Consider the following 142500-nt stretch of genomic DNA (forward strand, 5'->3'; position numbering starts at 1 on the left):
ATAGTCGTTTTCTTTGATTCTTCGTTTTCTTTAGACGTACTGATTCCAGAACTTGTGTGAAAATATACATATTCAATTATAACCCCAGACCATTATATATATATATATATATATATATATATATATATATATATATATATATATATATATATATATATATATATATATATATATATATATATATATATATATATATATATATATATATATATATATATATATTTTTGGGCTCAAGCCATGGCGTCCTGATGGAAGGTTCCTGTTTGGTAGCTTCCTTGGGTATAAGACTACTAAGATATTCCCAGAGAATTTAACCACAGGTTATCACAGAATTCTAACTTCTGGAGCGAGTATCTCAAAGGTTTCCCTTTAAGACATCGTAATACAACAGGGGACACGCATGTCTGGTCGTGCCACATAGCTATCTCCACCCCGAACAGAGTTAACGCTTCGGTGTGAAAGGGCTGAGAATAGCTGGGAGCCGTTCCACAGCTAATCTCACTCGTGGCTACTACTGATACTCGAGACGTAAACAAACGGACGCCATTGCTCTAATGACGTCACGCGCGTCTTTATCCTTTGTTTAGTAGCTGCCCTACTGAGACGGATTTTCCCTTGTGTGAACTTTATCGTTTTGCATCTTCGCTATGTCGTTACCTTCAGCCTCGCCTTCTTCTGGAAAGTTGAGTACAAGGTTCCAGTATTGTTTAATTAAGCTCTGGCCGTAAAGTAAATATTATTTTGCGAAATAATTGATGTTTTGTGGCAGAGCTGTGCCTCTACCGGACCCGCCATTTTATGGCGTCGTTGTTGTTTTGCATGTCTTATTTAGTTAGCCACAACAACGCTTCCGGCCTTATATACTAATCGAATACATTAGTTTATTTAGTCTTCATAGCTAGGAACTTTTATATCGTGTTTAGACGCTTTTTATCGGTCATCGATTGACCTCATACCAGTCGGCTACTATAGCCCCCAGGCCAGGAGCCTATATACAAGTGTTCATGCATGATTTATCAGTGATCCTAGACTAAGTTATGAAGATAGTGGCATTATTATTTTACAATACTTTTGACTAGTGATGCAAATGTTTTCGCCTTCAGGGACCATATAGGGGATAGGCTAGTCAGTGATTCTTACTAGCCTAACCTAACCTTAGGACCCCTATATGCTTCCTTCATCCCCTGCCTTGGCATTCCCTCTAATTAGCCTTGATCCCTTTTCTGAGTAAAGGGATTCATTGTCTAATAGAGTATTATATCGCCTCTCAGTCCTCCCTAAAGGAATGAACCCCCTTTAGGATTGCGTCTGAGAGTGAGGTTAGGCTAGCCTACCTCTATGGCTAGGATAGTCTGCGACTTTCCTGCGATAGCGATACGTCTTCTTCCTTGCCTAGTTCAGGACTTTTAGCCCTGATCTAGGTCGGGTTAGGAAGGTTTCTCTGTTCCATGCTGAAACTGTACTCTTGCACCGTTTTAGCCGATCAGCCTAATCTTAGGTTAGGGAGTGTCCTCCCTTCCCTTTGTGGCCGCTCTGGTACAGAAACCCTTCCTGGGAAGACCCCTCTCTTCTCCCTCCCCACCTATCTCTTGTATAGCCTAGCCTATGCTTAGGTTAGTTTATACTCATCTGTCCCCTGTCCTACAACTCCTCCTTAGGGTGGATGAGTAGGGCTACCCGAGCTTCCTTGTGCAGTCCGCTCTGGTACATATACCTTCATAGTGTCCTATAAGGTTAGTTCCTAGTGTAGCTCTGCATAAGGGAGTCTCCCCCCCCCCCCCATCTTGGGTGTTCCCTAGTCCTCCCTTGGGCTACCTGCTCCCGGTCCCTAGTGACCCCTGCATATGGATGATAGAGCCTGTCTCTATCATGGGTACACCCCCTCAGGGAGGGGGAGGGATGTCTGGAACCCTGAAGGTACTTCCTGCATCCTTCCCCCCCTCCCCCTGTCTCTCTATCTATCCGGGTGCCGGTCTCTTGCCGCCTCTTATGCCGGCAATACCTGCCTCTTGGTGACTTCCCTACCCTTGCCGCCAGCCCCCCGTGTTCCGAGGGACTGCCGGCTGCCGCCGGCTACTACCGGCGGCTCTCCTACTCCTATCTAATCGTCCGCTTGCCGGTCGATCTCCGGAGTGCCGGCATATACTGCCGGCAACCCGATACTACCTGTACCATCCTTACCCCAGTCACCAATCCGGCATCCTCCGGCTGCCGGAGCCGCCGCTCCCTGCCGGCGTGCCGCCGTTGTGCCGGCGGCCGCCATCCTGGTATCTAACTGACTTTTGAAAATTGTCTGTTCTAATGCCAGAATCTATGCTGGAGCGAGCTCCGGCGTGCCGGCGGCTTGCCGGATACCCCGGAGGCGTCAAGAATACTTGCACCCCCTCTCTGTAGCTATCATAAGACTAAGATAGCCCTACCTGGCAAATAGATAAGCTGCTTTGCTTCTAAGATCAGTACCTAGTACTGCTCTATTAGTGATCATGCTGTCTCTTTGCATTCTTCTATTTCCAGCATGCTATGTGCATCTTAGCACGGCTGGTTGCCAGAAGCAGTTACCCTTAATGAGACCTTCTGGCTCTTATCTGGGAACCGAATGAATTCGATCCCAACCTTGTCCTTGGCTTTCCATGGAGTTCCAATATAATGGGAATCCTAGGAAACTATATCCAATGATCTCGGTCATTTGGATTATCCCAGGACCAAGCCTATGGTAACCAGCCGGGCGAGATGCATGGAGCGTGTTCTCCTTTACTGTTTCACTCTCTATGCATCACACCTTCTATAAGTTAAAATTAATGATTAATATTAACTTAATTTAAGAGCCATTCCTATGACTCCCCCATACTCATTTTCTCTTTCTTCCACAGGAGGAGCAGATGAAGTGCGATTTCGCATACTGTGCCGTGAAACGCTCCCAGTTTTACGGACATACGGCGTGCAGGACTCACGCCCCTTGCTCAGACAAGAAAGGGGATTGGAAGTTCTGGAATCCACTGGATTGTACGGTCTGCCAGGCCTACCTAGTTGAGGCCTTCCATAACCCTCCCTCAGCGGAGGTTAGAGACATTGCTCGTGAGAAACTGCGCAAGTGGGTGCGTGGTTTTCAGAGGAATGCCACTGGACCGTACCTGGCCACCGAAGAACTGAGGTCCCTGCTGTTCCCTAAGGCCTCCCCTGATTCAGTGGTTCCAAAGGAAGCAATCCCCACTGTCCAAATTACGGTGGAACCTGATGTGGTCATGGCTCAGTCCATGCACGAGTGTCGCCTAGATTCCGAAGAGGATGAACAGATCTCTGACGTCTCGGAAGACACGGAGAAGACGCTTATGGCTCAAGGAGCCGAAGAGGACGAAGACAAGGTGGAATACACCGAGTCGGAGATTGGAGCTACTCCCTCGTCCATCCCTCCGCCTACTCCTACACCGACGGATGTGTCCATTCCGTCTACCTCCTCGACCCCGGATCCTTCTTCTTCTACACAAGAACTGATCCGACTGATTAGAGCTGTCATGGACGACAGACTGAAGGAGAACCAGGAGTCCATCAGGTCTATGATTGGATCCAGAGAACCGAAGAAGATCTCGGTTAAGGATCTCCCAGCTTGCTCTCATGCCAACCCGTGGAGGTATGCAGAGCATATGGTTATTGCGACCGGCAGGATCTTTGTTAGTGACAAAATCGGCACGGTCCCGTTGGAAGATGTGGAATTCTTCCCAAGCTTCGAGGCCTACCCGGACTGTTACGTCCGGCTTCGTTCTGAACCTGCCTCGAAGGAGGAGACCGAACCTAAGGAAGAGATAGTGTTCGATCTCGCAAAGGCCCAGGCTATGCTAGCCTCCGCATTTAAGAGCAGGGGCTTTACCTGCTCTAAGCTTCCTGCCTTGAGCAAGAAGCATCCTACTTATGTCGCTCCCGACACTGCGATTCTTCCATTTTTGGAAAAGGCCTTGGCTGCATGCCTTAAGGCGGCGGAAGAAGGGAAACCCTGTCCTGCACTGGAGGAGTGCAGACCCTTCTCCATCGTAACGCCCCCTGACACTAGACAATGGAAAGATGTCCAACATACTTTCGTTGTGGGTAGGCTCGATCCTGACGTTGCCGGACGTCAGTTTAATGAAGACCTCCCTAAGCTCAATGATCACCTCCTTCGCCGGGAACAAGACACGAAGGAGAGGCTTGCAGCGTCTCTTTCTCATCAAGTCCAACTTGAAGTTATGGCCTGTGACACAGCAGTACCCGATCACTACATGGTACTGGCCAAATCCCACTTACTCACGGTAATGAAGGACTTGTACCATTTCATAAAGGCTCGTAGAGCCTGTCGTGAATTCGTGTTTGTCGGTGCCACCGTGAAACACGAACCCCGGAGGCTGATTTCCTCCAACATCTGGGGAAAGCACCTGTTTCCTTCGGACCTTGTCAAGGAAATAACGGACAGAGCCGCCACGGAGAATAGGAACCTTCTCCACAAGTGGGGCATGTCCAGGAAAAGGAAAACCTCTCAGGACGATGGACCTCAGCCTAAGAGGAAACCTCAGAAACCGAAACCCCAGCAACGTCAACAAAGACGTCAGTTTCCGGGACCCGCTACCTCCCAAGTGGTTGCCCAACCACAACAGACCTTTCAATTGGTCCCCCAACCGGTGTTGTCACAGTCACCGGTCTTCACCCCTGCCTTTGAGCAGCCATCCACTACCTTTCATGCCAGAGGTAGAGGCTCGTCCAGGGGTGCAAGCAGAGACGCCTCTCGTCGTCCCTCCAGAGGTAGAGGAGGAAAGGGAGCTAGCGGCCGAGGCAACAAGTCCTCGGGACACCAGAAGCAATGAAGTGCTTCCGGTGGGAGGAAGACTCCGCCAATTCCAGGATCGTTGGACCTTCGATCCTTGGGCACACAGCATCATCAAGAACGGTCTAGGCTGGAGTTGGGTGCAACTACCCCCAATCTTCCAGCGGTTCTTCCAACAATCGACCCCCATTCTGGAAGAATATGTTCTAGACCTCTTGAACAAGAAGGTGATAAGGAAGGTAAAGTCCACCAGGTTCCAAGGGAGACTGTTTTGCGTTCCCAAGAAGGACTCAGACAAGCTCAGAGTCATTCTGGACTTATCCCCCCTCAACAAGTTCATAGAGAACAACAAATTCAAGATGCTGACGCTTCAACAAATAAGGACCCTTCTGCCTCAAGGTTCCTACACGGTCTCTATAGACCTGGCGGATGCCTATTGGCACATTCCAATGAACCATCACGCTTCCTCCTACCTAGGATTTCGACTCCAAAGGAAAAGCTACGCCTTCCGGGCCATGCCATTCGGCCTCAATGTGGCCCCTCGGATCTTCACGAAGCTGGCAGACGCCATAGTACAACAGCTCCGCCTAAGAAACGTCCAGGTGATGGCCTACCTCGACGACTGGCTAGTCTGGGCTCCATCGCCCGAAGAGTGTACAAAGTCTTGCGACGAAGTTACCCAGTACCTAGAACACCTGGGATTCAAGATCAACGAGAAGAAATCTCGCCTCTCTCCGGCTCAGAAGTTTCAGTGGCTGGGAATCCACTGGAATCTTCAGTCACACCGCCTTTCCATCCCCCAGAAGAAAAGGAAGGAAATAGCAGGGTCTGTCAAGCGACTACTGAAATCCAAACGCATTTCAAGACGACAGCAGGAACGAGTTCTAGGCTCTCTACAATTCGCCTCAGTGACAAACCCAGTGCTTCGTGCACAGCTAAAGGATGCCGCGGGAGTCTGGAGACGATCGGCATCCATCGCTCGAAGAGACCTCAAGAGACGGCTTCCAAACAGACTTCGACGCCTCCTAAAGCCGTGGTCGGAAGCAATGGCCCTGAAAAGGTCCATTCCTCTCCAACACCCTCCTCCTTCACTCAACATCCACACGGATGCCTCACTGGAGGGCTGGGGAGGTCACTCCCACCTGAAACAAGCTCAAGGGACCTGGTCTCCACTATTCAAGACGTTCCACATAAACATCTTGGAGGCCATGGCGGTCCTTCTTACTCTGAAGAAGCTATCCCCGCCGCCCTCGATCCACATCCGTCTAACCCTAGACAACTCGGTGGTAGTTCGTTGTCTCAATCGCCAAGGCTCAAGATCGCCCCAGATAAATCAGGTGCTTCTCCCAATCTTCCGTCTGGCGGAGAAGAAGAAGTGGCACCTGTCTGCAGTTCACCTACAAGGATTCCGCAACGTGACAGCGGATGCTCTATCTCGGACAAACCCGATAGAGTCGGAATGGTCTCTAGACGCAAGATCATTCTCCTTCATCTCTCATCAAGTCCCAGAACTTCAGATAGATCTCTTTGCAACGAGCGACAACAATCAACTTCCTCTGTACGTAGCCCCGTACGAGGACCCCAAGGCAGAAGCGGTGGACGCCATGTCACTGGACTGGAACAGATGGTCCAAGATATACCTGTTCCCTCCCACCAACCTTCTGTTGAAAGTCCTCTCCAAACTGAGAACCTTCAAAGGGACAGCGGCCCTAGTGGCTCCCAAGTGGCCCCGGAGCAACTGGTACCCCCCTGGTCCTGGAGCTGCAGCCCAAGCTGATCCCTCTCCCGGGCCCAGTTCTCTCTCAACAAGTACAGAAGTCGACTGTCTTCGCTTCATCATCGAAAATCAAGGACCTTCATCTCATGATTTTCTCTCCCTTGCCGCAAAGAAGAGGTTTGGGATCTCGAAGAAAAGTCTAGACTTCCTAGAGGAATACAAGACCGTATCCACGAGACGGCAATATGAATCATCCTGGAAGAAATGGGTCTCCTTTGTTAAAGCAAAAAATCCTAAAGAAATCACCATTGATTTCTGCATGTCCTTCTTCATTCACCTTCATGGACAAGGATTAGCAGCCAATACGATTTCGACCTGCAAATCGGCTTTGACTAGACCAATTCTATACGCTTTCCAAATTGATCTGTCCAGCGACATCTTTAACAAACTGCCGAAAGCATGTGCTCGCCTACGCCCAGCACCCCCTCCGAAACCGATCTCCTGGTCACTAGACAAGGTGCTCCATTTCGCCTCCAACTTGGACAACGATTCATGCCCCCTCAAGGATCTGACTCAGAAAGTTATATTTTTATTTGCTCTCGCCTCGGGAGCTCGAGTCAGCGAAATAGTGGCATTATCAAGAGAAGAGGGACACATCCTGTTTGCTGATTCAGGAGAAGTGACCCTCTCCCCTGATCCGACGTTTCTCGCCAAAAATGAATTACCCACCAAAAGATGGGGCCCTTGGAGAATATGCCCCCTGAAGGAGGATGTCTCTCTATGTCCAGTAGAGAGCCTCAAGGTCTATCTTTGCAGAACTTCAAACTTTGGTGGAGGCCAACTCTTCAAAGGAGAAACATCGGGCAGCGACCTGTCACTGAAACAATTAAGAGCGAAAATCACCTACTTCATTCGCAGAGCGGATCCGAACAGTACACCCGCTGGTCATGATCCTAGAAAAGTGGCATCTTCTCTGAACTTCTTTCAGAGCATGGACTTTGAGAGCCTTAAAAACTTTACGGGCTGGAAGTCCTCGCGAGTTTTCTTTAAACATTATGCGAAACAAGTGCACGAAATCAAACATTTTGTGGTAGCCGCAGGTAGTGTTATGAAACCTGCACCTAACTCTGCGTAGAACAGTGAGTTACTTGGGACTCTAACTCTTCGGGTGCCTATGTTGACCCTCGAGTGATTCATAGTGATGTCTAAAAACACTTAGTGCTTTTATAACTGTTCTTATCCCAGGTGAAATGTCATAGTGTTACACAAGTGCCGCATGCCTTGAGCATGATGTGTTATTTAAAGACTTGCGTTCCTCGAGAACGAGTACCTACTAATCCTGAAATTCCCTTTCAGATTCAAGAGCAAGCCTTTATTTCTATGTACATTATTATTACTGTAAATGAACTTTACTTTTGCTGTAAATTATTTAATTTCTGCATTGTGAAATAAAATTTCTATTTTATTACTTATGCGTCTCTTTCAGCTCCTACTTACTATGAAATACATACTGTCATAGTTTTATTTACTCCTCCTTTCTTATGGTCATGAAGAATTTAAGATGTCCATTCCTAAATTATATTCACCTTGCCTCAGTAAGGTTCCTACACGAATACTTACTTCTGATAATCAGGAGATGAACTCTACGCACAGTGCCCAACCACCACTGGCCTACTTCAGAATGTTCCTATACAAATATCAAACATTCTGCTTCATCTCTAAGCTTTTAAAAAGTTCTTCTGTCAAGATGAATAGCCCTTCAATACCACTTTGACGTCGGCATAGCCCATGGGAACTTCCTACCAATGGGGGACAGGATATTTCGTTCCTATGGTTCTTACCTAAGATTACTTTGCTGTTTTGTCAATGCCTAGGCACTTAACTCTGGGGGAAAATCTACCACGATACATTGATTCTCTGGTACTCTTCCATCAGGACGCCATGGCTTGAGCCCAAAAAACGGATTTTGAGCGAAGCGAAAAATCTATTTTTGGGTGAGATAGCCATGGTGTCCTGATGGACCCTCCCTACTACTTCGTTCAGTTTGCTCCCACCCTACACAATTGTATCATGGTGATGGGCAGCAACTGGCGCCAGGATAAAGACGCGCGTGACGTCATTAGAGCAATGGCGTCCGTTTGTTTACGTCTCGAGTATCAGTAGTAGCCACGAGTGAGATTAGCTGTGGAACGGCTCCCAGCTATTCTCAGCCCTTTCACACCGAAGCGTTAACTCTGTTCGGGGTGGAGATAGCTATGTGGCACGACCAGACATGCGTGTCCCCTGTTGTATTACGATGTCTTAAAGGGAAACCTTTGAGATACTCGCTCCAGAAGTTAGAATTCTGTGATAACCTGTGGTTAAATTCTCTGGGAATATCTTAGTAGTCTTATACCCAAGGAAGCTACCAAACAGGAACCTTCCATCAGGACGCCATGGCTATCTCACCCAAAAATAGATTTTTCGCTTCGCTCAAAATCCGTTATATATATATATATATATATATATATATATATATATATATATATATATATATATATATATATATATATATATATATATCCCTTTTTGAGTCTTTTGAGTAGGTAGTAGGTTGACCAAGGCACCAGCCACCCGTTGAGATACTACCGCTAGAGAGTTATGGAGTCCTTTGACTGGCCAGACAGCACTACATTGGATCGTTTTCTCTGGTTACGGTTCATTTTCTCTTTGCTTACACACATACACTGAATAGTCTGGCCTATCTTTTACATATTCTCCTTTGGCCTCATACACCTGACAACACTGAGACTACCAAACAATTCTTCACCGAAGGAATTAACTACTGCACTGTAATTGTTCAGTGGCCCCTTTCCTCTTGGTAAGGGTAGACGAGACACTTTAGCTATGATATGCAGCTCCTCTAGGAGGACACTCCAAAATCAAACCAATGTTCTCTATTCTTTGGTAGTGCCATAGCCTCTGTACCATGGTCTTGGGTTAGAGTTTTCTTGCTTGAGGGTACACTCGGACACATTATGCTATCTAATTTCTCTTCCTATTGTTTTGTTGAAGTTTTTATAATTTATATAGGAAATATTTTAATATTGTTACTGTTCTTGAAATATTTAATTTTTCTTTGTTTCCTTTCCTCACTGGCTATTTTCCATGTTGGGGCCCCTGGGCTTATGGTATCCTGCTTTTCCAACTAGGGTTGTAGCTTAGCAAGTAATAATGATAATAATAATAAATTAATCATGACCACCCATACCACGTTGGGTTGCTGTGAGCTATTAGGCAAAAATCTCTCACCATCACCAATCTGCAGTTGGCCAGTGTGGTAATGAAAGCTGGCCAAACCCCAGACATGAACAAGGACATTTCTGAGGCCATTGTCCTGGAGTGGACTAGAAATGGTTGCATTTGTTGTTGTGTTCATATATATATATATATATATATATATATATATATATATATATATATATATATATATATATATATATATATATATATAATTAAAAAACTCCATGAAAAAGTGATGACATAATTCCATGGAAGTTTTTAGGGTTAGCCTTGAGCCTTAAAAACTTCCATGGAAAATATATATATATATATATATATCCCCTCTGATGGTCCAGCACTTTGCTGCAGTAGAGGGGCTTGAGTGTCTCAATGATGGGCTGGGCAATGGCGGTGGGGTAGTTTTTCCACCCTGGCAGGCTCAACCATACTGCTAAGGCCAGTTCTGAGAGACCAGACCAAGACTGGACCCCTATAGGCCTTCTCCTTTATTTAAGATAGGCAAAGGCTAGGAGAAGGAAAACTCCAAAATCAAACCAAACCAGACCCCAACGGTGGAGCTTCCCAGCGCCAGCGAAAGAGGGCAATGCCTGTCGGGCAGGCAACACGGCGGGCCTTGACATAACAAGAACCCGGCAGCCCGATGCAACCAACATCGGAGAAGCTGCCTGTCTCATATGTCTTGAGCCGCGGTGAAAACGGTGTGGGCCAAGTGTGTGTGCGTGGCCGTTGCAAAGCCACGACCACCCAAAACAATATACCCAGCTACTGGCATTCTGTCGTTTCCTCCACCCTTCTTCATCTCTTTCTCACCATCATCATCATCATCACCACCACCAAGTCCTGAGGCGACAGCACCGTGGGTGAAGGGGGCAGGCCTGGATAGCTGGAAGCCCTTAGCCCACGACTGCACTCAGGCGGCGAGTCTAAGATTTAGTCGCTCTCTAGTGACAGTGCCGTGACACCAGAGTTCGGCAGCTGGACCCGTGACTGGGCTGGCCTATTGAGGACACCACAGCTCACCCCACATGGGGAGGCCCCTAGAAAAGGTGGGGTAAACATCGGACACGGCAAACCCGTCTGGTCAGCTCACCGCGGCTGGCGGACATCCCACTAATGCGGTCGAAACAACAAGAAAAAAATATTAACCTTAGGTGCGTGGAACATCCGCACCCTCCAAGACGTGACGAACACCAACCGCCCGGAACGACGTACAGCCCTCGTCTGCAAGGAGCTAGCCCGCTTCAATGTTGATGTGGCGACTCTTAGCGAGACCAGACTACCTGAAGAGGGCAACATCAGGGAAGCTGGAACAGGCTACACCATCTTCTGGAAAGGCAAGGCCCTAGAGGAGCCTCGCATCCACGGTGTCGGCTTTGCCATCCGTTCCCAGCTAGTGCAGCAGCACAACCTCGCTCCCAAGGCCATCAGTGAGCGCCTGATGACTGTCCGCATCCCCATCACGCGGGACAGACACCTCACCCTGATCTCTGTCTACGCCCCGACTATGACCTCAACCGATGATGATAAAGCTGCCTTCTACACCCAGCTCGACCGCATCATCCAGGCAGTGCCCGCCAATGACAAGCTCATTGTGCTTGGCGACTTTAATGCCCGAGTAGGCAAAGACCATCGCCTGTGGGAGGGAATCATCGGCCGCCATGGCGTTGGAAATTGCAACGCCAATGGCCAACTCCTACTGGGTCTGTGTGCAGAACACCAACTTGTGGTAACCAACACCATCTTCCAGCTACCAAAACGACAAGACCACATGGAGACACCCACGGTCTAAACACTGGCACACCCTGGACTATGTCCTGACCAGAGCCAGAGACCAAGGAGACGTCCGCATCACCCGATCCATGCCCGGAGCGGACGACTGCTGGACGGACCACAGACTCCTCATCTCCCGACTCTCCGTGACGACCCTACGACCACCCAGAAGGGCACCTGACAGCGTACCACACCAACGCTTTGATTGTAGTAAGCTCCGCAACCCACAGGTGGCACAGAACTACAAGGAGGCCTGCGAACAACACCTTGCAGACCCCGTGGGTCAGGCCACTGTTGAGCACCACTGGACCACCCTCAGAAACGCCATGGCCCGTGCCGCGGAGGAAACACTAGGCTACACCACCAAGAAACGGCAGGATTGGTTTGATGAGAATGATGCTACCATCTCTCTTCTCATTGAAACCAAACGACAAGCACGCCTGACTTTGGAAAACCAACCAACAGCAGCTAACAAATGTGCTCACAAGGTGGCTGAAGCTGGTTGCCAAAGAGGGATCCGTGAAGCCCAGAACACCTGGTGGCAAAGAAAAGCTGTAGAAATACAGTTTCGCTGACCAACATGACCTGCGCAGCTTCTATGCAGTAACAAAGGAAATATTGTGTCCCACACAGTCATCAGTGGGCAGCCTGAAGGACGCGGATGGGGCCACGACCATCACCGACAGCGAGGGCATCCTGGCCAGGTGGAGGTCTCACTTTGAGAACCTCCTCAGTGACCAAGCAGACACCCCAGACGATCTCCTGCGAATGACCCCGCAGCATCCCGTCCGTCACTGGATGGCACTACTCCCCTCCATCCATGACTTCAACAAGGCCCTGCAGCGCATGAAGCCCGGCAAAGCCCCAGGGCCAGACAACATCCCGTTGGAGCTCCTCACTCACGGTGGCCCCGGTTTGAGGAACCGTTTGATGCTCCTTATACTGAAAATATGGGACACCAAGACCCTCCCCAGTGACTTCCGCGATGCAAACATAGTTACCATCTTCAAGAAGGGAGACAGGGAGAACTGTAACAACTACCGGGGAATATCACTACTAAGCATCGCGAGTAAGATTTTCGCTCGGATTCTCCTTGACCGCCTCCTTATTCTTGCAGAAGACGTCCTGCCAGAGTCCCAGTGCGGCTTTCGACCTTCCCGCGGGACCATAGACATGATCTTCTGTGCGCGACAACTACAAGAGAAGAGCCTCGAACAACAACAGCCCATAATGTTCATCTTCTGGGATTTAAAAAAGGCCTTCGACAAAGTACCTCGACCTGCCATGTGGGCTGTCCTCAAAAGATATGGCTGCCCACCCGATTTTGTCAAGCTGGTGCGTGCCCTCCATGACGGAATGGTTGGGAGAGTCTGCCACCAGAACTCTCTTTCAGACCCGTTCCCCATCAACGGCGGCCTGAAGCAGGGCTGTGTTCTGGCCCCAACGTGTTTCTCGCTATACACCGCAGCAATGCTCAACGAGATTCCCCCAGACACACCCTCAGTCGACCTACGTTTCCGCATGGATGGAGGCGCTTTCAACCTCGCCAGACTCCGCGCCAGAACCAAGACCACCTTGTGTGCAGTGAGAGAACTGCAGTATGCTGACGACAATGCCACCCCAGGTCAGACGGCAGAGGACCTGCAGTCGTTAGCTGATGCATACAACTCTGCCTACGAACTATTTGGGATGCAAGTCAACACAGATAAAACCAAGACCCTCGTCCAACATCCACCAGGACTGATGCTCCCAAACTTCAATACCACAATGAATGACCAACCGTTAGAACAGGTGGACCAGTTCTCCTATCTAGGGAGCATCCTAACATCAGCTCCCACAAGCAAAAAGGACGTGGAGAACAGGATCAGGGCAGCCCACTCCGCCTTTGGCCGACTCAACTGTCGCGTATTTAACAATCACGCACTGACAATGACCACCAAAATAAGGGTGTTCAGGGCAGTACAGTAGTCCTCTCCACGCTCCTGTATGCATGAGAAACATGGACGCTATATAGAAACGATATTAAAAACCTAGAACGCTTCCAACAAATGAAACTGAGGCAGATCTTGAAAATCCCCTGGGAGAGCCACACCACCAACATTGAAGTCTTAGAACGTGCCTCGCTGACCAGCGTGGAGGCCACCATCATCCACCACCGCCTCCGCTGGATAGGACACGTGCATAGGATGGATCCATCTAGGCTCCCAAAGAAAATATTCTACGGAGAACTGACCCAGGGCACCAGACCACGAGGAGCCCCGAAAATGCGCTATAAAGATCAACTAAAGCGCATCCTGGCTCTAACTGACATCGATCCTTCCTCATGGGAAGAAACAGCCAGGGACAGGAAAACCTGGAGAAGTACAGTACACCATGGCACTGTGGACTTCGAGGAGAGGAGACAAAATGATGAGGCTAGGAGGAGAGGAAGGAGAGAGAAATTAGAACAGCCCCGCCCACCACCTACCCTCCCTTGTGAACACTGTCCGCGACTCTTCCACCACAGACTAGGACTTAACAGCCACATCAGGCATAAGCACCCACCCCATAGACAGGAGGCTGATGGCTAACGACAGAACCCAATACTCGGTCACGAGTGGGCGCCGACAACGACATTTTATATATATATATATATATATATATATATATATATATATATATATATATATATGTATATATGTATATATATATATATATATATATATATATATATATATATATATATATATATATATGTGTGTGTATATATATATATGTATATATGTATATATATATGTATATATGTATATATATATATATATGTATATATGTATATATATATGTATATATATATATATATATATATATATATATATATATATATATATATATATGTATATATATATGTATATATATATGTATATATATATATATATATATATATATATATATATATATATATATATATATATATATATATATATATATATATATATATATATATATATATATATATGAAAAAGTGATGACACAATTCCATGGAAGATTTTAGGGCTAGCCTTGACTTGTTTAATAAATATAAAAAGAAAAGTCATGTTAATAGTGTTGCAAGGCATGATGAGGCAGCCAGTCCAGGCAAAGCAGTTGCTGAGAAATATGTTGGAAAAATTAACGACTATGTTAACACAAATGACTATAGTCCCCAAGTTTTCAACTGGCTTGTTTTGGAAACAACTGCCTAGGAGTACTTGCATCACCAAGAAAGAGAATACCTTGTCTGGGCATAATACTATGAAAGATAAACGGATTTTGAGCGAAGCGAAAAATCTATTTTTGGGTGAGATAGCCATGGCGTCCTGATGGAAGGTTCCTGTTTGGTAGCTTCCTTGGGTATAAGACTACTAAGATATTCCCAGAGAATTTAACCACAGGTTATCACAGAATTCTAACTTCTGGAGCGAGTATCTCAAAGGTTTCCCTTTAAGACATCGTAATACAACAGGGGACACGCATGTCTGGTCGTGCCACATAGCTATCTCCACCCCGAACAGAGTTAACGCTTCGGTGTGTAAGGGCTGAGAATAGCTGGGAGCCGTTCCACAGCTAATCTCACTCGTGGCTACTACTGATACTCGAGACGTAAACAAACGGACGCCATTGCTCTAATGACGTCACGCGCGTCTTTATCCTGGCGCCAGTTGCTGCCCATCACCATGATACAGTTGTGTAGGGTGGGAGCAAACTGAACGAAGTAGTAGGGAGGGTCCATCAGGACGCCATGGCTATCTCACCCAAAAATAGATTTTTCGCTTCGCTCAAAATCCGTTTTTTGGGCTCAAGCCATGGCGTCCTGATGGAAGAGTACCAGAGAATCAATGTATCGTGGTAGATTTTCCCCCAGAGTTAAGTGCCTAGGCATTGACAAAACAGCAAAGTAATCTTAGGTAAGAACCATAGGAACGAAATATCCTGCCCCCCATTGGTAGGAAGTTCCCATGGGCTATGCCGACGTCAAAGTGGTATTGAAGGGCTATTCATCTTGACAGAAGAACTTTTTAAGAGCTTAGAGATGAAGCAGAATGTTTGATATTTGTATAGGAACATTCTGAAGTAGGCCAGTGGTGGTTGGGCACTGTGCGTAGAGTTCATCTCCTGATTATCAGAAGTAAGTATTCGTGTAGGAACCTTACTGAGGCAAGGTGAATATAATTTAGGAATGGACATCTTAAATTCTTCATGACCATAAGAAAGGAGGAGTAAATAAAACTATGACAGTATGTATTTCATAGTAAGTAGGAGCTGAAAGAGACGCATAAGTAATAAAATAGAAATTTTATTTCACAATGCAGAAATTAAATAATTTACAGCAAAAGTAAAGTTCATTTACAGTAATAATAATGTACATAGAAATAAAGGCTTGCTCTTGAATCTGAAAGGGAATTTCAGGATTAGTAGGTACTCGTTCTCGAGGAACGCAAGTCTTTAAATAACACATCATGCTCAAGGCATGCGGCACTTGTGTAACACTATGACATTTCACCTGGGATAAGAACAGTTATAAAAGCACTAAGTGTTTTTAGACATCACTATGAATCACTCGAGGGTCAACATAGGCACCCGAAGAGTTAGAGTCCCAAGTAACTCACTGTTCTACGCAGAGTTAGGTGCAGGTTTCATAACACTACCTGCGGCTACCACAAAATGTTTGATTTCGTGCACTTGTTTCGCATAATGTTTAAAGAAAACTCGCGAGGACTTCCAGCCCGTAAAGTTTTTAAGGCTCTCAAAGTCCATGCTCTGAAAGAAGTTCAGAGAAGATGCCACTTTTCTAGGATCATGACCAGCGGGTGTACTGTTCGGATCCGCTCTGCGAATGAAGTAGGTGATTTTCGCTCTTAATTGTTTCAGTGACAGGTCGCTGCCCGATGTTTCTCCTTTGAAGAGTTGGCCTCCACCAAAGTTTGAAGTTCTGCGAAGATAGACCTTGAGGCTCTCTACTGGACATAGAGAGACATCCTCCTTCAGGGGGCATATTCTCCAAGGGCCCCATCTTTTGGTGGGTAATTCATTTTTGGCGAGAAACGTCGGATCAGGGGAGAGGGTCACTTCTCCTGAATCAGCAAACAGGATGTGTCCCTCTTCTCTTGATAATGCCACTATTTCGCTGACTCGAGCTCCCGAGGCGAGAGCAAATAAAAATATAACTTTCTGAGTCAGATCCTTGAGGGGGCATGAATCGTTGTCCAAGTTGGAGGCGAAATGGAGCACCTTGTCTAGTGACCAGGAGATCGGTTTCGGAGGGGGTGCTGGGCGTAGGCGAGCACATGCTTTCGGCAGTTTGTTAAAGATGTCGCTGGACAGATCAATTTGGAAAGCGTATAGAATTGGTCTAGTCAAAGCCGATTTGCAGGTCGAAATCGTATTGGCTGCTAATCCTTGTCCATGAAGGTGAATGAAGAAGGACATACAGAAATCAATGGTGATTTCTTTAGGATTTTTTGCTTTAACAAAGGAGACCCATTTCCTCCAGGATGATTCATATTGCCGTCTCGTGGATTCGGTCTTGTATTCCTCTAGGAAGTCTAGACTTTTCTTCGAGATCCCAAACCTCTTCTTTGCGGCAAGGGAGAGAAAATCATGAGATGAAGGTCCTTGATTTTCGATGATGAAGCGAAGACAGTCGACTTCTGTACTTGTTGAGAGAGAACTGGGCCCGGGAGAGGGATCAGCTTGGGCTGCAGCTCCAGGACCAGGGGGTACCAGTTGCTCCGGGGCCACTTGGGAGCCACTAGGGCCGCTGTCCCTTTGAAGGTTCTCAGTTTGGAGAGGACTTTCAACAGAAGGTTGGTGGGAGGGAACAGGTATATCTTGGACCATCTGTTCCAGTCCAGTGACATGGCGTCCACCGCTTCTGCCTTGGGGTCCTCGTACGGGGCTACGTACAGAGGAAGTTGATTGTTGTCGCTCGTTGCAAAGAGATCTATCTGAAGTTCTGGGACTTGATGAGAGATGAAGGAGAATGATCTTGCGTCTAGAGACCATTCCGACTCTATCGGGTTTGTCCGAGATAGAGCATCCGCTGTCACGTTGCGGAATCCTTGTAGGTGAACTGCAGACAGGTGCCACTTCTTCTTCTCCGCCAGACGGAAGATTGGGAGAAGCACCTGATTTATCTGGGGCGATCTTGAGCCTTGGCGATTGAGACAACGAACTACCACCGAGTTGTCTAGGGTTAGACGGATGTGGATCGAGGGCGGCGGGGATAGCTTCTTCAGAGTAAGAAGGACCGCCATGGCCTCCAAGATGTTTATGTGGAACGTCTTGAATAGTGGAGACCAGGTCCCTTGAGCTTGTTTCAGGTGGGAGTGACCTCCCCAGCCCTCCAGTGAGGCATCCGTGTGGATGTTGAGTGAAGGAGGAGGGTGTTGGAGAGGAATGGACCTTTTCAGGGCCATTGCTTCCGACCACGGCTTTAGGAGGCGTCGAAGTCTGTTTGGAAGCCGTCTCTTGAGGTCTCTTCGAGCGATGGATGCCGATCGTCTCCAGACTCCCGCGGCATCCTTTAGCTGTGCACGAAGCACTGGGTTTGTCACTGAGGCGAATTGTAGAGAGCCTAGAACTCGTTCCTGCTGTCGTCTTGAAATGCGTTTGGATTTCAGTAGTCGCTTGACAGACCCTGCTATTTCCTTCCTTTTCTTCTGGGGGATGGAAAGGCGGTGTGACTGAAGATTCCAGTGGATTCCCAGCCACTGAAACTTCTGAGCCGGAGAGAGGCGAGATTTCTTCTCGTTGATCTTGAATCCCAGGTGTTCTAGGTACTGGGTAACTTCGTCGCAAGACTTTGTACACTCTTCGGGCGATGGAGCCCAGACTAGCCAGTCGTCGAGGTAGGCCATCACCTGGACGTTTCTTAGGCGGAGCTGTTGTACTATGGCGTCTGCCAGCTTCGTGAAGATCCGAGGGGCCACATTGAGGCCGAATGGCATGGCCCGGAAGGCGTAGCTTTTCCTTTGGAGTCGAAATCCTAGGTAGGAGGAAGCGTGATGGTTCATTGGAATGTGCCAATAGGCATCCGCCAGGTCTATAGAGACCGTGTAGGAACCTTGAGGCAGAAGGGTCCTTATTTGTTGAAGCGTCAGCATCTTGAATTTGTTGTTCTCTATGAACTTGTTGAGGGGGGATAAGTCCAGAATGACTCTGAGCTTGTCTGAGTCCTTCTTGGGAACGCAAAACAGTCTCCCTTGGAACCTGGTGGACTTTACCTTCCTTATCACCTTCTTGTTCAAGAGGTCTAGAACATATTCTTCCAGAATGGGGGTCGATTGTTGGAAGAACCGCTGGAAGATTGGGGGTGGTTGCACCCAACTCCAGCCTAGACCGTTCTTGATGATGCTGTGTGCCCAAGGATCGAAGGTCCAACGATCCTGGAATTGGCGGAGTCTTCCTCCCACCGGAAGCACTTCATTGCTTCTGGTGTCCCGAGGACTTGTTGCCTCGGCCGCTAGCTCCCTTTCCTCCTCTACCTCTGGAGGGACGACGAGAGGCGTCTCTGCTTGTACCCCTGGACGAGCCTCTACCTCTGGCATGAAAGGTAGTGGATGGCTGCTCAAAGGCAGGGGTGAAGACCGGTGACTGTGACAACACCGGTTGGGGGACCAATTGAAAGGTCTGTTGTGGTTGGGCAACCACTTGGGAGGTAGCGGGTCCCGGAAACTGACGTCTTTGTTGACGTTGCTGGGGTTTCGGTTTCTGAGGTTTCCTCTTAGGCTGAGGTCCATCGTCCTGAGAGGTTTTCCTTTTCCTGGACATGCCCCATTTGTGGAGAAGGTTCCTATTCTCCGTGGCGGCTCTGTCCGTTATTTCCTTGACAAGGTCCGAAGGAAACAGGTGCTTTCCCCAGATGTTGGAGGAAATCAGCCTCCGGGGTTCGTGTTTCACGGTGGCACCGACAAACACGAATTCACGACAGGCTCTACGAGCCTTTATGAAATGGTACAAGTCCTTCATTACCGTGAGTAAGTGGGATTTGGCCAGTACCATGTAGTGATCGGGTACTGCTGTGTCACAGGCCATAACTTCAAGTTGGACTTGATGAGAAAGAGACGCTGCAAGCCTCTCCTTCGTGTCTTGTTCCCGGCGAAGGAGGTGATCATTGAGCTTAGGGAGGTCTTCATTAAACTGACGTCCGGCAACGTCAGGATCGAGCCTACCCACAACGAAAGTATGTTGGACATCTTTCCATTGTCTAGTGTCAGGGGGCGTTACGATGGAGAAGGGTCTGCACTCCTCCAGTGCAGGGCAGAGTTTCCCTTCTTCCGCCGCCTTAAGGCATGCAGCCAAGGCCTTTTCCAAAAATGGAAGAATCGCAGTGTCGGGAGCGACATAAGTAGGATGCTTCTTGCTCAAGGCAGGAAGCTTAGAGCAGGTAAAGCCCCTGCTCTTAAATGCGGAGGCTAGCATAGCCTGGGCCTTTGCGAGATCGAACACTATCTCTTCCTTAGGTTCGGTCTCCTCCTTCGAGGCAGGTTCAGAACGAAGCCGGACGTAACAGTCCGGGTAGGCCTCGAAGCTTGGGAAGAATTCCACATCTTCCAACGGGACCGTGCCGATTTTGTCACTAACAAAGATCCTGCCGGTCGCAATAACCATATGCTCTGCATACCTCCACGGGTTGGCATGAGAGCAAGCTGGGAGATCCTTAACCGAGATCTTCTTCGGTTCTCTGGATCCAATCATAGACCTGATGGACTCCTGGTTCTCCTTCAGTCTGTCGTCCATGACAGCTCTAATCAGTCGGATCAGTTCTTGTGTAGAAGAAGAAGGATCCGGGGTCGAGGAGGTAGACGGAATGGACACATCCGTCGGTGTAGGAGTAGGCGGAGGGATGGACGAGGGAGTAGCTCCAATCTCCGACTCGGTGTATTCCACCTTGTCTTCGTCCTCTTCGGCTCCTTGAGCCATAAGCGTCTTCTCCGTGTCTTCCGAGACGTCAGAGATCTGTTCATCCTCTTCGGAATCTAGGCGACACTCGTGCATGGACTGGGCCATGACCACATCAGGTTCCACTGTAATTTGGACAGTGGGGATTGCTTCCTTTGGAACCACTGAATCAGGGGAGGCCTTAGGGAACAGCAGGGACCTCAGTTCTTCGGTGGCCAGGTACGGTCCAGTGGCATTCCTCTGAAAACCACGCACCCACTTGCGCAGTTTCTCACGAGCAATGTCTCTAACCTCCGCTGAGGGAGGGTTATGGAAGGCCTCAACTAGGTAGGCCTGGCAGACCGTACAATCCAGTGGATTCCAAAACTTCCAATCCCCTTTCTTGTCTGAGCAAGGGGCGTGAGTCCTGCACGCCGTATGTCCGTAAAACTGGGAGCGTTTCACGGCACAGTATGCGAAGTCGCATTTCATCTGCTCCTCCTGTGGAAGAAAGAGAAAATGAGTATGGGGGAGTCATAGGAATGGCTCTTAAATTAAGTTAATATTAATCAATAATTTTAACTTATAGAAGGTGTGATGCATAGAGAGTGAAACAGTAAAGGAGAACACGCTCCATGCATCTCGCCCGGCTGGTTACCATAGGCTTGGTCCTGGGATAATCCAAATGACCGAGATCATTGGATATAGTTTCCTAGGATTCCCATTATATTGGAACTCCATGGAAAGCCAAGGACAAGGTTGGGATCGAATTCATTCGGTTCCCAGATAAGAGCCAGAAGGTCTCATTAAGGGTAACTGCTTCTGGCAACCAGCCGTGCTAAGATGCACATAGCATGCTGGAAATAGAAGAATGCAAAGAGACAGCATGATCACTAATAGAGCAGTACTAGGTACTGATCTTAGAAGCAAAGCAGCTTATCTATTTGCCAGGTAGGGCTATCTTAGTCTTATGATAGCTACAGAGAGGGGGTGCAAGTATTCTTGACGCCTCTGGGGTATCCGGCAAGCCGCCGGCACGCCGGAGCTCGCTCCAGCATAGATTCTGGCATTAGAACAGACAATTTTCAAAAGTCAGTTAGATACCAGGATGGCGGCCGCCGGCACAACGGCGGCACGCCGGCAGGGAGCGTCGGCTCCGGCAGCCGGAGGATGCCGGATTGGTGACTGGGGTAAGGATGGTACAGGTAGTATCGGGTTGCCGGCAGTATATGCCGGCACTCCGGAGATCGACCGGCAAGCGGACGATTAGATAGGAGTAGGAGAGCCGCCGGTAGTAGCCGGCGGCAGCCGGCAGTCCCTCGGTACACGGGGGGCTGGCGGCAAGGGTAGGGAAGTCACCAAGAGGCAGGTATTGCCGGCATAAGAGGCGGCAAGAGACCGGCACCCGGATAGATAGAGAGACAGGGGGAGGGGGGGAAGGATGCAGGAAGTACCTTCAGGGTTCCAGACATCCCTCCCCCTCCCTGAGGGGGTGTACCCATGGTAGAGACAGGCTCTATCATCCATATGCAGGGGTCACTAGGGACCGGGAGCAGGTAGCCCAAGGGAGGACTAGGGAACACCCAAGATGGGGGGGGGGGAGACTCCCTTATGCAGAGCTACACTAGGAACTAACCTTATAGGACACTATGAAGGTATATGTACCAGAGCGGACTGCACAAGGAAGCTCGGGTAGCCCTACTCATCCACCCTAAGGAGGAGTTGTAGGACAGGGGACAGATGAGTATAGACTAACCTAATCATAGGCTAGGCTATACAAGAGATAGGTGGGGAGGGAGAAGAGAGGGGTCTTCCCAGGAAGGGTTTCTGTACCAGAGCGGCCACAAAGGGAAGGGAGGACACTCCCTAACCTAAGATTAGGCTGATCGGCTAAAACGGTGCAAGAGTACAGTTTCAGCATGGAACAGAGAAACCTTCCTAACCCGACCTAGATCAGGGCTAAAAGTCCTGAACTAGGCAAGGAAGAAGACGTATCGCTATCGCAGGAAAGTCGCAGACTATCCTAGCCATAGAGGTAGGCTAGCCTAACCTCACTCTCAGACGCAATCCTAAAGGGGGTTCATTCCTTTAGGGAGGACTGAGAGGCGATATAATACTCTATTAGACAATGAATCCCTTTACTCAGAAAAGGGATCAAGGCTAATTAGAGGGAATGCCAAGGCAGGGGATGAAGGAAGCATATAGGGGTCCTAAGGTTAGGTTAGGCTAGTAAGAATCACTGACTAGCCTATCCCCTATATGGTCCCTGAAGGCGAAAACATTTGCATCACTAGTCAAAAGTATTGTAAAATAATAATGCCACTATCTTCATAACTTAGTCTAGGATCACTGATAAATCATGCATGAACACTTGTAAATAGGCTCCTGGCCTGGGGGCTATAGTAGCCGACTGGTATGAGGTCAATCGATGACCGATAAAAAGCGTCTAAACACGATATAAAAGTTCCTAGCTATGAAGACTAAATAAACTAATGTATTCGATTAGTATATAAGGCCGGAAGCGTTGTTGTGGCTAACTAAATAAGACATGCAAAACAACAACGACGCCATAAAATGGCGGGTCCGGTAGAGGCACAGCTCTGCCACAAAACATCAATTATTTCGCAAAATAATATTTACTTTACGGCCAGAGCTTAATTAAACAATACTGGAACCTTGTACTCAACTTTCCAGAAGAAGGCGAGGCTGAAGGTAACGACATAGCGAAGATGCAAAACGATAAAGTTCACACAAGGGAAAATCCGTCTCAGTAGGGCAGCTACTAAACAAAGGATAAAGACGCGCGTGACGTCATTAGAGCAATGGCGTCCGTTTGTTTACGTCTCGAGTATCAGTAGTAGCCACGAGTGAGATTAGCTGTGGAACGGCTCCCAGCTATTCTCAGCCCTTACACACCGAAGCGTTAACTCTGTTCGGGGTGGAGATAGCTATGTGGCACGACCAGACATGCGTGTCCCCTGTTGTATTACGATGTCTTAAAGGGAAACCTTTGAGATACTCGCTCCAGAAGTTAGAATTCTGTGATAACCTGTGGTTAAATTCTCTGGGAATATCTTAGTAGTCTTATACCCAAGGAAGCTACCAAACAGGAACCTTCCATCAGGACGCCATGGCTTGAGCCCAAAAAGGTAACTATTTTGCTGTGTAGGAATGCAAGTGTGGACTTTTTGAAAACTCCCGTTTTCCAGAAGAATGAGATATTGAGACAGGTTTGGAGGTCCAACAGTAAAGCCTGTGTAACTAGGCAGGACATCATAAAGTGGATGCATAGAGTTTGGGTTCAGTGTGAAAAAAATACCTCCAGGAGAAATAGTTGCCATTCAAAGCCCTTCTCGTCAAGGACAATGCACTTGCTTACCCACCCGAAATGAAGAATTAGTTGTCAAGGGAGTTTTCGGTTTATCACTGAAAGTTCCTAGACCCCAATAGAATTCCTCTCATCTCAGGTAATTTCCAACTTTAAAAAACCTCTACACAAAAGCCTTTTGTCCAAGTGGTTTTAAGGTCAGCTCTGATACAATTGAAACTTGAATAGTTCTGGAAGAACCACTTCAACTCTTTCTATACTCTAAACCTCATTGACAAAACCTGGGTGGAAGTCCCTTCTAAAACAGTAAACTCTGCCTGAAGGAATTTGTGTCCAGACTATGGAGTAAATTAGAGCTCTAAAGGTATTGAACCTTAGCCTACTAACTCAGCCTAGGCATGAGACTGAGTCTGTGGTAAAGAACATTGTTTCTTTAGGCTAATCCATGGGCTTGGAAGTTGATAAAGATGTTGAAGAGTTGATGGACCATGAAACAGCACTGACATTGACAAATCAACAGCATGATCTTAACATTTTTGCTTATCTGGATTGACAAGAAGCAGTTAACAGTGAAATTATATGATTACAGAAAACATTATACTGTATATAAGAAAAAGTAATGGTATTGGAGTTGCAAAAGGTACATTATGAAGAGAGTGTAGAGTTGATTTGAACTGAGGAGGATAGGTAGGGTGGCAAACTTAAGTCACCTCAAGTGATATTAGAGAGATGTTAAGAATGTGGAAAACCCTGCAAAATTTTGTAGAAACACATCAAATTAGGCTTTGACAGGCCAAGCAGCTAATCTATATACTGTACCAACAATTTTAAATATTTAACTTAGCCGGTGAATATATATGGCTGCAACTCTGTTGCTCGACAGACAAAAAAACAGTAAAAACTCGCCAGCGATCGCTATACAGGTTGCGGGTGTGCCCATCAGCGCCAACTGTCGGCCAGATACCATACTCGATGTAAACAAAGACTCAATTTTTCTCTGTCGACGTGTCGACAAGACATACTTTACTCGCTGTTGAAACCTGGAGTTTTTCCCATCATATTTGGTGAAGTACTTTAATTTGGTTTTGAGCTTTTGCAGTGCAGGGTTTTTCTTCAAATAAATCCTTGAACTCTTTTTTGTATCGGATTCATTGTTGATGACTTAGATCGTTTTTTGGAATTTTCCCTTGACCAATTCAAAATGGCTGACCTTTCACAAGTTCCCAAGTTTAGAAAATGCAATGCTAGGGACTGTTGTAGGCGTCATCCAAAGGCTTCTCTCGACCCTCACACTGTTTGTTCCAATTGTCGGGGTAAAACCTGTCAATTGGAAGATCGGTGTGAGGAATGCGTGGGCCTTTCGGAATTCGATTTTATCGAATTTGAGAAGTATACACGCAGACTAGAGAGAGATAGGGTAAGGAGAAGTTCTTCTAGGTCGGTAGATTTTTCCTCTCCTCATGCTCCTCAACCTATTCCTTCCCCTGTAGTGGTTGTTCCTAACCCCCCTCCTAGCACTCAGGAACCATCAATGGCTGACATGATGCGTGCTATCCATGCCTTGGGGGAGAGAGTTGAGTCCCTTGCAAGTGACCGCAATCAACTCATGGCGGATGTTAAGGAACTAAAGTGCCAAAGTGCCGCGGGAAGTGATAAAGTGCCTAGTGTTTCTCAAAGTGTTGTGAACAGTGTTGCGCTTGAGGGTTCATCTGTTCGTGCCTGTCGTCCTCCTAGTCCGGGACCTCTTGCAAGCTCCCAAGCCCAGGGGAGAAGCAATGTCGTACGACGCATGGGTTCGAGAGGCCTTGATCAGCGAACAGACGTTCCCTCTATGGTATCAGGCGTATCTCCCCAAGATCGCCCCTACCTACATAAGACGAGAGAGCCCGTTTTTACCTCCTCGTCCGAAGGTGTTTCTCGTAAGAAACTTTGGACCAAGGTCTCACGACCTTTGAAACGTAAGTCGGTCCCTTCAGGACAAGTCCAACGTCCCGGTTGTAGCCACTGGGTCAGTTCGGACTCGTTGCCGTCATCTGATGACTGCTCGCCGCCTAAGAGAGGCAAAGCGGGTACCGCCTCAGTCGCTCACCCCGTCTGTTGCCGCACCTGCTCCCGTAGACCCTAAATGGGTGTTGCTGCAGGACATGCAGTCCAAGCTTGCGTCCTTGATGGAGGACTTTAATGCGGAGAAGGTTGCTGCTGAACCTTCTGGCCAACAACCATCCAAGCGGTCTGTTGTGCGTCCTGTTGACGCTGAGGTAACTTTCTCGCGTCTACCAGTTGGGGTGGTTCCCCCACCGATGCGACCCAGTGTGGGTTGCCAGCCGCACGTTGACGTTAGGCGACGCACGGAGGTGGTTGTTGACGTTCAGGACGTTCAGCAACCATCAGAGGTGACTTGTTTTGACGCGGTGCGTCAACCTCTGCAACCCGGTATGGTGTTGACTGCACAACCCAGACGGTCTAAATAGTCTCGGGTGGACGCTGTGCGTCCTCGCGCACCCATGGTTGTTGACAGTTCACAGACTGTGCAGCAGTTCCATGACGCTGCGTCCGGCTCCGTCACGCATGCACCAGTGCGACCGGACTCAGCGAGCCAGACGTTGCCCACTCCGTTGCTGTTTCCTCATCAGTTTTCGGATGAGGAACTATCAGATGAGGACGTTGCTGAACCACAAGACGATCAACCTTCAGAACTGGACGAGCCTAAGGCAACTCAACCATCATTGGACTTTAGAAAAGTCATGGCTGTATTTAAGGAGTTGTTCCCTGACCACTTTGTTTCTGTGGCTCCTCGTTCGCCGCCGTCAGAGTTTGTATTAGGTGTGCCTGCTGCCGCACCTGCCTTTACTAAACTCGTTCTCTCTCGCTCATCCAAGAGAGCTTTGCGGCTGTTGGGAGACTGGTTAGAGTCTAAGAAGAGTTTAGGGAAGACAGCATTTGCCTTTCCCCCATCTAAACTCTCTTCTAGATCGAGCGTCTGGTATGCCACGGGAGAAGTTCTCGGCTTGGGAGTTCCTGCCTCTGCCCAGGGCGACTTCTCAAGTCTTGTAGACTCTCCCCGCCGCCTTGCCATGAGACGCTCGAAGATTTGTTGGTCACCATCGGACCTGGACCACCTTCTTAAAGGGATATTTAGGGCTTTCGAAGTCTTTAACTTCTTAGACTGGTGCTTAGGAGCCCTGAGCAGGAAAATCTCTTCTGCAGATAAGGATGTTTCCTTGCTCATTATGTCCTGCATGGACAAGGCCGTCCGTGATGGGTCCAACGAGCTAGCCGCCTCATTCACGTCCGGAGTCCTGAAGAAGCGAGAGTCTCTCTGTTCTTTCTTGTCTGCTGGAGTAACGCCATGCCAAAGATCTGAGCTACTCTTTGCTCCCCTTTCCAAGTGCCTGTTTCCTGAAGTCTTGGTAAAGGAAATTGCCTTATCTTTAGTTCAGAAGGACACCCACGATCTAGTTGCGTCCTCGGCTCGCAAAGCTCCCCCTTTGCCTACATTGTCTGCTAGACCGAGGATAGACACTCCAGCGTCTCGCTTTATTCCGCCCTTTCGTGGCAGAGCCTCCAGCAGAGGAGGTGCTCGTGCCGAAGGGAAGCGAGGGAAGAGGAAAGGACCCAAGTCCTCTAAGGGCAGAGTCTGACTGCCCGCAACTTCAGACAGCAGTAGGAGCCAGACTCAAGAATTTCTGGCAAGCCTGGGAGAAGAGAGGCGCAGATCAACAATCTGTGAAGTTACTCAGAGAGGGGTACAAAATCCCTTTTGTACGCAAACCCCCTCTAGCGACGTCCCCCATCGATCTCTCTCCTAGGTACAGAGAGGAAGAAAAGAGACAAGCCCTGAAACTGGAAGTGTCTCTTTTGCTAGAGAAGGGAGCGGTGGTCAAAGTCTCGGACCTTCGATCACCGGGATTTTACAACCGTCTCTTCCTAGTTTCAAAGAAGACAGGAGGTTGGAGACCGGTGCTAGACGTCAGTGCTCTGAATGTCTTTGTCACAAAGACGAAGTTCTCCATGGAGACCACAAAGTCAGTCTTAGCAGCGGTCTAGCGAGACCTAAGGGACGCCTACTTCCACATCCCCATTCACTCAGACTCCCAACCTTTTCTGAGATTCGTCTTCGAAGATGTGGTTTACCAGTTTCGGGCCCTGTGCTTTGGCCTAAGCACAGCTCCTCTCGTATTTACGAAGCTGATGAGGAATGTGGCCAAATTCCTCCATTTATCGGACATCCGAGCCTCCCTTTATTTGGACGACTGGCTTCTCAGAGCCTCTTCCAGTCGTCGCTGTCTGAAGGATCTCAAGTGGACTCTAGATCTGACCAAGGAATTGGGACTCCTAGTCAATTTGGAAAAGTCGCAGCTGGTCCCATCCCAAACTATTCTGTATTTAGGGATGGAGATTCACAGTCTAGCTTTTCGGGCTTTTCCGTCGGCCCCCAGAATAGATCAAGCCCTGCTATCCATCCAGAAGATGCTGAAGAAAGAACGCTGCTCAGTCAGGCTGTGGATGAGTCTGGTAGGGACGCTGTCATCCCTGGAACAATTTGTATCACTAGGAAGACTACACCTCCGTCCTCTTCAATTCCATCTGGCTTTTCACTGGAAAAAGGACAAGACGCTAGAGGCGGTCTCGATCCCGATTTCCGGAAAGATAAAGTCTTGTCTGACTTGGTGGAAGGACAATATCAACCTAAGAGAGGGTCTTCCCCTGGCTGTTCAGACTCCCAACCACGTTCTCTTCTCGGACGCATCGGACTTGGGCTGGGGCGCGACGCTGGACGGTCGGGAATGCTCAGGTCTGTGGAACTCGAGTCAGAGGAGCATGCATATCAACTGCAAGGAGCTGTTGGCAGTTCATCTGGCCTTGAAAAGCTTCGAGTATCTCCTTCGAGGCAAAGTGGTGGAAGTAAACTCGGACAACACCACGGCCTTGGCGTACATCTCCAAACAAGGAGGTACCCACTCACTGACGTACGAGATCGCAAGGGACCTGCTCATCTGGTCAAAAGGTCAAGACATCTCCCTAGTAACGAGGTTCATCCAGGGCGACTTGAACGTCATAGCAGATTGTCTCAGTCGGAAAGGGCAAGTAATTCCAACCGAATGGACCCTCCACAAGGATGTGTGCAAGAGACTTTGGGCCACTTGGGGTCAACCAACCATAGATCTCTTTGCAACCTCGCTGACCAAGAGGCTTCCAATCTATTGCTCCCCAGTCCCGGACCCAGCAGCAATACATATAGATGCCTTCCTCCTAGATTGGTCACATCTGGATCTCTACGCATTCCCACCGTTCAAGATTGTCAACAAGGTACTGCAGAAGTTCGCCTCTCACGAAGGGACAAGGTTGACGTTAGTTGCTCCCCTCTGGCCCGCGAGAGAATGGTTCACCGAGGTACTTCGATGGTTAGTAGACTTTCCCAGAAGTCTTCCTCTAAGAGTAGACCTTCTACGTCAGCCACACGTAAAGAAGGTACACCAAAGCCTCCACGCTCTTCGTCTGACTGCCTTCAGACTATCGAAAGACTCTCGAGAGCTAGAGGCTTTTCGAAGGAGGCAGCCAGTGCGATTGCTAGAGCAAGGAGAGCGTCTACCATTAGAGTCTACCAATCGAAGTGGGAAGTCTTCCGAGACTGGTGCAAGTCAGTTTCTGTATCCTCGACCAGTACCTCTGTAGCCCAAATAGCTGATTTTCTCTTATACCTGAGAAAAGGACGATCCCTTTCAGCTCCCACTATCAAGGGCTACAGAAGAAGCATGTTGGCATCGGTCTTCCGGCATAGAGGCTTAGATCTTTCCAACAATAAAGATCTGCAAGACCTCCTTAAGTCTTTTGAGACCACTAAGGAGCGTCGTTTGGCTACTCCTGGGTGGAATTTAGACGTGGTACTAAGATTCCTCATGTCAGACAGGTTTGAGCCTTTACAGTCAGCCTCCCTGAAAGATCTCACTCTTAAGACTCTTTTCCTGGTATGCTTAGCCTCGGCTAAAAGAGTCAGTGAGATTCATGCCTTCAGCAAGAACATCGGATTTTCGTCGGAAAAAGCTACTTGTTCGCTGCAGCTTGGTTTTATAGCCAAAAATGAACTACCTTCTCGGCCTTGGCCTAAATCTTTCGATATTCCCAGCTTATCGGAGATCGTAGGCAATGAACTAGAAAGAGTCTTATGCCCTGTTAGAGCTCTCAAGTTCTATTTAGATCGTACTAAACCTTTACGAGGCCAATCTGAAGCTTTATGGTGTTCAGTTAAGAAACCATCCTTGCCTATGTCAAAGAATGCTTTGTCATACTTTATCAGATTGTTAATACGAGAAGCTCATTCACATCTGAGTGAGGAAGACCGAGCTTTGCTTAAGGTGAAGACGCACGAAGTTAGAGCTGTAGCAACTTCCGTGGCCTTTAAGCAAAATAGACCTCTGCAAAGTATAATGGACGCAACCTATTGGAGAAGCAAGTCAGTGTTCGCGTCATTTTACTCGAAAGATGTCCAGTCTCTTTACGAGGACTGCTACACACTGGGACCATTCGTAGCAGCGAGTGCAGTAGTGGGTGAGGGCTCAACCACTACAATTCCCTAATTCCATATCCTTTTAATCTGTCTCTTGAAATGTTTTTAATGTTTTTTATGGGTTGTCCGGAAGGCTAAGAAGCCTTTCGCATTCTGGTTGATTTGGCGGGTGGTCAAAGTCATTTCTTGAGAGCGCCCAGATTAGGGGTTTGATGAGGTCCTGTTGTATGGGTTGCAGCCCTTGATACTTCAGCTCCTAGGGGTCTGTCAGCATCCTAAGAGGATCGCGAGGCTCCGTAAGGAAGACGTACTTACAAGGCAGAGTAATCGTCAAGTCGACTTCCTTACCAGGTACCTATTTATTTTGTTTTTGTTATATTGATAACTTCTAAAATGAAATAAAAACTCTTAGCTTATACGATGTAAACATATTTAACTGGTCTCTACCCACCACCCTGGGTGTGAATCAGCTATATATTCACCGGCTAAGTTAAATATTTAAAAATGATATTTTAATTATAAAATAAATTTTTGAATATACTTACCCGGTGAATATATAAATTAAACGACCCTCCCTTCCTCCCCAATAGAGACGCAGTGGGATGAGAAGAAATTGAGTCTTTGTTTACATCGAGTATGGTATCTGGCCGACAGTTGGCGCTGATGGGCACACCCGCAACCTGTATAGCGATCGCTGGCGAGTTTTTACTGTTTTTTTGTCTGTCGAGCAACAGAGTTGCAGCCATATATATTCACCGGGTAAGTATATTCAAAAATTTATTTTATAATTAAAATATCATTTTTCATGCCATTTTGAAGGAAAAACACAGTTGTCTTTCATTAAGTTCCCTGTCAAAACTGAAGTACCACCGTATTTCGTTATTTAAAGGAAATGTTAACATCTTCTGTATATAGTGCAAACTAACTTGTACACAAACAAGAATGAATCTGTACAAAATAAATCATGAATGCATGCAACACCTGGACTTAGAGCCTTGGTGTGAGTACGATATCTGAAAATTCACAGCTTTTCTTGTTGGTGAAAAAGAAATTACTGTTCTTGCAAGTATTTTCATTTTATTACAATTTAAAACTATTGTACAAGTATAAAACTTCATAAATTCTACATAATGCGTTAACATGAAGTATGTGTAAAATAATTATAAATACAGCACTGTACTATGATTGACATATGTACATAGTTAAACAAAAACCTGGTTGAAAATAAAAAAAAGATTGTATAATCAAAACAAATCTTATATGATCTGAGGAGATATAAAACAAGCCTCCAAAAGTCTAATTTTCTTTATACTGTAACGTACAAGAGAGAGATTGAATGCAAAGCAATATTGGTTGATAGACAAATAAGGAATAAATTCTTTGCACATTTCCAGGTATTTAGAAAATGAAATATTCAGCTCATAAATGTGACAGAGTCAGTACATGAACAGTTGAAGACTGATAATCAACTTAATGAAGAAAATACCATAATGTGTCAAACTCTTAGGTATTAGAAATGCACAGCCATATTTTGTTGTACATTCAAGTTTGGAGCTTTTGCCATTTTTCCAAAGTGACTCTTCAACTGAAGAATATCAGTTAATTTGTTATTCCAAGATTATTTAGAATAATGACATATCTTATAGATAGAGCTTGAAAGATTTTCGCACTAATGATTGGCGATAAATATAACAAAACTAGGTACTGTGCAATTTGAATGATGAAATTTAATATCGGTGACAGATATTAATGTCTAGAAGGAAAAAAATATTCAAGTACAGTAAATCAATGTCAAAGGCAAGAAAAGTATCCAGAATCTTGAATTAAACCCTTATTCCTATCATTCTAGTTTACGTGTATAGGACAAAAAGATAAATCTGATAAGTAAATTTTATTTGGCTTCCCACATTGAATGTAAAAAAATAGTTTGTCTTAGGTCATAATAAAACAAATTGTATCACGTTTTACCTTTCAAATTTACTACAGTTTTTCAACTGTTAATAGAAATTATTTCAAAGAAATAGGCAGAACTAAAGAGAACATTCATTTTAACCATTCAAAGTTTCTACCAACTGTTAAGGAGGTACTTTGGATACATGAAACCCTTAATAAGGATTCCAAAGCTATAAAAGCTAAGACCTACAAAAAATAGAGCAAATAAATGAGTCCTAAAAAGACACAATTCCATCTCAAGTCTCCTGTTGAACGAAAGGGTTGGCTATCGCTTCACAACCATCCATTGGACATATAAGTACAACCGCAGTGCCTCTGCAAACGACAAGACCTCGCTCTTTGGTGTCCTCTGTCAGCTTGTAGGGGTCATCTGGATCTGATAATGAAAAGACATTTTAATCATTTCTATGCTCTTTTATTATTATTATTATTATTGATAAGCTACAAAAATAGTTTGAAAAGCGAGATTCTATAACCCCAAGTGCTGCAAAAGGAAAATAGCCCAGTGAGGCAAGGAAATAAGGTAAGATAGAATACTGTGCCTGAGTGTATCCTCGAGGAAATTTCTTTTCATTTACTGTACATTATATCACGCACATTAGTGGTGATGAGAATTGTCGCAGGTCAAAAATTAGAATTATCAAAACAAATTCAATGTTTCATAGATACAACTCTATCAATACTAATAGTACCCATGTGGTTGATTACAGGAATTACCACTGAAAGATAAAACACAACTTCATTACTTTTTATACAATACCTATTTCTTGAGCAACACTATAAATGTTAATGTTACAGAAATATGTTACCAAAAAGAAAGTTTAGAGCATGGTGCAATGTTTGGAAATCAATTGTAGCAATTTGAAAAAAAAAAAAAAATTAAACCTTGGCCATTTGCCAAGGCCATGTTAATTGTGAACAATGAATGTGTGAAAGGCTAAACAATTAAAGAGAAATGTCTCATCTACCTATACTCTCTTTCTTTCATGACTTTATTAAAGAAAATATACTATATGCCAAGCAAAAGCTCAGTTTGTTTATCAAATACTGTACAACATTCTCTACTACTTGGAACAAATACAAAACCTCCACTGGAAACTGATTGTGATTTTGTTGGAGTCTTAGAGTTAAAAGTCAAAGATAACCCTAGACTTTTACAAGACAAGCAAGTCCCTAAACTATCTCTACATTTTCTTCAAAGTTCTATATGCTCCTTGTACTCCCCGAGTCATGCCTAGTACTGGTGGTATTTGCACCCGTTTTAACAATAGAATTGAACATAGATATGGATGGGCAGTTCTGAAATACTATACAGTACAGTAATCCCTCAGCTATCACAGGATGATACCAGCAAGTATTACTGTTAATAGTGTGAACATATATGGGTCACATCATCAAATGGTCCTTTTTGTCCAACCAACAGCCATTGACATTGGGGTCTTTGACACACACACAGCACATAGATAAGATCAATAAAAACTGGTACTATGATTGTCATGGCTTTATGTGGAACGCCAACTTTAAGCAGCTCTTCTAGGAGGACAATCCAAATTCAAACAAATGTTCTCTAGTCTTGGGTAGTGCCATAGGCTCTGTACCATGGTCTTTAACTGAGTTCTCTTGCTTGAGGGTACACTTGGGCAAACTATTCTATCTAATTTCTCTCCATCTTGTTTTGTTATAGATTTTATAGTTTATATAAGAAATATTTATTTTAATGTTGTTACTGTTCTTAAAATATTTTATTTTTCCTTGTTTCCTTTCCTCCCTGAGCTATTTTCCTGTTGGGGCCTCTGGGCTTATAGCATCCTGCTTTTCCAACTAGAGTTGTAGATTAGCAAGTAATAATAATAATAATAACAATAATAATAATAATAATAATAATGCATACATATACCAAGGCACTTCCCCCAATTTTGGGGGGTAGCCAACATCAACAAATGAAACAAAAAAGGGGACCTCTCCTCTCTACATTCCTCCCAGCCTGACAAGGGACTCGACTAAGTTTGGCTGGTACTGCTAGGGTGACACAGCCCACCCTCCCCCGTTATCCACCACAGATGAAGCTTCATAATGCTGAATCCCCAACTGCTGCTACCTCCACGGTCATCTAAGGCATCGGAGGCAGCAGCAGGGCCTACCGGAACTGCGTCACAATCGCTCGCCGTTCATTCCTATTTCTAGCACGCTCTCTTGCCTCTCTCACATCTATCCCCTTATCACCTAGAGCTTTCTTTACTCAATCCATCCACCCAAACCTTGACCTTCCTCTTGTACTTCTCCCATCAACAGTGAGGCAATGGATTTACATCCTACCATGGAAAGCTTATAAATCTTCCACCTAATAAAGAATATAAAATTTCAAAGAACAAAACAACTATAAGAAAATGGTTCGTATATTCATGAAAACACAGTAAACTATGACCTACCTCTTAAATATTCAATGGTGTTATCCAATACCAAATTCAACAGTTGATCAAAACCCTTCAGGATTCCTGAAGCTTCCCGTCCACCAGAAAACTTGACCCTTATGGCTTTGTCTAAATATTTACTAAGGTCAAGGATGGACTCCTTCCTCTTCTTGTCTTTCTGCTCCCCACCTGGAGCTCCTTCTCTTCGTTCGGGGGGACCACCACCAACTTGCTGTCAAGGAAACGGATAAAAGATTAAATAAGTACTTGGACTATTGCCAGTGTGTAAATTAACCCAAAACTATTTCATAAACAGAAAAAAAATTGAATGAAAAAAAAAAATCTAAAATTGGTAAAAAAATACAGTATTTAAAAAAAAAAAACAGAAAAAAGCAACTGATACTGTATAATATTAATAAAAAAAAAACATATAAAAAATAGTAAAAATATATTGTTACATATCGAAAAGCCGAGGTTTAAAGATTTGACGTTCATTCTAATAGAAATCAGGAATTTCAAAAATAAACCACAAGCGGATGCTACGCCGGATAATTTTTATACTAATTAAGGTAAGGCTACTAGTCCAAAACCTACTACTGTACATATAAGTCGAGTTATGTTTTTATAAAAGGTGCCGTGAGGTGTTATTTTAGAGAGAGTATTTGTATAAAATCTATCTCTTTGTTCCTATATATGATTTAATACACTATACTTCGTTATTTAGAAGTGATTCCAAAGCGATGTAGATTATCTATAGTCAATTTCTTTTAGCGATGCATTTTTGCACCGACTCGCAGCGGTGCCGTTTAGCTCGGAAAAGTTCCCTGATCGCTGATTGGTTGGACGAGATAATTCTAACCAATCAGCGATCAGGAAACTTTTCCGAGCTAAAAGGGAAACGCTGCGAGTCGGTGCAAATCTGCCTCGATAAAAGAAATGGACTATAGTCAAGTGCATGCGGTATCCCTGAATTTCTGTATGCAAATACAGTATAAGGGTCATAATAGGTGGGGGTTATAGTGCCAGCATTTAAAATCGGGTAGGACCTGGAGTACCTAAACAGGTTAGGTCCCGATCCACTCGCACCAAAATACAGCTTTCGCGTTTCCATATAAGTATCTAGATAACCTATTATAGCCCCATTATATATTTACTAGTGTCTCACCATTACATTCCACCTCTAACCAAACTTAAAACGCTGTGTAACCTTCCTAATTGAATATCGTAGTATGTTTCGAATGAGTGATCGGTAAATATTAATGTTGTGCGCCCGCTCTTTCAGCCCAACAATTACTAGCCCTGGCTACTGGGTTTGTTTCTGAAACTACAGATCTTTTATTGAAACAGAAAATTCAATCGAAATCTAACCGTCGCCCTATGCGTCAATAAACTTTCCCCCCTAACCTAACCTACAAGCCATGTCCTTACCTACTTACCTAATGAGGGGGCTAACGTCCCCCTGCGACCCTGCTGTATTTTAAGTTAGCCGTGACCATACATGGAGGTAGCCGCTATTATACATACACCCTGGAGGCTTATTTGAAACTTGATAACTGTTTCCCCACAGTTATCGTCAACATAACATATTTCAATCAATTTGTACAGTATTTTTCCTAACTACAAACTTGAGATCTTTAGATCTTTAATAGTAGTATTGATGCAAAGGGCCTCAGTCAGACTTTGCCAGTCGTCTCTATCTTGAGCCTTAAAAGTAATCTCTCCCATTCATCATCTACTTCAACGCTTCATAGAGTATAATGTATAATTTGAAAAATACTAGCTACAGATAGTTATAGTCATAATAAAATGCTCAAAGAAAGAATGATTATTAATTAATGACATTTGACCACAACTCTATCACTACCAAGCCAAGTTACATTGGTGGGTGCGTTCGCCCTTCTACAAAATCGTATACAGTACTAAATAGTTTTTTTCTTTTTTATGTTTATGAATGTAGAGATATAGGTAATTGGGGGGGAAATCCCGGGGTGTATGAATGATAGCGGCCGACTTAGAATACGAAAGTGTAAGTGGGGTCGCAAGGAGCATTACACCCCCCCCTTTTAGCTAAGGTTAGGGGGGAAGTTTTAGGTTGATGAATGTCCATTTTCTATGCGCACGGGAGGAACTGGCCAATGATATGCAAAGGCTCCAAACATTCAAAACGCCTTCCCATTCTTACTTTCTCCGAAAGAATGATTGGTTATTAATGATATTTTACCAACTGTATCTCAACTAAGCCCATTGTTATATAGGTGGGTACGTCTGCCTTTTTACAAAAAACATACTAAACTGTTTGCGGGGTGTACTTATGATAGCGGCCACCTGTATGTATTATGATGTCTAACATAGAATACGGCAGTGTAAGGGGGGTGGCAGGGGGCGTCAGCAACCCCTTCCCCCCGTTAGGTAAGTAGATAAGGACATGGCTTGTAGGTTAGGTCAGAAGGGGGAGTTTAGGTTAGTTGATGTCCATTTTCAATGAAAGCATGAGGAACTGGCCGCTGATATACAAAGGCTCCCTGATTGCTTTAGGTTTATGAATTAAGAGATAATTTAGGTAATTAGGGGAAAGCCCTATGATAGACTGCAAGTGACAAATCAAACAAAACTAAGGTAGATTTACCAGCTACACACGGGTGTCAAAATATTAACACAATTACAAAGAATGTAACGTTCACCTCTTTATCACAGTCTGTAATAGTTGACACTTTTCCCATTTAACCACAATTAGTAGTTTCTGATAATTACATAATTTGACATTTACTATAGTACTTACCGCAGCCATGCTTGCAAACGTTGTTTTGAATACGTTCTACCCTAAGGAATTAACGTTAACTTTAGATTACACTCTTTGGTCTTAGGTTGGTAAAATGCAAATTTATTTTTTCAAAAAAAATATTTCGAAAAGTATCATCATACGTCATCATTAGAGCATACTTTACTAAATATTATATATAAATTTCAACGAATGAATTATTCTGATTCTGGCTATAAATTAGATTTCAAGTCTTGTGGGTTACTCGCTTGTGTACGTTTCTTCAAATTTAATTGTGCTTTCGTTGACTTATTAAGGTATTATTAATTTTTATAGGTATTACATGGTAGTTGATAAACTGTGGTAAGTTGCAGCCGTTATGGAATGTACTTGTTATAGCAATATCTCCTTAATTGACTTGTAGAGGTCCCTATGGTGTCATCATCATGTTAGGTTGGTATTTTTCTATTCTAAATCCACTCTCAGTTTGAGGTATATAATATTGTGAAGAAAATTTGATGATAGATCGCTGGTGAAAGAGTGTGTATGGAACTACCATGTTTATAGGTAACTTATGGACATGACAGTGGACAATGGGCATTGTCAAATTTTGTTTCCTTTGGCCAGTCTCATCTCAGTAAGGGAAACAGGTTCATATGTATAAAAATCAGTAAAAGATTGGGGTTTTTTATCTTTTGAACATATTATCTGCATAAAATAAAAAATCTAACTGATATGAGAATCATTATTGAGATATTTGGGAAACTGAAAATCATATACAGAAAAGGAGGAAGAAGAAGAGAAGACTGAACTCCCAAAACAGGACATTGGTCTGCAAATCTTGTTGAGAATTAGTTTATTTATGTAATTTTACAGTTAAATAATACCCATGTCTTTATTAAGATAGTATTTGCAACTGATTCTTTTGCAAAATGGCTGCAAGGGCTGCCTTGAGACTGCAACAGATCTTGAAGCATTCGGACTGTCGGCCTTTAAGAACTCTTTCGCCGTGGATTGGCAGGTCGTACTGTTCAGCTGTCAATATTTATAATGGTATGTTGCCTCTCTAAGTTACAAATTTATTATATTTTTAGTGTGAGAATATGAAGGGAAGATATGTATGATAATACCTAGTAAAGTTAATGTTAACATTCTTTAGAGTTGCGTAGGCTACTCATTAGGGTACTCGGTGTGGTGTTTGGGTAAAATTACGGTTTCAACCAAACTCTGATATCCGATATGATAATATAATATTCTAGCTCAAATAGCATGTTTTTTAACGAAATTGAACTTTATTTCTGCTGCAAATAAACATTTAGTGATTTGGTATTGAAACGGTCAAAATGCTGTAGGATTTGATTGCCAGACATACGGACTCATAGGAAACGTTATTTTTTTATCCCATGTTGTATGGAGTCGAGCAAAATCAAATAGATAATTAGCTCTATTGGTAATTTTGTATAGAAATACATGGTGTGATTTCGCACAAGAAATATATGATTTCCTACAGCAAATAACGTGATTTAACCGATTTTGATGATCATTTCAATCGCAAACAAACAGATCAACCAATTCGGTTAGCTATAAGTTGACGAATTGGTTGATGTTATTACGGATGAAATGAATGTGAAAACCAGTTAAATCACGATATCTACTATAGGAAATCATATATTTCCTGTGCGAAATCACACAATGAAATACAATACAAATGAACCATATAAATATTAACACTGTTGACATATATATTGAGTTAAAATATTTAAACAACAGATGTAGGGGACGATAACATTAGCAACGTTACCAATGGTCGACAGAACTACCAACGCTGACGAATGGTACACAGTGTTACCAACGGCACGATGTCATTACTAGAGATAGAAATAATAAATATTTCCATACGTAAACTAAATAATTATTCCATATAACTATTACACAATAAATAAAGAGTACCAAAAGGCCACAGAACCTAACAAACCCACCTAACCTTGCCTAGAAGTACCCCGGTCACAAAACACTTATACTAAGAATAGGGGAATGACTTACCTTGATACACAGTACTACCAACGGTGACGAATGGTACACAGAACTACCAACGACACGATGTCATTACTACAGTAGTGCTAGAACTACTAAATATTTCCACAGGTATATTAAATAATTTTTTTATATAAGTGTTACGCAATATATAAAAAGTACAGAAAGGCCACAGAACCTAACAAACCCACCTAACCTTGCCTAGAAGTACCCCGGTCACAAAACACGAATAATGACTATTGAGGAATGACTTACATTTATGAAGAAAACGACGAAACTTGTTGGACACGGAAGGGGGGCAGTTTAAACGATGAGGAATAACGTTGCGAGATTTAAGAAAATGCTCAACATTACCTGAAGCATCAAAAAAATCACCATGGAAATGAGCCACTGCTTTTAGGTACGGAATACTGCAGCCGGTACAAGTTTCTATAATATGCTCCATCGCAAAATATGAAAAAAGAAACCGCACTAGTAATGAAGAACGTCTCACCAGGTCAAAGGTTACAACGGGAAAGGCATTGGAACAAAGGGTATGAAAAGAGCGGTCAAGGGGATAAAGGAAGGGGGGGGGGGTAGGGAGATATCTGCATAGGCCTAGAGTGGTGATTGGTTAAGGGAAAAACAAAGAACACAAGCGGGCAAACATGAATGAACTAAATACGGAAACTAGACCAAAGAAAAGATTTATAAGACACAGAGGAGAGAAAAGGAACTAACCAACAAAAATAAATAAAAACAATATAGGAAGATAAAATGGAATGAACGGTAAATAATATTGAATGGGAATATAAAATGAGGTGATCATACCGAGAATTAACTGGATAAAAAAACTAGTCCAGAGTAAGAATTTATGTGCAACCGGGAAGGGATAAAGAAATAACCAAACAAATAAACTCAATATAGGAAGGAAAAATGGAATGAATGATAAATAATATTGAATGGGAATATAAAATGAGAAAATAACACGGTAATAAAAAGAGTAATTGGGGAGAGGAAACTCCTGCGAAGGGGGGTGATATATGCGCAGGACGGAAACTGGTGCGAACGAACGTACGTACAAATGGGAAAGGAAATAACCAAACAAATAAACCCAATATAGGAAGGGAAAATGGAATGAATGATAAATAATAGTGAATGGGAATACTGTATACAATGAGAAAATAATACAGTAAAAAAAGAGTAATTAGGGAGAGAAACTCCTGCGCAGGGGGGGTTATATATGCGCAGGTCGGAAACTGGTGCGAACGAACGTACGAACAAATGGCTGCTAATGTTAGCATGGAATGCTAACATTTGATCTACATCAGGTATGGAATGCTAACATTTAATCTACATCAGGCGTTGGCAGCACTGGTTACTGTATTACTACAAGAAATAACCTTTGAAACGGCTCCTCCCAAATATATCCAGTTATACTGATTTGTATTTTCCTACGGTTATAATAAATACAAGAAGGAAATGTATAGAGGAGAAAAGGACTGATTTACGGTTATATATCGGTTCCCCAGTATGTTTTCCCCACCCAAAACCCCGGGTTCCCAAAGGGGGTCCCCCATTATTGGAGGATATAGATGTATATATATTTCTGTAACTATTCATTTGCGACGGGAACGAGTGTTATTTTCGAAGGGAGCGTAATTTTTCCTATAAGAAAAAGTAGTTCCTATTAAGTATTGAGGTTTTTGTAATATTATGGCTCACATCCCTTGCAATCTAATGTTATCTACTTGCGTCTCTGTTCTGGTAAGCTGTACATGTTGTGCTACGTGCCTTAGCTGCATGGGCAAGTAATTTTATATCTCATTAAACATTGATTATAATATGAGTTTAAATAAGCACAATTATATTGCTGGGAGCCTTTGTACAGTGATGGACAGGACCGCCCATGTGCATGGAACACCACCTAACCTAAACTTCTTCACCTAACCTAAACTTCTCCATCGGTAAAGTTTTACTGTATTAGTCATTTTTCGAAGAGCGTAATTTTTTCTATAAGAAAAAGTAGTTTTTTTTCCTAGGTTACATTGACATGTAATAAAGTAAAATAATACCCTCCATCCAACCTAAACTTCCCCACCTAACCTAAGCTACAAGCTGTGTACTTGCCTAATAACGCCCTTTATGACCCCCCCCCCCTTAGACTGCTGTACTCCTAGCGATAGAGTTAAAAATAATGGATTTTATGAATAGAACTTACCTGGCAGTTATATATATATAGCTGAGTCTCTGACTGCGGCAGAATTTAATCGAAAATCGCGGCAACCGCCTTGTGGTGGTTGTGTGGTTAGATGGTTAACAACCCTTACAGGGTGGTACTTGGAATCATTCCCATTTTCTGTTCCTCAGATTATCTCTGCCGGCCGGATCGACAACATCGTTGGTCCGCCTTTCAGAGTTTTTCGGATCGCTTTCCCTTCATCGCCTTTTTGGACTTCGTTTTTGGTGAAGTACACTGTGTTGGGATTTGGCAATCGTGTTGTTTTTGTTTTTTGTCTTTTTTTCCTTTATTATCATGAGTGAGAAAATTCATTATCGTGTTTGTGCGAATGATATTTGCAAGGTGAGGTTGCCGAAACTTTCGGTTGACCCTCACACTATCCGTATGGGTTGCAGGGGGTTTGAATGTGCTTTGGATAATAAGTGCAAGGAATGCGAGGTTTTAAGTGATAATGATTGGTTAGCTATGCAGCGCTATGTGCGCAAACATGAGATTGATAGAGTTAGAAGAGCTAAATCAAAGTCAAAGTCTGCTAGTGAGCCTAGCTTAGATTTATCTATTGACCCTTTGCTTGTAACCCCTTTGGAAGGTATTCCTTCCCCAAATGTAGTGACTCCTGCCCCTTCTACAGGACCTGTGCCTACGGATGACCCTGGGTATGCTAAATTAGCTGCTGAATTGGAGGCCATTAAAGCACAGTTGGAGGCCTTTAAAGGTAAGGGTGTAGGTGAAATTAGTGCTTGTGAAAGTGCAGTGGAGGTGGCGACTGATCGAATCTGTCATTCCCCTAGGTCTAGACCTCTACCAAGCTCCCAGGACCAAGGGAGAAGGTACGTCGAAAGCCGAAAGGGGGTGAGAGGTGCTTATCCTCGGTCAGTCGTCGCCTCAGACAGTCCTATTGCGATCTCCCAGGCTGCTCTTGACCGCCGTAGGAAAGGCGTGTCGGATACGTTTGTGTCTTCGCCTGATCGTTCTCCCAGACGTAATTGGCGTTACGAATCAAGACCAATGAAGAGAGGGTGGAACTGGGACGTGCAGTCTCGCTCTCCCTCTCCCGGTTCGAGTAGCCGAGATCCTGATCCTTCGGAAGACGATTTCGATGTTCCTGTTAAAAGGGCGAAACAGAGAGTCCTTAGCCCAGTTAATCCTGCTAGAGCTAGACTCCCTGCTTCTTCTGCCAGCGCTCCCAGTCAAGCCGTACGACAACTGCCGTCTTCGGCACCGCGAGAGCCAGCGGAGGTTGCTAAAGCTTTCATGGTTGTTATGCAGGAACAACTTTCATCGTTAGTTAAAGCTTTCATCCACCCTTCTCAGTCCGTCAGACGTAAGGACGTCTCTTTGCCTGTTAAGAGATCTTCTTCTAAGAGAGATTTGTTCCGTAACCGAAATACAAACCACGCTATTTACAAAGGGTATTACTTTTAGCGTAGCTGAAATGGCGAGCCATTAGAATTTAACGAGGGTGTATTAACCCCGCGCTAGTTAGCGGGGGGGGGGGGGGGGTAGGGGAGTGGTAGCTAGCTACCCCTCCTCCCCCTCACACACACGTGAATACTCACTTTAACTTTTGGCTCGGACTGTGACAGACGTCTCTGTCTTGGTCCTCGCTTGGCAGCCATTGTCTGTTTTGTCTTTACTTAATCGCTTACTTTTCATTTACTCAATATATATGTAAACATGTTTTCATGTTTGTATATATATTTGAGTATAGAAATAAGTAAGTTTCCTTTTCAGATGTGTGTGTGTAGTGTACGATATCTACGTGGAGGCCTCGGCAGTTAGGCCACCACGGCGTATTTTATGGGTGGCGATCGAGTTTGACTTATGTCTTTCTCTCTCTCTCTCTCTCTTGAGGTCGTTCACCCTTTTACTACGTGTTACTACGCCCTTGTAGCCTAGCTTCCTTTCCGTGTGGGGGGTTGCTACGCCGTACGTTTGTATCAATTAGTTATGAATCTAATTGTAGTTGTTTTTTGTTTAGAACGATTCCTTTCGGGGTTTTCGTTCTTTCTTTAGTGTTCATTCATTTTTAAATTACATAATTACATAATTATAATTGTTATAATTCTGTTTTGGTTACAGCTCTCCTTCCGCGAGTGTAAGTGGTTGTGAGGGCACGTGCCTGTTGTGTAATTCTTGTTCCTTTTCCTCGGGATTCCTCTTCGGAGCCTTCCCGGGGGAATGAATGTGTACTAATATTATTTGTTTTATTTATTTACAGTTACCGATATAGTTCGTTTCTGTAATATAGCAACAGTGTGAGCTGTCTGGTGGAGTCCTGGGGATTCGGCTGTTGCTGCCTCCCCCCTTGTATTTTCGTCAGGGGCGTCTCTCCTTCTACTGGTAGTACTCCCGTGTCGACGGACAGCTCTCCAGTTCATTTTAGAACAGTCAGGAGGCTTGCCTCCTTGGGCGGATAACTTTCCTTCCGAGGGAAGTTTTTCCTGTCCAGGCTTGAGTTTTTCCCCTTTTGGGGGGTTCTTCTCTTGCCTTTTTTTCGTGCGACTATGCTCTTGGTGCTGAGCGGTCGCACCTGCAGTTTCGCTCAAGGGGCTGGGCAACTGCAGGAGCTCCTCTTCGGAGGATTGCTCCTTTTAGGTCACTGGCTGACCAGTCTCTTCTACGAAGTGTTTCTCTTTCGTTCGCGAGAGAGTACACTCATAGAGACTCCTCTTCGGAGGTTTCTTCTGTTGCTGTTGCTATTGGCCTCCCTCGCCGTAAGGCCCACCGTCCGCCTCGTCGTAAGGGCCTCTCATCTCCCTATAAGGGTGCTAAGAGGCGCCTTTTTGGATCTCCGTTTGCAGCCTACAACTCCTTTTTTTCGATCTTCCGCCTTGGTGCAGATGGACAGCAGTCTGATCTCGTCTTCCGACGGGCAACGGTCTTCCCGACGGACAACGGTCTGCCCGACGGACAGCCGTCTTCCGACGGACATCAGTCTCCCGGCGGACAACGATCCCTTCGGGGCAAAGGGTTGCCCCCACGGGGGTTCTTCCCTTGCGTGTCAGGGTTTCCCTGCGCGCCCTTCTGCTCATCAGCGCTCTCCTGTTCGTCAGCGCTTTAAAGATGATCTTCCCTGCGGTTCCTGTTGGTTCCTGTTACGTGCCCTGTGCGCCCTCGCGATCTAGAACTTCGGTTCAGGTCGGGGTCAAGGACTCTTCTTCTTTGCGCAGGCTTCCACGCGTAGCCTTCTGCTCGTCAGCGATCATCAGCTCGTCAGCGATCATCAGCTCGTCAGCGATCATCAGCTCATCAGCGATCATCAGCCCGCCAGCGATCTCCGGATCGCCCACGTGTGTTACAGCCGGCGCGCCAACGTTCTCCAACACTTCTGAAGGAACATGGTTCGGCAGCTACTAGCTCACCTGCGCATGCTGATCACCATCGCGCGACCCTCAACTACGGATGCTGATCGCCATCGCACAACCCTCAAACTGCGGATGCTGATCGCCATCGCGCGACCCTCAAACTGCGGATGCTGATCGCCATCGCGCGACCTTCAAACTGCGGATGCTGATCGCCATCGCGCGACCCTCAACTGCGGATGCTGATCACCATCGCGCGACCCTCAACTGCGGATGCTGATCGCCATCGCGCGACCCTCACCTGCGGATGCTGATCGCCATCGCGCGACCCTCACCTGCGGATGCTGATCGCCATCGCGCGACCCTCACCTGCGGATGCTGATCGCCATCGCGCGACCCTCAACTGCGGATGCTGATCGCCATCGCGCGACCCTCAACTGCGGATGCTGATCGCCATCGCGCGACCCTCAACTTCGGATGCTGATCGCCATCGCACGACCCTCAACTGCGGATGCTGATCGCCATCGCGCGACCGCACACCTGCGGATGCTGATCACCATCGCTCAACCCTGCGCATGCTGATCACCATCGCGCGACCCTCAACTGCGTATGCTGTTCGCCATCACGCGATCGCCCACCTGCAGAGGCTGTTCGCCATCGCGCGACCACCAACCTGCGCATGCTGATCGCCATCGCGAGACCCTGGCATGCTGACCACCATCGCGAGACCCTGGCATGCTGACCACCATCGCGAGACCCTGGCATGCTGACCCCTGGCATGCTGACCACCATCGCGCGACCCTGCGCATGCTGATCCCTGCTCGCGATCGCTCACCTTCACACGATCGCTCACCTGCGCATACTGCTCGACCATCGCGTCGGCATATCACAACACCATCACCAACCTGTGAGTTAGCGCTCACCACCGATCGCTTGTTGATCCATATCGCCAGCAGTCCTCCTCGCCCACGCGGCAGCGCGTTCCCTCGCCATCGCGCTAACGCTTGCGTTCGCCGCCTCGGACTCGCTCTCATCCACCTGCCCACCCTCACGACCGCTCGCCTGCGCGCCCGCGCGACCGCTCGCCTGCGCGACCGCTCGCCTGCGCGCCCGCGCGACCGCTCGCCTGCGCGCCAGCGCGACCGCTCGCCCGTGCAACCGCGCGACCGCTCGCCCGTACAACCGCACGACCACTCGCCCGTGCAACCGCACGGCCACGCTCATGCTCTCCAATGTTCGCCCACGCGTGAACCAACGGTTTTTTTCCATCGCGCAGACGGATGATGTTCCGTCGCGCGAACCTACAGTGTTTCTTCGCACAAATGTCGGCTTATTTTCTTGCAGTATCCATTGCTCGTCTATGGGTTATCGCCCGCCGACCACCAGGAATTCCCGTCGCGCGAGCTCCAGGGCAATTGCGACCACGATTCCCAATGGGGTTTTCGCAGCATGACCAGCCTGGCGAGTTCTTCTGGAGCGTATTTCCAGAACACTGTCTCACCCTGTAAACACAGAGCATGGCACTTGCAGAATAGCCCTTCCCCGTCATTCCCTGGAAGGATTTTTGGCGGGGGGGGGGCTTTCCGTTCGAGATTTCTCCATCGGACAAGGGGTGACTGCTTACCTCTTCCTCTGGGAGCTTACCAGGTTCTTTCCCTCCTCGGTTACGGCCCGAGGTTTGGTTCAAGGAAGCTACAGGAAGATCAAGGGTACTTTCCTCCTCTCGAGCTCAGGCACCTTGGCCTTTCGTCGTTAGTATCTAACTTGCGGACAAGCTCGATGTTGTACCATCTGGACGCGCTGACTGAGGGCTTCCTTCGGGTGTCTCATCTGTGGAGGTCGACGACCTCAGACACCCTTCCATCCTTGAGAAGAGTTTGTTTGTGCCCAAGGACAGAGACTTAGACAGCTGCTGTGCGGAGTAAATAGACTTCCGGTTTCACTCCTCCAAGGCGCTTTCTTCCAGACTCTGCAGGGCTCCAGCGCCTTTTCTTTCAACCACGTCGGCCTAAGTTATCGGCTACGACAACTGGGACAAGGTGTCCAATTGCAGTTTTCTCCTGTCAGGAACAGATGGCACGGGAGACTCCCCCGGGGGGGGCATAGTCCTAAAAGGAGTTCACGAACTCTAGGATTGCAGGTTTTTCGCTGGGAGGATGCTTAAGGTTACTCATCCGAATGACAGCTTCCCGATGCCCATTCCCGCATATTCTCTGTGAGTAGCCAAGGATATCGCGCCTGCCGTCTCTGTCAGCGAATTCAGTGTCTCTGAACCTCTATGCCATAGCGTCAGCAGAATTGCCCGGTTGGGCAGAATGATCCATACCTTAGGCGAAGGTCTTCCTTAGGATCATCGACGGCTTCACCCCCGGCCCCCTCAGTCGATCCTTTCTTGTAAGGAAGGATCTGAGAGGGGATGTCCATAGTCGACCTCTCAGCCCAGATCAAGTTTGTCGAACAAACTTCGGCCAGCAGAATCGATCAGACTGGTAACGAGGCGACAGGACTCCTTAAAATCCCTGGATCGGAAGGACGGGTACTTTCAGTTTCCATTCCATCCATCTTCCAGGGTGCTCGTCGAATTCAGCCTAGTCTGCAAGTATTCCTGCTTATGATGCAGTGTGGCTATCCCGCCGTGGCATAGCAGGTTTGTTTCCCCAGAGAACTCTCCCTGCCTTCCTCTTGGCCGCTCAGGGGCAGGCTTCCGCTCCCTCTGCTGTTTGGAGGGCTGGTCAACTCCTGTAGGCTCGGGTTTCGACCTTCAGCGCCGGGACAAGCTTCCGGATGCTTACCAGGAGTGTGGGCTCATGGTATTTTGCTTGGAGCCTTCTCTTCCTCTGCCTCAACATCTGGAGTATCTGGCCATGATATTGAGTCAACCGCCTTACCACATTGGAAACCCCGCTTCTCGTCCATCCAGCGAGGTTAAGCAACGTCGGTACTTGGATGGGTGACCACCTGGGGACGCCAGATTCTGTTACCACATCCTCCGAGCCTTCCTTTCGGTTGACTGTGGCAAGACTGAGGAGAGTCGCAGTACCTGTTCTCAGTCAAGCAGAGCTTTCAGCCCTACCTTGGAACGTTTCCTAGTTCTTCTTTCCTCATTGACCCGTCTATAGTCCGAACGGTCGCCTCAGGATAAGTTCCATGTGGGGCGATCCAAGTTCCGGTGGCTTCAGGCATGTTTAACCGGACTCCCTGGCCCTATGGGACCAGCGGAACTATTAGACCTGCAATGGGTGTTGACCTGGGAACTATTAGACCTGCAATGGGTGTTGACCTATGGAGCCTCTTGATGGTAGTGGATATTCTCGTCCTTTCCCCACATTCTTGATGCGGTTCTCGGACTCGTCAAAGGAAAGGGGGGGGGGGCGCATGTTCCGGTCCAGGCCTATGGTCAAGACCTGAAGGATACCTCTCCATCATTCAGGCAGGCTTAGGGACCTTAGTCTGGCCCCTCTTCAGATCCTACAGCTACTGCCGAGTGTCCCCGTTGCGCGTCGACTTCATTCTAACCAGCAGGGGACGCATTTTCACACCTTCACATCTTGCAGTAGAGATACCGGGATGATTGAGATTCTCTCAATACCACCATCGGCTCTATCATTCCAGGCAGGGGAATGTTTCTCTCAGACTATCTGAGCAGAGCCTCATAGAGAGAGTGTACCTAGGGGTCTTTGACCTTGGGTAACCAGCAAGTGCTGGTCTGGGGGACCTGATCGCGACAGCTTGGAACCTCAAGCTTCCGCTAGTCTTCCCCCCAGTCTCAGTCCCCGAGACACTGGCAAGATGCATTCCGGTGATGGTGGGACAACTTCGACGCCTGCGTCTTCCCTCCTTTTTGTCTGCGGACAATGGGCCTCAACAAGACCAGGTTGTCTGTCAACCTTTCAATGGGAGAGCTCCACTGGGACTACGCGCAGAACGGTTTCTGGACCCTCTGCTTCCCCTGACGGAACTCCCGGGAGAGCTTCTCCCACGGCGCAGACTACTCAAGCAACCACACTGCGACATCTCTCCCGAACCGGGACGTCGCTTCGGCTTCATGCCTGGAGACACTACGCTTCCTCCTCTAGAAGAGACAACCCGCTACAGTCGCGGTACGGAGGTCGCGTCATCTGCGATAGTCATCCACAGGAGTCTCCCAGGCAAAGTGAAGAGTCTAAGGTGGTTGGTGCCGTGGGAGATATACCCCTTCCCTTGAGGCCTCTTCTCCAGCAATAACAGTCTTATTGCCTTTCGGCGGGAGGAAACTCCTTTCCGCTCTCGGCAATGAAGCCTGTCGCTCAGCCTTTCCCTGACCTTCAGGCTTAAAGGGATAACTTTCCTGCCCGCTGGATCTATCCTCGCTCAAGCGAAGCTACGATCGTCCCTGCCCTAGTCGGAGGAAGACCTCCAACTTGGAGCATGGCTCGGACTTTTAGTCCTTTAAGAGATCTTCTCAAGACCCCTTTTACGACAGGCCTCGGATTGTATTCCGCCTTGGGTCTTCTGCTCACTCTGGCCACGGCCAGTGTGTAAGCAATCTTCTTGGTCTCTTACTACTCCCCCCTTTCTAAGGAAGAGGGGAAGGCAACATTCAGGCTCGCTCCTGAGTTGTTGGCTAGACTCAGAATCTGAGGGTCCCGACCCTTCGGTCCGATTCATTCAAGATTTCGAGTCTCCATTCTGTGTCTGATGTCCCAAGACCTTCTCTTTCTTGCCAGTAAGGAATCGAGAGGTTAGCGCTGGGAACAGCTGCAGTTTGTCCTCAGTTGCAGCCGATTTGGGAACACAAGGAGGACATGGGGGGAGAGTCACCAGTATACCTCTTCAGCCCGGACTCAAGGACATTCATCTCGTCCTGTCTTCAGACCCTCCCCCGTCACGTCGCCCTACAGCACGATGTTGGATACATCGCAACGTCCCTTGTCTTCAAGTAATACTACTCTGTGACGCAGGTGCTACAAGCTGGAGTCTGGAAGCGTCTGATGGCCTTCGCAGCCCGCTTCCTGCAGGGCGTGACCCACAGGAGTCTCGATACGTTTTCTATCGCTCTGTGGTGGCTACACAACAGCTGGTCTAACCTCAGGCTCCCTTTTGGACAGGTAGCAGAAGGTTGAGGGCATTGTTATCAGGTTTTAGTCTGCATGAACGAAAGAAGTATGTCTGGCCCTTACCTCTTTCTTCATCATCCCCTCTACGGGGAAGCAGCATCCTGGGCTCTGCATAGCTGACCTCGAACCTCTGCAGGTAAACCATGCTTCCTTGTGTTCCGAGTATCGAGTCAATACTGTCGCGTCCCCCATACCCTGACGAGGTGGTATTGGGAACGTCCTAACCCAGAGTTCCTTCTGGAACTCCAGGTCAACTGCCTAGGACGAGTCACACTTCTTCCTTCACACACAAGCTTACGTAGGCCACATGGTTCCTTGCGGAGCAAGGAACTTGTGAGGTGCAGGGACTCCTTTTCTCGAGTGCGATTCACTCGGATTCTGAGTCCCCGGGTAAAGCCAAAGCCAGTATGGCTGGGGACTTTCCACCCTTCCTATGGGATAAGTCACCCTTTGTAAATAGCGTGGTTTGTATTTCGGTTACGGAACAAATGACAAATTCGAAGATAATTTGTATTTTTCCTAACCATACAAACCTTAGCTATTTACACATATTTGCCCGCCAGCCCTGTCCCCCAAGACAAGTCCTACCTCTAAGTGAAAGTGAGTATTCACGTGTGTGTGAGGGGGAGGAGGGGTAGCTAGCTACCACTCCCCTACCCCCCCCGCTAACTAGCGCGGGGGTAATACACCCTCGTTAAATTCTAATGGCTCGCCATTTCAGCTACGCTAAAAGTAATACCCTTTGTAAATAGCTAAGGTTTGTATGGTTAGGAAAAATACAAATTATCTTCGAATTTGTCATTTTAGTATCTCTCCCAAGAAACCTCTGCGCACTTCGTCGGCCGTACGACAACGTACACCCTCTTCATCGGCACGCTGCCAGGAATTTCCTTCCCCCCTCTCCCGCCGCCAGGACGATACTGCCTCTCGTTCTCGGCGCCGTGACGATTCCGTTTCCCTTTCGAAACGCCTGGACGTTACTGCCTCGTTTCTTAGGAAACAGGATGAATGCAGTCTGCATTTTCAAGGCGACGGCAGCCTGCATCTTCAGGACGCTTCCGTTTCTCGTCATCGTGACGATACTGCCTCTCGTCATTGTGACGATATCGCTTCTCGTCATCGTGACGATTCCGCCTCTCGCCGACTGGATGTTAGCGGTGCTCGGCGCCAGGATTCAAACAGCTCTCGCTGCCAGACTGCTGGCAGCCCAACTCTTCGGGATGTTATCCTTGAGCAGGACCTCGAAGATATTTCGGAAGAGGAAGAAAAACCTGCCGACTCTTCTAGCGATTACAAGGTTCTTTCTCGCTCTCTTTTGGAACTTTATGGGGAGGAATTTAAACCTTCGGCCCCTCGTTCTCCTCAGTCTCAATTTACCAGGAAGAAAGCTACTAAGTCTTCGGCCTTCATCAAAATGAAACTTTCAATTTCGGCCAGGAAAGCTCTCGCTAAAGTGGATGATTGGATGAAGGAACGGAGACAAGCTGTCAAGACCACCTTTTCTTTTCCACCGTCCCGGCTCGCTTCCAAGGCCGGTATGTGGTATGAGACAGGGGAACCTTTGGGGTTAGGAGTGCCTTCCTCCTCCCAAGGTGACTTCTCGGCTCTTGTGGACTCGGCAAGAAGGCATGCTTTAAACTCTGCCAAGGTGATGTGGTCCATGTCGGAGCTTGATCACCTCGTCAAGGGAATTTTCAGGGTTTTCGAGGTTTTCAGCTTCTTGGACTGGTCTCTCGGGACTCTGGCCAAGAAGTCTGAACTCCTGGAGGACACGAAGGACCTGACGAGTATCATGTCCTGCATGGACAAAGCTCTAAGGGATGGAGCTAATGAATTGGCTTCCCTTTTCTCAGCAGGGGTCTTAAAGAAGAGGGCCCTTTTGTGCTCCTTCACCTCTAGATCTGTGACTGTTGCCCAGAAGTCGGAGCTACTTTACGCCCCTTTCTCACGTCATCTTTTTCCTGAAGCTCTGGTCAGAGATATCTCCCTTTCTCTGGCTCAGAAGGCTACTCAGGACCTTTTGTCTCGGTCGGCTAGAAAGACCTTACCTGTTGCTCCTGCTCCTCTGAAGAAGGAGAAGAAGTAGTTTCAACAGCCCTTTCGGGGCAGGATCTCCTCGAGATCGGATTTTAGGGGGAGAAGACAAGAGTCAGGCCCAAGGACCAGCAGGGGTGCGTTTAGGCCCCGGTCCAAAAAATGAGATGGAAGTCCTCCAGACACCAGTAGGGGCAAGACTGTCTCATTTTTGGCAGTCTTGGGAAAGGAGAGGGGCGGACACCTGGTCCCTCTCAGTCGTCAAGGAAGGTTACAAGATCCCCTTTTTAAAGAAACCACCTCTCTCAGACTCTCCCCTGGCCTTAGTGGCTCAGTACACCGACGCGGGGAAACGGGAGGCTCTTCTGGAGCTAGTCGACCAGATGTTGGTCAAGGGAGCAATAGAGCCAGTTCAAGACCTCGCCTCCCCAGGCTTTTACAATCGCCTGTTTCTGGTTCCCAAGAACTCGGGTGGATGGAGACCAGTCCTAGATGTCAGCTCTCTGAACGCCTTCGTGGAGAAAACAAAGTTCTCCATGGAGACGACTCAGTCAGTGCTGGCTGCAGTTCGTCCAGGATACTGGATGGTTTCTCTCGACCTGCAGGACGCTTATTTTCACGTCCCCATTCATCCGTCTTCGAGGAGATATCTGAGGTTTGTGTTCCAGGGCAAGTTCTTCCAGTTCAGGGCACTTTGCTTCGGTCTCAGCACAGCTCCCCAAGTTTTCACCAGACTTATGGTGAATGTGGCAGGCTGGTTACACCAGGGGGATAAGGGTCTCCTTCTATCTAGACGACTGGCTGATCCGGTCACAGTCGAAAGAGAAATGTCTGGAGGACCTAATGAAAACTTATACGATCACTCAGGACCTGGGACTCATCGTCAACTGGGGGAAGTCTCAGACCGAACCGAATCAGACTATTCTCTATTTGGGGATAGTTCTGAATTCAGTTCTTTTTCAGGCTTCTCCCTCCCAGGAGAGGCAGACCAGGTGCCTGGTCAAAGTCAAAGACTTTTTGAGGAAACAGGAATGCTCAGCGAAGGAGTGGATGAGTCTGCTGGGAACTCTATCCTCCCTGGAGCAGTTTGTCCCTTTGGGGAGACTGCACCTAAGGCCTCTGCAACACTTCCTCGCAAAGGTTTGGAACAGAAAGATCCAGGAGGACACTTTTTCTTTTCCCATTCCGACAGAGATCAAGGATCTTTTAATGTGGTGGCTGGACCCAGCTTTGTTGGGAAAAGGGATCTCCTTGTTCAAGAAGAACCCCGACCTAGTGTTATTCTCAGACGCGTCCGAGTCAGGCTGGGGAGCAACACTAGGGAACAAAGAGGTCTCAGGTATTTGGGAAGGGAGTCAGGTCAGTTGGCATATCAACAGGAAGGAATTGATGGCCATTTTGTTAGGGCTCAAGGCCTTCAAAACCTCGGTGTCGGGAAAGACGGTGGAGATCAATTCCGACAACACCACAGCTCTCGCGTACATAAGGAAGCAAGGGGGAACTCACTCCCTCTCCCTGTTCTCAACTGCGAGAGAGCTTCTCCTCTGGGCGAACGAGAACGAGACCCAGCTGTTGACAAGGTTTGTTCAAGGGCAGAGAAACATCAGGGCAGACATGTTCAGCAGGAGGGGACAGGTCCTTCCTACAGAGTGGACTCTCAACCCGCATGTCTGTCGGAGCCTCTGGAAGTTGTGGGGCAGACCAGTAATAGACCTTTTCGCCTCCGGTCTAAACAAGAGGATCCCCAACTACTGCTCCCTAGTCCCGGACGAGGAAGCTGTTGCAGTGGACGCCTTCTTGATGGGTTGGACGGGGCTGGACATGTATGCCTTTCCCCCGTTCAAGATCATCAATCTGGTTGTCAGGAAGTTCGCTCTCCTCGATTCGGGACGAATGACCCTAGTGGCTCCATTCTGGCCTGCGAGGGAATGGTTCACCGAAGTGGTAGGGTTACTGATGGACTTTCCAAGAAGACTCCCGGCAAGTCCAGATCTTCTCAGACAACCCCACTTCGAGAGATTTCACCAAAACCCCCTCGCTCTCAATCTGACTGCCTTCAGACTGTCGAGAAGCTCGTTAGATCTCGAGGCTTTTCGGCACAAGCGGCGAAAGCTATTGCCAGGGCAAGGAGGATCTCTTCACAAAGAGTCTACCGGTCAAAGTGGGAGACCTTTAGAGCTTGGTGCAGGAGGCGCAAGGTTTCCTCGTCCTCTACCTCTCTGAGCCAGATTTGCAGACTTTCTTTTGTACCTCAGGCAGGATGCTAAGCTGGCTGTATCTACCATTAAAGGATACAGGAGCATGCTCTCAACCGTCTTTAGGCATAGAGGCTTAGAGTTATCTCAGAATAAGGACTTGCAGGACCTCATTAGGTCTTTTGAGACAACGAAGCAGGTGCACTTAAGACCCCCTTCTTGGAACCTGGATGTGGTGCTTAAGTTTTTGTGCTCCAGGAAGTTTGAGCCTATCTCGCAAGCTTCTCTGCGAGATGTGACTAAGAAAACCCTCTTCCTTTTGTCTCTAGCGACTGCCAGGAGGATCAGCGAGGTCCAGGCAATCGAGAAGCGTGTAGGCTTCACCCTAAATGGAGCGGTTTGTTCCTTGAGGTTCGACTTTCTCGCCAAGAATGAGAACCCTTCGAAACCCTGGCCTAGGACTTTTGAAGTCCCTAACCTCACGAATCTAGTAGGTCAGGAACAGGAAAGCCTCCTCTGCCCGGTTAGGGCTCTCAAGGCTTATTTGGCCCACACTAAGAGCGTGAGGGGTGCTTCCAACTCCTTATGGTGTTCAGTGAAGGATCCTCAAAAACCCCTGTCAAAGAACGCTTTATCCTTTTTCCTGAGGGAAACTATTTGGGAAGCCCACCTCTTTTGTGAGGAAGAAAACTTCGCCCTGTTAAAAGTATGGGCTCACGAAGTAAGGGCCATTGCTGCTTCGCTGGCATACCGGAAAAATATGTCAGTTAAGCAGATCATGGACGCAACGTTCTGGAGGAGCAACTCTGTCTTCGCTTCTTATTACCTCAGAGAGGTAAGAGTGGACTATGACAAGTGTTATACCTTGGGCCCATACGTAGCTGCGGGTTCTGTATTAGGCAAAGGAGTTACTACCCCCACTCAACCTTAGTTTATGTACTTGTATTTGGGTTTGTGTTTTTTTTGGTTGTCGGAGGTCCTCGTCCTGTGGTACGGTTCCCTCAGTCCAGATAGATAGTTTATATCTATTTCTGCAAGGTTAGATGGTTAGCTTTAGTAAGGTTGCAGGTTTTTTTATATGGGAAGGTAGTTTTCTGAAGTCTAGTCAAGTTGTTGGTCCTACCCCTTTGACAGACTCGATTGAGTTGTTTGCAGCGTAGCAGGTCTACTCCTGGCTGAACACTCCTAAGGGAAAGCGACTCTAGAGGCAGTTACCTTTGAAGTCAGCTACCTTAGCAGGTAAGGAATCAAGGTGTTTGTTCTCCTACAACTCTTTTGTTGTTTCCCCAACTATGTTTTTTCTGTCTGTTTCCCTCCTCCAAATGTGTGAATCAGCTACAGTATATATATATAACTGCCAGGTAAGTTCTATTTATAAAAATGGAGTATTTATGATAAAACAAAGTTTTATGAATACTTACCTGGCAGTTATATATATATTTTAAAGCCCGCCCACCTCCCCTCAGGAGACAGGTCGGGCAAAGATAATCTGAGGAACAGAAAATGGGATTGATTCCAAGTACCACCCTGTAAGGGTTGTTAACCATCTAACCACACAACCACCACAAGGCAGTTGCCGCGATTTTCGATTAAATTCTGCCGCAGTCAGAGAGACAGCTATATATATATAACTGCCAGGTAAGTATTCATAAAACTGTTTTATCATAAAAACTCCATTTGTTCCGTAACCGAAATACAAACCACGCTATTTACAAAGGGTTTTACATTTAGCGCAGCTGAAATGACGAGCCAATAGTTTTTAACGAGGGTTAATTACCCCCGCGCTAGTTAGCGGGGGGTGGGGAAGGGTAGCTTGCTACCCCTCCCCCCTCCACACACCGGTGACTTGCTTCACTTCACTTTTGGCTCGGCGGTGATCAGACGTGTCTGTTCATCGCCTTCGTGACAGCCTTTAATTTTCTTCTTTTTCTTTTCAGCTTGTGTGATTGGTTGGAAGTTGACCTTCAGTTATTTTCTTTTATTTAATATGCGGACATGCCCTGGAGTTGCCGGCCGTCCTTGTGGGACTTTCATGTCGGACATGATTACGGATCCTCACACCCTCTGCCCTCAATGTCGGGGCCGACGGTGCGACCAGGATAACATGTGCCGTGAGTGCAGGGAGTGGTCTGCCTCCCAGTGGGAGAGGTTTGGCCGTCGGCGTAAGAAGAAGTCCAAGAGAGACCGTTCTCCTCCGGGGTTAGCCTTGAAGGAGGAAGGTTCTCGGGACTCTTCTTCCGCCGCCCAAACCTCCTCCGAAGCTCCCCCTCGTCCGCCTCCTAAGGAGAGTCGTCCGAGTGGGAGCGCAGGCCCTTGTTCTGTTTCCCTACCTTCGGTGGGGGGAGAGGGCGTCGCCTCCCATAGCGAGGCGGTTCCCCCTCCTCCTCCGGGGGAGGTTATTGATAATAATGCCTTATCCAGTGATGATCTTTTACAGATTTGGTCGTCCCTGGGGCTTAAGGGCTTGCCCTCCAGAGTCGCTCTTATTGACCTTGTCTCGTTGGGGGCCGCTGTTAAACAGTCGCCGGTGGTAGCGGAGGTAGACCCTCTGTCTATTGTCGACGTCGTGGTGACAGAGGCCTCCGACGTGGCTGGGCCTTCCGACGCAGGTGCTGTTGCTGGTGATGGTGCTCTAGGCTCTCCTCCTCCTTCCGTGCATCCTTCGAAGGGGGAAGTGAGTCCTTCGGTCTCGACTGCTGCCCAGCTTCCTTCTGAGGGAGGTGTTTTGACGGAGACTCCCCTTCGGAGGACCGATGGTCCCGACGATCTCCCCCGAGGCCGCCTCCGCCGTAAGGCTCACCGCCCTCTACGCCACAAGGGCCTCCCTTCCCCTTACAGGGGGACTAAGAGGCGCCTTTTTGGGTCTTCGTCCTCCGGGGGGGACTCTCCTCGTCAGCCTCAACCGACTGCTCCGCCCTCCTTGAACCTCTCTGCAGACCGTTCACCATCTCCTGCCGGATCTTCGCCTTCTGGAGAACTCGTCACCCGACGGGCAACGGTCCCTTCGGGGCTAAGGGATTCTTCCCTTACGCGAGCAGGGCCAGCGCACAAGCGCTCTCCTGCTCGCCAGCGATCTCCTGCTCGCCGACGCTCACCTGCTCGTCGGCTCTCTCCTGATGTTCGCCCCCCTCGCCAGCGCTCTCCTGCTCGTCAGCTCTCTTCCGAGCGTCAGCGCTCATTTGAGGACCATCGCCCTGCGGTCTCTGACCACCCTTTAGTTCCTGCTGAACTCCCTGCTCACCATCCACCTGGTCCTGTGGCTACGCAACATCGTGCTGCGCGTGTGTCAGAAACACATGTTCGCCAACGCGCCAGCGATCTTCCCGTTCCTGCTCGTGAACGCGCCGCACCACCTGTTCTCTCACAGGACACGCGTCGACCTTCTGCTCGCCAGCGATCACCTACACATGCTGCCCGCCATCGCACGACCCTGCATGATCGCCCGCTTACGCATGCTGCTCCTCATCGCACTACCCTGAACGATCGCCCTCCTGCGGATGCTGATCACCATCGCACCCTTTCACGCGATCATTCACCTGCGCATGCTGCTCGCCATCGCACAACCCTGCACGATCGCCCGCTTACGCATGCTGCTCCTCATCGCACAACCCTGAACGATCGCCCTCCTGCGGATGCTGATCACCATCGCACCCTTTCACGCGATCATTCACTTGCGCATGCTGCTCGCCATCGCACAACCCTGCACGATCGCCCGCTTACGCATGCTGCTCCTCATCGCACAACCCTGAACGATCGCCCTCCTGCGGATGCTGATCACCATCGCACCCTTTCACGCGATCATTCACCTGCGCATGCTGCTCGCCATCGCACAACCCTGCACGATCGCCCGCTTACGCATGCTGCTCCTCATCGCACAACCCTGAACGACCGCCCTCTTGCGGATGCTGATCACCATCGCACCCTATCACGCGATCATTCACCTACACATGCTGCTCGCCATCGCTTACCATCACGCAGTCATTATCGCCAGCAATCTTCTTCACCTACGCGGCAGCACAATCCCTCGCCGTCGCGCCATCGCTTGCGTTCGTCGCCTCGGACACGTGTTCATTTACCTGCCCACCCTCACGCCCACTCGCCCGCGCGATCACCCGCGCAACCATTCGCCTTTGCGCGACCGTTCACCCTCGCGCGACCATAGTTCGCGGCGAATTCCACAGCCGGTGGTAGCAGCAGGGACGCGTGCTCCTAGACGGCACTCGGTATCACCTCCATCCAAGCACAGGTTGGTATTGCAGGACGAAGACAGGTCAGTACAGCATTCTTCCCCACCTTCTTTTCAGGCAGGTACCGTCGTGTCCACTCCAAAGGATCGCCCGATCCCTCTCACCTTAGCGAGGATTTCGGACTCTGTGTCCTTTGAGCAGCAGACTTGGTTTGGTCCGCTGGCACGGGCGTTAGTGAGGGTTATGAAACCAGCACTCGCCGGCCAGGGTAACAAACCAGCGGCTGTCTCTCCTACGCTGAAGAGAAAGAGAGGAGTGGACTTCGTGGTGACTTCCCCCAGGGCGAAGTTGGTTCCCAAGAGGTCGGTCTCGAGGGTCCCCTCTCCTGCACGAGTACTCTCTCCTTCTCCCGTGGACGAGGCCTTTCCGTCCTCAGGTGAGTCCAGTGGGGCGGTAGTCATCCCCTCGGCACCAGGGGGGGAGACTTCGCTTCAGGCAGGAGAATCGTCTCGTGAGGAAGGGGCCCCTCGAACCTCGTTGTTGGGATCCTGTATCCCTCCTAGGAGGGAACCCAAGGATTCCAAGACCATCCCTAAATCCTCTGCAAGGATTCGACAGGAACCCACGACTACCCAGGGGAATGTCCACGTATCACCCCAGGAAGAGATTCCTGGGGCAGGAGACTTAGCTGCCAGCCCGCAGGGAGGAGAACAGCAAGAGTCCGAACATGCCTTCTGGCAGGTCCTAAGCCTGATAAGGCAACTTAACAGTCTTACGGATCCAGTCATCCCCCCGTGAAGGCAAAGACACGATTCTGGATGAAGTGTTTGACGTTCGGAAGGCCCCTAAGACCAGTGCAGCTCTGCCCTGGTCTCGGGGGCTGAAGAGTGCCAGAGCTAGGGCCAATGCTCAGCTCGCACTTCTTGCCTCCTCCAGTCGTTCCACTGCCGGGAACAAACTCATCCCTCCTCCTCGCCTTCAGCAGAGGAGGTATTTCGAGATCCTGGGTGAGCACAACCTCGCTCTTCCTCTCCATCACTCTGTGGAGGAGCTGGCGAAGGGAGTTCCCTTGGAGAAACTCTCTGCCCGGCAGGTGTCGTTCTCGGCGGCAGAGATCCTTAACCACGAGAAGGTCGCTAAGTGTGCCATGCAGGCCACTTCGTGGCTGGACTTCTGGTTAGGATCTCTGGGCATCCTATTGCGATCGGAGGACTTGTCCAAGGAGACCAATAGGAAGGCCCTAGAGACCTTCTTGCTCTCGGGCACCCGCTCCATCGAGTTTTTGGCGCACCAGGTTACCACCCTGTGGGCCAACTCGGTGTTGAAGCGTCGCGATGCTGTGTCCGAGAGATTCCATCCGAAGGTCCCCGCCGTAGATGTGTGTAGGCTCCGACATGCCTCCCTCCTGGGGGAGAGCCTGTTTGAGCCTCAAGACTTGGAGCGAACAGCTGAGAGGTGGAGGAAATCCAGCACGGACTCCCTCCTCCACAGGGCCCTTACAACTCGGCCCTATAAGCCTCCAGCCCCGCCACAACAGCAGCAACAGCCTCGTAAGGCTCCCAAACAGGCACCGGCAGCTAAGAAAGTGGTGTCTAAGCCCCAGCCCTTTCCAGCCAAGGTCAAGAGGGGCGGTAAGTCCTCCAGGGGAGGCAAGACTTCTAGGGGTGGCGGCCGCGGCCGCAAGCCTTAGGGGTGGCAGTCCCCCTGCGTGTCCACCTGTGGGGGGATGCCTTCAGCGTTGCGTCCGCAGGTGGCAACATCTCGGGGCCGATGCTTGGACGGTCTCAGTGATCGGCCAAGGTTATCGCGTCCCGTTCACGTCATCTCAACCTCCCCTGACAGCGAATCCAGTGTCGTTGAGCTCCTATGCCATGGGATCGGCAAAGGGGCTGGCCCTTCAGGCCGAAGTCGAGACCATGTTCGAGAAGGGTGCTCTCCAGGAGGTCGTGGACGGCTCTCCAGGCTTCTTCAGTCGACTCTTTCTTGTAAAGAAGGCTACTGGAGTCTGGAGACCCGTCATCGATCTCTCGGCTCTGAACAGGTTTGTCAAACAAACCCGGTTCAGCATGGAGACAGCAGACACGGTCAGACTTGCGGTGAGACCACAAGACTTCATGTGTACACTGGATCTAAAGGATGCGTACTTCCAGATCCCAATCCATCCGTCTTCCAGGAAGTACCTGAGATTCAGCCTAGACAACAAGATCTACCAGTTCAAGGTGCTGTGTTTCGGTCTCTCCACAGCTCCTCAGGTGTTCACCAGAGTGTTCACCCTGATTTCGACTTGGGCGCACAGGAACGGCATTCGTCTCCTTCGTTACCTAGACGATTGGCTGATCCTAGCAGACTCGGAGTCGACCCTTCTTCGACACCGAGACAGGCTTCTAGATCTTTGCCAGGATCTGGGGATCGTGGTAAACCTCGAGAAGTCCTCTCTGCAGCCATCCCAACGACTGGTTTATCTAGGCATGCTAATAGACACCAATCTCCACAAAGCCTTTCCATCAGACGACCGGATAGCAAGGCTGAGGAGGGTGGCGGAACCTTTCCTCAGGCGAAAAGAACTCCCCGCCCAATCGTGGTTGCGTCTCTTGGGCCACCTATCCTCCCTGGCCCGTCTGGTTCCAAACAGCCGCCTCAGGATGAGATCCCTTCAATGGCGGCTCAAGTCTCGGTGGAATCAAGGATCCGATTCCCCGGACACTCTGATCCCAATGGGGTCTCTGGAACAGACGGACTTGCGGTGGTGGCTGGCCAACGAGAACCTGCGAAAGGGAGTGAGTCTTCTCGTCCTCCCCCGGAATTGACTCTGTTTTCGGACGCGTCAAAAGAAGGGTGGGGGGCGCACGTTCTGAACTAGAGGGCCTCAGGCCTTTGGTCAGAATCAGAAAAGTGCCTACACATCAACCTGCTAGAATTGAAGGCTGTCTTTCTGGCCCTTCAACAGTTCCAACGGTTCCTGGCGGGTCACTCCGTGGTGGTGATGAGCGACAACACCACGGTAGTGGCTTATATCAACAAGCAGGGAGGCACTTTTTCGCAGCAGCTATCCCATCTTGCAGTAGAGACTCTGAGGTGGACCAAAACCCACTCGATAACACTATCAGCTCGCTTCATTCCTGGCAAGAGGAATGTCCTCGCCGACAGTCTGAGCAGGGCTTCGCAGATAGTGAGTACCGAGTGGTCTTTGGATCCTCAGATAGCCAACAAAGTCCTGACTTTGTGGGGTTCCCCGACGGTGGACTTGTTCGCGACAGCCTTGAACTTCAAGCTGCCCCTGTACTGCTCACCAGTCCCGGACCCCAAGGCACTCTGGCAAGATGCTTTCCAGCAACGGTGGGACAACATCGACGTGTACGCCTTCCCACCATTCTGTCTGATGAGAAGGGTGCTCAACAGGACCTGACTATCGGTCAACTGTTCCATGACTCTAGTAGCTCCGCTATGGCATCACGCGGAATGGTTTCCGGACCTTCTGCAACTCCTGACGGAACTCCCAAGGGAGCTTCCTCCACGACACGAGCTTCCCAGACAACCCCACTCCGGTGTCCCTCACAGGGCCGTAGCCTCGCTTCGGCTTCACGCCTGGAGACTATCCAGCGTCTCCTCGCGGAGAGAGGCTTTTCGCAACAGGTTGCGGAGAGAATGTCTCGGCACCTGCGAAGGTCCTCTGAGGGAGTCTACCAAGCGAAGTGGAGAGTCTTTTGTGGTTGGTGTCGTGGGAGGGGTATCTCTCCACTCGATGCCACTATTCCAGCAATAGCGGACTTCCTTGTGTATCTGCGAGAAGAAATGCGCCTTTCTGTCTCGGCAGTGAAAGGCTATCGCTCAGCCTTAAGCTTGGCCTTCAGATTGAAGGGCGTGGATATTTCTTCATCGCTAGAACTCTCTTTACTCATACGTAGCTATGAGCTCACCTGCCCCCAGTCGGAAGTGAGACCCCCTCCTTGGAACGTGGTTCGAGTCCTCAGGTCTCTCAAGAGACCTCCCTTCGAGCCATTACGCCAGGCCTCCGATCGCCACCTGTCTTGGAAGACGGGCTTTCCTACTCGCCTTGGCCTCGGCCAAGCGAGTTAGTGAACTTCATGGTCTCTTGTACGACATCGCCCATTCAAGGGGATGGGGGGAGGTAACGTTCAGGTTCGTCCCTGAGTTTGTGGCCAAGACTCAGAATCCTAGAGTGCCGGATCCTCGGTTCGACTCTTTCAGGATCGCGAGTCTCCGTTCTGTAACAAACGACCCAGACCAGCTGCTACTATGCCCAGTGAGGTGTCTGAGGTACTACTTGAAGAGAACGGCTGCAGTCCGTCCTCATGTGCGAGCTTTGTTTGTGAGCACAGGCAGGACAAAGAGGAGGGTCACCAGGAACACCATCTCTGCTTGGATTCGAAGGGTTATCCACCATGCCCTGAATCCTGACCCTCCTCCGTCACGTCGCCCTAGGGCCCACGATGTCAGGGGTATTGCTACATCCCTGGCCTTCAAGAGAAACTTCTCTGTGACGCAGGTACTTCAAGCTGGGGTCTGGAAGCGTCAAACGACCTTCACAGCCCACTACCTGCAAGACGTGACCCACAGGAGCCTCGATACGTTCTCTATCGGCCCTGTGGTGGCTGCACAACAGCTGGTCTAACCTCAGGCTCCTTTTTGGACAAGTAGCAGTAGGTTGAGGGCGTTGTTACCCGGTCTTAGTCTGTGTGAATGAAAGAGTATGTCTGACCCTTACTTCTTTCTTCATTCTCCCCTCTCTTGGGGAAGCAGCATCCTGGTCCTCGCATAGCTGACCTCGACCTCTGCAGTTAACCCATGCTTCTTTGTGCTCCTAGTATTAAGCTTAATACTGTTGCGTCTCCCATACCCTGACGAGGTGGTATGGGGAACGTCCTATCCTAGAATTCCTATCTGAAGGTCTCAAGGTCAACTTCATAGGACGAGTCACACTCTCCTCCTCACACTACTTATGTAGGCCTCTCGTTCCTAGCGATGCTAGGAACCTGTGAGGTACAGGGGCTCCCTCTCTCTAGTGCTGCTCACTAAGGGATCGAGCCCCCGGGCAAGCCGAAGTCAGTAAGGCTGGGGACTTTCCACCCTTCCTAAGGGGTAAGTCACCCTTTGTAAATAGCGTGGTTTGTATTTCGGTTACGGAACAAATGACAAATTCGAAGATAATTTGTATTTTTCCTAACCATACAAACCTTAGCTATTTACACATATGTGCCCGCCATCCCTGACCCCCAAGTCAAGTCCTACCTCTAAGTGAAGTGAAGCAAGTCACCGGTGTGTGGAGGGGGGAGGGGTAGCTTGCCCCACCCCCCGCTAACTAGCGCGGGGGTAATTAACCCTCGTTAAAAACTATTGGCTCGTCATTTCAGCTGCGCTAAAAGTAAAACCCTTTGTAAATAGCTAAGGTTTGTATGGTTAGGAAAAATACAAATTATCTTCGAATTTGTCATGTTAGGGGCATGGCCATCATCATACATACACCCCTATTGCTGTACTGTATTTTTATTCTGGTTGCAACACCTTTCCAAGAGAATTCTTCCTCTTTGTTTGCGGCAAATTGGACAGGATTTATCAAAGAAGTCTGGTAAAAACCAGCAACACCTCACTATGATTGAAGCCCCTATCACTCGCCTTGAAATTTGAGTCCATAGACTTTGAATTGGATAAAAAAAAATGGTTGTCAACATTTTCCCGGGTTAAGTGGGGTCCTTTGGGATCCATTCTAATTATGCACGTCTGTCGATCAGTCAAGCCGTCTGCTGGTAATATGATCAGTATGACATCCAGGACAAATTCTAGGAATGACATGAGCAAGAAAATCATGTCAAGGGAATGATCCTGGCCCACTTATAAAATTTGAGGGTAATTTTGAGAATTGGAGAAGCATTAACACCTGTGCAAAGAAGCGCTTTCCTGATTTAAAATCTATTTGTTCCGTAACCGAAATACATACCACGCTATTTACATTGGGTTTACCTTTTAGCGTAGCTGAAATGGCGAGCCATTAGAATTTAACGAGGGTGTATTACCCCCGCGCTAGTTAGCGGGGGGGTAGGGGAGTGGTAGCTAGCTACCCCTCCCCCCCTCACACACAGGTGAATACTCACTTTCACTTTTGGCTCGGACTGGGACAGACGTCTCTGTCTTGGTCCTCTCTTGGCAGCCATTGTTTGTTTTGTCTTTACTTAATCACTTACTTTTCTTTTACTCAATATATATGTAAACATGTTTTCATGTTTGTATATATATTTGAGTATAGAAATCAGTAAGTTTCCTTTTCAGAGTTGTGTGTGTAGTGTACGATATCTACGTGGAGACCTCGGCAGTTAGGCCACCACGGCGTAATTTTATGGGTTGCAATCGAGTTTGACTTCGGTCTTTCTCTCTCTCTCTCTCTTGAGGTCGTTCACCCTTTTACTACGTTTTACTACGCCCCTTGTAGATTCCTTCCCGTGTGGGGGGGTTGCTATGCCGTACGTTTTGACTCAATTAGTTTATGAATCTAATTGTAGTTGGTTTTTTTTTCAGCTTGTAGAACGATTCCTTTCGGGGTTTTCGTTCTTTCTTTAGTGTTCATTCATTTTTAAATTACATGATTACATAGTTTCATAATTATAATTGTTATAATTCTGTTTTGGTTACAGCTCTCCTTCCGTGAGTGTAAGTGGTTGTAAGGGCACGTGCCTGTTGTGTAATTCTTGTTTCCTTTCCCTCAGGATTCCTCTTCGGAGCCTTCCCGGGGGAATGAATGTGTACTAATGATTTTTGTTTTATTTTTTTACAGTTACCGATCTAGTTCGTTTCTGTAATATGGCAACGGTGTGAGCTGTCTTGTTGAGGCCTGGGGATTCGGCTGTTGCTGCCTCCCCCCTTGTATTTTCGTCAGGGGCGTGTCTCCTTCTACTGGAAGTACTCCCGTGACGACGGACAGCTCTCCAGTTCATTTTAGAACTCTCAGGAGGCTTGCCTCCTTGGGCGGGTAACTTTCCTTCCGAGGGAAGTTTTTCCTGTCCAGGCTTGAGTTTTTCCCCTTTTGGGGGGTTCTTCTCTTGCCTTTTTTTCGTGCGGCTATGCTCTTGGTGCTGAGCGGTCACACCTGCAGTTTCGCTCAAGGGGCTAGGCAACTGCAGGAGCCCCTCTTCGGAGGATTGCTCCTTTTAGGTCACTGGCTGACCAGTCTCTTCTACGAAGTGTTTCTCTTTCGTTCGCGAGAGAGTACACTCATAGAGACTCCTCTTCGGAGGATTCTTCTGCTGCTGTTGCTGTTGGCCTCCTTCGCCGTAAGGCTCACCGTCCGCCTCGTCGTAAGGGCCTCTCATCTCCCTATAAGGGTGCTAAGAGGCGCCTTTTTTTAACCTCCGTTTGCAGACTACAACTCCTTCTTCTTGATCTTCCGCCCTGGTGCAGATGGACAGCAGTCTGACCTCGTCTTCCGACGGGCAACGGTCTTCCCAACGGACAACGGTCTTCCGACAGACAACGTCCCTTCGGGGCTAAGGGTTGCCTCCCACGGGAGTTATTCCCTTGCGTGTCATGGTTCCCCTGCGTGCCCTTCTTTCTGCTGTGTTCTCTCCTGCTCATCAGCGCTTCCTGATCGCCAGAGCGCTCCTGTTCGTCAGCGCTCTCATGATGATCATCTCTGCTGTTCCTGTTATGCGCCCTGTGCGCCTACGTTCGCCCTCGCAATCTAGAACTTCGGTTCAGGTCTGGGTCAAGGACTCTTCTTCTGCGCAGGCTTCCACGCGTTGCCTTCTGCTCGTCAGCGATCATCAGCTCGCCAGCGACCTTAGACGCGTCAACGTTCACCTGCTCGCCAGCGATCTCCTACGCGTCAACGTTCACCTGCTCACCAGCGATCTCCTACGCGTCAACGATCGCCATCGATCTGCCACGCGTGTCAGTTCCCCTGACCACCATCAGTAGCGATCTAGAGCTCGCCTGCTGTGGACCACGATCTCCGGTAGCTGAGTCTTGCTGTAGATCTTCCTCCTGCTCGCCAGCGCTCACCTTTTCTTCTGTCGTTCTGTGCGCCAGCTTTCTTCATTTGCCAGCGCACATCTGCGCGCCCTTCTTTGTCACGCACCAATGGGCGCCAACGGTTTTCTGACAGTTTAGGATCGCCTGATCAACAGCTGGCTTCAGCGCTCACCTTCCTGATGCACCTGCGCGCCTTCTGGTAGCGCGATGCGCGCTAACCATCACTAGACTCACTTGCGTTGGCAATCGCCTACGCACCCGCGCGATTCTTCATCTGCTCGCTAGCGTTTTGTTAACGCACCACCGCTCGCCAACGCGCCAACGCGCCATCACTTGCCGACGCGCCATCGCTTGCCGACGAGCCATCGCTTGCCAACGCTCCGTCACTCTCCTGCGGGCTATCGCCTTGCAGAACGCGCCATCGCTCGTCAACGCGCCATCGGTCTCCCGACCGCCTGTGCTCACCCGCGCGGCCACACGCCCACGTTCCTGCGCGACCGCACGCCCACGTGCCTGCACGTCTACCCTCATGCGCGTCCGCGCACATGCTCTCCAATGTTCGCCCGCGCGCGAACCAACGGTATTCCATCGCGCGAATGGACGGTTTTCGTCGCACGGACGGACGGTGTTCCGTCACGCGAACCGACGGGGTTCCGTCGCGCGAACCGACGGTGTTCCGTCGCGCGAACCGACGGTGTTCCGTCGCGCGAACCGACGGTGTTCCGTCGCGCGAACCGACGGTGTTCCATCGCGCGAACCTACAGTGTTCCATCGCGCGAACCTACAGTGTTTCTTTGCACGAACGTCGGCTTAATTCTTGCAGTATCCATTGCTCGTCTATGGGTTATCGCTCGCCGACCACCAGCTCTCGCCCTTCCTACCACGCTCGCCCTCCTTCTGCGCTCCTTCGCTCACCTTCGTTTGCGTTCCTGCGTGACCGCACATGGGCACTTCCACGTTCGCCCACGCGCAAATCATTGATTTACCATCGCGCGAGCTCCAGGGCGATTGCGACCACGATTCCCATTGGGGTTTTCGCAGCATGGCCAGCCTGGTGAGTTCTTCTGGAGCGTATTTCCAGAACACGGCCTCACCCCGTAAACGCAGAGCATGGCACATGCAAGAATAAGAGGAATCTTCAGGGAGGTCTGAGCAACACTCTTCTTTCCAGAACCTGGGTTAGCCCTGCCCCGTCATTCCCTGGAGGGATTTTTGGCGGGGGGGCTTTCCGTATGAGATTTCTCCATCGGCCAAGGGGTGACTGCTTACCCCTTCCTCTTCTTCATCTCGTGTAAGGGGCTTACCAGGTCCTTTCCCTCCTCGGTTACGGCCCGAGGTTTGGTTCAAGGAAGCTACAGGAAGGTCATGGGTACTTTCCTCCTCTTTGGCTCAGGCACCTTGGCGTTTCGTCGTTAAGTATCTAACTTGCGGGCAAGCTCGATGTTGGACCATCTGGACGCGCTGACCGAGGGTTTCCTTTCGGGTGTCTCATCCGTGGATGTCGACAACCTCAGACACCCTTCCATCCTTGAGAAGAGTTTGTTTGTGCCCAAGGACAGAAACATAGACAGCGGCTGTGCGGAGGAAGTCGACTTCCGTTTTCACTCCTCCAAGGCGCTTTCTTCCAGACTCTGCAGGGCTCCAGCGCCTTTTTCTTTCAACCATGTCGGCCTAAGTTATCGGCTACGACAACTGAGACAAGGTGTCCAATTGCAGTTTCCTCCTGTCAGAAACAGATGGCACGGGAGGCTCCCCCAGGGAGCGGCAGAGTTCGCGAACTCTAGGATTGGCACCCCCCCCTTTGGAGGTTTCACGCGGGAGGATGCCTAAGGTTACTCATCCGGATGACAGCTTCCCGATGCCCATTCCTGCACGATCTCTGTGATCAGCCAAGGATATCGCGCCTGCCGTCTCTGTCAGCGGATTCAGTGTCTCTGAACCTCTATGCCATAGGGTCGGCAAGAGTTTGCCCGTTTGGGCAGAATGATCCATACCTTAGGAGAAGGTCCTCCATAGGATCATTGACGGCTTCACCCCCGGCTTCTTCAGTCGATCCTTTCTTGTAAGGAAGTATCTGAAATGGGAGTTCCGTTGTCGACCTCTCAGCCCTGATCAAGTTTGTCGAACAAACTTCGTCCAGCGTGGAACAGCAAAATCGATCAGACTGGTAACGAGGCGACAGGACTCCTTAAACCCTGGATCGGAAGGACGGGTACTTTCAGTTTCCATTCCATCCATGTTCCAGGAAGCTCGTGGAATTCAGCTTAGACTGCAGGTATTCCTGCTTAAGATGGAGTGGGGCGATCCCGCCGTGGCATTGCAGGTTTTTTTCCCCAGAGAACTCTCCCTGCTTTCCTCATGACCGCTCAGGGGCAGGCTTCCGCCTCCTTCGCTTTTTGGAGGTCTGGTCAACTCCGGTAGGCTCGGGTTCGACCTTCTTCAGCGCCGGGACAAGCTTCCGGATGCTTACCATGAGTGGGGGTTCATGGTATTTTGCTAGGAGCCTTCTCTTCTTCTGCCTCAACACCTGGAGTATCTGGCCATGATATTGAGTCAACGGCCTTACCACGTTGGAAACCCCGCTTCTCGTCCGTCCAGCGAGGTTAAGCAACGTCGGTTCTGGTCGGTACTGAGATGGGTGACCACCTGGGGACGCCGGATTCTGTTGCCACCTCCTCCAAGCCTTCCCTTCAGTTGACTGTGGCAAGGCTGAGGAGAGTCTCAGTACCTGTTCTCAGTCAAGCAGAGCTTTCAGCCCTACCTTGGAACGTTCCTAGTTCTCCTTTCCTCATTGACCCTTCTATAGTTCCGAACGGTTGCCTCAGGATAAGTTCCATGTGGGGCGGTCCAAGTTCCGGTGGTTTCATGCAACGATTAACCGGACTTTCTGGCCCCTATGGGACCAGCGGAACTATTAGACCTGCAATGGGTGTTGACCTATGGAACCTCTTGATTGGAGTGGATATTCTCGTACTTTCCCCACATTCTTGATGCTGTTCTCGGACTCGTCAAAGAAAGGGGGGGGGTGGCATGTTCCGGTGCAGGCCTATGGTCAGGACCTGAAGGATACCTCTCCATCATTCAGGCAGGCTTAGGGGCCATAGTCTGGCCCCTCTACAGATTCTACAGCTCCTGCCGAGTCGCTCCGTGCGCGTCGACTTCATGATTCTGGCGTGTTCTAACCAGCAGGGTACGCATTTTCACACCTTCACATCTTGCAGTAGAGATACCGAGATGATTGAGATACTCTCAATACCACCATTGGCTCTCTCATTCCAGGCAGAGGAATGTTCTCTCCGACTATCCGAGCAGAGCCTCGTAGAGAGAGTGTACCTGGGGGTCTTTGGCCTTGAGTAACCAGCAAGTCCTGGTCTGGGGGACCTGATCGCGGCAGCTTGGAACCTCAAGCTTCCGCTGTTCTGCCTCCCAGTCTCAGACCCCAAGACTCTGGCAAGATGCATTCCGGTGATGGTGGGACAACTTCGACGCCTGCGTCTTCCCTCCTTTTTGTCTGTGGAGAATGGGTCTCAACAAGACCAGGTTGTCTGTCAACCTTTCATGGGAGAACTCCACTGGGACTATGCGCAGAACGGTTTCTGGACCCTCTGCTTCCCCTGTCGGAACTCCCGGGAGAGCTTCTCCCACGGCACAGACTACTCAAACAACCACACTGCAACATCTTTCACGAGCCGGGGCATCGCTTCGGCTTCATGCCTGGAGACACTACGCCTCATCCTCAAGAAGAGACAACCCGCTACAATCGCGGTACGGAGGTCGCGTCATCTGCGATAGTCATCCGCAGGGGTCTTCCAGGCGAAGTGAAGAGTCTTCGGTGGTTGGTGCCGTGGGAGATATACCTCTTCCCTTGAGGCCTCTTCTCCAGCAATATCGATCTTATTGCCTTTCGGCGGGAGGAAACTCCTTTCCGCTCTCGGCAATGAAGCCTGTCGCTCAGCCTTTCCCTGACCTTCAGGCTTAAAGGAATAACTTTTTCCTTCCCGCTGGATCTTTCCTCACTCATGCGAAGCTACGAACGTCCCTGCCCTAGTCGGAGTGATACCTCCAACTTGGAGCATGGCTCGGACTTTTTAGTCCCTTAAGAGATCTTCTCTAGACCCTTTCCGACAGACCTCTGATTGTATTCCGTCTTGGGTCTCCTGCTCACTCTGGCCGCGGCCAGTGTGTAAGCAATCTTCTTGGTCTCGTACGACTCCGCCCTTTCTAAGGAAGGGGGGAAGGCAACATTCAGGGTCGCTCCTGAGTTTTGGCTAGACTCAGAATCTTGGGGTCCCGGCCCTTCGGTCCAATTCCTTCAAGATTTCGAGTCTCCATTCTGTATCTGATGTCCCAAAACCTTCTCCTTCTTGCCAGTAAAGGAATCGAGGGGTTAGCTTTGGGAACAGCTGCAGTTTGTCCTCAGTTGCAGCCGATTTGGGAGCACTAGGAGGACATGGGGGGAGAGTCACCAGTATACCTCTTCAGCTCGGACTCAAGGACATTCATCTCGACCTGTCTCCAGACCCTCCCCCGTCACGTCGCCCTACAGCACGATGTTGGATACATCGCAACGTCCCTCGCCTTCGAGTAATACTACTCTGTGACGCAGGTACCACAAGCTGGAGTCTGGAAGCGTCTAATGACCTTCGCAGCCCGCTTCCTGCAGGGCGTGACCCACAGGAGTTTCAATACGTTTTCTATTGCTCTGTGGTGGCTACACAACAGCTGGTCTAACCTCAGGCTCCCTTTTGGACAGGTAGCAGAAGGTTGAGGGCATTGTTATCAGGTTTTAGTCTGCATGAACGAAAGAAGTATGTCTGGCCCTTACCTCTTTCTTCATCATCCCCTCTACGGGGAAGCAGCATCCTGGTCTCTGCATAGCTGACCTCGAACCTCTGCAGGTAAACCATGCTTCCTTGTGTTCCGAGTATTGAGTCAATACTGTCGCGTCCCCCATACCCTGACGAGGTGGTATTGGGAACGTCCTAACCCAGAGTTCCTTCTGGAACTCCAGGTCAACTGCCTAGGACGGGTCACACTTCTTCCTTCACACACAAGCTTATGTAGGCCACACGGTTCCTTGCAGGGACTCCTTTTCTCGAGTGCGTCTCACTCGGATTCTGAGTCCCCGGGTAAAGCCAAAGCCAGTATGGCTGGGGACTTTCCACCCTACCTAAGGGGTAAGTCACCCAATGCAAATAGCGTGGTTTGTATTTCGGTTACGGAACAAATGACAAATTCGAAGATAATTTGTATTTTTCCTAACCATACAAACCTTAGCTATTTACACATATTTGCCCGCCAGCCCTGTCCCCCAAGACAAGTCCTACCTCTAAGTGAAAGTGAGCATTCACCTGTGTGTGATGGGGGGGAGGGGTAGCTAGCTACCACTCCCCTACCCCCCCGCTAACTAGCGCGGGGGTAATACACCCTCGTTAAATTCTAATGGCTCGCCATTTCAGCTGCGCTAAAAGGTAAACCCAATGTAAATAGCTAAGGTTTGTATGGTTAGGAAAAATACAAATTATCTTCGAATTTTTCATTTTCTCTCTCCTTCACACTTAAAAAAAGGGGAAAGGTTTTGGAAGTGTAATTGTTCTTATTTGACCATAAGTTTGATTTGCTTCATATATCAAGTGTGTTATTCTTGATTTAAAAAAATGATGTTAGATTTTGGATGAAATATCATAGGAAAGCTCTTTAGATATATCATAAAATGATTACATCATATACAATACATTTAAATCTATTCGCTATTTTTTTATATTGAGTAAGAAATGTTAACGATAAATTTCCTTGCCTTTAAAAGCAGTACTGTAGTCTCCGAGTGGGGGAGGGACCTTTCCCCTGCCTGTGGTAGAATGTATAGTAATCTTTGTCGCTGCGAGTCTTATTTATTTTATATAATTTTCTGAATTGGTACAGTACTAAATCCGAGTTTGCCAGATTTACATATAAGAAGGTAGTATTGTACATCTTTATTCTGGGTGGTAATGATCATATAAGCTAGGAAATTGGGGGAAATTGATGGGTTAAATGGCTTTGGGAATAAACAGTTTCCAAAAATTATTTTTCATTAAGCCAAACTCTTTACAAAGAATTTCTTAATGCTTACCCAGCTAATTGTTTGCAGTTCACTTTCTCTTGGTAGTAAATAAAAGGGAAACCCAGGTCATATTGCTCACTTTTAATTAGTGCTTATTTATCAAAGGAAGGACAATTTATTTTAAAATGATTTGTTGAATTTTATGCTACACTTAAATTTTAACCCTTTTACCTACCCCAAAGTTATTTGGAACTTTCCAACCCTTAACCCCCAGGCGTTTTCTTTTTCGAGCACATTTTGCAATATATATTTTTTAAATTGCTCCAACAGCCTTAATTTCCATCATAGAGAGGTCAGGTTGGTCTCATTATTTTGGAAAATGCCTGAAGTTTCTCAAAGTTATCTAAAATATGCAAAAAAAACTTAAATAGGCGTTTTTTGCAAGGACGCAGTGATACGTCCATGGGGGTAAAGGGATGAGTTTTGTGAAACGTACCAGTACGTCCATTGGGGGTAAAAGGGTTTTAAGATAATTTGGAATAGACTACATCAGTATGGTTTCTTTCAGAAAAAGACCCAGCACCGTATTTCTTTGATGCAAGAGTGCAAGATATTCTGAAGAAATTAACAGCAGCAGATCTGAATAAGGTCTTCAGGACAAGAATGTTTGAAAAGAAATTAAAGGTTCCAAAATATCAGTTCATGACGAAAGAAGAATTAGAACAGGTAGGTTATGTTTATCATGCTTTCTATCAAAGGGATTATTTAGTACAGTATAGAGCACATTACTGAGTCAAAACTTTCATGAGATAAAAATTTTAGATCAATCTACTCAAGAGGTAAGAATATACATAATGTAATTAAAGTATAAAGTATGAATGTCTTTGTCTATGTGAATATATCCCTAATCACAGCATCAGAACAAGTTTGCGTTTCAGCACAATGCTCGTTCTTATGTATGTCTTTTTACCCAAAATACAATATAGAGGATCCGACTTCTGTACTGTATTTTGTCTTTCCAGTGAATATTTATTCATAATCATATGTGTGAATACACTTTAACTAAAAAAAAAATGCTGACATGAGTTATACAAGACGAAATACAGCACAGTATGTTCATTTACGTAGCAGGGGAAGGTAAATTGAAACTGTTATAGTATATGTACAAGTTAGTTTTTTAAATATTAAACTTAGCCGGTGAATATATAATAGCTGACGTCTCCGACGGCTCGACAGATTCCAAAAACTCGCGAGCGATCGCCGTGAAGGTTGCGGGTGTGACCACCAGCGCCGACTATCGGCCAGATACCGCATATACTTGTCAATTTCTCCAGTTCTTCTCTGTCGGTCTTGTCGACAAGTTGGTTCCGCTTGCTTTATGACCTCGAGTTTTCGACCGAATTGGTGAAGTACTTGGTTTTGGTTTTATTGCTTTCGCCGTGTTGGATTATTCAATACTATCTTCAAAAGAAATGCTTTTGAAAGGAGAGGAAAAGTGTTTTGCCTTTGGCTTTTTTTTTAATCTCTGGTTTTTCCATAGAGAAAGGATGGCCGACCCTTCCCTCAGTGTACGGAAGTGTATTAAAGGCTTTTAGTAATTATTTTATCACTTTATAAATTATTGTTGATATTTATAGATTTACCTCTATATATTTTATATTTTATATCTCACCCGCCTTTATTAGGCCTCTTCGATTAGCTTTCCATTTATACTAAACATCAAGATAAATTTTATGTTTTTGTTTATATGCGACCTAGTCTTTGTAGGCGGTCCTAACTTGGAAAACGAAGTTAAACAACGTTGAGCCCATTCAACTTTTATTTTTGTTTAGTTTAAAACAGTTGCTCTGTAAGAGTGATGAAATTAATATTTTTTAGAAAATATTTTAAGAAATATATTCTTTGAATAGTCTTCGTGCTGTTTTTTCAAAGATGAACTAACGTTTGGTTTATTTATGCTACGCAGTTTGCGCTCTATCGTTACGATAGAGAAAGAGAGAATCACGGTTTCACTTTGCAGAAAGAGTAAATCGATTTTGACGTTTTGTTCATTCTTCTTTCAAACTGAAGTGTTTTAGATACTAATTTAAAGGAACTTGTTAATTTTCAATTTCTTAGTCCTTTCAGTTTTTTCCTTTAGTCAAATAACCTGTTATTGACGAAGGGTGAGTGGGCCATTCTCTTGTGAGTGACAAGAGAGAGAGAGAGAGAACGATCCGATCTTTATTCTCGTCCCAAGTCTCTGTACAAGGAGTTTGGGAGCGAGTAACGTTGTTCTCGATTCAGTTTTTTTTTTTTTTTTACTCTCGTCCCAAGTCTCTATACGGGGAGAGAGGATAAAACGTTTTAGTTTTTATTCTCGTCCCAAGGCACTGTACGGTGAGAGATTGAATACGTAGTCCTTAGTGAACTAGTGTTTAGTCTCCTCCCCAGTCACTGATCTTTTTAACTTTATATATTTCCGTTTTATTCGATATATATGTATATGTTTATTGATTTTTGCATGTGTGTTTCATTTTGTACTAATGTGCTTACATTATACGACTCATTTCACGACTCATTTCGCAATTCTAACCTTTTGATGTAAGGGAGAATTGCGTGCTTCAGGTAGAAATCAGTTTTATTAATGTTTAATGTGAAATTATTGAAAAATACGATATCAGTGAAGTAAGTGCAAAAAAAACATGTTCTGTGTTGCGGAGGGTTCGTTTGTTCGTGCTTGTCACTTGCCTAGTCCGAGACCTCTTTCAGGCTCCCCTGCACCAGGGAGAAGGAATGTCGTAGGACCTAAGGGAGTGAGGAGTGTAAACCAACGAACAGACGTTCCCTCAAAGGTATCAGACGTTGCTCGGCAAGCACGTCCTTGCCATAAGACAGGAGAGACGAAGTTTTTCCTCGTCTTCCGATGATTCGTCTCTTTAAAAGCCTGGGCGTAAAGTTTCGAAACGGCTGAAACGTTTATTAGTTCCTTCAGAACAAGTTCAACGTCCTAGCTGTAGTCATAATAAGAGTCCCGTTCATAGCGATGACGTTCATGTACAGACGTCTCTGCCACAGACTCGACGTGACGTTGAGCGGTAGACACCGTAGACACAACGTGACATCGAGTGTCAGTCACCGTAGTCTCGATATAGCATCGATCAGCAGTCACTGCTGTTTACTACGTGACGTTTGAACGTCAGCCACTGCAGTCACAGGTTGATCCGAAGTTAGATATGCTGTTAAAGCTTTCTTCTTCAATAGAAGCTTTCGATCCTGTTCCTGTGCGAAAGGATCCTTTGCTTTTTGTACGTAACGGTTCTGGGATACGTGATTCGGGTCTTCAACCTTCTAGACGAGCTTTGTTACGCCACGCTGACGTTATCTCTAGTGACAGCTTTGCTGTTAAGCGAGATGCGGAGCATAAATCTCGATGTAACTTTGATCGCTTTGAACGTCAGCCACCGCAGTCACAGCGTGACGTTGAGAGGCAGACACCGCAGACACGACGTGACGTTGAGCGGTAGACACCGTAGACATGACGTGACGTCGAGGGTCAGTCATCGTAGTCACGATATAGCATCGAACAGCAGTCACCGCTGTTACCACGGGACGTTTGAACGTCGGTTACTTCTGTCACGACGTGTAGTAGAATAACATTCTCTGCAGTCACAACGTGACATCGACCCTCCAACTTTAACTTCTGTTCATATACAAGTTGATGTAGCCTGTCAGGCTTTTCCTTCACGTCATTCTGAATATAAATCTCCTTCTCGCAAGACTTTAGATTTATCAGATGATGTGCCTTCTGAAGAAGTTGATGACCCCCTTTCAACTAATGTACCTTTGGGGAGTCATTCAGAAGAGGAGTAACCTAGGGTGGTCCAACAATCCCTTGTATTTTAATTATGAATTTCTTTAGTGAAATTTTGTCCTAGACTTTCTTCGACGCCTACTTTTACGAAGTCAGTTCTCTCTTGTTCTTCCAAGAGGGCCATGCTCTTACTGGGAGACTGGTTGGAATCCAGGAGAAGTTTAGGAAAGTCTGCTTTTGCTTTTCCTCCTTCTTAATTAGCTTCTCGCTCGGGCATCTGGTGTGACACAGGAGAAGCTCGAGGAGAAGTTCTCGGCTTGGGAGTACCTGCCTCTGCTCAGGGAGACTTCTTAAGCCTTGTGGACTCTCCTCGTCGTCTAGCTATGAGACGCTCCAAGATTTTATGGTCGGCTTCAGAGCTAGACCATCTCCTGTTAGGAGTTTTTTCGAGCGTTTGAAGTTTTTATTTGTTGGATTGGTCACTGGGAGCCTTAAGTAAGAAGGTCTCTCCAGCTGTCAATGTATTGCTGTACAATTATGTCATGCATGAACAAGGCTATCAGGGATGGCTCCAATGATCTGGCAGCCACGTTCACTGCAGGAACAAGGCTATCAGGGATGGCTTCAATGATCTGGCAGCCACGTTCACTGCAGGAGTACTTAAGATGTAAGTGCGCTCAATGTGTTCATTGTCAAGACAAACTTCACGATGAAGACTACCAAATCTGTCTTGGCAGCAGTAAGGGAAGGCGACTGGATGGTCTCTCTCGACCTTCAGGATGCATACTTCCACATCCCGATTCATCCAAACTTTCAACAACATCTGAGGTTTGTGGACGGGAAAGTAATGTACCAATTTCGAGCACTGTACTTCGGCCTCATTCCTGCTCCTCTTGTTTTTACAAGGCCCTTGCAAAATGTAGCAAGCTTTCTACATTTTTTGAGGATTCAGAGCCTCCCTTTATTTTGACGACTGGCTAATCAGGGCGTCGTCATTAAATCGCTGTCTGGAGAGCCTCTAATGGACATTAGACCTAATCAAGGAGCTAGGTCTCATAGTGAACGTAGAGAAGTCGTAACTTACAGTACCCCATCCCAGACTATTCTTTTTTTGGGAATGGAGATACAGTGTCTGATTTTTCGGCCCTTTTCGTCTCCCACAAGAATGGAACAAGCTCTGTTAAAAGTCCTTCACTTGCAAGAGAAAAACAGTTGCTCTGTAAGAGTTTGAACTAGCCTCGTGGAACTCTTTCATCGCTGGAGTAGTTTATCTCTCTGGGGAGACTCAATCTTTGCCCTCTCCAATTTCACCTAAACCATTGGAACAAGGAGAAGGGCTTAGAGAGTATCTCTTTCCCAATCTCCAACTCAGTCTAGACATGTCTGACTTGGTGGGACAGCAACATCAGACTTCGAGAAGGTCTTTCTCTTGCGATCAAGAACCCAAACCATGTGTTGTATTCAGATGCATCGGATTTGGGTTAGGGAGCTCCACTGGACAGTCTGGAATGCTCGGGTCTTTGGTCCACGGATCAGAAGGAACTCCATTTAAGGCAAGTAACATCCCTCCTTTGGCGAGATTTGTGCAAGGAAAAATGAATGTCTTGGCGGACTGCCTCAGCAGAAGAGGACAAGTCATCTCCATGGAGTGGACATTGCACAAGACTGTGTGCGAGAAGCTATGGATGACATGGGGTCAACCCACCATAGATCTTTTTGCGACTTCACTGACAAAGAGGCTCTCGACTTACTGCTTTCCAGTTCCGGATCCAGAGGCAGCCCACATAGACGCTTTCCTGCTGGACTGGTCTCACCTGGACGTTTATGCCTTTCCACCTTTCAAGATCCTAAACAAGGTGCTGCAGAAGTTCACCTCTCACGAAGGGACCAGGTTGATGTTGGTTGCTCCACGCTGGCCCGCGAGAGAGTGGTTCACAGAGGTACTTCTATGGCTGGTAGACGTTCCAAGAAGTCTGCCGTTGCGGATGGATCTCTTGCGACAGCCTCACGTAAAGAGATTTCAATAAAGCCTCCCCACGCTTCGTCTAACTGCCTTCAGTCTATCGAAAGACTCTCTTGAGCTCGAGGGTTTTCGAAGGAGGCAGCTAGAGCGATCGTGAGGGCTAGAAGATCCTCTACCATCAGGATCTATCAGTCGAAATGGGAGGTATTTAGAGACTGGTGCAAGTCCTCCTCTATTTCCTCTTCCAAGTGCCTCTGTAGCGCAGATTGCAGATTTTCTGCTTTATCTGAGAAACGGTCGCTCCCTCTCTGCATCCACCATTAAAGGCTACAGAAGCATGTTAGCTTCTGTTTTCAGGCATAGGGGTTTGGATCTTTCTAATAACAAAGATCTCCAAGACCTGCTTAAGTCTTTCAAGACTTCCAAGGAACGTCATATTTCGACTCCTGCTTGGAACTTGGACGTGGTCCTACGGTTCCTTATGTCAAACAGGTTTGAACCATTAAATTCAGCCTCCCTGAAGGATCTTACCCTCAAGACACTTTTTTTTTTGGTGTGCTTGGCTTCGGCTAAAAGGGTTAGTGAGATACATGCTTTTAGCAAGAACATCGGCTTCTCCACTAATAAAGCAGTATGCGCTCTTCAACTTGGTTTTTTGGCCAAGAATGGACTTCCGTCTCGTCCTTGTCCTAAATCATTCGATATCCCCAGTCTTTCCGAGATTGTGGGGAATGAAGTTGAAAGAGTGCTGTGCCCCGTTAGAGCTCTTAAATTTTATTTATCCAGAGCTAAACCGCTGCGAGGTTGTTCAGAGGCTTTATGGTGCTCCGTTAAAAAGCCCTCTTTGCCCATGTCTAAGAATGCGTGGTCTTATTTTATTAGACTTTTGATTCGGGAGGCACACACTCATTTAAGTGAGAAGGATCGTAATTTACTTAAAGTCAAGGCTCATGAAGTCAGAGCGATAGCAACTTCAGTAGCGTTTAAGCAAAATAGATCCATTAAAAGTATTATGGATGCGACCTTTTGGAGAGGCAAGTCGGTTTTCGCTTCATATTACTTGAAAGATGTCCAGACTCGTTATGAGGACTGCTACACACTGGGACCATTCGTAGCAGCGAGTGCAGTAGTGGGTGAAGGCTCTACCACTTCATTCCCTTAATCCCAATATCCTTTTAATCTACTCTTGAAATTTTTATTCTTATTTTGGGTTGTACGGGAGACTAAGAAGTCTTTCGCAATCTTTTTGATTTGGCGGGTGGTCAAAATGTTGTTTCTTGAGAGCGCCCAGATTAAGGGTATTGATGAGGTCCTGTTATAGGGGTGTTCGCCCTGGATATAACAGCTCCTGGGAGTCTTTCAGCATCCTGAGAGGATGGCTGGGCTTCGTGAGGAAAGCAGACTAATGAGGCAAAGTAATCATCAGAGTCAGCTTCCTTACCAGGTACCTATACTTAAGTTGGTTTTTTATGAAATATTGTCAAAAAACTCTTGAGCATATACGCCTTTATTGTATTAATACTGGTCTCTACCCACCACCATGGGTGTGAATCAGCTATTATATATTCACCGGCTAAGTTTAATATTTAAAAATGATATTTTGATTATAAAATAAATTTTTGAATATACTTACCCGGTGAATATATAAATTAAAGGCCCTCCCTTCCTCCCCGATAGAGACCCAGACGACTGAGAAGAACTGGAGAAATTGACAAGTATATGCGGTATCTGGCCGATAGTCGGCGCTGGTGGTCACACCCGCAACCTTCACGGCGATTGCTCGCGAGTTTTTGGAATCTGTCTAGCCGTCGGAGACGTCAGCTATTATATATTCACCGGGTAAGTATATTCAAAAATTTATTTTATAATCAAAATATCATTTTAAGCCCTTGCATATTACAGTATTGCAATGAGTTTTTGTCTTTATCAAGGCCTGTTCTGTATTTTGGTTCATACTATATAATTATAAATACATATCCATAGATCTTGCTTATGGAATACTGTACCATGTCCTACCGACAAACTATCTATTTTGTTAAATTTGCGAATAGCAAACCCATTACAGTAATAAGGTCTGACTGTATTTCCTGTTATTTTTTATTTGTTGCCACTTTCACCAGGTTTATTATTTTCCAAAAGCTCAGAATCCAAGCCTTCATTTAAAGTTAAGACTATTAAGAATAGCTTGAGTTGGTTTAGCATCTTTTATGAGTTAACAAGTATGTTGAGGTCTAAAAATATTGGGTTTGTTTTCCTTGTCAAATTGTACCTAATGCTCATTGATTCTTGGTTATTTATTTAAAAGGGAAGATTAAGATGACCTTATGATGAGGTTCTCCTTTCTATTTTCTATATTTTATTTGTTTGGGGACTGGCTTGATTAAAATAAACTCCCTGACTTAATTTGAGAGATGTAAATTTTGGTTTAGGTAGTTTGTGTACATCACTTTCCCTCGACAAGGGAAGTTTGTTATTCAACTTGTTCTGTTCAGAGGTAAGATTTATGGAAATACACTTTTAATTTTTCAATATTTAACTTAGCCGGTGATTATATAAGCTGCAGCTCTGCTGCTCGACAGAAAACTCTACGTTAAAAATCCGCCAGCGATCGCTATGCAGGTAGGGGGTGTACTTCAACAGCGCCATCTGTCGTGCAGGTACTCAGTACTCAATGTAAACAAAGAACTCAATTTTCTCTCTGTCGTGCCACCGGCAAGACCTACTAATTCGCTGTTGCTAACTGGATTGGTTTTCACAACTATTTGGTGAAGTACACGTTTCTAGTTTTGAGCTTTCGCTTTGCAGGCTTTCTCTTCAATAAATCCTTGCATTCTTTTTTTGATATCGGATTATTTGTTGATGACTTTGGATAGTTTTTGAATTCCCCTTTGACCAATTCAAAATGGCTGACCTTTCTCAAGTCCCTAAATTCAGGAAGTGTAATGCTAGGGACTGTTCAAGGCGTCTTCCGAAGGCCTCTATCGATCCTCACACCGTTTGTTCCAATTGTCGGGATAAAACCTGTCAATTGGAAGATCGATGTGAGGAATGCGTTGGGCTTTCGGAATTCGATTTTATCGAATTCCAGAAATATACACGTAGGCTAGAGAGAGATAGAGTCAGGAGAAGTTCATCTCGCTCCGTTGAATTTTCCTCTCCTCATGCCCCACAACCTATTCCTTCCCCTGTAGTGGTTGCTCCTAATCCCCCTTCTGGCACTCAAGAACCTTCGATGGCAGATATGATGCGTGCCATCCAAGCTCTGGGTGAGAGAGTCGAGTCCTTGGCTAGTGACCGTAACCAGCTCATGGCGGACGTCAAGGAGCTGAAGTGTAAGAGTGCAGTGGGTAGTGATAAAGTGAGTGATAGTGTTGTGGATAGTGTTGCGCTTGAGGGTTCGTCTGTTCGTGCCTGTCGTCCTCCTAGTCCGGGACCTCTTGCAAGCTCCCAAGTCCAGGGGAGAAGCAATGTCGTACGACCAAAGGGTTCAAGAGGCTTTAATCAGCGAACAGACGTTCCCTCCGTGGTTTCGGGTGTATCTACCCAAGATCGCCCCACTCACACAGAGACGAGAGAGCCCATTTATTCCTCGTCAGCGGAAGAGGTTTCTCGTAAGAAACCATGGACCAAGGTCTCGCGGCCTCTTAAGCGCAAGTCGGTCCCTTCCGCGCAAGTCCAACGGCCCAGTTGTAGCCACTGGGTCAGTTCAGACTCGCTGCAGTCTTCCGATGACTGCTCACCTCCTAAGAGAGGCAAAGCGGTACCGCCTCAGGCAGTTACACCGTCTGTCGCCGCACCTGCTCCTGTAGACCCTAAGTGGTCTTTGCTGCAGACCATGCAGTATCAGTTAACGTCTCTGATGCAGGACTTTCGTGCGGAGAAGGTTGATGCTGCACCAACCTCTTGCCTACAACCAACCACGGTTGTGCGTCCTGTGGACGCTGAGGCGACCTTCTTCCGCACTCCAGCTGAGAGAGTCCCGCCACCCATGCGTTCCAGTGTACCCTGCCAGCCGCATGTTGACGTTCAGCGACGCACGGAACCTTCCGTTGACGTTCGCGAGGTACAACAACCGTCAAAGTTGTTTTGTTTTGACGCGGTGCGTCAACCTCCGCAACCCAGTGTGGTTGCCTCTGCTCGCCCACATCAGACTAGACAGTCTGGAGTAGACGCTGTGCGTCCCCGCGCTGCTATGGTTGTTGCCAGTTCACAGACTGGGCAACAGTTCCATGACGTTGCGTCCGGTTCAGTCACGCGTGCACCCGTGCGACCGGACTCAGCTGACCAGCCGATTCCTACTCCTTTGCCGCTTCCTCCTCAATTCTCGGATGATGGACTCTCTGATGATGACGATGCGGCACACGTTGATGAACCACATTCGGACCTTGACGAACCCAAGACCACGCAACCCTCTTTGGACTTTAGAAAAGTTCTTGCTCTGTTCAAAGAGATGTATCCGGACCAGTTTGTGTCTGTGGCTCCACGCTCTCCTCCGTCAGAGTTTGCTTTAGGTACGCAGTCATCCTCGCCTGCCTTTACGAAACTCGTCCTCGCACGCTCGTCCAAGAGAGCTTTACGAGTTTTAGGAGATTGGATGCAGTCCAAAAAGAGTCTAGGGAAGACAGCCTTTACGTTTCCCCCTGCTAAACTCTCTTCCAGATCGAGCGTCTGGTATGCCACGGGAGAAGTTCTCGGCTTGGGAGTTCCTGCCTCTGCCCAGGGCGACTTCTCAAGTCTTGTAGACTCTCCCCGCAGGCTAGCCATGAGACGCTCTAAGATATGCTGGTCACCTTCGGACCTAGACCATCTGTTGAAAGGAGTATTTAGAGCCTTCGAGGTCTTTAACTTTTTGGACTGGTGTCTGGGAGCTTTGAGCAGGAAGATCTCCCCTTCTGACAAGGAATCTTCCTTGCTCATAATGTCCTGCATGGACAAGGCCATACGTGACGGATCTAGTGAGCTTGCGGCTTCGTTCGTATCCGGGGTCCTCAAGAAACGTGAGAACCTTTGCTCTTTCCTGTCAGCTGGAGTGACACCGTGTCAAAGATCAGAACTTCTGTTTGCTCCTCTCTCAAAGTGCCTTTTTCCAGAGGACTTGATTAAGGAGATTGCTGCTTCTTTGATTCAGAAGGACACCCATGACCTGGTTGCGTCCTGTGCCCGCAAAGCCACCCCTTTGCCTACCTTGTCAAGACCCAGGATGGACACTCCAGCGTCCAGATTTATTCCGCCCTTTCGTGGCAGAGCCTCCAGCAGAGGAGGTGCTCGTGCCGAAGGGAGACGTGGGAAGAAGAAAGGAACCAAGTCCTTTAAAGGCAGAGTCTGACTGCCACCTTCTTCAGACAGCAGTGGGAGCCAGACTCAAGAACTTCTGGCAGACCTGGGAGAAGAGAGGCGCAGATGCACAATCTGTGAAGTTGCTCAGAGAGGGGTACAAGATCCCGTTTGTACGAAAACCCCCTCTAGCAACGTCTCCCATCGATCTCTCTCCCAGGTACAGAGAGGAAGACAAGAGACGAGCATTGAAGCAGGAGGTGTCTCTCTTGCTAGAAAAGGGAGCGGTAGTCAAAGTCCTGGACCATCAATCCCCGGGCTTCTACAACCGTCTCTTCTTAGTGGTAAAGAAGACAGGAGGGTGGAGGCCGGTGCTAGACGTCAGTGCGCTGAATGTCTTTGTCACAAAGCAGACGTTTGCCATGGAGACCACAAAGTCCGTTCTAGCAGCGGTCAGAAAGGAAGACTGGATGGTCTCTTTAGACCTAAGGGACGCATACTTTCACGTCCCCATCCACCCAGACTCCCAACCTTTTCTGAGATTCGTTTACGAAAAGGTTGTCTACCAGTTTCAAGCCCTGTGCTTTGGCCTAAGCACAGCTCCTCTTGTGTTTACGAGGTTGATGAGGAATATAGCCAAATTCCTTCATTTAGTGGACATCAGAGCCTCCCTCTATTTGGACGACTGGCTTCTAAGAGCTTCTTCCAGTCGTCGCTGTCTGAAGGATCTAAAGTGGACTCTAGATCTGACCAAGGAATTGGGTCTCCTGGTCAATATGGAAAAGTCTCAACTGGTCCCATCCCAAACTATTGTGTATTTAGGGATGGAGATTCACAGTCAAGCTTTTCGGGCTTTTCCGTCGGCCCCCAGAACAAGTCAAGCCCAGGTATGCATCCAGAACATGCTGAAGAAGGAACGATGTTCAGTCAGGCAGTGGATGAGTCTGATAGGGACACTATCATCCCTGGAACAGTTCGTTTCGTTAGGAAGACTACACCTCCGTCCCCTTCAATATCACGTAGCTGTTTACTGGAAAAAGGACAAGACGCTAGAAGCGGTCTCGATCCCCATTTCCGAGAAGATGAAGTCTTCCCTGACTTGGTGGAAGGACAGTATCAGCCTCAGAGAGGGTCTGCCCCTGGCTGTTCAGACTCCCAACCACGTTCTCTTCTCGGACGCATCGGACACGGGCTGGGGCGCGACATTAGACGGTCGGGAATGCTCGGGAACTTGGAACTCGAGTCAAAGAACGTTGCATATCAACTGCAAGGAGCTACTGGCAGTTCATCTGGCCTTGAAAAGCTTCAAGTCTCTCCTTCAAGGCAAAGTGGTGGAGGTGAACTCGGACAACACCACGGCTTTGGCGTACATCTCCAAGCAAGGAGGGACCCACTCTATGACGTTGTACGAGATCGCAAGGGACCTCCTCACCTGGTCAAAAGATCTAAACCTTTCTCTAGTAACGAGGTTCATCCAAGGCAACTTGAATGTCATGGCAGATTGCCTCAGTCGGAAGGGACAAATCATTCCAACAGAATGGACCCTACACAAGGATGTGTGCAAGAGACTGTGGGCCACATGGGGCCAGCCTACCATAGATCTCTTCGCAACCTCGATGACCAAGAGGCTCCCAATATATTGCTCACCAATCCCGGACCCAGCAGCAGTTCATATAGATGCCTTTCTACTGGATTGGTCACATCTAGACCTCTATGCATTCCCCCCGTTCAAGATTGTCAACAAGGTACTGCAGAAGTTCGCCTCTCACGAAGGGACAAGGTTGACGTTAGTTGCTCCCCTCTGGCCCGCGAGAGAATGGTTCACCGAGGTACTTCAATGGCTAGTGGACGTTCCCAGAATTCTTCCTCTAAGGGTGGACCTTCTACGTCAGCCACACGTAAAGAAGGTACACCAAGGCCTCCACGCTCTTCGTCTGACTGCCTTCAGACTATCGAAAGACTCTCGAGAGCTAGAGGCTTTTCGAAGGAGGCAGCCAGGGCGATTGCTAGAGCAAGGAGGACATCCACTCTTAGAGTCTACCAGTCGAAGTGGGAAGTCTTCCGAAACTGGTGCAAGTCAGTATCAGTATCCTCGACCAGTACCTCTGTAACTCAAATAGCTGACTTCCTTTTATACCTGAGGAAAGAAAGATCTCTTTCAGCTCCCACTATCAAGGGTTACAGAAGCATGTTGGCATCAGTCTTCCGTCACAGAGGCTTAGATCTTTCCAACAACTAAGATCTACAGGACCTCCTTAAGTCTTTTGAGACCACGAAGGAGCGTCGTTTGGCTACACCTGGTTGGAATTTAGACGTGGTACTAAGATTCCTTATGTCAGAAAGGTTCGAGCCACTACAATCAGCCTCCTTTAAAGATCTCACTTTAAAGACTCTTTTCCTGGTTTGCTTAGCCACAGCTAAAAGAGTCAGTGAGATTCACGCCTTCAGCAGGAACATCGGATTTTCATCTGAAACGGCTACATGTTCTTTACAGCTTGGTTTTCTAGCCAAAAACGAGCTACCTTCTCGTCCTTGGCCGAAATCGTTCGATATTCCAAGCCTATCAAATATGGTTGGAAATGAACTAGAAAGAGTCTTATGCCCTGTTAGAGCTCTTAAGTTCTATTTAAGACGAACTAAACCTTTACGAGGACAGTCAGAAGCTTTATGGTGTTCTGTTAAGAAACCATCTTTGCCTATGTCAAAGAATGCCTTATCCTATTTTATCAGACTGTTAATACGAGAAGCTCATTCCCATCTGAGTGAGGAAGACCAAGCTTTGCTGAAGGTAAGGACACATGAAGTTAGAGCTGTCGCAACTTCAGTGGCCTTTAAACAAAATAGATCTCTGCGAAGTATAATGGACGCAACCTATTGGAGAAGCAAGTCAGTGTTCGCGTCTTTTTATCTTAAAGATGTCCAGTCTCTTTACGAGAACTGCTACACCCTGGGACCATTCGTAGCAGCGATTGCAGTAGTGGGTGAGGGCTCAACCACTACATTCCCCTAATTCCATAACCTTTTTAATCTTTCTCTTGAAATTTTTTTACTGCTGTTTTTGGGTTGTCCGGAAGGCTAAGAAGCCTTTCGCATCCTGGTTGATTTGGCGGGTGGTCAAATTCTTTTCTTGAGAAGCGCCTAGATTAGAGGTTTTGATGAGGTCCTGTAGTATGGGTTGCAACCCTTGATACTTCAGCTCCTAGGGGTCGCTCAGCATCCTAAGAGGATCGCGAGGCTCCGTAAGGAAGACGTACTTAAAAAGGCAGAGTAATTGTTCAAGTCGACTTCCTTACCAGGTACTTATTTATTTTATGTTTGTTATTTTGATAACTGCTAAAATGAAATAAAAAATCCTTAGCTCATAATAATGTAAACATTTATTGCTGGTCTCTACCCACCCCCCTGGGTGTGAATCAGCTTATATAATCACCGGCTAAGTTAAATATTGAAAAATGTTATTTTTATGATAAAATAAATTTTTGAATATACTTACCCGGTGATTATATATTAAAGGACCCTCCCTTCCTCCCCAATAGAGACGCAGTGGACCGAGGAGAAAATTGAGTTCTTTGTTTACATTGAGTACTGAGTACCTGCACGACAGATGGCGCTGTTGAAGTACACCCCCTACCTGCATAGCGATCGCTGGCGGATTTTTAACGTAGTGTTTTCTGTCGAGCAGCAGAGCTGCAGCTTATATAATCACCGGGTAAGTATATTCAAAAATTCATTTTATTATAAAAATAACATTTTAAACTAAAGTCTACTATGTCCATAATTACCACTGAATAGAACCAGTGACCACCCTTCTCTCTACTTTTGAGGTGGTATTTACCTTCGGTGTTAAAGGCTACTTAAATCTGAAAAGATCTTTGCCTTTTTCCCTACACTGTTGTGATAATCTGTTTCCTCCCAGTGGTTGGGGAAGGTTTGGTAGGTAATTTGTAGGAGGGAGGGTGCAAAGGAAAGGGTAATTTAAATTTTCTTAACTGTTTTATCTAGAGGTCGTCAAATTAACAAGCCCACTAGATAACTAGTTTTATTCATAGGTACATATGAAGTTAGTAGAATTTAGGTTATAATTTGTTATTGTTATGGTGTTGTTACTTTTTTCCCTTTATTTCAGCAAATAGCAGAAGCAAAAGAAAAGTCCGATAAGATTCTCCAAATGCCTCCGGTTATGAAGGAGAGAGAAACTATCGATGAAGTTCTTTCAAGAGACCCGGCATTGATTGGGTACGAAACTGCAAAATTAATTTTTACTGACATCACTTATGGGATGTCGGATAGAGTAAGTATTAAGATTTTTCTTCCAAATACTTTTATATCGATACACAGAATTTTCAAGTATTTTAATCATTCCATTTACTTTTTGGGTGACTTTCTACTAAGTTTTGCATCCTAGAGGTTTATGTAAATTCTTCATATTGGTCACAAACATTATGGAATTTAGAAAAGACCCGTTTGTTCCGTAACCGAAATACAAACCACGCTATTTACATAGGGTTTACTTTCGGCGTAGCTGAAAATGACGAGCCATTAGATTTTTAACGAGGGTTAACCACCTCCGCGCTAGTTAGCAAGGGGGTAGGGGAAGGGGTAGCTTGCTACCCCTCCCCCCCCACACCAGTGAATTGTCTCACTTCCCTTTTGGCTCGGACGATGAGCAGACGTGTCTGTCTTTCGTCCTCGCTTTGACAGCCTTAATCTGTTTTTTCTTTTTCTTCAGCTTTGTGTGTTTGGAAGTTGGCCTCTACCTTCATCGCAATTATGCGCAAGTGCCCTGGACTCCCCGGCCGCCCGTGGAACTTTCATGTCGGCGGTCGAGACGGATCCTCACACCCTTTGCCCGCAGTGTCAAAGTCAACGGTGTGATAGAGACTTAACTTGTAGTGAGTGCAGGGAGTGGTCTACCCCCCAGTAGGAGAGGTTTGCCCGGCGGCGTAAGAAGAAATCCAAGAGAGACTTTTCTCCTTCAAGGGCTGCCTTGAAGAAGGAAGGCTCCAAGGACTCTTATTCCGCCGCCCGAACCTCCTCCGAAGCTCCCACTCAGTCGGTCTCTCGTGAGAGGCCGTCGAGTGGTAGCGTAGGCCATTGTTCTGTTTCCCGACCTCTCGGGGTGCGGGAGAGGGCGTTGCCTCCCATAGCGAGGCAGCTCCCCCTCCTCCTCCGGGGGAGGATATTGATTCTCATTATGATGATGACCATGCTGTGTCTAATAATGATCTCTTTCAGCTTTGGGCTTCCTTGGGACTAAGGGCTTGCCCTCCAAGGAAGCCCTGTTTGACCTGATCCAGTTGGGGGCAGCTGTCGAGCAATCGCCGGTAATAGCAAAGGTAGACCCTCTGTCTATTGTTGGCGTTGTTGTGGCAGAGGCTTCCGACGGGTCTGGTCAAACCTCTGCTGCTGCTGCTGTTGCGGACGTTGCTGAAGGCTTAGCCTCCTCCTCCAAACATCCTTCGAGAGGAAAGTTGAGTCCCACGGTCTCTCCTGCGGGTGCGTTTCCTCCTCGGGGGAGCTCACTGACAGAGATTCCTCTTCGGAGGACCGAAGATGTGGATGCCCTTCCTCGTGGTTGCCTTCGCCGTAAGGCTCGTCCTCCTCTTCGCCGTAGAGGCCTTCCTTCTCCCTACAAGGGAGTTGAGGCGCCTCTTCGGGTCTTCTTCATCGCCGCCTTCCCCTGCAGAGGATTCTTCTCGTCGGGAGTGGACCGTCGCAGCCACGTCCTTGGACCTCTCCGTAGATCGCTCACGATCTCCTACGCCTGCAAGACCTTCCAGTCCTTCCGGCCTGCCATCGCCCCTGGATGCAGATGCGCAGCAGGCGCCTTCTCATCCCGTCATCCGACGGGCACCGGTCTCTTCGGGGCAAAGGGACGATTCCCACTGTGTGGGTAAATCCCTTGCGTGTTAGGGTTCCCCTGCGCGTTCGCGCAGTAGCGCACATGCGCTCTCCAGAGCTGCAGCCTTCAAACTCGCCTCGCCAGCAATCTCCTGCTAGCCGTCAGCGCCCTTCTGTTCCTGCTGCGCGCCATCGTTCTCCTGAGCGCCCACGATCTCCTGCTCGTCAGCGCGCACTTGCGCACCTTGTTCCTGATGCGCCCTGCGCGCTGACGCACACCCACGCGCCCTAGATCTTCGGATCTGGACGAAGGCAAGGACCTTACTCCTTTGCCTCACCCTCGCGCACCTGTGCGCCCATCTTCGCCTGCGCAACAGCGCGCGCGCACTCTGGTGCGCACTTCAAGAGTTCCTGCGCGCCCACGAGTCTTCTTGTGAGCCCGACCGCGAGCGTTCGCCCTTGCGCAGTTCCTCACCATCTGATCCTGCGCCCCAGCTGACTGCGCATCGACACCCTCCTGCATGCCAACGATCTCCTGTGCGCAAGCGCTCGCCAACGCTCCAGCGCGCCCATGACTCGGATCGTCACAGGTCTCCGACGCGCATACGCGTTAAATCACCTGCGCGCCATCATGCGCCAATGCGCCATCGCTCTCCAACCCGCCAGCGTTCGCCAACTCGCCATGGCTCGCCCATGCGCCATCGATCTCCAGTGCGCCGTCGATCTCCTGCACACCATCGTTCTCCTGACCGACAGCGTTCTCCTCTACCCTCGCGCGCTCATTCACCTGCATGCCTGCGCGCACCTTCACCTACTCGCCAGCGCGCCCACTCGCCCGCGCTCCAGCAGTCGCCCACGCGCGACCCCCATTCTCGCTGGGATCCGCAGCGCTTGTTTCCGACAGGGACGCGTACTTCCAGGGCTCTCACCCAGGACCAGGAAGTCACCGGAGAGGTCCAGGCAACATTCTTCCCTTTCTTCTTTTCAGGCAGGCCCCGTTGCGTCCACTCCGAAGGATCAGGAGATCCCCTTCCCTCCAGCGGGGATTACTGACACTGCGTCGGTCATCCGTCAGTCTTGGTTTGGTCACCTGATGAAAGCGGTGGTGCAGGCTGTGAAGCCGGCCCTCGCTGATCTGGGACTCAAACCAAAGACAGACTCGCCCCTGCTGAAGAGAAGGAGAGAGTGGACTTCGTGGTGACTTCTCCCAGGGAGAAGTTGGCTCCTAAGAGGTCCAGCAGGAAGGCTCCATCCCCTTCGCGGTCGTTTTCTCCTTCTCCTGTGGACGAAGCTTTTCCGTCCTCAGGAGAGTCCAGCGAGGTGAGGGCCTCTCCCACGGCACCAATGGGAGGATCCCCACCTCCAGGAAGAGAAACGTCTCGCGTGGAAGGTACCTTCCGTACCTCTTTGCTGGAGTCCTGTATCCCGCCCAGGAGGGAACCCAAGGACTCAAAGACGATTCCTAAGGCGTCTTCACGGATCCGACCAGAGCCAACCAGACCCCGGGAGAACGTCCACGTGTCTCCCCAAGAAGAGCCTTTGGGGACGGGAGACTTAGCTGCCAGTCCACAGGGAGGAGAGTAGCACAAGTCGGAGCATGCCTTCTGGCAGGTCTTGAATCTGATGAGGCAACTCAACAGGTTCAAGGACCCGGAGATTGCCCCTCGCGAAGGCAAGGATACGGTCCTAGACCAAGTCTATGATACCCATAAACCCCCAAGGGCCAGTGCAGCTTTGCCTTGGTCCCAGGGGGTGAAGAGTGCCAGAGACAAGGTCGAAGCCCAGCTCTTGGAACTCGGCTCCTCCAGCCGTTCTTCTGCCGGGAACAAACTCCTCCCACTTCCTCGTTTACAGCAGAGGAGGTACTTTGAGATCATGGGGAGTCCAGTACTGTATAGCTCTTCCCCTCCACCACTCGGTAGAAGAGCTCACAAGGGGAATTCCTCTCGAAAAGCTCTCCTCCCGGCAGGTGACATTCTCGGCATCGGAGATCCTTAGCCAGGAGAAGGTCGCGAAGTGTGCCATGCAGGCCACTTCGTGGCTGGACGTCTGGCTGGGTTCTCTGGGCATCCTATTGCGCTCCGAGGACTTGTCTAAGGAGAGCAATAGGAAGGCCCTGGAGACCTTCCTCCTCTCGGGCACTCGCTCCATCTAGTTCCTGGCCCACCAGGTTACCACCCTGTGGGGCAACTCGATCTTAAAGCGACGTGATGCGGTGACCGAGAAGTTCCGTCCGAAGGTCCCCGTCGTGGATGTCTGCAGGCTCAGACACTCCTCCATCCTTGGAGGAAGCTTGTTTGAGCCCAAGGATTTAGAACGCACAGCTGAGAGGTGGAGGAAGTCGAATCATGATTCGCTCCTCCAAAGGGCCCTCACATCTCGGCCCTACAAGCCTCCAGCTCCACAACAGCATCAACAGCAGCCTCTTAGGACACCGAAGCAGGCTCCGGCAGCTAAGACGAAGGTGTCTAAGCCACAGCCCTTTCCTGTCAAGGACAAGAGGGGCGGAAAGTCCTCCAGGGCAGGCAGGAATCCTAGTGGGAGCGGCCGTGGCCATAAACGCAAGGATTGGCAGTCCCCCTGCGTGTTCACCTGTGGGGGGATGCCTACAAAGTTGCGTGCACAGGTGGCAGCAACATGGTGGCGATTCCTGGACGGTCTCTGTGATTGGCCAAGGATATCGCATCCCATTCACAACATCTCAACCTCCCCTGACAGCGAATCCAGTGTCGTTGAGCTCCTATGCCATGGAATCGGCAAAGGGGCTAGCCCTTCGGGCAGAAGTCGAGACCATGCTCAAGAAGGATGCTCTCCAAGAGGTCGTCGACGGCTCCCCTGGCTTCTTCAGTCGACTCTTTCTTGTAAAGAAGGCGTCTGGAGGCTGGAGACCCGGCATCGATCTCTCAGCTCTGAACAAGTTTGTCAAACAAACTTCGTTCAGCATGGAGACAGCGGACACGGTCAGACAAGCAGTGAGACCACAAGACTTCATGTGCACACTGGATCTGAAGGACGCGTACTTCCAGATCCCAATCCATCCGTCTTCCAGGAAGTACTTGAGATTCAGCCTAGACAGCAAGACCTACCAGTTCAAGGTACTGTGCTTCGGTCTCTCCACAGCACCTCAGGTGTTCACCAGAGTGTTCACCCTGATTTCGTCGTGGGCGCACAGGAACGGCATCCATCTCCTCCGATATCTGGACGACTGGCTGATCCTAGCAGACTCCAAGTCGACCCTTCTTCGACACCGAGACAGGCTTCTGGGACTTTGCCAAGATCTGGGGATCATGGTAAATCTCGAGAAGTCCTCTCTGCAGCCGACCCAACGACTAGTATATCTAGGCATGATCTTGGACACCAATCTCCACAAAGCCTTTCCATCAGACAACAGGATAGCAAGGCTGAGGAGGGTTGCAGAGCCCTTCCTCAGGCGGGAAGAGCTTCCAGCCCAATCACGGTTACGTCTTTTAGGTCACCTAGCCTCCCTGGCCCGTCTGGTCCCGAACGGCCGTCTCAGGATGAGATCCCTGCAATGGCGGCTCAAGTCCCGTTGGAATCAGGGCACCGATTCCCTGGACTCTCTGGTCCCTATGGGACCCACAGAACAGGCGGTCCTGCGGTGGTGGCTGATCGACGAAAACCTACGAAAGGGAGTGGATCTTCTCGGCCTTCCCCCGGATTTGACACTGTTCTCGGACGCGTCAAAAGAAGGGTGGGGGGGGGCCCACATTCTGAACCAGAGGGTCTCAGGCCTTTGGTCAGAATCAGAAAAGTACCTACACATCAACCTGCTAGAGATGAAGGCCGTGTATCTGGCCCTTCAACAGTTCCAACGGACCCTGGCGGGCCACTCCGTGGTGGTGATGAGCAACAACACCATGGTAGTGGCTTATATCAACAAGCTATCCCATCTTGCAGTAGAGATTGAGGTGGTCCGAAGTCCACTCAATAACACTATCAGCTCGCTTCATTCCTGGCAAGAGGAATGTGCTCGCCGACAGTCTGAGCAGAGCTTTGCAGATAGTGAGTACCGAGTGGTCTTTGGATCCTCAGATAGCCAACAAAGTCCTGACTTTGTGGGGTTCCCCGACAGTGGACCTGTTCGTGACAGCCTTGAATTTCAAGCTGCCTCTGTACTGCTCCCCAGTCCCGGACCCCAAGGTTCTCTGGCAAGATGCCTTCCAACAACGGTGGGACAACATCGACGTGTACGCCTTCCCACCATTTTGTCTGATGAGAAGGGTGCTCAACAAGACCAGACTATCGGTCAACCTGTCAATGACCTTAGTAGCTCCGCTATGGCATCACGCGGAATGGTTCCCGGACCTTCTGCAACTCCTAACGGAACCTCCGAGAGAACTTCCCCCACGAAACGAGCTACTCAGGCAACCACATTGCAACATCTACCACAAAGCCGTAGCCTCGCTTTGGCTTCACGCCCAGAGACTATCCAGCGTCCCCTCACGGAGAGAGGCTTTTCGCAGCAGGTTGCGGAAAGAATGTCTCGACACCTGCTGAAGCCTTTCGCGGGAGTCTACCAGGCGAAGTGGAGAGTCTTTTGTGGTTGGTGTCGTGGGAGGGGTATCTCTCCACTCGATGCCACTATTCCAGCAATAGCGGAGTTCCTCGTGTATTTGCGGGAGGAAATGCGCCTTACGGTCTCGGCGGTGAAAGGCTATCGCTCAGCCTTAAGCCTGGCCTTTAGGCTGAAAGGAGTGGACATTTCTTCCTCGCTAGAACTCTCTTTACTTATACGTAGCTATGAGCTCACCTGCCCCCAGTCGGAAGTGAGACCTCCTCCATGGAACGTGGTTCGGGTTCTCAGGGCTCTTAAGAGACCTCCCTTCGAACCAGTACGCTAGGCCTCTGATCGCCACCTGTCTTGGAAGACGGCTTTCCTGCTAGCTTTGGCTTCGGCCAAGCGAGTTAGTAAACTTCATGGTCTCTCATACGACATCGCCCATTCAAGGGGATGGGGGGAGGTAACGTTCAGGTTCGTCCCTGAGTTTGTTGCCAAGACTCAGAATCCTGGGGTGCCGTATCCTCGGTTCGACTCTTTCAGGATCGCGAGTCTCCGTTCTGTAACAAGCGACTCAGACCAGCTGCTATTATGCCCAGTAAGGAGTCTGAGGCGTTACTTGAAGAGAACAGCTGCAGTTCTTCCCCGCGTGCAGACGTTCGTAAGCACGGGAAGGACTAAGAGGAGGGTCACCAAGAACACCATCTCGGCCTGGATTCGAAGGGTTATCCATCACGCCTTGAATCCTGACCCTCCTCTGTCACGTCGGCCTAGAGCACACGACGTCAGGGGCATCGCTACGTCCCTGGCCTTTAAGAGAAACTTCTCTGTGACGCAGGTGCTACAAGCTGGGGTCTTGAAGCGTCAAACGACCTTCACAGCCCACTACCTGCAGGACGTGACCCACAGGAGCCTCGATACTTTTTCTATCGGCCCCGTGGTGGCTGCACAACAGCTGGTCTAACCTCAGGCTCCTTATTGGACAGGTAGCAGAAGGTTGAGGGTATTGTTACCCGGTCTCAGTCTGCGTGAATGAAAGAGTATGTCTGGCCCTTACTTCTTTCTTCATCCTCCTCTCTCTTGGGGAAAGCAGCATCCTGGTCTCTGCATAGCTGACCTCAACCTCTGCTGGTAAACCATGCTCCCTTGTGTTCCTAGTATTAAGTTAATACTGTCGCGTCCCCCATACCCTGATGAGGTGGTATTGGGAACGTCCTAGCCTAGAATTCCATCTAAAGGACTCCAGGTCAACTTCTTAGGACGAGTCACACTCTATTCCTCCACACACAAGCTTATGTAGGCCGCACGTTCCTGGCAGAGAAAGGAACTTATGAGGTACAGGGACTCTTTTTCTCGAGTGCTGCTCACTCGGATTCTGAGTCCCCGGGTAAAGCCAAAGCCAGTAAGGCTGGGGACTTTCCACCCTTCCTAAGGGGTAAGTCACCCTATGTAAATACCGTGGTTTGTATTTCGGTTACAGAACAAATGACAAATTCAGAGATAATTTGTATTTTTCCTAACCATACAAACCTTAGCTATTTACACATATTTGCCCACCAGCCCTGTCCCCCAAGACAATTCCTACCTCTAAGTGAAGTGAGACAATTCACCGCTGTGTGGGGGGGGGGGGGGGGAAGGGGTAGCAAGCTACCCCTTCCCCTACCCCTTTGCTAACTAGCGCGGGGGGGTAGTTAACCCTCGTTAAAAATCTAATGGCTCGTCATTTTCAGCTACGCCGAAAGTAAACCTTATGTAAATAGCTAAAGTTTGTATGGTTAGGAAAAATACAAATTATCTCCAAATTTGTCATATTTCCTTATTTCCTATCCTAGGCTTATTTCCATGTTGGAGCCCAGAGGCTTATAGCATCATGCTTTTCCAAGTACGGTTGTAGCTTAGGTAGTAATAATGATAATAATTTTCAATTGGTAACTAGCATCAAACCTCTACCCCTTTCGTGTGACTTGATTTTAAGTATACCTTCCTCCCAACAGAAACGTGTTGTTGTTGTGCGTGATCCAGATGGGACCCTAAGAAAGGCATCATGGGATGAGAGAACACGTATGAATCAGATCTACAATCCACGCCCAGGCCGAAAACTAATTAAACCTAAAATGTTTGAAGAAGAAACTTTAAAGGTGGGATAGTTTTGTCCAAGATGCATTCAGTAAATATCTGTTTGTTCCTACAGAAATGCAAACCATCGTTTGATAAGAGTATGATTCAGCGTCATTGGAATTTCTCTTGAAATGTATAAGGTGTAGGTAGTTATTGATGGATGGCAAGTAAGTCCTGCCCACCCAACAGTGCACGGAGCAGCCACTTGAACTCCAGCCGTAGAGCAGTATAGACATAGTCTCTGTTTTTCTTGTCTTGACTTCCTTAATCATTTTCTTTTCTCTTATTAGATTATGTTTGCTAATCTGCATCTGATGGATGTCCTATTTGCAAACATGCAGTTTTGCTCCAATAAGCCTGGCCACAAGTGATACAAGTTTATGAGCTACGAAGAAGTGAATCCCCATTTCGTGTGGCCTTTATGTAGGAGTCATCCCCATGTGACAAGTGCTGGTTGTGACTTTCATTTGCATTGGTTGGAGTACAGTTGGAAAAAGAAGTCTAAGAGACTCTTCGGTTGGGGGTGTGGGGGGGGGGTTGGGCGTTCATCCACTCCCAAGCCAAAGAAGTTCTGTAGCTGCTGCTGCTTGCCTTCCAGTACTCAAACTGCTGTTTTATCTTCGGGGAGGAGACTGAAATCTCCCTTGAGGGCAAGCTTCAGGAGACGTAGAAATATGAACTTACCCCAGTGAAGGTAATACTCCTCCCCTCGTCGAAGTTTGCCTGCTATTTTAACAACCTACAATGAAGTTTGCAGAGTTGGACCTAAAGAAATTGTAGCCTCTCTTAGGCATCGATGGCATTTCATACACAGAAAACCAGGTGAAATATTTAGCTGATGCTGTACCCTCTTTTTCTGCTGCACCACCTGCTAAAGTAACATGTGACCAGATGCCAGTTGACGAGCCCCTTCTTGCTGAAGGAGATCGTCAATCCTCTCTTCCTGTGGTTTCATTGCCGACGCCAAGGAAATCCTCGACCTCTGGCAAGGAAATGTAGTGCACACTCCTTCCTTAACCCCCATGCTTGAATTTTTTACCCCGTCCTCTGCTGATGAACCATCAGACGCGGCATTTGGGCCAAAGATAAAGACGATAGCCTGTCATGTGCATTCTCATGAGGTTTTGCCTAATCTCTTTCCACTTTGAAAGTGAGTAGCATGGTTTGGTGCCATCCACCAACCCTCAGAAAGGTGAGATGGTATGAGGTACAGGTGCCAATGTTCCTACAGTACAACTAAAACTTGGCCCCATACGGAATCAAACATGGTACACGTATCATTGGTCAGGACAACACCGCTGATATATTCCTTCATCCGTCTTATTCAGCGAGACTCCATCAAAGACGATAGTCCAGCAAATAGGATACAAGACATCAGGCGACTCATGCGAGCAAAGGGACGATGGTAGACAATATTGCGGACGATCTAATAGAAACAAGTCTCCATTCATATAATATCAGGAAACAAGTCACCACTTGCATGATTGCCACCACGTACACCGTCACCTACCCACGAACACAGGCACTTAAATTAGCATCTCCACCCGCACGAACACCGTAAGTATACCCACAAGTCACTCAGTGTGTTTTCTCTTGGACTGTGGTAGCTGTATAACAGGTTTTGTAGTTAACCTAGCTCCCTCACCGGACAGGAAGCATCTCATCCAAGGTGACGGTTACTACATTCGTCGGGGATTAGAGTTAAGAATGTCTTGATCTATTTCCTCTTTTCTTTCCCCTCTCATGGGGCAATACTGTAGTTGTGCCATTATTTGATGGATCTGACGTTTGATACAAGCAAGCTTCCGTACCAAACATTTTTTCAGTACTTAGTGTAGAAGTATCTCGCCATCCTGCTTACAAAGGGAAGGATGAATAAGAGATGTATGCAAAACTATTTCTTTTACAAATGTTACTGTACATTTCGGACACCTTATCCTAAGATGGATATTGGTGCTTTCCTGACTAATCTATAAAGATTCACATTAACCTCTCCTTTCACTTTGGACAACCTTTTCTCAAGATATCAATTGTTTGGCAGGAATCATCACTGTGGCACCTTTTAAATCAGTTTGATTATAGAAGCTTCCAGCCTCCTAAGGATAAGTCTCATATTAAAGGGTTCGTGTTTATATTTGTGTTAAAATAAATCACAAATTTGTAAAAGTATCTTTTATTCAATCTAATTACATTTACAAACCTGACCCTTTGAAATTACGGTTCCTGCCACAACGTTCCCACGAGACCTAGGTTATCATCAAACTTCTCACTAAATGAATTGTCTGGGGAGCGAGAATTACCTACCGACCCACAGTAACTACCTCGCCTTGCTATGAATTTTGACAGAGGATTTCCAGCTTTGCTGAATCACATTGTTATCAAAGTTAGGAAAAATGCAAATAACTTAGATATTTGTGATATTTACTATGCACATTACTCGAGGTATTTTTTCAGTCATTTTGTGACCGTTTCTTATGAAATTAATGGGATTTCTGAAGGCTTATGCAATATATCCATTATGCAATATGCTGTACATCGTTAAATCAGGGCAGGATGCCAGAAAATGCCAAATTAATCAATCAGTCATTACAACAGGGAACTTCTATAAGCTTCCTTTACAACTGATTAATGACAATTTCACTTTACAGGCATGGATAACATGCACTCTCTCTCTCTCTGTGCGCGTGCACACGTGCGCAGTTTAGAGTTTTTGCATTAATTTTATATGTGTTAGTTGATTTCAACCTAGGTTGTATGAGATTATGAATCTATTCAACTATATTGCAGCTAAGATAATGGTGACTTGAAATCTAGAAGTTCTCGAGACCAAAGTCTAATGTAACATCTATGAAGAAAAGTTGTTGTGCTTCAGCCAACAAATAGTAGAAAAAAAAAGAAGAAAATAAGGGGAATTTATCTTCGAAAGAATTGGTAAAAATTAGTCATAGCTGGAATTAAGAAATATTGAGCTTCTAAAGATAAATCTTATTGTATTTTGATTATAAGATTCCCGTTATTTTCAGGATGTATTAGCAAGAGAAAAATACGAGTTCGTACTGGACCGAGCATGCACACAGTTTGAGCCCGATGATCCAGACTACCAGAAAGTGTGTAGCATGACATACGAGGCAATTGATGAAAAACGCAAGTATGATATGCTAATCTCTACACGACATTATGGACCTATGTGTTTCTATCTGGCTTGGCACAGAAAAATTGATAAGTTGTTGATAGAGTATATACAACAGGAAAAGTAAGTTCAATGTCTATTATACCTTGTATGTAAATTTAACTTATAGTTTTGTTGTACAGTACAGTAGTTACATATTACGGTATTATATTTCAAGTGTTTTAGTGTGTTGCTCTTGAAAAAATAAACTGCCAAAAGAGTTGAAATTTATTTTTAATGTATATCCATATTTACATGTGAGTTTCAAAACTGAATTTCTGAAAGAGATAGTTGGTGATATGATTTTAGTTTGTAAGGTCAGATATTTAAAGATTTTACTTTGAATGTGATTTTTTACCTGTATCTTGAATGTTTACATTATTTTCCCTTTTAGATTATCTGATGGTGTAAGCTTGATTCAGCTTCATTATCATATCCACAAAGATGGTGAAACAGCCATTCAAGACATTGACCCTAATGAGCATATCAGTTTTGTTAAGGTATGTATTGTAGTTTCAAGGTTTTGCTTTCGTATTTTGCCCATGAGAACTTCTTGCAATGTTCCACTTTTGAAGTGCAATAAATAGACATCACTTTTGACCAAGTATGAATAATCTCATTCCAGATTTATTTGTAAAAAAGATTTGCTTAACTAAGAAGATCAAAGATACAGAGTATTGCCATATATGTGGTTTAGAGTTGATGAAGGAGCTAGGAAGATCAGTTTTCTAATGAGAGTACTCAAGGATGCAGCCGTGGGTCCCTGGTTTCCCTAATGGATGTCAAATGATTGTTCCTACTAATTTACAAATCTTTTGTCTTTAAAGATAGAGAATGTCTTTAGCAGACCTGAAACAACTGTTAAATTCTATATTATTATTATTACTTGCTAAGCTACAACCCTAGATGGAAAAGCATGATGCTATAAGCCCAGGGGCTCCATAGGAAAATTAGCCCAATGAGGAAAGGAAATCAATTACAAGAGAAGTAATGAACAATCAACATAAAATATTTTAAGAACATTAACAATATTACAATAGCTCTTTCATAAATAAACTAAAATGTTAGACTTATGCCAGCCTGTTGGACATTAGAACATTCTTTGCAATTTTGAACTTTTCAACAATTTCAACAATTCAACCGGGAAGATCATTCCACAATTTTTTCCCAGCTGGAATAAAACTTCTAGAATACTGTGTAGTATTAAGACTTGCGATGGAGAAAGCATGGCTATTAAAATTAACTACATTCTTAGTATTATGAGCAGGAGAGTATTATTTGGGAAGATTTGAATGCAAAGGATAGTCAGAATTATAAAAAATTTATGGCAACATGCATAGAGAACTAACTGAATGACTGTGCCAGAGATTAATATCTAGATCAGGAATAAGAAATTTAATAGACCGTAAGGTTTTGTCCAACAAATTAAAATGAGAATCAGCAGCTGAAGACCGGACAGGAGAACAATACTCGAAACAAGGCAAAATGAGAGAATTCAAACACTTCTCCAGAATAGATTGGTCATCAAAAATCTTAAGAGACTTTTTCAGTGAGCCAATTTATAATGTAATTGAAGAAGAAACAGGCCAAATGTGTTTCTCTAAAGTAAATTTGTTATCAAAAATCATACCTAAAATTTTAAGAGAGTCATGAAGACTTAAAGAAACATTATTAATGCTGAGATCTGGATGTTGAGGAGCCACTGTCCTCAACCTACTTGCAGTCATGGTGTTTTTTGGGGTTTAATTTCATGTATCATAATTTGCACCATAAAATTATATTAGCTAGATCTCTATTAAGGGATTCAGCAACCCCAGATCTACATTCAGAAGATGGAATTGGTGCAAAGAGAATAGCATCATCTGCATGTGTAACGAGCTTGTTTTCTAGACCAAACCACATGTGTGTATATAGTATGAAAAGTATTACATGCTTATACTCACTGTGGTTGTCCAATAACAACAACTATTTGCAATTTATTACTTAGAAATTCAATGAAGCTAAGAAAAGACCCACCTCCCAACTGTTTTAGTTTGAAAACAAAGGCATCATGATTAACACGGCCAAAGGCATCGTTAAAATCAAGGCCAGTCGTATGGACTAACTGACTAGAATCAAGGAATTTTTATACAGCATTGGAGATTATAAGAATGGCATCACATGCTCCAAGGCCTTTATGAAAGCCAAATTGCAAGCTATGGAACAGATGATTACCTTCTGTTAATCTATTTAGACGTTTTGCCAAAAGATATTTCAGAATTTTGATATGGAAGTTATGGAAATTGGGCTGTAATCAGCTACACTAGAGCTATCATAGACATATTTACATGATGGAGTAACATTACCAATTCTCCAACAGGGAGCCTCTACTTGCTAACTGGTGGAAATAACAGATAACTTAGATGCAAAGAAATAAGCAGTCTTTATAAAAAAGGAAAAATGCCATTTGTGTCTATACATCCATAAGCATCACAGTCCATCAAGAGAGTTTTAATATCTTGGGACCAAAAGGCTAAACTAGTTAGTTTAGCCTAAGGAAGATCAAGTTTTTCATTACTCTCCTTACAGTCAAGCACATCAGCCAAAAGGGTTGCCTTTTCTTTTGGACTGCGAGTGACAAAGCCATCTGGTTTAAGTAAAGGAGAAACTCTTAAGTCCACCAAAGAGTGCAGATTGAAGGGTAGCTCACCTCTTGTGTACATGGGTTTTACCTGTAGGGGAATAAAGGAGTTTCACCTGATATGTAATGAAAAGTCATCCTTAGGGACGGAGGTGGCCACCTCCCCCCTGACCATATTATATTTACAAACTGTATATAAAATGAAAATTGAAAATACAGAAAGAGTACCAATGAATAATTTTCGGATACAGTATTCAGTTACCAATCGTATCCTTCCTGTGGGTTGATTGCCCCAAAAACCTTTTGATATATGTTAGCTATAGGTTCAAGGCATAAAATTATTCCAAACCCTTTAGCATAACTGAGGTTGGTGTCTAAATATTTTTGTGATCAAACTTTAGCCCACTAGGTAAATTGCAAAGTCCTATTAATCTGGTTACTTCTCATTGGAATCAAACCCCAGTCACATAAAAAGAAAAACCTCTATAAATCATGCTGCCAGAAGCTCTTGTTAAAAAACTGGAAACAACACAGGCAAAGAGTCAACAAAATACTTTCTCCTAAGTACTCTCATGTTATCACAACAACATAGGCAGGTTGTGTACACTTTACGCAAATAACTGTAAGACAGGACTTCAAATGGCAAATGCCAAAAACCCAAAATAAACAACATTCTGAGATGAAAATATTAGTTGCATTTATTACATTAACACCATTGCTAAAAATATCACAGTAACAATATTAGAAGCTATCAAACTCTACCTAATTTGACAGTTACCTGACTGTGCTGTGATGAAGGGAGAACAATATTTTGTTGGTATTTATTTGTTGTATTGGATTCCCCTGTCTTTCACATGACAATTCTTGAGGGCCACTCAGCACATTAACCCCAAAAACAGAGGAAGAAAATATTTGCTTAGAAATAAAAATTAGACTATTAGATAGTTAGAATGAACTTTATCTAAAATCACATTGCAATGAAAGGTAATGCCTTTTTTTATATTCTTAGTAAAGTAAGGATTTATTTTTTTTATCTATAATTTTTTTTTTTTTTCCGTGTATTTGTAGACATACGCACAGGAAGATTCATTGCGTCGACCTCAGCTTCAGCTCGCAATTCAGCAGTACGAGGATTTGCTTCACGAACGACAGCAGTATGAAGAAACCGTACAGAAGTCACACGGATTGTAATTTGACGTAATAATGTATGATCGAGTACTTGTTTATAAATTGTATGAAGTTATGAGGATTAAAATTTTTTTTTTAGGCTTGAAATGTAAATATATGATTATACAATATACTGTACTATAAATACAACTTTTTACCCTATTAAATCTTAAGGTCTTTTGAGAACTGTTTGCAGTACAGTATTTTCTTTTCATGTATAAATAAAGAAAATGTTAAAAAGAAAGACAGAAATTGAATGTGTTTGAGATGAAGTGTCTAAGGAGAATGGCTGGTGTATCTCGAGTAGATAGGTTTAGGAACGAAGTGGTGAGAGTGAGAACGGGTGTAAGAAATGAGTTAGCAGCTAGAGTGGATATGAATGTGTTGAGGTGGTTTGGCCATGTTGAGAGAATGGAAAATGGCTGTCTGTTAAAGAAGGTGATGAATGCAAGAGTTGATGGGAGAAGTACAAGAGGAAGGCCAAGGTTTGGGTGGATGGATGGAGTGAAGAAAGCTCTGGGTGATAGGAGGATAGATGTGAGAGAGGCAAGAGAGCGTGCTAGAAATAGGAATGAATGGCGAGCGATTGTGACGCAGTTTTGGTAGGCCCTGCTGCTGCCTCCAATGGCTTAGATGACCACGGAGGTAGCAGCAGTAGGGGATTCAGCATTATGAAGCTTCAACTGTGGTGGATAATGTGGGAGGGTGGGCTGTGGCACCCTAGCAGTACCAGCTGAACTCAGTTGAGTCCCTTGTTAGGCTGGAGGAACGTAGAGAGTAGAGGTCCCCTTTTTTGTTTTTGTTTCATTTGTTGTCGGCTACCCCCCAAAATTGGGGAAGTGCCTTGGTATATGTATGTATTATTTAGATAGTAATATGACGTTAATTGGTTCTAAGAGACCCATCTTAAGGGGATTTTCAATGTAGGTCAGATTTTTGCCTTATAAATTTACATGTTCCCCATGCACATAGTGAACAAAAAAATTACATATAACTTGCTTGTAAAAACCAGAAATCTACATCAAGTTTCCATGTGTAATATAGCACTGCTCAGTACAGCAATTGAGAATTATTTTACAACATAGAAACCGACATAAGGTCGGAAAAATAACTCGATGCATATTTTATTCTTGTATTTGAAACTCAAGAGTGAGTTACTTTTGAAAAATGAAGCATTGGCTACAGATGATTAGGAATGAGAGACTTCTTTGGATTTATTGTCTCCTTATCCATTCTTGATTTTGATGCAGATTTGGTGTGACAAAAAGGCAATGAGTAAGATAGGATAAAATTAGTAGGCAAGCAAATAAGTAATGGATGTTGGTGATGGTCATCTTTTGGCATTCAAGTGCAGAAGCTATCAAAAGTATGTGTGAATAGATGGTGTAAGATCAAGGAAGATAGTTACTGGACATACACTTGGGTGATGATGACCTGACCAATATGAAAAAGTTATATTAGCTTTCAGCTTGCTGAATGTGTCGGGCAGAATTTATGAGTTGCAGTTTTTTCCCGAACACCATAAACTGCGATTGACCACTGGTTGCGTCTGTAAATCTGTTAGTTAAATTAAATACCAAAATTTAACCAAAATTTTTCTTTGCTGCCATTTAGATTGTTAAAGTTGATAACTTTGTGTCATCAACTATTGTTTCTGACAGGTGTTTATTAGATTTAGAAAAATATTGTACATGGAGCTGAACACAGTTCATTTCTAGAATTCGTTCATTACCGGTTAAGTTATTGGCAATTGCTTTATTAACAGCTAACCAAATATCCTTTGTACTTTACTTAACTCTGTCTATAGAGGAATGGAGGGGTAGGTTGAAAATAGTAAATAGGAATATGTGTTAGAGTTTTATTTAATAAGACATGTAAATTAATTTATGCAACATTTTATGCAGTAAATTTGTCTATGCTAAATCTTCCTTAAAAATTAATACAAATAGTAAATACTGTAAGTAAAAATATAGTTGGAATGAGGAATAAAAGACAATAAGGATAGTAAGGAAAAAGGAAAATACAGATAGAGGGAAGAAGTAGGGGTGTAATCATTAAGGTACACTTAAATGAACATGAAAAATGCATGAATAACAGAAATTAAAATGAATAGAAATATTTTATGCACCTGTAAAATTTATTAAACTGAAACCAACACTAAAAGTCTGCAAGCAGGCTTGGTGCCACTCATTGAGAGTGTTACAGTAGTTTTCAGTATACGATTAAAGTACTGTAGAACAGTACCAGAAGTAACAACCAAAGGACATAGCACACGTGTGAGGGTCAGATATGAAAGAATTGTCTCAATTCGTTGAAACTTATACAATCATCATGTCCTCCTCCCACTCCTATTGACACATAGGGCCTTGGTTAGATTTCACTAGTCGTGTCTATCTTGAGCTTTTAAGTCAATACGTATACCTGTACAATATTTATAATTATTTAGATTTATACATAAAAAAGTTGAGAAGTAGAATTGTTGGCATGAAGTCTGGGGACGCAAGCTAATCAGTAAGCTCTCGCCCATCATATGACTGCCATTTCCCCTGTACAGTAGTAAAAATTTTCTCTTGTTTTATGAACTGTTTATTTGCAAGATAAAAATTTTATGATTTTACTTTTTCTTACAGAAGGCATGTGTGTCCATGAAATGAAAATATATAGATATAAAAGCAAGTACAGTACTAACAAGATGTAACTACTAATTAAGGTGTGCAGTATTTCACCATTTTGCATTCATGACGTGCCATGTTCATCAAAATTATTGTAAGTTAAGGATCATAATTTCTTATACTGTACTGTATATCTTTTGAAGCTGAAACTTATTTTGATAGTCAGATTTCTTCTCCTTTTTTATATTTTAAATTTTGTCATATTTAAGTCTTGTTTCTAAAAGTTTATTGACTAATTTGTAAAATTTCACAATGCAGCTATTGAAATGTGTTTTGTAGGTTTTTTTTGTTTTTTTGTACTGGAAACTAACTTGAAGTGGATAAGGAACAGCGTACAGTTTACCTTTTTGTCCTTATGCTGAAGAGATTTAGATGAGTCCACACAGTTTCTTATTGACATGAAAGAGAAAGAAAATTATTGTAAGAACTTTATTGAATCTCTCCTTAGATTACAACAAAGCTGATCTTAAGCAAAAGCAGGTCAGAAGATTAAAATCATATGGAGGAAGGAAGAAAGTTCCATTCTGGAAGTGAGTTATATAAAGAGCTTATAAAACCCGTCGACTCCAAGTTCGTGCTGTTACCTTAGTATTTTTTTAATTGCAAAGCATGACTTCTGCAATTTTAGTCAGGATGGTATGACACCATGCAGTCCAATGCTATCGAGAGTATGCCTCGGCAAAAATAATGGAATTGACTTGACTTTATAAAGTGCATCCAAGTTAGAGGTACGCACAGAAATACTGGCAGTTCTGGAAGATTATTTACCTATAAGACCAATATAAAGAATCTTTGAAGCCTCCACTACATAAGGACGACAATACATAAAATGCCAGGTCGTCGTCGTCGTCAGCGACCGCTCGTGTCCGAGTATTGGGTTCTGTCGTTAGCCATCAGCCTCCTATCTGTGGGGTGGGTGCTTATGCCTGATGTGGCTGTTAAGTCCTAGTCTGTGGTGGAAGAGTCGCGGACAGTGTTCACAAGGGAGGGTAGGTGGTGGGCGGGGCTGTTCTAATCGCTCTCTCCTTCTTCTCCTCCTAGCCTCCTCATTTTGTCTCCTCCTCTCCTCGAAGTCCACGGTGCCATGGTGTACTGTACTCCTCCAGGTTTTCCTGTCCCTGGCTGTTTCTTCCCATGAGGAAGGATCGATGTCAGTTAGAGCCAGGGTGCGCTTTAGTTGATCTTTATAGCGCATTTTCGGGGCTCCTCGTGGTCTGGTGCCCTGGGTCAGTTCTCCGTAGAATATTTTCTTTGGGAGCCTAGATGGATCCATCCTATGCACGTGTCCTATCCAGCGGAGGTGGTGGTGGATGATGGTGGCCTCCACGCTGGTCAGCGAGGCACGTTCTAAGACTTCAATGTTGGTGGTGTGGCTCTCCCAGGGGATTTTCAAGATCTGCCTCGGTTTCATTTGTTGGAAGCGTTCTAGGATTTTAATATCATTTCTATATAGCGTCCATGTTTCACATGCATACAGGAGCGTGGAGAAGACTACTGCCCTGAACACCATTATTTTGGTGGTCATTGTCAGTGCGTGGTTGTTAAATACGCGGCAGTTGAGTCGGCCAAAGGCGGAGTGGGCTGCCCTGATCCTGTTCTCCACGTCCTTTTTGCTTGTGGGATCTGATGTTAGGATGCTCCCTAGGTAGGAGAACTGGTCCACCTGTTCTAACGGTTGGTCATTCACTGTGGTATTGAAGTTGGGGAGCATCATTCCTTGTGGATGTTGGACGAGGGTCTTGGTTTTGTCTGAGTTGACTTGCATCCCAAAACGTTCGTAGGCAGAGATATTCATCAGCTAACGACTGCAGGTCCTCTGCCGTCTGACCTGGGGTGGCATTGTCGTCAGCATACTGCAGTTCTCGCACTGCACACAAGGTGGTCTTGGTTCTGGCGCGGAGTCTAGCGAGGTTGAAAGCGCCTCCATCCATGCGGAAACGTAGGTCGACTGAGGGTGTGTCTGGGGGAATCTCGTTGAGCATTGCTGCGGTGTAAAGCGAGAAACACGTCGGGGCCAGAACACTGCCCTGCTTCAGGCCGCCGTTGATGGGGAATGGGTCTGAAATAGAGTTCTGGTGGCAGACTCTCCCAACCATTCTGTCATGGAGGGCACGCACCAGCTTGACAAAATCGGGTGGGCAGCCATATCTTTTGAGGACAGCCCACATGGCAGGTCGAGGTACCTTGTCGAAGGCCTTTTTCAAATCTCAGAAGATGAACATTATGGGCTGTTGTTGTTCGAGGCTCTTCTCTTGTAGTTGTCGCGCACAGAAGATCATGTCTATGGTCCCGCGGGAAGGTCGAAAGCCGCACTGGGACTCTGGCAGGACGTCTTCTGCGAGAATAAGGAGGCGGTCAAGGAGAATCCGAGCGAAAATCTTACTCGCGATGCTTAGTAGTGATATTCCCCGGTAGTTTTTACAGTTCTCCCTGTCTCCCTTCTTGAAGATGGTAACGATGTTTGCATCGCGGAAGTCACTGGGGGGGTCTTGGTCTCCCATATTTTCAGTATAAGGAGCATCAAACGGTTCCTCAAGCCGGGGCCACCGTGAGTGAGGAGCTCCAACGGGATGTTGTCTGGCCCTGGGGCTTTGCCGGGCTTCATGCGCTGCAGGGCCTTGTTGAAGTCATGGATGGAGGGTGGTAGTGCCATCCAGTGACGGACGGGATGCTGCGGGGTCATTCGCAGGAGATCGTCTGGGGTGTCTGCTTGGTCATTGAGGAGGTTCTCAAAGTGAGACCTCCACCTGGCCAGGATGCCCTCGCTGTCGGTGATGGTCGTGGCCCCATCCGCGTCCTTCAGGCTGCCCACTGATGACCGTGTGGGACCGAATATTTCTTTTGTTGCTGCATAGAAGCTGCGCAGGTCACGTTGGTCAGCGAAACTCTGTATTTCTGCAGCTTTTCTTTGCCACCAGGTGTTCTGGGCTTTACGGATACCTCTTTGGCAACCAGCTTCAGCCACCTTGTGAGCACATTTGTTAGCTGCTGTTGGTTGGTTTTCCAAAGTCAGGCGTGCTTGTCGTTTGGTTTCTATGAGAAGAGAGATGGTAGCATCATTCTCATCAAACCAATCCTGCCGTTTCTTGGTGGTGTAGCCTAGTGTTTCCTCCGCGGCACGGGCCATGGCGTTTCTGAGGGTGGTCCAGTGGTGCTCGACAGTGGCCTGACCCACAGGGTATGCGAGGTATTTTTCGCAGGCCTCCTTGTAGTTCTGTGCCACCTGTGGGTTGCGGAGCTTCCTACAATCAAAGCGTTGGTGTGGTACGCTGTCAGGTGCCCTTCTGGGTGGTCGTAGGGTCGTCACGGAGAGTCGGGAGATGAGGAGTCTGTGGTCCGTCCAGCAGTCGTCCGCTCCGGGCATGGATCGGGTGATGCGGACATCTCCTCGGTCTCTGGCTCTGGTCAGGACGTAGTCCAGGGTGTGCCAGTGTTTAGACCGTGGGTGTCTCCATGTGGTCTTTTGTCGCTTTGGTAACTGGAAGATGGTGTTGGTTACCACAAGTTGGTGTTCTGCACACAGACCCAGTAGGAGTTGGCCATTGGCGTTGCAATTTCCAATGCCATGGCGGCCGATGATTCCCTCCCACAGGCGATGGTCTTTGCCTACTCGGGCATTAAAGTCGCCAAGCACAACGAGCTTGTCATTGGCGGGCACGGCCTGGATGGTGCGGTCGAGCTGGGTGTAGAAGGCAGCTTTGTTATCATCGGTTGAGGTCATAGTCGGGGCGTAGACAGAGATCAGGGTGAGATGTCTGTCCCGCGTGATGGTGATGCGGACAGTCATCAGGCGCTCACTGATGGCCTTGGGAGCGAGGTTGTGCTGCTGCACTCGCTGGGAACGGATGGCGAAGCCGACACCGTGGACGCGAGGCTCCTCTAGGGCCTTGCCTTTCCAGAAGATGGTGTAGCCTGTTCCAGCTTCCCTGATGTTGCCCTCTTCGGGTAGTCTGGTCTCGCTAAGAGCCGCCACATCAACATTGAAGCGGGCTAGCTCCTTGCAGACGAGGGCTGTACGTCGTTCCGGGCGGTTGGTGTTCGTCACGTCTTGGAGGGTGCGGATGTTCCACGCACCTAAGGTTAATATTTTTTTCTTGTTATTTCGACCGCATTAGTGGGATGTCCGCCAGCCGCGGTGAGCTGACCAGACGGGTTTGCCGTGTCCGATGTTTACCCCACCTTTTCTAGGGGCCTCCCCATGTGGGGTGGGCTGCGGTGTCCTCAATAGGCCAGCCCAGTCACGGGTCCAGCTGCCGAACTCTGGTGTCACGGCACCGTCACCAGAGAGCGACTGAATCTTAGACTCGCCGCCTGAGTGCAGTCGTGGCCTAAGGGCTTCCAGCTATCCAGGCCTGCCCCCTTCACCCACGGTGCTGTCGCCTCAGGACTTGCTGGTGGTGATGATGATGATGATGGTGAGAAAGAGATGAAGAAGGGTGGAGGAAACGACAGAATGCCAGTAGCTAGGTATATTGTTTTGGGTGGTCGTGGCTTTGCAACGGCCACGCACACACACTTGGCCCACATCATTTTCACCGCGGCTCAAGACATATGAGACAGGCGGCTTCTCCGATGTTGGTTGCATCGGGCTGCCGGGTTCTTGTTATGTCAAGGCCCGCCTTGTTGCCTGCCCGACAGGCATTGCCCTCTTCCGCCGGCGCTGGGAAGCTCCGCCGTTGGGGTCTTGTTTGGTTTGATTTTGGAGTTTTCCTTCTCCTAGCCTTTGCCTATCTTAAAATAAAGGAGAAGGCCAGGTAAGTCCCACATAAAGGCAAAAGTTTTCTTGAAGGTAGTGTATGTGTTGTATATCATCATAATTTTTAGCATTAGGCATCATTAAATCCCCAAGATAAGAATATTCAACTAATGGACTTTGGGAAATGAGAGCCTGTGTGCGGTAAAAGAAAAAATGTTTTATCTTTCAGGAAGTAGAGAGGAAAGGTCCCCTTTTTTTCATGTGTTTGATGTCGGCTACCCCCCAAAATTGGGGGAAGGCCTTGGTATATGTGTACATGTATCTTTTAAAACTATTTTTTTATGTAGGAATTAAACATCATTGTGGTTTGTCTCATTTGTTGGTACTGTTGACATCACTGTTATGTAATCATAAGGTAAAGCAAAACTAACAAAATATTGGTAAAGAATGCTGTAAAGAAATCAGATAAAAGCTATGATATTTTGGTGAGGAGTGTCAAAATGAGGTGAACTATGGTATATTATGAGGAAGGAAAAGGTCAGGCAAGAGAACTGTCCTCTGGATTATACAAATGTATCTCCATCAGTCGCAGGCCAAATATTGGAGAGTAGAATTAGTTAAGACAAAGATTATTAGTTTACTGAGTAAAAGTTTAACTATTAGTGGGAGTATTGATAACATGCCTAGGCTACAGACTATGTTGAAACTTTGTAAATGGCAAGCACATTGTCATTATATTACCTGCAGATGCTGGGCTAACCTCGAGTACTATAATCTATATATGTCAGGTAGAAAGTCTTCTTTAAAAGGGACAACTTAGAGCTGTATCTAAAAACCATATGTACGTCTTCATCATCATCATAAACTTTTCTACATCAGCTCTTTTGTTTACAGTGGTAAACATGAAACAAGTACAGTACTGCATTCTTTATTATCATGTACCTGGTGGTTTTTAACTAACTGTTCCTTATCCTTTCTTATAGCATGTCCAAACCATATCTCCGCCAGTTTATGTTTTTGGTATGATCTTGTACTCCAGCCTTGAATCTTGAACTGTACTTTAAGGTAAAAACTTATCCAAATCCCCTCCATTTTCCGTGTCAGTGCCCATGTTTCTGCTGCATAGGGTAGCAACTTATGCACCCATCGTCAGCATTTGCTTTCTCTATTAATGGGATATTTTCCAGTATGACACTTTCTCGAATTCATTCTTGCTGCTGTAGTCCACTCCAGCTGCTCTTTTAATTCCTGTTTCACAGTACAGTGTGTCGCAGAGGTCAAAGAATTATTTCACCTTTCATAGAACCTGCTTATCTGTCACAACAGTTTTTATCTCCTTTGTTTTTCTCAGTTTTGTTATTATGCAATTTGGGAATATGGGGTACATCTTGTAATCCAGAGTACTTCTTGAGGCATCATCTGTTGTATTCTGCATAAAGTATGTGAAGTTCAACCACACACCTTTTTCACAATAATCACATGGCAACTTTTCGTTGCCTGAAATTTACGGTGAATAATAAGCTCATAAAGGACATTAGTTGCCAAATGCATATTTTGGTAAATAAACAAAGGAAATAGATAAAAGTTCTGATTACTTTGCTTCCATTTCAGTCCCCTTTAGTTTTTGTTTTGCCTACCTAGATGTTAAGTCATCTCCATTCTGGTCTTCCAAATTTTAAACTTTTCCACCACCAGTTTCTCAGATTCTGCTGTCAATACTTTCTGATAAGTCAGATGCATGTAGGAGCTCATACTGGTCCCATTTCTGGCACTCCTTTGTAGCTTTCTCCATTATTATGATAACAAGGTGCTCGGTACTGATACCCCTACTACTGCCTTCTCTAGATGTTGTGTTAAGGTAAAGTAACATCTCTAACTTGATTCTTTTTGGTACCCCACCTTCGTGAAGCCCTTTTAATTACAGTACCTGTTCTGGTCCTAAGTTGATTGCCCTTTCAAGGGCTACTAGTATGATAAAATCTATGTAGTAATTTCCATGTATTTTTTTTTTATTAATATTAATTCTGTTGGCGATCTCTCGTACTAAGCTAAATTGACAATTACCAATTTAGACATTTTTTGTCAGTCTTCCCTTACAAGTCTTCTAATATTTTTATAGCGTGTTCAAGAAGTTATTTCTCCACTGCAATAAATTGCCTTTACTTTTGTTTACTATGACTTGAAAATGCTGTTCTCATTCCTCTTGTCACATTTCTTCTTTTATCTGGTATCCATTTATGCTTGTAAGCTGTAAGTTGACAGGATATCCTGGTTCTTTTATAAAGTCATTGTTTCTTATAGGTGACTGTTAGGTTTTTCTATCTTGCTTCTCTAATGCCCTTTAATCCTCTTTAGCTATCATATCCCTCAGTTCATGTTCACTTTCCTCATTCAACAGCTTTTAGAAGTACAGCCTCCTTTGTTCCAGTAATTTGTCTATTTTCAACTTTAATATTTCAGTTTTTGTGTTATATACTTTGCGTCGTTTATACCCTCTCCATCTTTTCTAAGCCCTTTGACAGCCTGAGTATTTTCTGTTTCTCTTTCACTACTGAGATTCTGATTCTGCTACACATAACGTATATTTTTTGCCCTTGCCACTTTTCGTTTAGCCTCTTCCTGGCCTTACTCCTATACCAATATACATCTCTCCCTCTTCTCTACTTTTCCTCTGCCATAGTATGAAGGCTTTCTTCTTATCTTCAACTGTTGTTTATAGATCTTGATCATAACCCAGTATTTATCTTTTTCCATAGGTACCCTATTTAAAGAGCATTGCTAATGTCATCATCATTATCACTGTTTTCACTTCAGTTCTTTCCTTAATGTTGTTAGAATGGAAATTACTTCTCTACATTCTCTTCTATCCTGTATTATCTCATGATGAACTCCCAGTAATGGCATGGTCTTCATCTATCTCCTTTTCTCACAATATCTGCATTTTTGTTAGTAAAATATAGTTTGTGATTTACAAAATCAGTTACATTGTACCTGTATTGTGTCTGTATTCTCAAAAAGAAACCATTTAAACTAACCCTTTGAGAGTTGACAGTTTTGTAAGTAATCTGTTGTAATCATTTGCTGATAAAGTGTTATTTTCTGATTGAATAGAACTGTAGTCAGTAGAACAGGTAGTTTTATTTAGATGTATTTTGTGTATTATATTCATAATTCTAAGAAAAAGTTATAGGAACTTGTCTCTTTATACTGAAGAGGCTGTTTTAGAATTTTAGAGAACTTCTTAATTCTGTATGTAAGTAGTAGGTTGGCCAGGACACCAGCCACCCTTTGAGAAACTATGGCTAGAGAGTTATGGGGTCCTGTGACTGGCCAGACATTACTACATTGGATTCTTTCTTTCTGCTTACAGTTCATTTTCCCTTTGCCTACACATACACTAAATAGTCAGGCCTATTCTTTACAGATTTTCCTCTGTGCTCATACACCTGACAACACTAAAATTACAAAGTAATTCTTCTTCTCACAATGGGTTAACTGCTGCATTGTAATTGTTCAGTGGCCCCTTTCCTCTTGGTAAGGGTAGAAGATACACTTTAGCTATGGTAAGCAGCTCTTCTAGGAGGACACTCCAAAATTAAACCATTGTTCTCTAGTCTTGGGTAGTGCCATAGCCTCCTTACCATGGCCTTCTACTGTCTTGGGTTAGAGTTCTCTTGCTTGAGGGTACACTTGGGCACACAATTCTATCTTATTTCTCTTCCTCTTGTTTTGTTAAAGTTTTTATAGTTTATATGGGAAATATTTATTTTAATGTTGTTACTGTTCTTAAGATATTTTATTTTTCCTTCTTTCCTTTCCTCACTGGGCTATTTTCCCTGTTGGAGCCCCTTGGCTTATATCATCCTTCTTTTCCAACTAGTATTATAGCTTATTAGCAAGTAATAATAATAATAATATTGAAATATTGGTAAACCAATGAAATCCATTAGGTAAAAACTATCATTGGAAGTTGTTAGAAAGCTAAGTATATAAGGCAAGATGAAAATCTAAATTCCGACAGTTTCATATTCAAGTGATATTGCCACACCTGTTTGGTGGGTGAACTAATAAAATTAAGCAAATTATCAACAGGTGTCCCGTATCCTACACTAACATCTGTCTTCTCTAAATCATTTAATAGCATGGTTATTATGTCTCACCTGTTGCTCCATTCCTCTATAAATTTTGCTGTATTTTCCAAGTTGAAAAAAAAAAAAAAATTCAGGATTAAGGGAGACATGTAAACTATGAATATAGTATTCAGTGATCATCTCAATTTTGTCAATTCTTTTACCAGAGTAGATTACTACTTGAAGTACAGTATACATCTAACAACACTGAGATTACCAAACAATTCTTCTTTGTTCAAGGGGTTAACTACTGCACCCTAGTTGTTAAGTGACTACTTTCCTCTTGGTAAGGGTAGAAGAGAGTTTAGCTATGGTAAGCATCTCTTCTTGGAGAAGTACACTCCAAAATCAAACCATTGTTCTCTATTCTTGGGTAGTGCCATAGCCTCTGCACCATGGTCTTCCACTCTCTTGGGTTATGAGTTCTCTTGCTTGAGGGTACACTCGGGCATACTATCCTATCTTGTTTCGCTTCCTCCTGTTATGTTGAAGTTTTTATAGTTTATATATGAAAGATTTATATTAATGTTATTGTTCTTAAACTTCTCTTTTAATTTATTTCTTTATTTCCTTTCCTCACTGAGCTATTTTGTCTGTTGGCGCTCTTGGGCTTATAGCATCCTGCTTTTCCAACTAGGTTTGTTGCTTGGGAAATAATACTACTACTAATAATAATAATACCTTGGGAAGCTCATTATGACTTTAGCTTCTCCGCAGTATTCTTTTGATCCAGGTTACATTCTTTCCTGCATTATACCTTTTATCCATTCTTAGATAGTTGACCAACTTCTTAAGCTTCACATTATTCTAGTTTTCCCGTCATAAAAACAAATCCTTTGGGTAATCCCTAAGACAGTAGGAATGGGACGCTGAACCAATTTATTGTTATCAAATTTTCGTTAATCATTTGGGAATTTTGGGTAATAATTATTTTGTAGAGGAACCTCGCCTTACTGATAACCCATTTATATTTTTAAATATAGTTAAATGTTTATGCACACATTCATTGAAATTGTGTAAGTGTTACTTATCTTGCAGTAAGCATTGTATTCATTGAATTGTTTAACCCTTTCACCCCCAACGGACGTACTGGTACGTTTCACAAAACTCACCCCTTTACCCCCATGGACGTAGTTTGTGTGGGAAGAGTGACTGATGCTTATAGATGTTAGAACTGATTTGTAATAACAAAGTAAATTAGAAAAGACCAAAGGATGAGCTGAAATACTTTAAAGAGGAGCAAGTATAATGTGAATGCTAGCAATAGTAATGTTTTGAGGGAGAATTTAAATTTGAAAGTTGGAGTGATAAATGTTACTATGAATGATGTTGTAAGAGTAGGATGAAGCAGAAGGAACAAGAAATAAGAAAATTATACTTATTAAATGATAGAAGTAAATTGCACTTGAAAAAATTAAAAGCAGTTGGTTAGGCCTTAAGAGACCTCAACTTTCACCTTTAAATACAGGGTATAGTGACCCCTTTTGTGTATACAGTACTTTTACTTTTAAATGATGCAATAAACTGAAGTGAAATTAAGGACAGCAATGATTGTTATTATCATTAAAAGGCAAGTCCCCATAAGGGTAGTTTTATATTATTATTATTATTATTATTATTATTATTATTATTATTATTAGCAGCTAAGCTACAACCCTAGTTGGAAAAGAAAGATGCTATAAGCCCAAGGGCTGGAACAGGAAAAAATAACCCAGTGAGGAAAGGAAACAAGAAAATAAACACACTACAAAAAAGTAATTAACAATTAAAATAAAATATTCTGCGGAGGTTGTCAAGAGGAAATATTGATTGACATGAGATTAGTGATAAGATAGTATAAGAGGTGCCATGGGAACAAGAGTAGAGGATGACCTGGAATAAGTTTCTTTAGATGGTTTGAAAGGTGCCTTAAAAAGCAAAGGACTTGATATCTCGGAAGCATGTGGACCCGCATGTAAAAGTTGTTTGTTCCAACACGGTTACTTACCTAGAACTACCTTCTTAGGAGTTACTGGTAACTCTACCTAACCGACCAGCTTTTTGTATAGTTTACCCTCTTTCCGTTTTCTACGGGGTCAATCTCAGGCAGTGTGATATGTGCCCTGAGGCGACCCGGGGTCGGGAAGCGTGCTAGCTCAGGTCGTCGAATCGTCAGTAAGTTTCTGGTCGCGACGTGATCAACATCTCGCCGCGCTCTCTCTTACCTTGTGCGACCCTTTGTGTCCCCCGATCCTTTGTGCTTACCGCGTGTTACCCACGTGTTTCCCTTTCACTTTCCCTTTGCATCCTTGTGTCTCTTGATGTGTTAGCGTTGCGTTATGGAGCATCCTCGTCGTTGCCCTGGGCCTGTGGCTGGGAAGTCTTGCGGGGCTTTCCTTTCCAAGCCTGAGGTTGATCCCCACTCCTTGTGCTCCACGTGTAGGGGGAAAGCGTGTTCCCCTACCTCTACGTGCCCGGAGTGTGTTAATTGGACTGAGATCCTGTGGGTGCTCTTCGGGACTAAGAAGAAGAAGGCAGCTAAGAAGTCGCCTAAGGACTCCAGTATATCTTCGCCTGTGGTTTCTCCAGACGTCTCGGCAGACCGTAGCGCCCGTCCTTCTTCCCCTACCCAGAGTAGGGGACGAGGTAAGTCCGTTGCGGGGAAGAGGCCCATTGCCCTTCCCCAAGAGTCTGATATTCCTGTGGGGGAAGTGTCCAGTGTGGGGCAGGCATGTGTGGGGCCTGAGTGTAGTGCGGAAGTGTGGGTAGGAGGCGAGGGACTGGTGCCCGCAGGTCCCGTCTCCTCGGAAGATCCTATGTGGGGTAGGCCGAGTGTAGATACTTCCCCGGCCTCGTGGCGTGTTTCAGGTGCGTCAACTGCCGAGGGAGACACGGAAAAAGGAAGTTCGTCGTCTTCGGACCCCACCACGTGGGTGGCCCCTAAGACTCCCTTTAGGTCTCCCGTTAGAGGAGAAGAGGATGTTGAGCAATGGCTCTGTAAAGGACTCGCTCGGTCCCCTCCGGCTCCCTCGTCTACGCTACCCCCCGTGTTTCTGCAGCCTCCCACGCCTGAGAAACGACGAGAATTTTCCCCCGCAGTCTTGGACGTGTCGGGCGGTCTGAGGGATTCGTCCTCATCCTCGTCATCGTCGTCGTCGTCGGACTCTTCATCTTCTTCGTCGTCAGAGGACGAGGACAGGAACCTTAGCAAGAGGAAGAGGGAGAAATCCCGCAAAAAGAAGAAGTCCCGTTCCCGTTCAAGACATGGTGAGAAAAGATCGAAGTCCTCTAAAAAGAAGGCGAAGAGGAGCAAGTCCAAGGAGTGGGTGAATTTCACAGTGCCCCGGAGCGAGCTGTTTAGGTTTACCACAGCCGCGGCCGCTTCCGGGTGGCTCCCTAGAGCCTCGCCTTCTGTGTCTCATCCTCCTACCTCCTCCTTCGGACCAGTCGCCCGGCAAGAGGGGTCGAACCGGGCCCCCCCATGTAGTGACTAACCCAACGGTGGCCTCCGCTCCTTCTTCCCTTAGGAAAGATGTACGGAGTATGAAGGAAGGCTTAGCGTCGACCACGGGCACCTTGGAGGCCTTCCTAAAGCACCAAGGGCGCCCGTCGGTCCGCAGTGATCCCCCATCCACGGAGTCCCCCGTGGAACAAGGTACAGTGAACCCTCGTTTATCGCGGTAGATAGGTTCCAGACGCGGGCGCGATAGGTGAAAATCCGCGAAGTAGTGACATCATATTTACCTATTTATTTAACATGTATATTCGGACTTTTAAAACCTTCCCTTGTCCGTAGTACTGTTAACAAACCACCCTTTAATGTACAGAACACTTAATGCATGTACTACAGCACCCTAAACTAAAACAGGCACAAATATTAAAGGCGATTTTATATCACGCGTTTCCTAAACACCTAAAAAGCACAATAAAAAATGGCAACCAATGTTTTGTTTACGTTCATCTCTGATCATAATGAAGAAACAAACTCATTTAGTGTACACATATATGTATAGGTTAGTTTTTGCATCGATTATATTGATTATACAGTACTGTATGTTGATTTTTTTATTACCAATGTTTTAGTTTACGTATTTTTCTTAGGACTTCCAAATGAAATGTTTTTCTTTATGACGCCGCCTGAAACGACGGCGTGTACGCTCAGTAAACAACCACGCTCAGAACAAACAAGGCATTTAACGCGCATGATGATAGTGATAAATAATGATACAGTACATACAGTATTTACAGTAAAAGCATTTACAAAATATGTTACCTTACAAATATAATTTATACAGTATTGTACGTAGCAAAGCAGGAAAACAATTTACGAGAGAGAGAGAGAGAGAGAGAGAGAGAGATTGTTTTACGTACGTAAATGTAAATTTTAAACAAAAAAAATATGATAGGTTACAACATGTAGACTTTTAAAACCTTCCCTTTAACTTGATGCATACAGTACGTACAGTACTAAACTATAAAACAGGCACAAATACAGTTTTAGAATGTACAGTAAGAATATTAAAGTAAAAAATAAAGATTGTTACTGTACTCACCACGAAAGAAGTTGAAGAAAAACTTGAATGATGATGGCGATGAATTTGCTGCACAGTAGAAATGATGATGATGAAGCTGATGATGTGTTCTACTGTGTAGCCAGGTAGTATTTTACGTCTCTTCAGACGGAGGTGTCTTTTCCTGGGACACCTCTTCAACTTCTTCCTGGGAAACTTCTTCAATTTCTTCCGAAGGCGTACTAGCAGGAGGAACTGGCTCTTTTTTGCGAGGCTGGAAGAACATTGTGATCGGAAGTTGTTGCCGCTGCTTCTTTTTTTGATCCAAGAGCATTTTGTAGGGAGTCATGTCTTCATCGATCTTGATGCAGAATTGCATCGAGCGAACCATATCCTCGTCCCACTCTTGCAACATTTCTTTCAACTCCTTCGCATGGTTGCAGGCCTTGGCAAGCCGTTCTAATGTTAAGCCCGTTTCTTCGACATTTTCTTGGGTCTCTTCCTGGGTATCACTCTCTTCTTCACTTGCCGATTTCGTCAGGTCTTCGAGGTCTGCGTCAGTTAGGGGCTGGGAATGGCAGTCCAACAACTCGTCGACGTCTTCAGTCGTCATGTCGCCAAACCCGTCACCTCCAATTATGGCAGCCAACTGCACAGATTTGCGTATTGCAGAGTGTTGGATTTCCGACGGAGTAAATCCCTTGTCGTCGTAAACAATATCGGGCCACAACTTCTTCCAGCTCGCATTCACGGTTGCAGGTTTCATCTCTTGAAGTGCCTTCTGAATATTCTGCAGGCACGTGGCTATGGTGTACTGTCGCCAGTACGCCTTCAAGTTAAAATCTTCATCCTCGTCATCTTGGGCAGCATCCACACACGCAACGAGGTCCGCCAAGGTGTTCTTCGTGTAGAGGGCCTTGAACGCCCTGATAACCCCCTGGTCCATCGGTTGAATTAATGACGTGGTGTTGGGTGGCAGGAACTCAACCTGAATGCCCTCATGCGACAGGTCAGTTGCGTGTCCACCAGCGTTATCCATAAGGAGAAGGATCTTGAATGGCAAGCCCTTCTCTAAGAGATATTTGCTGACTTGCGGGATAAAACACTGATGGAACCAGTTGGAGGTCAGCATCTTCGTAATCCATGCTTTTTGATTATGCATCCAGTACACGGGAAGGAGATTCTTATTTTTATTTTTCAAAGCGCGAGGATTTTTCGACTTATAAATAAGCCCCGGCTTTAACAAAAATCCAGCAGCATTGCCACACATCACGAGGGTAACGCGATCCTTGAATGCTTTTAAAGTCAGAGGCTTTGGCTTCCTCTTTGAACAGGAAAGTTCGCGACGGCATTCTCTTCCAAAACAAGCCGGTCTCATCCATATTAAAGACTTGTTCCGGCTTGTATCCACCTTCGGCGATAATATTCTTGAACGTCTGGTTCACGTAAGTTTCAGTAGCGGCAGTGTCAGCGGAAGCAGACTCCCCATGCAGGGAAACGCTTTTCAGGGCGAAGCGTTTCTGAAACTTCGCGAACCATCCTTTGCTGGCGGAAAAACGTTTCTGAGGCTGGGAATCAGTGGATGTCCCTGGTTGAGGATCATCTGCATCATCATCATCTTCAGCATGGTTGCCGTCGTCGTCTTTAGGTTCCTTTGCAGCAAAATTCTCATATAAGCTCAAAGCCTTTGTTTGGATGGTGTTCGTATCCAACGCTATGTTCTTCTTCCGGCAGTCGGCAATCCACACAGCTAAAGCACCTTCCATGCGTACGATCGTTTTATTACGCGTTGTAACGCTGATCTGCTAAAGGTGATTGCAGCCGTCTTTCTAATGTTCGCCTCGTCCTTCTTGATATAGCGAACAGTAGATTCGTTGATGCCAAAATGGCGGCCAGCGGACGCGTAACTTCTACCATCTTTTAACATGTCGAGAAGCGTAACCTTCTCAGCTATCGTCATCATCCTTCGGTGGCGTTTAGGCTCACTACCAGCCTTAAGAGAAGCAGAACACTTGGGAGCCATTACAGTAGGATTTACAGTAACAAAAAGTTCAACTTACAAAAGTCGCACACAGCACAGATTCACACACTTAAGAACGTCTACTCAGCGATACACGGTAACAGAGAGTGGACGATCCAGCCCCGCGAGAACTTAGATGCTGCGGGTAGGAGATGCGGGCAAAACACCAATCACAGGCTAGATAACAAAACTTGAGTTCTGATTCGTCATCTATCAGCGCTTGAACCAATCACAACCCGTCTTAGAGTACTATGATGCATAGGTTACCTACTCATAGAAGATGCCCCGCGCATACCGAACGTACGTAGATTAAGTAAATACCGTAATAATAATAAATAATGATAATAATACTGTACAGTAATAATAATAATAATAATGATAATAATAATAACAATAATAATTTTATTAACAACAACAACAATAATAATAATAATAACAATAATAATAATACAGCTTTACGTACGCTATTTTACGCTCTCTCTCTCTCTCTCTCTCTCTCTCTCTCTCTCTCTCTCTCTCTCTCTCTCTCTCTCTCTCTCTCTCTCTCTCGTACGCTTATTCGAAATGTGATTTTTGCAACAAAGAATATTATTGGATGCAGTACTACGTACGTATACATACAAAAGATTCATGGAAAAGAAGCACATCCATTACAGTACACCATTCTAATATGGTATGACTGCATCTGATTTGCGTTTCATGTTCGATTTAATTTTACTACGTACTGTATACAGTACTGAATTATCGTATGATCACATTCTCTTTTCGTGTTTTATTTCTTTCTGTGCTGAATTATATATCATATGTAATGCAATGAACAATCAGTAAGAACAGATATTACTAATTACAGTATTAATGGAATTACAGGTAACAAAATATCGTATTTGGTTGTCTTCAGATTTCGCGGTATTTTCGAATTTTCCGGAAAATCCGCGATATGTATATATATATGGGTTATGGGAAAACCCCGCGAAGTGGTGAATCCGCGATTGTCGAACCGCGAAGTAGCGAGGGTTCACTGTACTCCCATGACGGATACCTTCGTCCCCACGGGGCAGCCCATACCACTGGCAGGCTCATCCGGCGTTGCCTTTCCCACCGTCACGGAGTACCCCCGTATGGAGGAACTGGTGACGGAAGACCTGGTGGAAGGAGGGGAGTGCTCGTCTGACGACATCTTCTCCTACCGTAAGGTTCTGGCCCTAATTCGGCGGCATCACCGTTTGGATGAACCCAAGCCCTCAGCTGCAAAGGCTGTGCTCTCCGGACTGTCCAGAATGATCGACAGCCCGGTGCAACAAAAGCCCTCTTTGTCTCTCCCTCTCGCTCAGGACGTGAAGTTGGGGATGGAACAAATAGACGAGTACCTAGCAGGACTGGCGGAGGCCCCCAGAAGCCAGAGTTCCTCCAAGCTTCTTCCGGGCCTGAAATCCCAGAAACGTTTTTACGTCCCCGAAGGGCATCGCTGTGGACCCCGTGCGGTAGAAGCAGCGGTGACCTCGCTGAACCAGGGAGCCTCGGAAGACAGGGCCTCCACTGCCCCCGTGTGCTTTTCCCTGTCAGAAGCCTCTATGATGGAGTACATGGCACAGGACCTGGTCTACGTATCCTCCTGGTTAGATTGGTGGTCTTGCGCTTTGGTGGGGATTCAGGCATCCCACGACCTCTCCCTCCCGGACAATCAGGCCATGCTGAGGGATCTAGTTAGTTCGGGAGGCAAGGCCTTTAAGTTTTTATCTTCCCTGTCTCTGTCTGTGGCTACGAACTGGGTCCTTAGGAAGAGGGATACGGTACTGAGCAAGCTGGTGCGGAAGTTACCGGACAGAGAAGCGAGGAGACTGAGGAATTCCTCCGTGTGGGGAAATGACATTTTCCCCTTCAATTTGGTGGAAGATACAATGGAGAAAGTGAGGAAGGTGAGAGACGCGGATCCTAGGCCCCCCCCCCATGAGGAAGTCCGCGTTTAGAAGAGCCTCAACGGACGTCCCTCACTCCTCGCAGGCCACACCCTTGCTGCCTCGAAGAGAACCACCTTCAGCTCCTTGGCTTCAAGCCTCGCAGCAGCTCACCCGTAGGACCACCGCAGGCCCTCAGTCAGCCTACAGACCCTCCTACGGTAACTCTAGGAGAGGTAGATCTGGCCGCTCCTCCAGAAGGAGGTAGGAAGAGAGGCCCCCTACTCCTTCGGGAGCCCCTAGTCGGGGGATGCCTCAGACATTTTTGGCAAGCATGGCGGGATCTCGTTGTGGATCCCTGGACGGTGACGGTCCTGAAAGAGGGCTACAGACTCCCTTTCCTAGAAGAGCCTCCCCCTCTCATCCCAGCCCACCGGGCCGAGTGGCTGGTTCCAAAGAACCCCTTGAAGAGTTCGGCACTACAGGAGGAAGTAGCTTCCATGATCGCCAAGGGAGCTTTAGAGACAGTGGAGAACCCCGGCCCGGGTTTCTTCTGCAGGCTCTTCCTTGTGGAGAAATCGACAGGAGGGTGGAGGCCGGTCATAGATCTCTCAGCCCTCAACAAGTTCGTCTCAAAGACGGACTTCAAAATGGACACCCCCAAGACAGTGCTAGCAGCCTTGAGGGAGGGGGATTTCCTCATGTCTCTCGACCTCAAGGATGCCTATTTTCAAATTCCCATGCACCCCTCCAGCAGGAAGTTCCTCAGAATCAAGTGGGAGTCCAGTGTCCTGCAGTTCAAAACCCTGTGCTTCGGCCTTTCGACGGCCCCGCAGGTGTTCACGAGGGTGTTAACGACCTCGGCATGGGCGCACGAGAAAGGCATACGACTGATCAGGTACCTGGACGACTGGTTGCTTCTTTTTGCCTCAAGGGAATAACTGAAGGAGAAAGGCGTTATGTTGCTCGACCTCTGCAGGGTATTAGGGATCACGGTCAACCTAGGGAAGTCCCAACTAGTCCCCAGCACCAGAATGACTTACTTGGGGATGGTCCTGGACACCCAGTTAGTAAGAGCCTTCCCCTCAGGGGAGAGGTTAGCCAACCTGGAACATATCCTTCAACCCTTCCTGACGGGCCAACCTAGGAGGGCCAAGGACTGGCAGAAGTTACTAGGTCACCTGGTTTCGCTGGAGAAATTAGTACCGCAAGGGAGACTCAGGCTCCGCCCGGTACAGTGGAATCTGAAGGAGTCGTGGACCCAAGGCAAGGAGCCCCACAAAATAGTCCCAGTCCTCCCGAAGACGAGAGAGACTTCTTTGGTGGAACATCAGGTCGAACACAGAGAAGGTAATGCCCTTCGCCCCCGATCCCCCGGAGATGCTGTTGTTCACGGACGCATCGAAGGAGTGTTGGGGAGCACACCTGCTAGGGGAATCGACAAAAGGGCAGTGGTCCAGCGAGGAAGCGTCTCTCCATATAAACATCCTGGAGATGATAGCGGTTCTGAGGGCGTGTCGACAGTTCGTACACTTCCTGCGAGGAAACACTTTGGCGTTAATGTGCGACAACGCCACAGTAGTGGCGTATGTAAAGAAACAGGGAGGCATGAAGTCAAGGGTTCTATGCGCCCTAGCCACGGAACTGTTAGAGTTACGACAGAAGAAGGGATAGAACTGACGGCAAGGTTCATCCCAGGAAAGAGGAATGTGATGGCTGACGGCCTCAGCAGGGCGGGTCAAGTGATAGGTTCAGAGTGGACCCTACACCCGGAGGTAGCTCGGGCAGTCATCCTAATGTGGGGCTCCCCAGTGATAGACTTATTCGCCACACGTCTGAACGCCCAACTACCCGTGTTCTGTTCTCCGATCCCAGACCCGTTGGCAGTGTTCGAGGACACCTTCCAACATCCCTGGGACGACCTCGATGTGTACGCCTTCCCTCCCTTCAGTTTGATCAGACAAGTGTTGAACAGAGTGAGAGCGTCGTCCAACCTGTCGATGACTTTGGTAGTGCCCTGGTGGCCGGAGAGAGACTGGTTCGCAGACCTAAAAGAATTAGCTCTTCGTCCTCCTTGGCCGCTTCCGAACAGGCCAGACCTCCTGCGTCAACCTCACTTTCACAGGTGGCACGAAAACCCTCGATCCCTCCACCTTCACGCGTGGAGGTTATTGAGAAGCTCCTGAAGAAAGAAGGATACTCATCGAGAACCGCGGCAAGGATGTCGGGTTATCTACGGCGTTCCTCGGCAGTAGTTTACCAGGCAAAGTTGGCAGTCTTCGTGAAGTGGTGTGCGTCCAAGAACATCAGGCCCTTAGGGGCGTCGATCCAGGACATTGCAGACTTTCTGGTGTACCTGAGAGACGACGTGGGTTTGTCCATTCCGGCCATCAAAGGAGTACGAGCAGCCCTGGGTCAAGTCTTCCTTCTTAGGGGCATTGATTTGGGAGCCTCAAGGCACATCTCTATGCTCATCCGCAGCTTTGAACAATCATGTCCCCCCCAGGAGGTACGAGTTCCGCAGTGGGACCTAGCCAGAGTTCTCAAGGTTCTGTCAGAGCCACCCTTCGAACCTCTCAGGGACGTACTAGACAGAGAACTCACCCTTAAAACAGCATTTCTTTTAGCCCTGGCCTCGGCGAAAAGAGTTAGTGAGTTACACGGCCTCTCTTACGAGGTCTCACGCTCCAAAGGGTGGAGAGAAGTTACCTTTAGGTTCGTTCCTAGCTTTGTGGCGAAGACTCAGAACCCGGCGTGTTGGGATCCTCGGTTTGATGGTTTTTCGGTGCCAGCCATCCCTCGCTCCGACAACCCGAAGGATCTACTCGTATGTCCCGTGAGAACAGTAAGAAAATACCTGGAGAGGACCGCAAAATTCCACCCTCAGATAAAAAATTTATTCGTCTCAACAGGCCGGGTGAAGAAACCGGTCTCGAAGAACTCTTATCTCTTTCTGGCTGCGACAGGTGATAAAGAGGGCCTACGAGGCTTCTGGGACTCCTCTCCCAGGAAAACCAAGGCCACATGATATTAGAGGTCTGAGCACCTCCCTGGCCTTCGAGAAAAACATGGCTGTGGGAAAGATCCTGAAGGCTGGGACCTGGTCTAGACAGTCCACCTTCACGGAACACTATCTCAAACATTGCTCGAGAAAATCCTTGGACAGATTTTCCATTGGCCCAATCATTTCGGCCCTTCAAGAGATCTAAGGTCATGGCCCCAGGGTAACCGGGGGTGTTAATGCCAAGAGACACTAGTTCCTTCCTTACCCTTACCCCTTTTCCTTCCTTTCCTGGACCATCCGGCCCAGGAAGATGTTGAAAAGACCTTAGTCACTGGAAGGAACGCCCTTCAAGAGGCCACGTATCGGAGTTGGTTTTGAAAAGGTAAGCCATTAGACACTAAGTGAGTTTTTTGGATAGTTTCCCCTACTTTTCGTGCAGTTTTCTAGTGGTCGTAGAACCAAGACCTCCTTAGAGGTTCCCTCTCTCGCGTGCCTCCCCGTCGACTTCTGGTCCCTGCAGGACACTCCCACCTCCTAAAGTGTAAGTCTCCTAAGAAGGTAGTTCTAGGTAAGTAACCGTGTTGGAACAAATCACAAATTTTTAAGTAATTTGTATTTTTCCTAACATACTTACCTAGAACTACCTTCGGGTTGTGGCCCACCCATCCTTCCCTGAGAACCTGCAGGGTCAAGTAGTACCTGTTCTAACGAAACTTACTGACGATTCGACGACCTGAGCTAGCACGCTTCCCGACCCCGGGTCGCCTCAGGGTACATATCACACTGCCTGAGGTTGACCCCGTTGAAAACGGAAAGAGGGTAAACTATACAAAAAGCTGGTCGGTTAGGTAGAGTTACCAGTAACTCCTAAGAAGGTAGTTCTAGGTAAGTATGTTAGGAAAAATACAAATTACTTAAAAATTTGTGATTTTCTCTCTTATACAACCTTTGGACCAAAGCAATCATTACAACGATATCTAAGACATAATATATACGGTGCACCTTATGCTATGCATTTGATGCTACTTCAACAGAGGACAGCATAAATATTCAAGATTTTGGGAAGGCATATTGCACAATATTTATCAACCAATGTTAAACAAAACCACTTCTTGTGCTGAAGTGACTCAATCATCGATGAATGGCCTGAAAAAAAAAACAGTGCCCTTGATTTGTGCGTGAATTTTTAGGCTTTTAAGAGTCAGTCAAGAACATCTTGAATTTGGTAGCGCTGAGCAATGAAGAGGTGGAGTTTGGAGAGGAAGATTTTAAAGTTAATCGAGGCTCACAAGCAACTACTGACAAACGATGAATTTTTGGAGGTAGAGAAACAATAGGAAATGAAGTTTCCCATACCTAGAACCAAAAAAAAATTCAGTGAAAGAAATGCAGTTGGGATTTTACCATCTATGCAAGTATTTTTTCATCTTTGAGGCCCAGGATCCTCCAACCGAACATTTTGCAAAAATAATGAATAGTGTCAAAGATTCAATCATACCATTTAGGCAAATTTTCAAAGATAAGAGAGGGAACACCATTCATGAAACCATGGCTTGGTTATTGGTCCAGGTAAAAATCTAAATGCTACCAAGTCATCACCGTATCTTGACGCAGAAGAACCACTGCCTTCAGTTTCTGGTTTGACCAAAAAACCTAATATAACTGTTAGTAATAAATTTATAGCTGCATCCTCGCCAACGCCCATGTCATACTCCTCCAGCAACTAATTCCTTGCTTCCAACTCCACCTTACTTGTCCAGTAAGCAGGAGAAATGCCAACTTCAAGGTAAAGTGACATTTATTAATATCATCAGTATTACATTGTCTAGAGGTTTGTCCATAACCCTTATTTGGTGTCTCTCTGCATTTTCATTGAACATTATCTTAGTTTTACTCGTATTCAGTCATATATTTTTGCTTGCTCTATTCAAATCATCTATCATCTCTTGCAATTCCTCTAATGATTCACTAAATAGAACTATGTCTTATGCATATATGAAGTTGTTAAAGTATTCACATTAATGTTAATTCCTACATTTATAAAATATAAGTTTGTAGAAATTCCTAGGCACGCTGTGAATAATTTAGGAAATATGGGGTCCCCCTGTCTAACTCCTTTCTTAATCGTAATTTTCTCACTATCTTTATGTAGTTTTATAATTGTTGTACTTCCCATATAGATATCTTCAAGTGTTCCAACATAAGATTTTTCTATTCCTTGTCTTTGAAAGACTAATTACTACTGAGGTTTTGACACAATCAAAAGCTTTCTAATACAGTAGTCTATAAATGCCATAGATAGTGGTTTATCATACTCTGGTGATTTTTCCATTAGCTGGTTAATTACATGGATAAGGTCAATTGTTGAATTCCCACTTCTAAAGCCTGTTTGCTGATTAGATTCCATCTGCCTTTCTATTCGGCCTAATATAGTCTTTGTAAGTATTCTATATATTATTAAGATTAAACTTATTAGGCGGTAATTTTTCAAGTCTTTTGTGTCTCCATTTTTATGAATTAGTATAATAAGATTTTTCCAAGCTGTAGGTATCAAGCATTCTTGCAGGCATTTTGTGTTAAGTTCATAGAGTGTGTGTGTATGTGTATATATATATATATATATATATATATGTTTTGGTTTATATTTATCACGATCTACCAACATTCAGAAATCCATCTTTTCCATTATCAAGACTAAATGTGAACATTGTGTTATTGCTCATATTTCAGACCTGATGGATTCCCACAAGTTAGCTTGATCGCAATGAATATAGACCAAAATGTTAAAGTTTCTGCTTTCCATGTCCTTTCTAATGTGTGGGATGTATATACTGTATATATTTATATATATATATATATATATATGTGTGTGTGTGTATATGTATGTACAGTATATATACATACATATATACATACACATAAACAGGATATATATATATATATATATACACACACATACATTTATATATGTATTATATATACATATATATGCATATATATATATATATATATATATATATATATATATATATATATATCACACACTTACAATAGAATGATTATCATTATGAAAAGCAATGACACAAATGGAAAACAGATTAAAGGAGAAATATTGGTACACGTAAAACCAATAACGAAAGAACTACTGTACTGTAAATCTTAAAAAAAGAAAACAATAACGCACTGGCATTGTTTCTACGCTGTCTTTGGTACATCTGACCTGTTTGCCTAAGTTGGTCATGAGAACTCTTGCAAGTGGTATACAGGTATCCAGGTGTGCTCTGTTCTCAGAAGATTCATTTGGGGTTGCTAAGAGATAAAGAGTTCACTTATTTTACTTTAAGTGCAAATTGATTAATATTAATTGCTATTTTTTTAATTGTCCCGTTATTGGGTCTAGGAAATTTTAAAGAATTTTTTTTTTTTTTTTTAAATCCCAAATCCTTGGGAAAATAATATATAAAGAAAAAAATAATCTTTCATATATGATTACAAAACTAGTAAAAACTGGTAAAGAATAGTTAATTTGAGTATGAAAAGATGTAAGGGTTAAACTTATGATAGAATATTTATCAATATCTTATGTAACTTAATCAGTCCCCTTAAAAAAAACTGTTTCAACTGAACATTGACCTGGATATGACCTGGTTTTGTCATACATATGAATAAATACTGGGATCGAATCATATATGGAAATTGTAGTATTTTTCTAATTAAATTACGTTAGAATGTGGTTTAGCATTCAAAGTACATGGTTGTGGTGGCCGATGTGGTAACGTCCCTGACTGGTGAACGCCAGACTGGAGGTAGAGTCCCGCTCAAACTCGTTAGTTTCTTTGGTCGCTGCAACCTCACCATTCTTGTGAGCTAAGGATGGATGGTTTGTGGGAGCTTATAGGTTTATCTGTTGAGTCATCAGCAGCCATTGGCTGGCCCTCTTTGGCCCTAGCTTGGGTGAAGAGAGGGCTTGGGTGCTGATCATATGCATATATGGTCAGTCTCTAGGGCATTGTCCTGCTTGATAGGGCAATGTCAGTGTCACTGTCCTTTGCCTCTGCCATTCATGAGTGGCCTTTAAACTTTAAAATGATAATCTGAATTGAACCAGGATCTAGTGAAACCTGTTTTTATACGCATTTACGAGTTTTTTTTTTTTTTTTTTTTTTTTTTTTGAAGTAGACTTCGTATGTTCTTATTGATGTATGGGTTACTGAAGGCTATTGGCAGTGTACTTCAACCTTCCACCCTCCCTCCCACCATCACCACCTCATCTGCACCTGCTTTTTAGCCTTTTCCTTTCCTTTAGCTCTCTTTCAGCTTTCTTTCGGCCATCTTGTCTTTCAACCTCTTAGCTTTTACTTCAAGTAGCATCTGAAGGGTTTTCATCCTATTTGTCCCTTGGATCTGGATGGCCTCCCCGGTCCCAGTGCCCTACCAGATAACTCATCTCACCTCTATGATAAGGAGCAAGTGTTGATATATATATATATATATATATATTATATATATATATATTATATATTGTATATATAAACACATAAAATTATGTGTGCACATATATATATATAATATATATATATATATATATATATTATATATATACTGGCCAGACAGTATTACTTTGGATCCCTCTCTCTGGCTATGGTTCATTTTTCCCTTGCCTACACATACACTGAATAGTTTGGCCTATTCTTTCCACATTCTCCTCTGTCCTCTTACACCTAATAACACTGAGATCACCAAACAATTTTTCTTTGCTCATGGGGTTAACTACTGTACTGTAGTTGTTCAGTGGCTACTTCCCTTATAATAAGGGTAGAAGAGAGATTTTAGCTATGGTAAGCAGCTCTTCTAGGAGAAGGACACTCCAAAATCAAACCATTGTTCTCGGTAGTAGGTTGGCCGGGGCACCAGCCACCCGTTCAGATACTACCACTAGGGAGTAAAGGCCTATTTTGGCTGGCCAGACAGTACTACATAAGATCCTTCTCTCTGGTTACTGTTCATTTTCCGTTTGCTTACACATCAACCGAATATTCTGGCCTATTCTTTACAAATTCTCCTCAGTCCTCAATACACATGACAACACTGAGATTACCAAACAATTCTTCTTCACCCAAGGGGTTACGGCACTACAATGGTTCAGTGACCAGTTTCCTCTGGTAAGGGTAGAAGGGACTCTTTAGCTATGGTAAGCAGGTTTTCTAGGAGAAGGACACTCCAAAATCAGACCATTGTTCTCTAGTCTTGGGTAGTGCCATAGCCTCTGTACCATGGTCTTCTACTGTCTTGGGTTAGAGTTCTCTTATTTGAGGGTACACTCGGGCATACTATTCTATCTAACTTCTCTTCCTCTTGTTTTGTTAAAGTTTATATAGGAGATATTTATTTTGATGATGTTACTCTGGTTATTTTGTTTTTCACTTTTCGTTTCCTCACTGGGCTATTTTCCCTGCTGGAGCCCCTGGGCTTATAGCATCCTGCTTTTACAACTAGGGTTGTAGTTTAGCAAGTAATGATAATCCATCCATATACCAAAGGCACTTCCCCCAATTTTGGGGGGTAGCCGACATCAACAAGAACAAAACAAAAAAGGGGACCTCTACTCTCTATGTTCCTCCAGCCTAACCAGGGACTCAGCCGAGTTCAGCTGGTACTGCTAGGGTGCCACAGCCCAACCTCCCACATTTCCACCACAGATGAAGCTTCATACTGCTGAGTCCCCTACTGCTGCTACCTCCGCGGTCATCTAAGGCACCGGAGGAAGCAGCAGGGCCTACCGGAACTGCGTCACAATCGCTCGCCATTCATTCATATTTCTAGCACGCTCTCTTGCCTCTCTCACATCTATCCTCCTATCACCCAGAGCTTTCTTCACACCATCCATCCACCCAAACCTTGGCCTTCCTCTTGTACTTCTCCCATCAACTCTTGCATTCATCACCTTCTTTAGCAGACAGCCATTCTCCATTCTCTCAACATGGCCAAACCACCTCAACACATTCATATCCACTCTAGCCGCTAACTCATTTCTTACACCCGTTCTCACCCTCACCACCTCGTTCCTGACCCTATCTACTCGAGATACACCAGCCATACTCCTCAGACACTTCATCTCAAACACATTCAATTTCTGTCTCTCCATCACTTTCATTCCCCACAACTCCGATCCATACATCACAGTTGGTACAATCACTTTCTCATATAGAACTCTCTTTACATTCATGCCCAACCCTCTATTTTTTACTACTCCCTTAACTGCCCCCAACACTTTGCAACCTTCATTCACTCTCTGACGTACATCTGCTTCCACTCCACCATTTGCTGCAACAACAGACCCCAAGTACTTAAACTGATCCACCTCCTCAAGTAACTCTCCATTCAACATGACATTCAACCTTGCACCACCTTCCCTTCTCGTACACCTCATAACCTTACTCTTACCCACATTAACTCTCAACTTCCTTCTCTCACACACCCTTCCAAATTCTGTCACTAGTCGGTCAAGCTTCTCTTCTGTGTCTGCTACCAGTACAGTATCATCCGCAAACAACACCTGATTTACCTCCCATTCATGATCATTCTCGTCTACCAGTTTTAATCCTCGTCCAAGCACTCGAGCATTCATCTCTCTCACCACTCCATCAACATACAAGTTAAACAACCACGGCGACATCACACATCCCTGTCTCAGCCCCACTCTCACCGGAAACCAATCGCTCACTTCATTTCCTATTCTAACACATGCTTTACTACCTTTGTAGAAACTTTTCACTGCTTGCAACAACCTTCCACCAACTCCATATAACCTCATCACATTCCACATTGCTTCCCTATCAACTCTATCATATGCTTTCTCCAGATCCATAAACGCAACATACACCTCCTTACCTTTTGCTAAATATTTCTCGCATATCTGCCTAACTGCAAAAATCTGATTCATACAACCCCTACCTCTTCTAAAACCCCCCTGTACTTCCCAGATTGCATTCTCTGTTTTATCCTTAATCCTATTAACCAGTACTCTACCATACACTTTTCCAACTACACTCAACAAACTAATACCTCTTGAATTACAGCACTCATGCACATCTCCCTTACCCTTATATAGTGGTACAATACATGCACAGACCCAATCTACTGGTACCATTGACAACACAAAAACACATTAAACAATCTCACCAACCATTCAATTACAGTCACACCCCCTTCCTTCAACATCTCAGCTTTCACACCATCCATACCAGATGCTTTTCCTACTCTCGTTTCATCTAGTGCTCTCCTCACTTCCTCTATTGTAATCTCTCTCTCATTCTCATCTCCCATCACTGGCACCTCAACACCTGGAACAGCAATTATCTCTGCCTCCCTATCATCCTCAACATTCAGCAAACTTTCAAAATATTCCGCCCACCTTTTCCTTGCCTCCTCTCCTTTTAACAACCTTCCATTTCCATCTTTCACTGTCTCTTCAATTCTTGTGCCGGCCTTTCTTACTCTCTTCACTTCTTTCCAAAACTACTTCTTATTCTCTTCATATGACTGACCCAGTCCCTGACCCCACCTCAGGTCAGCTGCCCTCTTTGCCTCACGTACCTTGCGCTTTACTTCCACCTTTTTCTCTCTATATTTTTCATACTTCTCTATACTATTACTCTGCAGCCATTCTTCAAAAGCCCTCTTTTTCTCTTCCACTTTTACCTTCACTCCTTCATTCCACCATTCACTGCCCTTCCTCATGCTGCCTCCAACAACCTTCTTGCCACATACATCACTTGCTATCCCAACAAAATTTTCTTTAGCTAACTTCCACTCCTCCTCTAAATTACCAGTTTCTCTTACTCTCACCTCTTCATATGCCATTTTCAACCTTTCCTGATATTTACTTTTTACCCCAGGTTTTATTAGCTCTTCAACCCTCACTAGCTCCCTTTTACATCCACCTACTCTATTCCCCCACTCTTTTGCTACAACCAATTTTCCTTCCACCAAAAAAATGATCAGACATACCGTTAGCCATACCCCTAAACACGTGCACGTCTTTCAATCTTCCAAACATTCTTTTAGTTATCAACACATAATCCATTAATGCCCTTTCTACTACTCTTCCATTTGCCACTCTTGCCCATGTATACTTATTTTTATCTTTCTTCTTAAAAAAGCTAGCACTTATTACCATCTCTTGTTCAACACACATATCTACCAGTCTCTCACCACTCTCATTTTCACCTGGTACGCCATACTTCCCAATGACACCTTCTACCTCTCCAGCACCCACTCTAGCATTTAAGTCACCCATAACAACTACATAATTCCTTCTACCCAGTCCTTCTACACACCTAGTTAATTCATTCCAAAACTCATTCCGCTCTTCTTCACTTTTCTCACTACCTGGCCCATACGCACTGACAAACGCCCAACATTCCCTACCCATCCTAACCCTTACCCACATTAACCTAGATGATATCTCCTTCCATTCCACTACTTTACCTGTCATCCATTCACTCAGCAATAAAGCCACACCCTCTCTCGCTCTTCCCCTTTCAATCCCAGACACTCTACCAGACATTTCACCAAACATCACTTCACCCTTTCCTTTCATCTTTGTCTCACACAAGGCCAATACATCCATCCTTCTACTTCTAAACATACTTCCAATCTCACATCTTTTACTCTCTATCGTACTACATCCACGCACATTCAAACACCCCAAAACTAGAGTGCGGGGAGCAGTCACTCTCCCCCCAGCTCCATCTCTTTGTTGCTGTCTCACAGGATGGAGCTGGGGGGAGAGTGACTGCTCCCCGCACTCTAGTTTTGGGGTGTTTGAATGATAATATAAAGATAATAGTTTTGGGTAGTGCCAAAGCCTCTGTGACATGGTCTTCCACTGTCTTGGGGTAGAGTTCTCTTGCTTGAGGATACACTCAGGCACACGATTCTATCTTATTTCTCTTCCTCTAGCTATTTCTAAGTTTTTATAGGTTATAATGTATATGAAAGATTGATTTTAATGTTGTTATTCTTAAACTTCTCTTGTATTATATTTCTTTATTTTCTTTCCTCACTGAGCTATTTTCCCTGTTGGGTCCCTCTGGTTTATAGCATACTGCTTCTCCAACTAGAGTTGTAGATTAGCAAGTATTTATACACTCACACACACACACACACACACACACACATATATATATATATATATATATACATATATATATGTATATATATATATATATATATTTTATGAACAACAATTACCAGTATATACAGTATAATATGAACTGAAGTTTTTTTTTGTCTCTCTCTCTCTCTCTCTCTCTCTCTCTCTCTCTCTCTGTATATATATATATATATATATATATCTCAAGCAGTAGATCGTAGAAAATATGAATCGAAGGAAAGCCTAAAAAAATCAGTATTATATAATACTTTTTCTCACCCGTTATCATAAATTACGTTGTTCATTTTGATAATCAATATTAAAAAAAAAAAAAACAGCTGACTGATTAGAGAATAATATTGTGGGTTATCTTGTGTTGAGAATTTTTCGGAACCTGCCATCTTGCCATTTCCATCTCTGACGATCAGCCGTAAGTAATGTTTCTTGTAGAAGAAATACAATCTTTCGTGTCTTTACATATTTAAACACACGCGTGTGTGCTTTTTTAAATATGTAAAAATGCGTGCTTCTGTGCTTTGAAGCATTTATGTATTCCCAACGTAGAAATCGGTTGTACTCCCGAAGTTCAAATTTGTTGCGAATGTTTTTACGTTGAACATGCTGGCGTAGGTCTCTCTTCATAGGTTGTGTGTGTATATATATATATATATATATATATATATGAATAAATCTACTTTGCCGTAACTGATCTTAAGATATTTAATATTCATTATTTATTAATTCTCTTGTAGTTTATATATTTCCTTTCGTCACTGGGCTATTTTTCCTGTTGGAGCCCTTGGGCTTACGTAGCATCTTGCTTTTATGACTAGGGTTGTAGCTTAGCTAGTAATAATGATAATAGTGATAGTAGTAGTAGTAATAATAATAATAATAATAATTACACACTTGAGATTTTGCCTCCGTATGATAAATAATGGTAACAACGGCATAACGTTATTATTTTCTTTCGAGACATTCATCTCCTTAAAATTCATTTTTTTTCTTTACATTTATTCTGTTAGGTTTTCAAGATAATCGGGTAAGTGAAGATGCTAGTAGGCTGTCATGAGGCTCAATACTGCGTAGTACTTTAAAACTTTTATTCCAGCTTTGACCAAGTTGTGGAATGATCTTAATCGGGTAGTTGAATCAGTAGAACTTCAAAAGTTCAAACTTGCAGAAAATGTTTTTTTATATTGAACTGGCTGACATATGTCTTTTTATAGTTTATATATGAAATATCTGTTTTAATGTTAATGGTTTTAAAATATTCTATTTTTCATTGTTCATTACTTCTTATACCGTTTACTTATGTCATTATTTCCTTTATTTGCTAGGCTATTTTTCCCTGCAGGAGCCCTTGGGCTTATAGCATGTTGCTTTTCCAACTAGGGTTATAGCTTAGCTAATAATAATAATAATAATAATAATAATAATAATAATAATAATAATAATACTGGTTTTATGGGGGTGGGAGAGAAAATTGCGCATCTAAGGTTACCCAAAGCTTAACCTCATGTTTTTTTTATTTAATTTTTTTTATTATAGATTACAGCAAATGAAGGTTTATTTCATGAGTTTTGAAATGACAGCAACAGAAAGCTGACGTTATGGTTTTGAGACGGCTGATATTGAAGAATTAGTTCATCTATTTTTTTTTTTTTTTTTGAGACATTAATAGAAGTCTGACTTTATATGTTTAAAGACAGTAGCAATTGAGTTATTTCCATCTTTTTGAAATGGCAGTAAGCTAAGGTTTTAGACTTGACGCATTTATAGACCTTAGCAGTTGAAGATTATTTTTTTTCAAATGATAGTAATTGTGGGTTGATTTTATTGATATGCGTTTGCACAATGCAGCAATTTTTGTCTTAAAATTATTATTATTATTATTATTATTATTATTATTATTATTATTATTATTTGCTAATCTACAACACTAGTTGGAAAAGCAGGATGCTATAAGCCCAAGGGCTCCAACAGGGAAAATAGTCTAATGAGGAAAGGAAGAAAGGAAAATGAAATATTTAATGAAGAGTAACAACATTGAAATAGATATCTCATATATGCACTATAAGAACTTTAACAAAACGAGAGGACGATAGAAAAGTGTGCACGAGTGTACCCTCAAGCAAGAGAACTTGCTGAAGGTCAACTATTCATTTATAGGCAGTGTAATTCCAGGTTTATTTTCATGATTTTTGAAATGACAGTAACTGCTGCTGGACTGACAGCAGCAGTTAAAATTTTGACTTTACAGTTGACAATTAACTTGAATGTTAGCTATCTGTAGACAGTGGGGATTTAAGGTTCATTTTTACGAAATTCTGAAATGACAGTAACTAAATCGTGACCTGATGCGTTTGTAAACCAATGGAGTTTTATTTTGGATCCTTTGACTGGCCTGACAGTACTACTTTGGATCCCTTTCTCTGGTTACGGCTCATTTTGTCTTTCCTACACACACCAAATAGTCTAGCCTATTCTTCTCACATTCCTCTGTCCTCGTGCGCCTGACAACACGGAGATTACCAAACAATTCTTCCTCGCTCAAGGGGTCAACTACTGCTCTGTAATTGTTCAGTGGCCACTTTCCTCTTGGTAAGAGTAGAAGAGACTCTTTAGCTATGGTAAGCAGTTCTTCTAGGAGAAGGACACTCCAAAATCCATCCATTGCTCTCTAGTCTTGGGTAGTGCCATAGCCTCTACCAGGGTCTTTCCCTGTCTTGCGGTAGAGTTCTTTTGCTTGAGGGTACACTTGGGCATACTATTCTATCTTATTTCTCTTCTTCGTGTTTTTGAAGTTTTTGAAGTTTTTTTAATGTTATAGTTCTTAAAATGTTATTTTAATTATTCATTATTTCTCTTGTAGTTTATTTCCTTTCCTCACTGGGCTATTTTCTCTCTTGGAACCCTTGACCTTATAGCATCCTGCTTTTCCAACTAGGGTTGTAGCTTAGCTAGTAATAATAATAATAATAATAATGTGTTTTCAAACAACAAGTATTATATTTTTATTTAACAATAACAAAAGGTTGACTGTATACTATTTTTAGACAGTATCAATTGAAGGTTTATTTCTTGCTATTTGAATTGGCAGTAATTGAGGGCAGATTTTCTCCTTATGTAATTTGCAGCAATTTAAGATTTATGACAGGGTTATTCGAATGATATTAATTGAAGATTGACGTTATTTTTTGAATAATTGCAATTGAAGCTTTAGGAAATTGTAATAATAGAAATTAGACTAAATATTTGTTTAAATCATCATCATCATCTCCTCCTTCGCTTATCTACGCAAAGGGCCTCGGTTAGATTTCCCCAGTCGTCTATATCTTGAGCTTTTAATTCAATACCTCTCCATTCATCATCTCCCACTTCACGCTTCATAGTTCTCAGCCTTGTAAGCTGGGGTCTTCCAACTCTTCTAGTGCGTTGTGGAGCGCAGCTGAAAGTCTGATTTGGTGATGCGAAGAGCATCACCAAATCATCTCCATCTACCCCTCATCATGATCTCATCAACTTATGGCACTCGAGTAATCTCTCTTATAGTTTCATTTCTAATCCTGGCCTGCCATTTAATTTTCAATATCCTTCTGAGGGCTTTCTTCTTAAATCTACTAAATCTTTTGGAGATTGTTTCATTGTCATACCACGTTAAGTGAATTATCGGTATATAATAATGAAGAATAACATCTTGGTCTTTTTATTAGTGTACTTTGAAAATTAAGTTCATGATCTTGAAGATTACGGTTATTGACTATTTAGTTTATAGTATATTTCAAGATCACAATAACTGGTAGCCTATTGGAAACGTCCCTGCTTTGCAATCTGCTGGACTGGGGTTCGAGATTCGCTCAAGCTTAATGGTTTCTTGTAGTGTCTGCAGCCTTACCATCCTTGTGAGCTAAAGTTGTGGTTTATGGGGAGAGCCTATAGGTCTACGTGCTGAGTCATCAGCAGCCATTGCCTGGCCCTCCCTGGTTGTAGCTTGGGTGGAGACAGGGCTAGGGCGCTGATCATAGGTATATTTGATTATTCTCTAGGGCATTGCAACTGTTTCTTGCCTCTGCCATTCGTGAGTGACGTTTAAATTGAAGGATGAAGTTAGGAATTTTTAAAACGGCAACAATTAGATATCAAAGTCATTGCTGACTGTGCACCTCACGTAGTGAACACTATGCATCAGTGGCGGATTAAGGCTCTTGTGGCCCTAAGGCAAATTTCAAGATTTTTTAAAATATGGCCTGAACTAATGATAAAATTTATTTTATTGTACAATAATAACAAATATCCATTAGTAAACATTTATTTCTAAACAAAACCTTATCAATTTTACATATGTTAAGGTAAGGTACTTTTACATACATGTGTTTTTGTATACATTAAATTTTCACTTCTTGCTTTGACAGTAGCAAACTCATCAATCATAGAACTGAAGTCAGTTTCGGATAGCAAATATTGTTCAATGCACAGAAGTGCCAACACACAAAGGCGGTGCTGACTCATTGTGGATCGCTTTACATCCTTAATTCGAGTAAGCTGGGAAAATGACCGTTCACCAGAGCAATTAGTAGCCATCAGTGACAAGTAAATTCGCAAAGCCACTTCAAAGTAATTGAATGTAAATGAATGTCCCGAGGGAATGTCACCAAATCAAGCAGATTGAAAACCTTGATTGCATAGTAGTACTTGAGCTAGCATCTTTGATTTTCAAATGTTACGTTTCGAGGAGTATTTACTCTTATCATCAGATCTTTTAAACACAAGAAGTAATATAAAACACACGGGTTCTTACCTCTAAGCAGGAGATCTGGTGAATGATGATTAAAACACAGTGAACCCAACATACACAGCCTACAGACAGACTGATAAACTGGTTCTTGGTCGTTAAAAATAAAAAAAATCCTTAAAACTCTTATTTTATATGTAACTGAATATACTGTGTCTAAACAAATGAGAAAACGTTAATAGAACAGCGAGGGACAATTCTGTAAGAAAAATATAAGCAAAAGTATCCATGAATCACTTGACAAAAACATGTCTCAAGTAAAACCTCGAAGCCAGAATGAATGATCTACTAGATCATTCATTCAGTGAAAAGTTTCTTTCTACCTAGATCAGATCTAGGTAGAAAGAAACTTTTCACTGATTTACATATGATGGAACATAACGTGAGAAAATTGAGAAAATATTAATAGAACAATGAGGAACACTACTACAACAAAAATATGAGCAAAAAGTTTCGATGAATCGTTTGGCAAAAAACATGTGTCGAACAAAAACTCAAAGCAAAAATTAACTATTTGGGCAGAAATAAACCTGTCAGCACTCTGAGTCACTCATGATGGGCCATAACCGTTCACGGTTCTCTATGAGTTTCTGCCACCAACAGTACACACGGACAAGGACATACAAGTAGAATATGTAAACAACGTCAAAAGAAATATCTGTTGTTCTGATGATTACGAAACTTAAGAATTTTATTGTTTTACAGCCAAAGCACTTAAAACATAGTAAACAACTTCAGACCTTTCACAACATGGCTAATTACCGATAACTGACAGGTAACATTTTTCTCTTAGTCATAATCAAAATGTTTTTGGACTACCAGAAATGGCCTGGATTTTTTGTGGCCCTAAGGCATGTGCCTAGTTTGCCTTATGGTTAATCCGCCACTGCTATGCATTACTAAACATTACTATACTGCATCTTTTTATCCCTCTTGCCGTCTAACCTCACAAATTTACAACATTGTGCAATTATGTGATTTTCCCCAATATATATATATATATATATATATATATATTGCCAGACACTTACTGTACTCGGTTATATAGGGGAGATTATTATTATCATCATCATCATCATCATCATCATCATCATCATCATCATCATCATCATCATCATCTAAGCTATAACCCTAGTCGGATAAGTGATATGCTACAAGCCCTAAGGTTCCAGCAGGGAAAATAGCCCATTGAAGAAAGGGAATAAGTGTTGAGTTTTAAGATGCCCTTGAATACTGAGTAGTATTGAGCCTTATGGTGGAGAGGGCAAGCCAGCTCAAATATCCATTTAGTTATTCTTTGACTATTTTTTTCTTTCAGATCTGGAAACTCCAACAAGAAAGCTGACTAGTGTTGAGCCTTAAGATGAAGGCAATCCAGCTCAAATATTCATTTATTTATTCTTTGACTAATATTTCTTTATGTCAGAACTAGAAACTCCATCAAGAATACTGTGTAGTGCTGAGCTTTATGGTGGAGAGGGCAAGCTAGCTGAAATATTCCTTTTTTTATGCTTCTACTATTTCTTTCTTTAAGAACGGGAAACCAACAAGAATACTGTGTCGTGTTGAGCCCTATGGTGAAGGCAAGCCAGCTCAAATATTCATCTATTATTTGACTACTACTTAATTCTTTCAGAACTGGAAACTCCAACAAGAATACTGTGTCGTGTTTAGCCTTATGGTAGAGAGGGCAAGCTAGCTGAAATATTCATTTATTTATTCTTTGACTATTTTTCTTTCTTTCAGAACTGGAAACTCCAAACCCTCATAAAATGCTGCAGATTGGAACTCTGTTCCACCTGGTCCTCCTAACAGGGCTAAGTGCTCCCCACCTGGCTACGGCTGGTTCTTTGCACTGGTCCCAGCGTCCCTTCGAAGAAAGACTGGAACACGCCAAGAGGTTGCTTAGAGAATCGCCTTTGATTGATGGGTGAGACGTTAATGATTGATATTTGATTGTTTGGTTGACTGGAGATTGACAGTTAATCAATCGGGTGACTGGATATCTACTCTTTGTTTTTGATGGAACTAAGATTGATTATGAGTGATATAGTTGACGAACTATGCAATGCTCCTGTAGATCATTTTAAATTGCTGTCCCATGCGATATGCAGTAGATCAATATGATTGATAACTACAGTTACCAAGTTTCATCATTTCGCTTGAAATAATCTTTTGATACACTTATAGATTACTGTATTTCCTAATGGAATTGGTTTTCTTTAGCGGACCAATGTGATTAAAAATTATAATTAATAAATTTTATTATTTCGTTTAAAAGCTTTTAATACACTTATAGATTACTGTATAGCCTAATGAAATTGGTTTACATTCGCAGACCAACATGGTTAAAAACCAGTTACTAAATTTCATAAATTTGGCTTGAAATGAGCTTTTAGTACACTTATAGATTACTGTTTCCTAATTTAATTGGTTTTCATTAGCAGACCAACATGATTACAAACTACAATTACTAAATTTCATTATTTCGTTTAAAATAATCTTTTAATACACTTATTACTGTGTTTCCTAATGAAAATGGTTTTCATTAGCAGACCAACATAATTACAAATACAATTACTAAATTTCGTTATTTCCTTTAAAAAAGCTTTTAGATTATTTCCTAATCAAATTTATTGTTTTCTTTACCCGCAGGCACAACGATGTT

The 142500-nt window shown here is 45.7% G+C and overlaps 3 protein-coding genes and 1 pseudogene across 5 annotated transcripts in view; 3 read left to right on the plus strand and 1 right to left on the minus strand.

The window, feature by feature from the left end:
* Positions 1-32170: 32170 nt before the first annotated feature.
* On the minus strand, positions 32171-37589 carry LSm7 (U6 snRNA-associated Sm-like protein LSm7). 2 transcript variants are annotated; one of them, XM_068344766.1, is made up of 3 exons: positions 37436-37589; positions 34675-34888; positions 32171-32621 (listed from the first exon to the last, which is right to left on the minus strand). In XM_068344766.1, the coding sequence occupies exons 1-3, from the start codon at positions 37442-37444 to the stop codon at positions 32482-32484; spliced, it is 363 nt and encodes a 120-aa protein (XP_068200867.1). In that variant the 5' UTR covers positions 37445-37589; the 3' UTR covers positions 32171-32481. The 2 variants fall into 2 exon arrangements, with proteins under 2 accessions (XP_068200867.1, XP_068200866.1); XM_068344765.1 differs by lacking the exon at positions 37436-37589 and adding an exon at positions 37338-37391.
* Positions 37590-38191: 602 nt separating this feature from the next.
* On the plus strand, positions 38192-105744 carry mRpS22 (mitochondrial ribosomal protein S22). 2 transcript variants are annotated; one of them, XM_068344764.1, is made up of 8 exons: positions 38192-38467; positions 73078-73235; positions 87666-87830; positions 95894-96037; positions 99041-99270; positions 99581-99686; positions 102875-103011; positions 105604-105744. In XM_068344764.1, the coding sequence occupies exons 1-7, from the start codon at positions 38347-38349 to the stop codon at positions 102995-102997; spliced, it is 1047 nt and encodes a 348-aa protein (XP_068200865.1). In that variant the 5' UTR covers positions 38192-38346; the 3' UTR covers positions 102998-103011; positions 105604-105744. The 2 variants fall into 2 exon arrangements, with proteins under 2 accessions (XP_068200865.1, XP_068200864.1); XM_068344763.1 differs by lacking the exon at positions 105604-105744 and having other exon boundaries at positions 38193-38467; positions 102875-103104.
* On the plus strand, positions 69019-69137 carry LOC137615577 (5S ribosomal RNA; annotated as a pseudogene).
* A 29655-nt stretch (positions 105745-135399) lies between the features above and the next one.
* LOC137615135 (dipeptidase 1-like) overlaps positions 135400-142500 on the plus strand; it is a 25651-nt gene continuing 18550 nt past the window's right edge. The window contains exons 1-3 of the mRNA XM_068344767.1: positions 135400-135467; positions 141579-141762; positions 142488-142500. The exon at positions 142488-142500 is cut by the window's right edge and continues 144 nt beyond it. Coding sequence (XP_068200868.1) covers positions 141605-141762; positions 142488-142500 — 171 coding nt within the window. The 5' untranslated portion in view covers positions 135400-135467; positions 141579-141604. The remainder of the gene's footprint in view (positions 135468-141578; positions 141763-142487) is intronic.

This window comes from Palaemon carinicauda, chromosome 21 (assembly GCF_036898095.1).
Source record: "Palaemon carinicauda isolate YSFRI2023 chromosome 21, ASM3689809v2, whole genome shotgun sequence".
Lineage (NCBI taxonomy): Eukaryota > Metazoa > Arthropoda > Malacostraca > Decapoda > Palaemonidae > Palaemon > Palaemon carinicauda.

Coding starts and splice junctions, on each gene's coding strand:
- mRpS22 (XM_068344764.1), top strand. CDS start 38,347: ATGGCTGCAAGGGCTGCCTTGAGACTGCAACAGATCTTGAAGCATTCG. Junction 38,468..73,077: donor AGCTGTCAATATTTATAATG/GTATGTTGCCTC, acceptor GGTTTCTTTCAG/AAAAAGACCCAGCACCGTAT. Junction 99,271..99,580: donor GAGTATATACAACAGGAAAA/GTAAGTTCAATG, acceptor TTTCCCTTTTAG/ATTATCTGATGGTGTAAGCT.
- LSm7 (XM_068344765.1), bottom strand. CDS start 37,376: ATGGGAAAAGTGTCAACTATTACAGACTGTGATAAAGAG. Junction 34,889..37,337: donor TTACAGACTGTGATAAAGAG/GTGAACGTTACA, acceptor TTTCCTTGACAG/CAAGTTGGTGGTGGTCCCCC. Junction 32,622..34,674: donor CACCATTGAATATTTAAGAG/GTAGGTCATAGT, acceptor TTTCATTATCAG/ATCCAGATGACCCCTACAAG.